The sequence below is a fragment of the Odontesthes bonariensis genome, chromosome 14 (assembly GCF_027942865.1).
Source record: "Odontesthes bonariensis isolate fOdoBon6 chromosome 14, fOdoBon6.hap1, whole genome shotgun sequence".
NCBI lineage: Eukaryota > Metazoa > Chordata > Actinopteri > Atheriniformes > Atherinopsidae > Odontesthes > Odontesthes bonariensis.
Genome location: NC_134519.1, coordinates 30,563,010 through 30,704,470, shown reverse-complemented (window position 1 = coordinate 30,704,470; position 141,461 = coordinate 30,563,010). Strand labels below are relative to the sequence as shown.

The 141,461-nt window shown below is 41.6% G+C and overlaps 10 protein-coding genes and 3 long non-coding RNA genes across 14 annotated transcripts; 5 read left to right on the top strand and 8 right to left on the bottom strand.

Moving 5' to 3' along the window:
- Window positions 1–5,709: 5,709 nt before the first annotated feature.
- Window positions 5,710–12,015, bottom strand: cpdp (CPD photolyase). Its single transcript, XM_075483998.1, has 10 exons — window positions 11,811–12,015; window positions 11,265–11,635; window positions 11,022–11,170; window positions 9,736–9,918; window positions 9,355–9,513; window positions 9,025–9,223; window positions 6,902–7,054; window positions 6,513–6,634; window positions 6,185–6,344; window positions 5,710–6,086 (listed from the first exon to the last, which is right to left on the bottom strand). Exons 1-10 carry the CDS (start codon window positions 11,831–11,833, stop codon window positions 5,938–5,940), a joined length of 1,668 nt encoding a protein of 555 aa, XP_075340113.1. The 5' UTR covers window positions 11,834–12,015; the 3' UTR covers window positions 5,710–5,937.
- A 66-nt stretch (window positions 12,016–12,081) lies between these two features.
- Window positions 12,082–16,664, top strand: LOC142399375 (UAP56-interacting factor-like). Its single transcript, XM_075483997.1, has 9 exons — window positions 12,082–12,256; window positions 12,409–12,549; window positions 12,649–12,812; window positions 14,925–15,073; window positions 15,311–15,383; window positions 15,469–15,524; window positions 15,703–15,777; window positions 15,898–16,024; window positions 16,121–16,664. The coding sequence occupies exons 1-9, from the start codon at window positions 12,190–12,192 to the stop codon at window positions 16,220–16,222; spliced, it is 954 nt and encodes a 317-aa protein (XP_075340112.1). The 5' UTR covers window positions 12,082–12,189; the 3' UTR covers window positions 16,223–16,664.
- A 333-nt stretch (window positions 16,665–16,997) lies between these two features.
- On the bottom strand, window positions 16,998–45,079 carry LOC142399374 (TSC22 domain family protein 2-like). 2 transcript variants are annotated; one of them, XM_075483995.1, is made up of 4 exons: window positions 42,562–45,079; window positions 30,937–31,011; window positions 18,968–19,019; window positions 16,998–18,821 (listed from the first exon to the last, which is right to left on the bottom strand). In XM_075483995.1, exons 1-4 carry the CDS (start codon window positions 44,385–44,387, stop codon window positions 18,492–18,494), a joined length of 2,283 nt encoding a protein of 760 aa, XP_075340110.1. In that variant the 5' UTR covers window positions 44,388–45,079; the 3' UTR covers window positions 16,998–18,491. The 2 variants fall into 2 exon arrangements, with proteins under 2 accessions (XP_075340110.1, XP_075340111.1); XM_075483996.1 differs by lacking the exon at window positions 30,937–31,011.
- A 3,674-nt stretch (window positions 45,080–48,753) lies between these two features.
- Window positions 48,754–53,879, top strand: LOC142399373 (profilin-2-like). The gene is made up of 3 exons (XM_075483994.1): window positions 48,754–49,082; window positions 49,825–50,017; window positions 51,921–53,879. Exons 1-3 carry the CDS (start codon window positions 48,954–48,956, stop codon window positions 52,016–52,018), a joined length of 420 nt encoding a protein of 139 aa, XP_075340109.1. The 5' UTR covers window positions 48,754–48,953; the 3' UTR covers window positions 52,019–53,879.
- Window positions 53,880–56,216: 2,337 nt separating this feature from the next.
- LOC142399372 (uncharacterized) lies at window positions 56,217–60,576 on the top strand. The gene is made up of 3 exons (XR_012772866.1): window positions 56,217–56,352; window positions 56,462–56,577; window positions 56,651–60,576. It is a non-coding gene; the product is annotated as an uncharacterized LOC142399372 (long non-coding RNA).
- LOC142399371 (alpha-2-HS-glycoprotein-like) lies at window positions 60,425–62,608 on the bottom strand. The gene is made up of 7 exons (XM_075483993.1): window positions 62,346–62,608; window positions 61,994–62,104; window positions 61,788–61,869; window positions 61,550–61,704; window positions 61,369–61,464; window positions 61,167–61,238; window positions 60,425–61,057 (listed from the first exon to the last, which is right to left on the bottom strand). Exons 1-7 carry the CDS (start codon window positions 62,541–62,543, stop codon window positions 60,635–60,637), a joined length of 1,137 nt encoding a protein of 378 aa, XP_075340108.1. The 5' UTR covers window positions 62,544–62,608; the 3' UTR covers window positions 60,425–60,634.
- A 1,666-nt stretch (window positions 62,609–64,274) lies between these two features.
- LOC142399370 (uncharacterized) lies at window positions 64,275–72,293 on the top strand. The gene is made up of 10 exons (XM_075483992.1): window positions 64,275–64,432; window positions 65,322–66,457; window positions 66,725–66,830; window positions 66,924–67,071; window positions 67,189–67,236; window positions 69,465–69,542; window positions 69,725–69,862; window positions 69,961–70,044; window positions 70,768–70,818; window positions 70,907–72,293. Exons 2-10 carry the CDS (start codon window positions 65,401–65,403, stop codon window positions 71,021–71,023), a joined length of 1,827 nt encoding a protein of 608 aa, XP_075340107.1. The 5' UTR covers window positions 64,275–64,432; window positions 65,322–65,400; the 3' UTR covers window positions 71,024–72,293.
- Window positions 72,294–74,125: 1,832 nt separating this feature from the next.
- Window positions 74,126–83,208, bottom strand: LOC142399546 (protein crumbs homolog 1-like). Its single transcript, XM_075484269.1, has 8 exons — window positions 83,205–83,208; window positions 80,735–81,706; window positions 77,881–78,431; window positions 77,571–77,736; window positions 75,366–76,281; window positions 75,227–75,268; window positions 75,014–75,136; window positions 74,126–74,378 (listed from the first exon to the last, which is right to left on the bottom strand). The coding sequence occupies exons 1-8, from the start codon at window positions 83,206–83,208 to the stop codon at window positions 74,126–74,128; spliced, it is 3,027 nt and encodes a 1,008-aa protein (XP_075340384.1).
- A 241-nt stretch (window positions 83,209–83,449) lies between these two features.
- Window positions 83,450–93,145, top strand: zbtb41 (zinc finger and BTB domain containing 41). The gene is made up of 11 exons (XM_075483991.1): window positions 83,450–83,538; window positions 84,094–85,367; window positions 86,387–86,594; window positions 88,516–88,585; window positions 88,784–88,931; window positions 89,139–89,268; window positions 89,401–89,496; window positions 89,586–89,692; window positions 90,779–90,884; window positions 91,057–91,145; window positions 91,577–93,145. Exons 2-11 carry the CDS (start codon window positions 84,125–84,127, stop codon window positions 92,200–92,202), a joined length of 2,823 nt encoding a protein of 940 aa, XP_075340106.1. The 5' UTR covers window positions 83,450–83,538; window positions 84,094–84,124; the 3' UTR covers window positions 92,203–93,145.
- Window positions 93,146–95,277: 2,132 nt separating this feature from the next.
- On the bottom strand, window positions 95,278–112,048 carry LOC142399368 (uncharacterized). Its single transcript, XR_012772865.1, has 3 exons — window positions 111,997–112,048; window positions 111,560–111,721; window positions 95,278–95,303 (listed from the first exon to the last, which is right to left on the bottom strand). It is a non-coding gene; the product is annotated as an uncharacterized LOC142399368 (long non-coding RNA).
- On the bottom strand, window positions 97,565–101,158 carry LOC142398647 (complement factor H-related protein 2-like). Its single transcript, XM_075482733.1, has 5 exons — window positions 101,101–101,158; window positions 100,795–100,977; window positions 99,928–100,098; window positions 99,653–99,844; window positions 97,565–97,650 (listed from the first exon to the last, which is right to left on the bottom strand). The coding sequence occupies exons 1-5, from the start codon at window positions 101,156–101,158 to the stop codon at window positions 97,565–97,567; spliced, it is 690 nt and encodes a 229-aa protein (XP_075338848.1).
- Window positions 112,049–117,537: 5,489 nt separating the features above from the next.
- On the bottom strand, window positions 117,538–126,069 carry LOC142399366 (beta-2-glycoprotein 1-like). Its single transcript, XM_075483990.1, has 8 exons — window positions 125,967–126,069; window positions 124,860–125,001; window positions 121,193–121,249; window positions 120,751–120,912; window positions 119,377–119,538; window positions 119,137–119,295; window positions 117,923–117,948; window positions 117,538–117,744 (listed from the first exon to the last, which is right to left on the bottom strand). The coding sequence occupies exons 2-8, from the start codon at window positions 124,915–124,917 to the stop codon at window positions 117,709–117,711; spliced, it is 660 nt and encodes a 219-aa protein (XP_075340105.1). The 5' UTR covers window positions 124,918–125,001; window positions 125,967–126,069; the 3' UTR covers window positions 117,538–117,708.
- Window positions 126,070–129,902: 3,833 nt separating this feature from the next.
- LOC142399367 (uncharacterized) lies at window positions 129,903–131,877 on the bottom strand. The gene is made up of 4 exons (XR_012772864.1): window positions 131,750–131,877; window positions 131,510–131,668; window positions 130,288–130,313; window positions 129,903–130,109 (listed from the first exon to the last, which is right to left on the bottom strand). It is a non-coding gene; the product is annotated as an uncharacterized LOC142399367 (long non-coding RNA).
- Between the last annotated feature and the right edge of the window lie 9,584 nt (window positions 131,878–141,461).

The following is a 141,461-nucleotide window of genomic DNA, read 5'->3' as shown; positions in this document are numbered from 1 at the left end:
AGGCAGAACCTTTGACCAAAGACCATGATGCAGTCCCTGAGAAACACACTTAAGGACGCTTTCCTATTATAGTTTAAAGTTCACCAGACTGTTGGGGGGAAAATGCTAATTGTACAGTAGACTGATAGGATCAGTGTTGAGGTTAATGTTTGGGTGAACTGTGAAACCCACCAACTGTCTCAAATGTAAACCATTTCTGTTTGTGATGTATGCTTTTATTGTATCTTCTGTATAGTGTTAAAAGTAGCATTTCCAGGCTTGCCTTTTTGCTGCTGTGCAGTGAGAACATTAACGCACTCTTGCACCACAGCATAGATAGACAAGCCTCCTGTTAAAAAGCAAGACTTGTGTACATTAGCTTGAGGTAAAAATGAAAGTCATTCAAGTGATTTACAAAATATGCTTTTGTAACATTTAAAAAAGTTATTAAATTATTAAATGACCCTCTAAAGCTTGATGTGCAGTAAGAGGGTCTCATTCTTTCTGAGCCCTCAACGCTTCAAGAGTACCACCATCTTTTACCCCAAGAAAACCAGCGCGGCCTACACCACAGAGCTGAGCTATGACTCCTATCCACTATCCAAACGTTGTAACGGAGGAGGCATTGAAGCTGATCATGACACATGATGAGTCATGTCCCTCACATATATATATAAGATCCACTTGCCATGTTTCTGTGAAAACTAATTGAGGTATTATATATGTTTACCTTCTGCATGTAATGTACAATATTAGTAACTTTATGTTTTATTCAAAACTTTAACGTACTGTACTTGCAGCACAAAGTGAAGATGAATTATGTGTACATAATGTTTATGTATGTGAATCATCTTTTTGAATAATGCCCTGGAGCAACTGCAGTATTCTCCATTATTCAATGAAAGTCTGTATGTTTTTCTCTGAATTTGCTCTTCAGAGGACATGTCTGTTCTGCTTGTTCTTGAATGTAGTCTTTGAATAACTGCTTAAAATGTGCCAGCAGACTTGCTGTATTGGTTTTATTATTGGTTTTACTTGGAATACAACAAGCTTAATGAGCTCCAGGACATCGACATCTTTAGTGTAAACATTATAGTTGAAGTGCTGGCTAAACAGTTTGAGTAACGGGGCACGGGTATGCCAAGAGTCAGGAACCTTTCTGCTGGGGTTGTCTCATCTCAACTTCGGGTAAGTCGCACTGTAAACCAAAAACTAATTTATACAAATGGAGATGATGATCATGAGGCAAAGAGGATAATGGGAAAAGATTAAAAAAAGAAATGAGGGGATGAAGCAGGAGCCAGCTGTTGAATACTGACAAAACATTTGGTAATGACTCAGTGGGCCACACCAGCACTAATGAACAGTAATCTATTCACAGTTTCCATCATCATTACAGAAGACGCTGCTCATACACAGGCTCTGCATATAGACCTATTTAAAGGGCCACATCATAGTATCACCCAAGTAATGGTATTCACTCAAGCAGACAATATCATTTAACTACAAAGACGTGTGAATAGAATGTTGGCGCTGTGATAATTAAAGGACATGTCAGCCCAAATAAGAATTTTAATGCATTTCATTTCACTTCTACTAACCTCAATGAGCACAGATCTGGAAACTTTCTACAAGCTGAAAGCCATAAAAATCCCAGGACAGGAAACAATAAAAAGTTAATGTGATGCTAAGTAGGAGCTTCAAAAAAAAGAAGAACGACAAAGTTTTTGGCCTCACATATCTCGATCTGACACGGAGGAGTGACTTAAATTCATCGTTGTGGCGTGTCTTTTTTCAAGATTTAATGAAAAGTTGAGGACTCATCTTTTTTAGATGTGAAAGTTGTCGGAGTGGTAAAATTATAGATCACCTGTACCAAAGCAGCCAATGATAAGAGCTGGAAATCCAATCCAACAATGTTCTTTTGACACCTGTGATAATTGAGGACATAAGCAAGACAGGAGAAAATGCAAAGGTGCGTCAGAGACATGACGGCTATGGAAGAGAAGATATGATATTCTGCCAAGGGGATGATGTGAAATGTTGCTTAATGAGATGACATTAAGTCTTGTGAGGATGGAGACTGAGGTTGACGGTCTGACTGCTCAAGGATTCCTCTAACATTAGTAAAAAAAAAAGAAAAGGAAGAGAAGATCAGTGTCATTGATTTGATGTGTTAAAAAGAGACCTGGAACAACTGTTACAGCACCAGCTCCATGATTCGATTTTCTGTCAAGCAGAAAAAGGCAGTTGCTGGAAAGAGGGGTATTCAGCAGAAACCCAGCATCCAGAAGTGGACTGAAACATGTGAAAGGGCCTAGATTGAATGTTATTCATATCAACATATATCAGTATTTTTGTTTTTTTATGGCTTTTTGAAGGTCAATAAGCACGTTTAAAGGACACAAGAAAAAAATAATCATAATGTGAATGTGTACATACTTCACACTGTGTTGTATGCTGGGAGGGGTAACGCCATCTTGTGAGGAATGCTCTCCCATTGCCTCCATTTAAAAGCATTGTTGCCTGGTCAGACTGTGTTTTGCTTGGCTAAAACATTATCAAATTTAGTGGAGAAGAGATTAAGAAAGTAAAAAAGGGAAGGTGGATCTAGATAATTTATTAAAGTAAACATGATATTCCCATATGCAGCGGCTTGCAAAATTATTCACATCTCTTGTTGTTTCCCCCCTTTTTTTTGCATTAAAACCTGTAATTTGAATAAATTTGAAAATTGTATATATGTTTTGACTAAATAAAACAAGTACAAATGGCTCACTGAATTAACTGTGGCACCACTTTGCAGTTTTCAGTTTCTACTTCAGGATGAGATAGGCTATTTCACAAGAGAAAAGAAAATTCCAGGGCGGTCTTTGTATATACCAATATATAGGAGATAGCATGGTAGCCTCCCCAGGACAATGTACTCAACCTCACTGCAAATACTGCACCAGAATGGCTCAAGTTATGACAAAAAGCCCAACTTCGTCATGATAGTTTTTTGTGTATTCTGCTGTTCTGGTCTATTCTTTTTGTTCCATGTTTTCAGTACGACCTTCATCCTGTCATTATTCTTAGTTTCCTCTGATCCCTCTTGTCTGGTTCTCAACTCCATATACACACCTGTTTCCCTGTCAATTACTCACAGATGCAGTCACTTTCTCATTCGTTCCCTCAGTCTATATTCCATTTGGTTTTACTCAGTCTCTGCCAGATTCTCGCTGTCATCTCCTCATGTTTTGTTCGTGGTCCTTTTCTCAGTCTGATTTCTTGTAGTTCTGTGGCTTTGTTTTCGCAGTTTTGCTTTTGGAGTTCGGGCTAGTCATGCAATTTTTGTTAGTTCTAATTTAACTAAGTCTAGTTTAGTTTCCCTTACCTCCAGTCTGCTTCTAGTCTGCTGTTTGGTTTCTTCTCGTTCTTGTCCTCCACCTGTGAGAAAACTTGGCCCACATGAAAGACTTGGTTTAATCCCATTCTGACTTCATCATAACAAGGCAATTTATCTTGCTGCACATATCTCACCAGAAAACCCTTTGACTGACTAACCAGAATCCAAATTGATAGCTAGGAGTGTGTTTTGAGTGTGATGACAATTAGGATGACAACAGCGGTTGATTGTATTTGGTTCCAGTTGATTCATTAAGTTTAAATCTCGGTGGGTTTTCACAGAAAGGTGCTTCATCCAATCACATGTATATCACATAGAAATACATCAAACAATCCCAATCCAAGGAGAGGCCCTTCCCTGCACAACCACAGGAAATCAAATCGTTTTCTTCAGCCTTATAGACTAATTACGTCCAGATTTGAGCAGTCTAACTTTTCATACAGTCAACGGTAAACAGGATGTGAAAACTGCAGTGGCCCTTTAGGAACATCCCTTTAATTCCTGAATCGGAAGTCAACTTCAGCTTTGTGCATGGTAATCCGTGTAAAGTTATTCATCAGAAGTTGAAACATCACTGCCTCACAGATGAAGCCTCTGTTAGCGACCTCAGTTCTGTCTCAGACTAACATTTTTTATTTCACACCAAAATCGTGGAAGCTTATAGCCTTTCAAAATATTCTCTGCTGTCTAGCGATACATGACACTGTAATATATAATTCACAGTATGTTACACATGTATTGATTTTACACTTAGGCCACACTCAAATTTTTAGAAAATCTAAATAAGAAAAGCAGATTTTTTTTAAATTTTAAATTTTAATGTTTAATTTGTTATTTTTTTATTTTATTTTATTATTTATGTTTTTTTTTTTTTAATTTAATTTAATTTAATTTAATTTAATTTAATTTAAAATTTAAAATTTAAAATTTTCTTATTTTCTTATTTTTGCTTGTTTTTGTGAGGGGTTGCACGGTGGTGTGGTGGTCAGCACCACCACCTCACAGCAAGAAGGTTCCAGGTTCAACTCCCAGCTGGGGCCTTTCTATGTTCTCCCCGTGTATGCGTGGGTTCTCTCTGGGTACTCTGACTTCCTCCCACTGTCCAAAAACATGCATGTTAGGTTAATAGGTCTCTAAAATTGGCCTTAGGAGTGAGTGTGAGCGTGTGTGTGGTTGTTTGTCTCTGTGTGGCACTGTGATGGACTGGCGGCCTGTCCAGGGTGTACCCCGCCTCTCCCCCATTGACCACTGGGATAGGCTCCAGCCCCCCTGCCACCCGACCGACGGATTCAGCGGGTATAGAAAATGGATGGATGGATGGATGTTTTTGTGAGCATGTTTGTTCATCAGATTTATCATAATGTGAAAAATATCTAGGTCCATTCTTGTAATATTTCCCTACCTTGTCTTTTGACACTTCTGGCAGCTTCTGGAGGCAGCTGCCAGCATGACAACTAATTAGCATTGATAGTTGTGCATATCCAGGGTTCATGGAAAGGTTTGTTTTTAAAACAGTGGCGTTCCACAACATTCCACAACCGTGGAGGAAACCAAAGAACAAAAAAAAAATTGCCAAGGGGATAGCAAGAAGATCCTCTTAAATAAACCAAGCAACAGCAGTAACACTAAATTATACATCCAAGTATACAAGATCTGTTTTTCCTGATATGCTGTTGCTAAGTGTGGTCAGATTGCTTTACGTCACTTATAATTTCCTTGAGAAAATAACTCATTTGAAATCTTAACGCTTGTTCCAAATGTGACTCACAGCGCTAATTTTCATCCCACCATCTAATCAAATGATTAACTCCACATGTGGCAGAAAACATCAATTTGATTTATAGAAAAAGATTCAAATTGCAGTACGTACCACAGTGAAACATTTGTTCCTATAACCAAATACTAACTGGTTTTAACTAGTTGCCAGCATAGAAGCCATGATTAAAGCAGATGCATCTCTTAGCTGTGAAATGAACATAGACAAAATCCCAGCACATAGCACGCAGGAGGTTTCATGCTGTAATTGGAACAGTTGTGTTAAATGCATCATTATCTATAGGGACTGCCTTAACCTCCTCGAAGGGTGCATTTAATTAGGTTTAGAAGGGTTTTGCTTCTGTTTAATTAAACTGTGCTCATACGAAAGCACTTCTGGCATTGTAATTAAACTTGAACCCTACACAACACTGTATATATTATTTTTAGTTTCTTTTGCATGGAGGAACAAATAATCTACTAAGACAGTTTAGGCTGAATGCGACTTTAAAAAGTTTCTAAATGCAGATTTGAACTTGAAACTAACTTTATTTCATCTGAGTGAGTTCAAATAAAACACAATTAAGTCTGACTCAACACAAATTGAATTTTATTTATATGAGAAAAAAAGCAACAGCAGTAAAAATGTATAGAAAAACCGACATTAAAACAAAGAATGTTTTTCATACATGTCAAGTAGATATCAAAGAACAGCTCAAATGAAACAGACTTAAATGTAAAAATGCTCCCTGAGCCAAAGGTGTGAGGTTATGGGCTGTCAAACAATGTCGACACCCTTAAATAAATAGAATGCTTCAGGGCTTTTTGGGACAGTACTTTCTCTCAAACTGGGCTACTTTAAACTTCCGAAGGCAGCCTTTGTAGTTCATGAAGCGGATTTTTCCAAAAACAGGCCTCTCTGCCCAGCCCTGGTCGTGGATGCCGCAGATAGACCACATACAACCTACAGGACAGTGGAGAGGGCATGAATTTGTGGCAAGAGCCAATGAGTAAATCAGTGACAGTTTCTGAAATATGCTAATCCAACTCCCACTTCCTTACCGACAAAGCCATTAGGATCCTGACCATCCAGCTCATAGCGATCATTTAGGTACAGAGCGGTGGAGAGCGCCTCCTCCGGCGAGGGCGTCCACTCCAGAATCTTCTTGGCCCAGTACATCCTCAGGAAACCGTGCATCTTTCCCTCGGTTACCATCTGGTACTAATGGAAAACACAAAATGGACTGGTGAACAACAGTTTGAAAAAACTTGGATGATTTAAACACTTTAAATAGGAATGGCAGAATATAAATCTGGTGAGAGGTTTAAGTCTTCCACATCTTTTCAAAAATACATTTTTTCCCCTCAAACATGCAGCTAACTGCTGTACCTGAGCTGCGTTCCACAACTTGTCATGAGTCTTTGCTTTCTCAAGTTGCTCTCGTGTGTAGATATACTCCCTCTTGTCTTTGGCATGATCTTTCAAAGTCTTCTGAGCCCACTCATAAGCACCTGAGAACCACACACGCACATCAATATATATTTAAAACAAACAGAAGTACGACTTATGATGTTAAGCACTTTGAATTGTTTTGTACATGAAATGTGCTATACAAATAAATTTGACTTGACTTAAGTTGTTGCCATTTTGCTTTCGAGCGTATCAGCTCAGAATAATTCATTCAGCTTGCGTGGAAGTGACTCATGAGAATGATGACAGCAAAGGAACAATTATGGAAACACAGTGAACAGGATTCAGATTTAATGAGACAGACTGACCCTCCACGCTGTCGTATTTCTTGTTGTAGAAGCAGAAGTTGTCCGTCAGCTCCCTTCGCACCACCAGCTCCTCGATGAAGGCGGGGACAGACTGACTTGCATGCTTCCCACAGCGCTGAACTTGCAGCGCCACACGCTGGGCTGAAATCTGGCCTGATCGGGGGAAGAAGACAAAGGTGGAGAGGGATTAGAAAACAACAGCTGACAGTGGATGCAATGCAAATAAATATATTAATTATACAAGTGTATTATGGAACTAAACCATGTTCAATATATGGGCAGATGTGAAAGCAACTGTTGCCTTCATGGCCAGAGATGAACTAATGTCTTCATAACAATCCAAGTTTTGAGTTCTTCAACACATTTACAGCACATGCACACTGGAGCTGAGCTACCGTTCTAATGGGCCATTCCGCTGGCAAAAGAAACGGAAAATATGTGGTTTGAGAGCAGTTTGGCTGTATTAATATACCCTTACACTTTTTCCAATCTAGTTCAGCATATACATGCTGGAGCGATGCGCCCACCAACTGTATTTGGTGTTTGGAAAAGGTCAATTACATATGATTTTGATCAGACTGATATGGTTGCATGCATTTTAAAAATCAAGGTTTTATCAGATCAACACAATTAACTTCTCTCTAGTGTCGTGTTAATGAGCTTATGGATGGAAACACCAGAACATAAAATAAAAAAAAGTGGTGGGGGGGGGGATTTGTTGCTTTCAGTGACTGAGCATGCAGGTGGACCTGCACTCGGCAGACAAAGCGTGTCATTCTTTTTATACTACCAAATCTGCCATGCCAATACGGAATTGTGAAAGTAGAAAGAAAAAGAAAAAAGATTTTTTGACTTGTTTCATGAAGGAGGACACGTTTGCATGGCATCATGTAGATGAAGTACAGATAAAGGACACTCTGGGAGCAAATGTACATCATGAGGACTCGTAGACAGCAAGAAGTATAAAATAAAAAAGCATCCAGGGTTTACAAGAAGAGGTCTGGAAATAAAACATCTTCATAAATTTATTAGACCAACACCCCGATTAAATGCGTCAGTCTAATAATTTTGCTTTAGGATTGAGGATAATTCCTGTGCACCAACTTTATTTTTCCACATGGGGATTACAGAAACAAATTTTTGTCCAGCACACCTTCAACTGCTCATCTGGACGGGTATGTATCAGCAGTGACACGAGCATGCAGCATCTACTTTTATTTAGCAATACTTTTTGAATGTGTAATCTTTCAGTTTAAAAGCATGCCTCAGACAAACAACAGGTCTGAAGAGCATCAAAAGCAGGCCACAACACACATATTAGGATACACACCAGCATATAAAATGGACATTTAGTTGAAAAGAAAACATACTTTTATCTATTAAAAATTTGGGCTGCGCTGCTAAGTACATCCACAGTGCATGTTAAATAATGACGATTCAATTATGTGGAGACATTGTAGGACACCCATTAGCACATCCTGTACTCAAGCTGTGGACCCTTATTTTGTGGCAAATTTTTTTAAATGTAAACTAATTTGAAGAACAGAAATTAGACGACCCAATGACTGCTGGTGAAGGGACTTGTCTAATTTGTTGACTCGATACAGATTTTAAACCATCTGGTAACACCCTGAACTGATCAACAACAGTAAAAAGCCTTTGAGACATCCACAGAAACTGAATTTCTACAGAAAGACAAACGGTTCAGCTCAGAAACCACAAACACTCGCCTTGTAGTGTACCAATTGCATCTGTTCCACGGGTCAGGCAGGTTGCTCGACTTCAGTACATACAGGTGATGTCATCGTGGTTCTTGTTAGGCATTTGACTCTCACAACAAGTCAAGATGTAGAAGCTAAACGAACGTGTTTTTTGGTATGAAATGTCTGGAAGGTTGTTTGAGGATGAGAACCACATCCATGCTTGTGGGAAATCCCCCAGTGTGCGGTTAAGTGTTTCTTTTTAATCAAGCAGGTTTCAGCAGTTATTAGTCTGACAGATAGCTTGGGCTGAATGATATACTTGCAGTTAGCCGACTGCCGTCTTGGTCTCAGCGAAAGGTAATGTGAGAATTCTTGATAAGAATTGGAGACCTCAGCTATTCATTGCGTAATAGTACTGACCGAAGCGGAGCCACGGGGACAGCTGGCTGAGCGCAGCCTCGTTTGGGTCATTGCGCTGGGTGCCGAACAGTTTGAGGCGAACATCAATGAAGGACTCCAACATGGCCATCCCAGCTTCTGCACCTGGCTTAGCCCACTGCGGCTCTCCTACTGTTCTGTCAACCTGCAAGGAGGCCAGGGTTTTGTCCCAGTCTACCGGCTGCGAGGTGGGGAAAAAAAAAAAAAAAAACAACTTTCATGAACAGGCTCAAACCAGTGAAGATTTTTTTCTTTATTTTTTTTCCTCTAACAGCTTATTTTCCTGCGAACCAACACCTCCAGAACACTTACTTTGGCAGTTCTCGTTGCAGTGTGAGGGTGCTTCTCTACAGGAGGAAAATCAGTGAGGAACTCTGACAAAAGATTGGTAATTTTGCCTCTGATGGTCCTGGCAGAGTACTCCTGTTTAGGTGATGCTACCCAGCACGGAACAATGTTATGGGCATCAACCTGTGTGTGAGGGAAATAAGGCATGACGAAAAGGATACCGTCTGCGGAAATAAAGGCAACATGCATCGAAGAAGAGTGAGGTCACTTGCATCCTTATTACTTTCTGTGGGAATGTGATCTCATGAAGCAGGACAGGCAAACGTGTGAAAATAACCTGGAAATGAAATATCCTGCCAACTCACTCTCACCATAAATGACATCCATTATAATGAGTTTTCAAACCTGTATGAAGGGAATGTCCTTTGGAAGGCTCTTTTTGACATCTTTTAACCCCTTCAGTGGCTCTCTGAGGGGGGAGAAGTCCGCCACCACCGCCCCAAAGCCACGATCAGACACAAAGCCAGGGAGAACTTCCCCTGCTGCACCATGCAGCAAGTGGAACTGGATGTTCAAGTGTTTGCATTCCTGTTTGGTGGGACAAGATGAACAATAATGAGGGGAATATAAACCTTTTCTTTTTTTCCCATATCATCATTTTGTATATTCTGAGGCAAGAAGCTGCACTAAGCATCACTAACATGCAGCAAACATTCCTACAGATATCCTAGATGTGTTTACAGTGGCCTGATTTATGAAACAGTCTGCTCAGCCAATGAGGACTTTGTTTTCTTTCCTGGCTACTGACAATATTTCAGTATCTCAAGACTGATAAATCATAGCATCTTAAAAGGCCTTTGTGAAAAACATTTGACTCTCGTACAGCAACGAAACGGAAATTGATTCTGACTTTATCCAATGGTAAGAATTCCTCTAAACTCCAAGCAGATTGGCCCATTTTGATCAAACCTCACCTGCATGTTCACACATGCACTGTAAATACATAAAGAGAAGAATAAGTAAAAACAAATAAAAACAATAAAACAGAAAGCAATAAAATACAACAAAATCGAATAAGATAAAAGTGTCATCATACTACTGGGTATTAAAAGCAATCCTAAATAAGTAGGTTTTTAGCCTAGATGATGTGTGAATCTACCTCGTCAAAGAACTGACAACCTTATTAGGATGACAAAATTTTTGTTTTTCTCCTCGACAGGTAATTTAGCCTTCCTACACACACACACACACACAAATCAGCCACAACAACGCGACCACCACCATTATGAACACCTCAGCAGTGTTCCTCACTTTATCAGTCAGCTATTTTTATCTAACAGTTGACAGGCATGGGTGCAGTTTGTTGTGTGGTGGTTGGGCCTCATTTGAGATGGTTGCCACCTCAAACTCGACCACTAGATGTCAGCATTTGTTACACACTGCTCCTTAAAGCATCAGACCAAAGATATATGGATTTCCCTCCAAGTTTCACTGATCAGTGTAAACAAATCATCTTTTCACTTAAATGACAAGAAAAATAAGTGTAGTGAATCATCGTGCTTGAAACCAACTACAGGGAGATACTAGGACAGGGACAAAAATGTGTCATACTGTGAGAATATCTCTTTCAATCAAATGAATGGAGATTCATGGCTGAAGTGAGGGTACCTAAAGGATGTTTTAGTCTGTACCTTTGCAACTTCTTCCAAACCCTTCAGCAGAAAGCCAAAATGTCTCAGAGTGGACAGCTCTGATTTTGGGGCAACCAAACAGTAACAGACATGCAGAGGGAGGTTCTCCTTCACAGCCAGCTGCTGGGCACGGATCAGCGCCCAGTTATCTAAATGAAAACACACACACACTGTAAATAGAGACACGGAGAGAAGGAATGCCATAAAGACTTATTTTCCACTGGTTGCTGGTCAGATGTTTACCCTGCACTCTCTGGTCTCTTAACATCCAGTAAAGCACCCCCTCTGAGCCCTGCTTGATCTTCTCAGCGTCAGATATGAAACGCTGGCGCTTCTTCTTGAACTTCATGTCCTTCTCCTCAGCCCTCTGCTGCTTCACCAGGCTCTGCAGCCACCCTGCAGCCTTCTTCGGCTTCTCCTCCTTCTCCTCGGCCAGCTTCGGCTGCTTGGCGCTGGGCTGCTTACCTCTTGCGAGAGGAGCTGCTTTACGCTTTTTGTCCGACATGGTGGTTTCACCGACGAATGAGTTGGTTAAGCGGAAGAGTGTCGAGCTGGGCCGCTGACTCTGGTGAATGGCGAGCTTAAACAGTCGTGGTGCAAAGAGAAAGGTTGAGCTGCAGGAAACCACCGTGAAATGATCAAACCCTTTTAGCAACACAACCTATAAAGATGGGGGAAACACCATAAAAACACCAAATAGATAACAAGTGAAAGTGGACAACATACTTAAAAGACTCCATTGAATGAGTTCTCATTCAAGTAGCGAAATACCACATCGCAAATACATACCTCGTCCAAGCACAGACCCACATACACGGTATAAATCTTCAAATTAACCGCAGTTCGACACGAAAAAGAGCTTTAACTTCGATAAACCAAGAAACACTAACGAAGCAACTGCTGTTGTAGCAGCCCAGTCAGACAAACGTAAGCTATCCCTCTTTACACAACTGCTTACATGAACACAGTGGTGTTTAGGTTTGGTAACGCTGTGTTTTTGCCAAGTCCAACTACAATTCCCATGCTGCATTTATCCTGTCGTAACGGCGCATGCGCGGCGCCGAAGATTTACCGTTGTAGCGCAGCCTCAAAAGGACGGACAGCTTGCACCTCTGCTAGCCATTAAAGCTATTCTGTTGGTTTTGGATTGTTAGCCGTGGCTTAAAGTATGAACAACACAGCAGCAGTTCGAAGGACAAGACCAGTGGTTCCCGATAAAGTCGACATGTCCTTGGGTAAGGTTCTCATTTGCTTGGACCATTGTTTATAAGTGAGAGTCCCGCTAATGTTAGCCACTGCTCTGGTAGCTGGTTAAGCCAGATAAATATATCTCATTTGAGAATTCACCTGCTCTTGTATGCCATTACCCGTGTGATACCTTTGACAGATGACATCATTCGGTTGAACAAAAAAGAGAAGCAGGTTAAAATGAGACAATCAAATGGGAACCGCCGACCATTCAAGAAGAAAGGGCGTTTAAACCAAGCAAAGGGGGTTTCTCAGAGGACAACAGGACCAGCTCTAAGAGGTGAGACCCAACGTTTCCGCGGAGCTTGTTTACCTAATGTGATGTCCTCGAACGGTGAAACTGTGTACGTAAATGACGCCATTAAACTATCCTTACCAGAGGGAGGCATGCCTCGAGGAGGAGCGGCTAAATTAAGAAACAGAAGGGTTCCTCCTCTCGCAGGTAGACGACGGGGTCAAGGGGTCATCACAGGACTGGCAGCCAGGAGGCCAACTGTCCTGCTGAAACGACCCAGCACCCTCACCAGAGCAACACCCAGCCAGGTATTGGAGAACAATTCAGTTCAATTCAGTTTTATTTATATAGCGCCAAATGTCATCTCCAGGCACTTCAGTGATACAGTCCAATTCAAGCCAATTGGAGTTCAATTCATTGTAATCATAATCCAACCAAATCCAATTAATTAAATTCAAAATTAGTCCAATTCATACATACAGAGCCAATTCAAAAACAATTTCCTAGCTAAGGAAACCAACGGATTGTAGCAAAACTTCCCTTTTGTCCAATCCCCCGTTCTGAGCATGGGCAAAGTGAGGAAAGGTGTGACAAAACAAGGCCTCCAGCAGGCTGGGCCTATAGTTTCAGCATCACCTGAGCCATCCCTAACTGTAAGCTTTATCAATAAGGAAAGTTTTAAGCCTGACCTTGGAGTTGGACAGGGTATCGGCTTCCCGGACATATACCGGTAGCTGGTTCCACAGAGTGGGGCCTGATGACTGAAGGCTCTGCCTCCCATTCTACTTTTACCTCTGGGAACCTCAAGTAAACCTGCAGTTTGGGAGCGAAGTGCTCTGTTGGGGAAAATATCTAAAAACAGGCTGTAGTCTCCTGCTTGGACAGAGGCAGTCCAGTTCAACCCATAGATTTTTGTTGGTTATCTGGATACTTGGCACTGTTTAGTTTGACAAAGAAAAAAAAAAGATTTTAAAATGTATGGCATTGTTACCATAGTAGCAAAGGTCAGCCTTGCTTATCAAGTCTCAAAGCAAGTCATCCTTATGTTTAGTTTGTAATGTCTTATCTGGTGCATTACTTGCACCTGATCAGTGTTTGTTGTCTGCATCAGATCCACAGAGATGGAGATTGACATGATTTTAAGTTCTGTGCTTTGTGTGAAGCGTAAGTTTGTGAACACAAAAATCCCAAATTGTCCAGATTTATAAAACCTTGTGAATTGTCTGGTAAAGCTCAATTTATGGCTTCTAGTCTGCGCATTAGATCAGCTTTACATCCCACCTGCTGCACCCACCTCTTCAAACATAAATGGTAAAATCGAGACAGAATTAGCCGGAGGTGATTACTGTCCACCTAAACTTAAATTTAACTCTGTGATATATGCTCGGTTTTTGTCATCAGTTAGCCTCACTGAAATGACTCGCTGTATTCGCTTTTTAACATTGAACAAAGGCATTAAAGACTTCATCTTGATTGCATCTTACAGATGATAATCATGTCCTGGCACTCTTCGTAACACACAACAGTTTACATTGTCCACAGTTTAAAAAAAAACAAAACAGTGAATTTACAGGCGGGTAGTCCATGAATGTTGCTCTGTCAAAGCTAATACCAAACGGAACTTTACAACTCCCAATTGCAGAAAAGTTTGTATGCTGTGTAAAATGCAAACAGAACACAGTGGCTTAGTTATCTCATAAACCAATATTTCATTTACAGTAGAACACGGTAAGCGTATGAAATGTTGAAATGAAAACACTGCCTCTACAAACTGGAGAAATTTCAGAATAATTTCCCTCAGGGTAAAACTTTGAACACCTTGAATATTTAATCAACTACAGAACATAGAGTTGTGGCTGAAAATCGATATTAGGTGCCTGTGATCTTCAGGCCTCAGGCAGCACTGGATTAAAAAAAAAAAAAAGATTCTGTCGTGGAAAAAGCTGCATGAGCCCCAGAACATTTTCAAAAATCACTGAATGGGAACAGAGTTCACCGTGCCATCCGCATGCTTTGATCAAGACACTCTGTTCTGTTGTTAGACAAAAGCAAATTTAAAATTCTTTTTGGCAATCATGGATGAGGCATCCTTCAGGCGAAAGAGGAGAGGGACCATCCTGCTTGCACTAGGTTCAAAAGCCTGTACCTCTGATGGTATGTGGGAGCATTAGTGTTTATAGAAACTGGCAAATTGCACATCTGGAAAGGCACCATGAATGCTGAATGTTTTCTACAGGTTTAAGATCAACACATCAACATCCAGGCGACGTCTTTTTCGGGGAAGGCCAAATGTGACGCATAACAGTTGATCACTGGATATCTTGTCGTTTGATATGTACAAGCAGTTCAGGTTCTACAAATAATTTGCATTTGGATAATTTACCTTATATGAATGATCATATGTTCATTCCCTGCTTAAGAAAACAAGACAGAAACCCAGGCCGTACATCCAGCGTTCTGAGGCCCCGTACAGGAGGCCGGAGGTCCAGAGGCGGCCGTACCGGCAGCCTGATCCTCAGAGAGGCCAGAACCCAACGTCAGTCAGGAGGCCTTTTCAACTGCGACGGCGGTGAGAACGCTTAGTGATGACATGCTCTACAGAACACCACGCTGTAATGTAACACATGGACAGTTATTAAAGTGCTGCTGTTTTGATAATGAACAAGAATCACCTCTGTGTGAGTTAAATTTCAGTTGGGGTTTATTGTCAACCTTTGGTTACCTGCGCTTCACACAGTCCACTGATGAAACTGCGCTGTATCCGCTGCTGAATTACCCTGCTGCTTTTTGTGTTGGGCTCACGCAGACCGCTGCCGCCTGTCCAGCAGACTCAGAGGGAGGCACGCCAGGCCACATTTCTTTTTCACAGGGGAATCAAGGTACTTGATGTAAATGGCTGTTTGAGTGAAATCAGATCTCTGCACTTCAAGACTTTTGATCCAGCTGTCTTCGTGTCCTGTGCAGGTACAAGCTCAGGTGCAGAAGCCGGATCCCCACACTCCTCCAGTCAAAACACGGCAGTAAGTTTTCTCCCAAGCTGTTCAGGTTTGAGTTGTTCAGCTTCCTCTGTGCGAGGAAGAGGAACTGTCACCGAGGATGTGACTCGTTTGGAAGGGAAAGAGGAGCATTGTTTGCCATTCTAGGACCTGTGTCTGTCATTTGTGTGAATGTGAGACACTTTCTCTGCTTGTCCACTAGATGGCGAACATCGACAACTAGCAGTGGAATCTTGACCGTTTCAATCGCCAACCCTACAGCCATGACTCAGCCTGAGTAAACATTCAGAACAAAGCCTGCAGAAACACACTAGTTCTAGATATGACTATGAATACAGGAAATCTAGTGTTATACATTCTTACTTAGAGTAGCTTTTGTGTTGTCACTCGTTTGTAGGCCCCCCACTGCGTGGACTCTGCATCCTCCGCCTGCCAGCTCAGCTCCTGTTAAAGTGGAAACGTTGGAGAAGAAAATCCCGAAAGGAGTGCCTCTGCAGTTTGATATCAACAGCGTTGGGAAACCGGTGAGGGAGTGCAGCTTTAAGATTCGGGTGCAGTTAATTGACCACAATTCCAGTTCTGTGTATTGATATGCTGTCCTCGGCTTCCCCTGTCCACAGCAAACGTCGATGACATTGAATGAGCGGTTTCGCATCTTGAAAGACGAACGCATGACTGCAGCACAAAGCAGTCAAGGCAGCAGATTTGTGACTGTGGGTTAGCCAGCTAGAAGAGAGGCGGAGGAAACTGAGTAGCTCCTCGGTCCTGCTCACTCACACAGCGAACACTACCTGATTGATGGGACAGCGCTGACCCACTGACGTTACTAATGGAAGAGAAGTCGGTCAGAGACGCGCTCAGCCGAGAAACCGTGAGAACTCAAGTGTTGTTGGAAGAGTTTGTCTGAAAAACGCTCCCATCCATTGTCCGTCCTATTGTCTCAGCTGTTTGTATTGTGGATGCTCTATATTGGGAAAGGGTGTTCTTCTCCCCCCCCCCCCCCCCATTTGGATGTGGAAACGCTAACACTGAACACTTTTTGTAAGCATTTCTTTTCAGAGATGACCGCTATGTATTTGCTAGGATAACGTGTGTGTTCTCCACTTTTGACATTTGAGAATTGTTTTGTAATTCCTTCAAATAAATGAGTTTCTCTAAGTATTAGAGAGTGTCTGTGTTCAGCATCAGAGCAGCTTGTAGCGCACCAACGCAGAACGCATCCTTTCTTATAATCTGTGTGTGAAAGACAAAACTCCAGCTGCTTATTTACAGCAGTCTGCTGTGACAAGAGTTTGGTGCACCTCACACCTCTAAAAAGTTCACTTGTAGTCTTTGTAGCATTGCATCCTGCTGTGGGTGTTGTTCACGAATTGCTTTGTAAAAGGTCTCCAAACGTTCGCACATATTTTGGGTATTTTACCTTTTGAACAAGTGTAATGCTTCAAGAGTCAGAGCACCTGAGTGACCCCGTTCAGGAGCTCAAACAAAACAGTACCATTTGGAATCTGAATATTGCTTTTATTTAAATACATTAAAATTTGCAAAGTAACAAAACTATTGGCATATGAAACTCAAACACCATTTAAATGAACAAAACATGGCTCACTTCATTTTTCTGTGACTAGTGTCAGTAACACTAGGTTATTTTTGACTCTGCTGCGCATACCCCCCCCCGTCCCCTTTTACACTGTTCACAGACTATCTTACAATAAGAGTGCTGAATAAAAATGAGGTAAGAAAGTGGTTTGAAGATTACAGGTCATGCAGAACATGCTGAACAGCAACAAAAAATTTGTGAGAGAAGTAACAAAACAAAATGTGCATTTTCAAAATAATTTACACAGCTTTGCATCTTTGGTTGACGTACATTGAAGTATGTTGGATGATTTCACAGCTTCCCCTCCCCACCCGGCGCTCTGGAAAATAAAAAAAGAGGGGGAAAAAAAATGCAAATAAAGGAGGGGGGAGGGGGGGTGTTGCAATACCAATTCACTTTGAGATAAACTAATCGAGTTTTCTTCAACTGCCCACTGCAGGCTCACATTAACGCTTGTTAACAGGTGCAGAGTTGCCTTAATACTTTATGCTATACAAAAATTTACATTCAATCGGGCTCGTGCTATGAATTGGCAATTGCAGCGTAAGACCTGCGTTAGTGTTAAACATTTGTCAGAATTTTTTCTTTTGCCTACATTTTTCACAAAGCGGTGCCTGGGAAGTGTGGCCGATGTTAAAACACTACGAGAACAGAGGACACGCGTCGGCGGGCTACTGTTTGACAGGTTTCATGAAATTGTTCATTTATGAAAATAGCAGCCCTGTAATAAATAAAACACTTATAACAGTAGAACTTAAAAGACTGATGCAAGAGTTGGACTCGATGTAAAAGTAACGGCAGCGGCGTGGCGCTCCGACAAAAACTAACTCTCCCAGTTCTTATTATACAACATAAAACAGCAAGGCTAAAAATACCCCTTTACCCACTCTGTCTTTTAAAAAAATATTCGCTCTCTTGACAGTCACCCCCCCACCCCCCACCCCCGGTCGGCTGTCCCTTACATGTGGTGAACCCCACTGGCTTCTGCACCCTTGGTTTCAGGTCAGGTCATGAGGTTGGGTTGGCTCTGCTCTGGTCTAATAAAAGATGCCATTTTCACAAGAACAAGATGAAAAATGGAAAACCCGCCACGACCTGTCCTGAAGTTCCATCGCACGCTCTCGAGTCCCTCTGTCGCTCTTGATGATTGCATTAACACTGGAAAGGCCCACAGTACAGATGCATACAGACATTCCAACACTTGTTCACAGTCTCGCTGACTCATCCTGACACACATTCACAAGCACTGTACTTCGTGGTCAAGCTGGTGGCTAAGAAGACAAAGTTTTTTTTTCTTCCTTTTAATTTCACATATACTAATTATAATAAGTTGTACAAGAATGCTCCTCTTTTTTTTTTTTTTACTGCCCTGTGCAAAGCAGGGCAGATGCACTTCAAGCAGAGGTGACGTTGGGTTGCAGCTGCTTGCCGGGATCGAGCTGAGGCTGAGTCTGGAGCTGCTGGGGTTTGGGGTGGTGCTGCAGCTGGGGGTGTGACTGCTGCTGAGGCTGCGGCTGGCTGAGTCCTTGCTGCGGAGGCGTGGCGCCGGAGGTGGCGGCCGACTGGGCGGACAGCTGAGACAGCTGCTCGCTGTTGGCCAGAGACTTCAGCACGGCGTTCTCCCTCTCCAGTACAGAGTTCCTCTCATATAACTCCTTGATCTGCTCCTTTAAGACCTCCACCTCTTCACGTACTGCATACATCAGATGGCTTTTCACCAGGTCCTGAAGAAAAGGAGGGTGTGATATAAAACGTGCAACTGGACCACTAATAGTCTCAGCCAGACGCAACAGAGGCATGCAGAGGCTAATGTATCTTTGTAATATGCGGGGACACTTGCAACTTTTGGGTTTGTGTTAGGGTTACTCACCATTGCCTGTTCAATTTTATTGTCAATGGCAACAATGTTGGTTCCAGAGGCACTGCAGGGGACAAAAAGGAGGAATGAATCACATTAGTTTCAAGATTCAAACCTCCAGGAAGAGTAGGTTTTTCTTCCCTTTGTTTTATTAATGATAATAATAATAAAGTAATGAATGTGGACAAGCATTTTCAATAAAAATGCAAACCCAACAATACAAAAAGCCTTATACACATCTATAGATATATCTATAAGTATCTATAGATACATGTAGACACACAGTCATTGAAGGTATTTATGTACATATATAACAACTCATATGTAGGTCAGGTCAAATCTAGGTCAGGCAAAATTCATCATGGATGCGATATTTTCTCCAAAAACCAAAGACAGAAACCCCAACAAATAGCACTGCAGATACAGCATTGGTACCCACATATTCAGCTATAGTTACCCAGGTCGGTCTTTGGTTTGGCTGCTGGTAAAACCACCACCCTCCACGTGTCTACCCCTGCTCTGACACCTCTGCATGCGGAGGGGCGCGGCGGCCGCCTTTCTCTTACCAGCCGCGTGAGCGGTAGAAGCGGCTGTCACAGCTCGCGAGCCGGGCTGGGTCCCCGGGACAGACCGACGGTGTGACAGCGAGCGTGCAGCGCATGGTGCCGAAGCTTCGCTGGGAGCGGAGGACAGGGGGCCATAGCCGGAGCCGGTATAAATGGGTATCCGTATTTAGAATAATGAAACACGAGCCGAACAGTGGAGAAAGAAGTAAAAGACACACCTCTGGAACGACTTCTGGCTCCGCCCGCTGCACTCACTGCTAACTGTTAGAAGTGACATGAATCTTTGGGCGCCTGGCCCTGCAGCAAAACCATATATGAATAAATGAGCAAGACTTCACGCAGCCAGGCTTCTTCCACAGCCACTAATCACTGCACTAATCTCAGTCTAACAGATGATGTTCTATAAAAGACCACACAACAGCTGTATGACACATATAGGACTACTTCACCATGAAAAGCTATTCCTAGAACTTTTACCTTCATATAGTGTTAGAGCAGGGTTTGCTGAGTTCAGGTATTTGTAAGTTTAATTCACTGTACAGATGTCTTTAAGTAATCCGATTGATGGTTTTGTCATAATGCTGCGGTTACAAAAATCGGGATTTTATAAAAGCAGAGCAAGTTACTTTACCAGTCGCAAACTAGTCTTAATGTGCTGATTTTCAGCCACAATTTGACGTGTCCAGCGTACTGACAAAAAAACAAAAAAAAAAAAAAAAAGGAAACAAAAATATGTGCTATGCAAAAACCCTTTGTAGTATGTGTGGGGTTTCTAGGCCCATCTTACTCTAGATGAGCAGAGGATTTGATCTCTAATTGAATGTTCATTTTTGAAAAGCGCAGTTTCGTACAATTTCGTTGGGACCAACATGTTTCCATGCATTTTAAATGTCTGGCTGTGGTTGGACTAACACAATTTGTCGTTTATTTCTAGTGTCGTAAACATGCGCACAGAGAATTATGTAGTAATGAACTGTGAAATTGTACTGTTAAAACAGCTTTTCATCAATTTTCTGTTTGTTCAACCCCAACCCTATCATGGTAACATTTTAAATAGGGTCAGTACAATACCTTAGCTTAGCCAACATTTAGTAGTGTATCTGACAACTTGCTATCTTACTATTCTTCATCACAGACTTCCCTGAATTCCAGTATTTGAATTCTGGAAGCTGTGAAGCCCAAATACAGTACCCCCGTATATCTGGATTGAAGGCCCAAATGAAGGATCTCCGTTGTTATGGAACAGTTGGTGCATGTATTGGAGTTACACACCTTGACATTTTTTTTTCTGAGGAGACAGCACTGCAGCGCTGAAGTCAGAGTGCTGTGCATCTACTCTGAGATCTGAAGTTTCAGGAGTAATACAGTTGGTGAATGCTCGGTGGATTCATCTTGTGCAGAGCAAGAGTGATACAGCTGTGGATCATCAACAACACCCGCCTAATTGTCACCTGGCAGTTTCACAAACTTTTAGCATAAGCTGCATTAGGACAGAGCAGTTCTAAAAAAGGTCCACCTCGAATTCCGTTCTATGAACTACCCTTCCCCAGGGGAACCGTTTCATTTTGCATTCGCACATGAGTCGGGAGCTCATGGGGATAGGAGCTGATGGGGACTGATGCGACGCAACCGTCTGCAACAGTGACGTGTTGCTTTAACGCCACACTCAACAACAAAACAAAACCCGCGAAAAGTAAGGAGAGAAGAAAAAAAACACCACCAAGAAGCTATCGTGTTCATGGTCTGCATGACAGTAATATCAATCATGGACGATCACATCGGGCGTCTAACATCGAGGCTGGAAGAGCTCACAGAGAGAGTCAGGATCGAGCGGAGGCCATACTTCTTCGTTTCATGAAGGAAGGAGAGCAGAGCGCCGCAGACAAAGGAGACGGCGTGTAAGTTTAACTTATTAAACACGTGCCGGTTGTGTCCGTGTTGTATAAGTAAACATTTCAGCTGTTATTCTACTGTTTATGTTGAGCAGATCAGGAACATGAAGAAGCGGAAATCTGACAAGGGGCGTAGCTACCAACCACCGAACACCTACGTCAGATGTGTTCCTATGGAACCCAAAAAAGACCCGGCCTCGGAGGAGCAGCTAAAATGGTTATAGGAATTGAGGGCCGTGGTCACTAGTTCCTGTATGTCCAAATGCAGGAAAAAACGGCCCCGTTCCTTAAAAGGTTATAGGAACTGCAAAAGGTTCCTACAGTGGGAATGCGCCCATTGACAGTTGGGATCCACAGAGACACCGAGGTGAGTCTCTTCCTACCCGCTGGTTTACTCACTCTGCACAGGCTCTCAAATTAATCCACAACAGGACAAACCCGCTGAGAATCTAAGTTTCACAACTTAATGTTGGCAACTTAGTACAAAGCTCTGTGTTTGTGATTTATTTTTTTTTTTTCTCAGCACAATTGGTCTTTATTGGAAAGTTGCTTGACAGGAAATGAGAGCGGGAAGGGGGGGGGGGGGGGGATTCAGCAAAGGGCCCCAAGTCGGGACTCGAACCGGGGACAGGTGTGTCGAGAAGCTTGAGCCTCTGTATATGGGACGCCTGCTCAACCTGTTGAATGAACCGGTGCCCCGTGCATTTGTGATTGATCCAGTTCAATTCAGCTCTGTTTGCCCTATTGTGCACTTCATTTGGTGACTATTCTAATTTCTCATGTTGGACTGGGTGGTTAACACATTTTGCCTTGAAGTGATAGACTCGGACTGCAGATTTCCTTCAGCTTTATTCACAATTCAAGTTACTGATTATATCAGCTATATGAGAGCAGTTATAAGAAACTGTGTCACCATTGAGTACTTCAACCACCAGAGGGCCATGACGAGACCCGTTTCCCCGACTGTAAATAACAGTGCACACTCTGGTAATAATGCTTTAATAAATTGTGAAAAAAGAGACAGATTACTGGGTATGATCTGAATTTCATGGCCTCATTAAAACCACCTCAGAGTTAGAGAGGGGGTCCTCTTTTTTCAGACTTGAAGATCAATGCCACCATGTGGTGGGAAGGTGCCTTGAAGCACATATATCCCCCTGGGGACAAGATGTTCCGTTCCTCTACACCAGTGATGTCCAAAGTCGGTCCTCGAAGGCCGCTGTCCTTCAGGTTTTAGATGGTTCCCTGCTTCAACACACCTGATTCAGATGAAATTGATCTCTTCAAAAGAATGTAAAGTTCTGCACAAGCCTGCTAATGATGCATTGATCTAAATCAGGTGTGTTGAAGCAGGGAAACATCTAAAACCTGCAGGACAGCGGCCTTCGTCCACCGGATGTGGACATCCCAGCTCTACACCATACAACTGACGGAAGCACTCAGTTGATTGTTATCAGTGTGCTATACTGGGAAGGAATGTTCCCCATACCTCTGCTGCTACGAGACATCGTCACTCACAGTCCCCCACTTTGATCTGTCAGATACGATGATGTCCAATGTCAGCTACGCATCCCACAAACACAAAAATGAGGATTTACTTGGTGACACACGCCCATCAGGTCAGGAAATAACATACAAGAATGTCCATTTCAGCAGTAGGTACTCACTCATTAGTATTTCCCTCACAGACCACAGTATGTGACCCCCAATGAGGAGTTTCATAACCCAAAGCTGTAAAAAAGAAAAACGCATCAACCGCGACTTCACCCTGTACTAAATGTGTGTTCAATTTAGATGAGGCGTCACACACAGGGCCCTCCTAAAGTTTTCCTCCCTAACAAGAGTTTTCAACAGGCCTCAGCCTGGAGGAATCTCTCTCTATAAAACACAGACTCTGTATGGACTCAGGGTTACACCCTTGTTGCTTCACCAGTGGCTTCAGACGGTACAAAAAACAAAACACATGCTCCATTATTAACAGGATCATACTGTGTAGCAGTATGTGTCCACGATACAAGCGTGGTACAGTCTCTGCTCTGGCCCAGTATTTCAGTACTTAAACTCACTCAGATGCACACACATCAACTTTCAATATGATTCATCATTTAAAGAGCCAGAAAGACCACAGTCGGCCACAGGATTTGGTAAATGCTTACAAGGCAAGCTCTTAACTTTAAAATGTAAAGTTTGTGGCACTGATGGGAGGTCAGACATTAATGATGTCAAAACGGTAGTCAGTCACCATCAATCTGCCTGTTCAAATCAGGACTGTTGCATCTGTTACACACATGCGTGCACATGTGTGAGTTCTTGGTGTTTCTCGGCAACCATTTATCCGATCCACTTTCGAACTTTGGATCTGAATTGCAGGGGTCCAGCAGAGGGGCAGTGTTAAGAGGGACGACGGTTCTGTTTTTCTGAGTGGCTTTTATGTTTTTGTGCAGTTGTTTTCAGCTTCATGTCAGTCGGTCACAGACTGGATCAGTTGGAAGGACGACCTGCTGTGCTGCAATTGGTTGCTTCCTTAAGTTAATGCATCAGTTATCTCTGTCGGTGGGCCTTCATCAGGAGTGTATCCGTGTAAACTGAACATCTATGTAAAATCAACAGCCACCTTTACTCTGGACAGTCCACATGTTGTGAGTACAGTGTGTTCTGTTTTCAAGAAAAACGCTCTCCACTGAAGAAACGGCCCCTACTTCTACTGTCTGTAGTATACATGGAGTCTGTGTCACAGAATAAGGGTGCATCCCTACTCACAAATCAGTTTAATTTCCAATAGCAATTCTCTTTTCAAAACAATAACATTATGTAAACCAGATTCCACCTACATGTTTTAGTTGGACTTATTCAAGTAGTTTGTTCTGTCCTATTCAAACTGCAAAGATAATCTTCCCATAGAAAACGTTGGTACTGAGAATGAGCTCAGTCTAAAATCATTCATGAGTGATAAAACTGCTGCAGATTCATTTTCAGGCATTGTGCTCTCAATCTGTTTCAACTTGAAAGTGACACTGTACTGGTGTTCCTCGTCTAATAACTCTGAAAGCCCTCACTGCTCTTAAAGTCGGGAGTCTGAGGCTTTTCCTCTGGAGGCTTCCCCTCCAGCTGGTTTCAGTGGAGGCAGCCTGGGAATAAAACATGAGGAAAACTGAGAACACTCATGCACTGTCACTGCAACATGTGACAGGTCAGCGATGGATCTGTAACTATGGAGACATGAAAACATCAATACTACAATAATTGTTCCTAAGGAGACAGATCTCCACAGGGACTTGAGCCAAGACCTGGAAGATGAACTGTGGCTCTGCTTCCTGGAGCCGCTGTGGGTGAGATGATTCTGTTAAATCATGATGGTTTGGGCAGATACTCATGACTTCAGCAGCAAATGTACTAGTTAGACTGCAGCACACAGGAATAACAATCAAGTCAAAACCATATTAGGACACCATCTGGTAATCCAAGAAGAACTTCCAAGAACAACTGGCACTGGGGAGGAGGAGGGGATTTTGGAAACAACATCCCGACTGAGTAGCGTTTTGGAGCTCTGCTTAGAGCAACACTCCTGACACATGTAAACTTGTCCAGGCTTTTCTGTTAAACTAAATCGAGCATCTGACATTGAACCAAATCTGGTTGAACGCACAGTATTTTCAGCATTACAAAGCAAACGCACTAAGAAGCTGATGTGTGCAAAGTCAAAGCTCAGAAGCTGACGGGCGGAGCTGAAATCAAACAGAATGCTAATGGGGGTTTCGACTTACCCTGCTCTGATTATGCAACCAGCACTTCTGTAAACTTCACCTTCACCATTAGCAAGACTGACATTTACACGCTCTGCGTAGGGTTTGCGGCGTCCTATACAGTGTTAGCTGTAAAATAGGAATGCCAATAAAAAGGTCCAGTAGAGGCAGGAAAGTATCCCCTTTGATGGTGCATGGACAAGTGGAGTAGTGGGGATGAGTAACTCATTTGGGAATAAAACAGTTGTCATTCCTTTGCCTCTTGTAGATCTGCTGACATATTTGAGAGGAGAATGTGTTCTTAAACAGAGTAAGAAGAAGGCTGCCTGCCTCAGACATGATAAGACATGTTCAGAGTTGGCAGGAGACTCCCGATCACGTGTCCAAGGAAAACAGGTGCATAAGTCGGTGCTACCTGCTCATTCGAGATGTTTAAATAGCTCAAATTTGGGTGAAAATTTGGTCTTTATCAAAGCAGGCCTTATTTTTCTATCTGGGTATATGGTATTGTAGATATACACATAGAAAAAATATATTGTTATTCACAGTCTAATGTAAATGTATCACCTTTCACTTTAAATCAGACAACTTCCACTGTTAAATTTAAACAGCCGTGCGTGTAACCGGTGCAAAAACTACAACCAAGGAGGCAACAAACCTCTCAGTCACTGTATTTATTTGTCAACTAAAAGGGTCTGGTGAGTTTTATTTTCACAAGTTTAATCTAATTGAACAATATGTAATAATATAAAAAGTAGTGGAGGTGAAGAGAATGTGTTGAAAACAAAGTATGACGAAAATAGGAAGCAGCGTACAGTGGGCTCAAATATGCAACAATGGTCTGTGAGATTTCTTCTTCAACATAGTTTTCAATATAGTTATACCTTTTGACAATTCATCAAAACCTGATAACCGACACAGTTGATTGCTCTTAGCCAGAAAAGTTAGATAAAATGTTAGTTAATGTGATACTACTCTTGTCTTTATGAGACAGAGGAGTCTGATAAGGTGAAATGGCAGCCCGTTTCACAAACTCCACTTCTTTACTGGGGCGGATGTAGCTAAGGAAGAAGAGTGTCCGTCGGGCCCGAATCCAAAGTTTGGTTGAACCCCGCGTTGCCTCCAATGTGGCCATCGGTGTGTGAATGTGTGCAACAGAAAAACAGTAGCACTGAGACTGTAGACTGAATGTATACGACTAGACTAAGAAATGCTGTCTAAGTGTGAATGGCAACTGTGAATGCTAACCAGCTAATTGAGCTTTCCAAAGCACAACTAATGCCTGGAATAAAATGAATCAAGATAGTTTGAAGAGGAGACGTCGAGGATGAAGAGCAGGAACAACATGGAGAAAAAGGTAAAAGAGGGTTAAACCATTTCTTCCCATGATCGTCATGGAAATGTGAGTTCACTGGCAGATAAAATGGACAAGCTTGTCCTCAATGAGGACAAGGCAGGAACATCAGGAAGGCAATATTCTTCTGCATGACTGCAGAAACAACACCTCTCCGCTCGGCTTTAAACCTATACGACAGACGGAGACTGCAGACAGAAGGTGAAGAGTAAAGGAGGAGGATTGCGGCGCTTGTTAACAACAGATGGTGTAAACCTGGACCTGTCACCGAGAAGGAGCATCTCTGCCCCTGTGATGTGGAACTGTTGGCTGTGAGTTCTGTCCATGTTGTCTACTGAGAGCATTCACCTGTGCAACCTCTGAAGATTTCTACAACACTTTCCCCTCTGCTACATTTCAACTTTCAACATGTTTGTACGCAGATTTATACTTTATTTTGTCATCTATCATAATAGTTTGAAAACAAAATACTAAAAAGTAAATCATTATTATTTTCTTTTTAAATCATGTATCCAATTACTTCTTGCCTTGGCGACTTCCTGAAGTCTTTGTAGGTTCATGACAACAGTTCCTAGCCAAATAGTCCAAAAATTTAGTTGAAAGGGCAATTAAGAAGTTAAAGACCTTGCTAGAAAAGAAAGAATGGGGTAACATATATATATATAAATAAAATAAAATAAAAACAGCTGGCATTTTTTGAGATTTTAAAAAAAAAAAAAAAAACAGGAACAGGAACAGGGACCAAGTGAGCCACGAGGGTGCCTAAGCTGATGACCCTCTGCAGCATATCTGACAGTTCTACAAAGGTCAGGCAGCACAGTCGTGTCCCTTTTCCATAAAAAACAAACCAGTAGGTCTGCTGACCATTTGGTCTGTTTCAAATGGAGGAATGTCAATAAGACAATTATTTCATTATAACACTGTAAAAGGGATCTGTAAGACATCCAAAGTCAGTGTCCTCTTCTGACATTTCACTTTCACAACCAATGGTTTACTCAGAAATGACCCCAAACAAACCTGAAAAAAAACATCTAATTACAGGTCTATGACACCAAAGTTCAATGCCAAGATCTACCAAACACACAGTCCCAAACAAATCCTTAGTTATCCTTGCTTCCATGGAAACAAAAGCAGCCTTGGCTCTCCTTGCCTCCACAACAACAACACTCAAAGAAAAAAAAGTGAAGCAACAAGACTTGCCATCATACTGGTTGCTCACATCAACTGAGGGGAGAAATAAGTCACAATACACACGGCATGTAAGTTCAGACGATGCAGACAGTGTTATCCATTTATTCACATCCAAACCAAAGCAGTTAAAGCAGCAAATTAACTGATTTGTCTGTGTGTGTGTTCAGAGTTCCTCAGAGGCTGGTGATGGTGTGTCAGTTGTAGATTTCTCTAAAAGCAGTTTCATTTCCTGTCACTCAGATATGGTTTCATGTGCCTCTTTTTTTTTTCTTCATTCTTTGTAAATGGTATCAGGTTCAGGCCTTTTCAAGGCATTCCCTCACTATGCAGACACACACACACACACACACACACACACACACAACATTTGAAATGCAAATGTAAAATTTGACAGAGGCAGTTTTTGAGATTGAACTGAAACCTGGTTTTACTTTGAATCCTGTTACAGACAGCATGCACACACTCTTCAGCCTCTTGGATCCATTTTAAAGCTGAAAGCTCATGGTGTTAATATCATTACTTGGATAGTATTGGCCATTCGTGTATAACAAATACCTTCTAGTTAACATATGATACTGCAATTCTTTTTTTTAACTGGGAGACAATCTCCAGAATAGAGTCCAGTACAGTAAACAACACTGAGTCAGAAGATCCGCCGGGTTGTAAATGAACACTCCTCCTGCGAAAAGTTACTCGGTAAATATCTCCTGACAGGCTGCAGAGCTGCTCACCCACAACTTTGATCTTAACTGATGTTCTTCGTGCGATTTGTTCAACTTCGATTTAACTGACACTATAGTAGATGACTGGATTAATTAGAAGGATGGTTTTGCTTTCAATGCTTCAGTGAAAAAAAATACGATAAGACCTGAGTAACGCATCAGCTGGGAATGGTTACATCTGAGATCGAGACTTTTCTACAACACGAAATCCAGACCTAGTCAGATGTTTCTGTGCTGCAATATTTTGATTTCATAAGCCTCAGTCCATACATGCATCAGTCCAACCCGTTTTCTTTGCATCTTTATAAAACGTAGCATATTTGGGTTTTGAACTGTTGGATATACACAAGATGCTTAAAAAAGTTTCACCTTCGATGGGTCATAAAACAATCAATTTCTAAAAAATATTTGCGAGGGCAACAGATTTAATAAAGACGTTATTACAGATGTAGCCTTAACCGCGTTAAATAAGAGACACTGTAAAGGGAGACGACCTCGAACAGAACGCTGAATAAAAAGAAGGCAGCTGAAAGAGGAGGAAAAAACTAACCAGGAGACAAATCCAGCTAATCATGTTGTTGCACTGATGAAAGCACACCTTTGAAGGCAAACGCAGTCTGAACTGCGCAGTGGGCGAGTTGTTGTTAACATGGGAGAAAAATACGGTGCAAGAATGATCAAGGTAATGACAAAGTTCGATACTGAACCTCCCACTTAAGTCACAACAGGTCACTCTGAATTTAGTCCTTTGTTGTTGTTTTTTTTAATAAAAAGGTCGATTCTGGTCATTTTTTAATCTTTTCAGAATCATAATCTGCAAATGTGAAAACATCTTTGTTATTTTCATCTTAAATAAACATTCAACTGTAAAAAGAAAGAAACCACTGACCAGAAAAAGTTCACATTTTCTCCCAAACTGCACCAGGCTACAGGGCCTTTTCTCTCTGTCACTGCAAATTCTTGGATAGGCCTGGCAGTTGTTTACCAAGTCCCACACAAAGGCAATTACATCTCCTCTTGTGCATGAGACTCTAGGTCCAATTTTCCTTTTTTTAAAGTAACTTTTAATATAAAACTTTTTCATAGAAACATCTGTTAGAAAAGTGCTGTATTTGTGCTTCTGTTAGTGAAACCAATGTAGCAGGTAATGATAACTGAGAAGCGTGACGGGGTACTTTTTGGTTGGCATCATTAAATGTAGGCGCAGTGTATTGACTTTAGCATTAATGATATGAACCATTTTCCTCTCGAACAATAAGCACCCCTTCCTTGTCACCAGGGAGTCGGCCTGTTTTTTCATTTACCGCACTTCCCGCCAAGCTTAACACCCTTTGTCGGTGCTACAAATGGCTAGCTCTGGGTCTTCTTTACTCAGAAAGAAAACTTTCCATACCACAGACATGCTTGCCAGCAAGCTGATAATTGGCCACTTCTGCTAACTGGCCAATCGATCGGTGTATCCCCAGCTAGTGTTGTGAAACCTTGCTCATGTGTATTATTAGTAGAATAGTAACACACACACACACAAAAATCTTTGACACATTTTTAAGCAGCCTCTCATCAGATTTAACTTTGGATTCTGCACATGCAGCTTTTAGGCTATGTCCTGATAATATAAGATTAGATCCTTTAGATTAGTGCCTGGTCTTTTTAACCCAGGATAACTGCCCAGCTGCATTTTTAAGTTGGCTGGCGAGTTTACGTTTAAAGCAATACTATGCAACTTCTCAAAAAGCCCATTATGGAGCTCCCCCTACAGGCTTGGAGGTAATGTACGGCCTCTCTCTTTCTCTTCCTTGCTTCATCAGTCAACGTCTTCTTCTGTTTCTTCGGTGCCTCTGCCATGATGATTGTACTGACAATGTTGCGCTAGCTTAGCCTTATACCTGGGAGCGTGACAGGGGTCTATTTGTTTTTGCGGTAGGTGTGCCAGAAAGCAAGTCGAAGTACTTCCGCTCAGCTCCCGGGCCGGTCCAGCAAAGTTACATAGCGCAGTTATTCCAACTCAGACCCCCGAAGGGCATAGGAGACAGGCCAATCGTAATATTAAAACTCATTCTAGCCGCACAATTTTTTTCAAGCTGTTATTTTAAGGTAGAAATGTTACATAGTATTGCTTTAAAGACTAGTTCAACTTGTTCATAATCTGATTAACTCTCTGACCGCTTGTGCTGCTTGCCTTATTGGACTCCCTTCTATTGTTCGTCTCTAAAATTCAAGATCGCAGAAATTAGGCTGGAACATAAGCTGATAGGAATGGTGGCCAAACTTATCAAAGTAACAATGAGGCAGTAAACAAAACAGAAAGCACCAGAGAGGCTTAGGGAAAATTACAGAGACAGACAGAAATGTTGGTGAGGAGGCTATTGGCCAATCCCGCAATCGCTGCCAGGCTTCGTTTCCAAACTCAATCCATGCACGTGTAGAAAGCAAAGCTCACTGCTACCGAACACTGCACACACAATGTTAAACTCTTGCAGGCCTGCCCAGTCCAATCCAGCAGAGTACTGTACCTATCACTGTGGGCCTTTGAGTCTCTTAATCTGCTTCCAGACTGGAAGGCCTGGTAGAAAGCCATGGAGGGGTTCCTGTGTCAACCATGTCCGAGGAAGAGAGAAGAGACAGACAGTGAAGAGCTGAAACAGTCAAAACAGACTCAAACTTTATTCCTAGAAATGCACCCTCAAACCCCCTCTAAGGACTCGTTAAATGTTGCAGTAAACTGTAAGTTGAGCCCCCAGTACAACATAAGGGACATTCAGAACAGTAAAGAGAACCGGATTGTGAAAGCGAGTCTTTATCTTAACACTGGAATGCATGCTGAAAGGCGGGGGCAGCTGCATAAACTTTAAGAGCCACCTCCCGCAGGCCATTTACCTACAGAATGTAGTTATACAAGTTATCTTATGTAAAATGAGCGAGAAGAGTTCGACATTAAATAAATTGCTTGAAATTCTCCTGCTGAAAAGCTTTTGAATCAAAAGCAAAAACAAAAGTGGACAGATTCTGTACCTTTAAATGAACAAGGGGAAGTTTTAAGATGTTACTTTTAAGAAGAAAAAGTTATTATTCAGAGCAGAGGAGTTTTCTACATATATGAGCCCACTTTGAGGTGATACCTGAAATCAAAATACTGCCACAATGTTGTATTTAACATTACCTCCTGTGCTACAAGGACACAGTGTTCTATGCAAAGGGAACGTATGTTGTGGGCTTGAAAGGAAACCCCCCCAACACACACACACACCCACTGTTGACCCCCCCACACACTCAAACACACACATTTAATGTATTCCCAGTTCATGCTTTACAAAACAAACTGGGTCACGCCCACATTCACACAAACTTAAATGCACGAGCAGATGCACGTACTCACGCACGCACGCACACACACACACACACACACACACACACACACACACACACACACACACACACACACACACACACACACACACACACACACACACACACACACACACACAGGGGAATGAGGAGCTGATTTACAGCATATGTGTGAATATCATAGCGGCCAGAGCTCTTTTCCTAGAAATCTCTGGCACAAACTGCCTTTGTCATATTACCTCATGACTAAACACTCTCGCTCTCTGCTACGGCTCTGCTTAATATTACTTTGTGGGCATCGGAGCAAAAGCTCCCCACATGCACACGTGTGGCGGGCGCACACCTCCACAGAGAGTCTGTCTCTCGGCTGAAACGCAGAGCTCTGTGCGAGTCTGCAGTCAGCTGAAATCAACTGAATCAGATGACTTCAAGTCCTCTTCGTGAACGAGGCAAGGACCCGAGTCATCGTTGCCTGTTTTCAAGTAGCAAACGCTCTCCTCTCAATGGCACCCTTTGTAAGTCTGAAACACAACAAGTCAATATCCGTTTATGAAAGCCTCTCTTTGTAAACCAGTGAGTTCAGCAAAGGCAAAAGTGCAGTTTCCTCCATAAGTCCCAAGTACACAAAACCTGTCGGATATGAACAACACAAGAAAAATCTCCCTTTTACCTTTACGTCTCTGGGTCAATGTGCACCAGCTAAACTGGGAAAAAATACGGTTTCACATGCTCAGGCTTTGCCACATACTGCCACAGCAAATGCATGACCTTGCATGACCTTTTGGCACATTTCTAGTGGTTGATGACACACATCTGGCTGGAGCATGAGACTCCTTGCACTCTCCCTATCCCTTCTGCAAACCAGTGCCTGTGTCATAGGTTCACTTACAAAATGCTGGGCCTCCTAATAAGTTAGCCAACTAAAAGATCTTATGAAAAACAAACAGCAACTCTTTCTCTGTGAAAAAACGTAATTCACACATTACAAACAGAAGCTGTAAGCTCAGAGACGTATAAGTGGCGGGTAAGTCTCGACCATGACACTAACGTGCAACAAAGGCAACTACAAATTTTTATTACAACATTATCGAATAAAAACTACAAGGCTGGTGTATTTCTACTGCAAACACTGCCATTCCACTCTACTAACTGCTTTAGTGAATAGTAATAAGGTTTAGGTATTATGCCACCAAAGTGGGAGAGGCAGGAAATAGACGGGTAAATAGGACGCAGTGGATACAGAGGAAAGAGGGAGAGCCTCAAACCGGGTACTGAAACTTCTCACTGTTATGCTCATTAGGTGTCAGTTTCTCATCCATACATCTACCATGGAGGTGAAGTAGGTCAAAATGATTCAGATTTCAGTGCTCGAGTGTTTTTTTTTTTTTTCCCCAGCTAGTTTTGGGTTGTAGTTGAGAATGAAGGAGGATAGTGACAGCACAATCATGGTGTAGACACCAGAGGAGGCACCGACTAGAAACAAGAAACTTTATCACCATAACTAAAAGTAGCACAGGAAAACAATCTCATTCTGGGCCAAAATTCTCTAAACTTCCCTTCTTTAAGGGGATTTACAAGTTGTGTCTGTGTGGAAATTGGTCGGTGACAAATCTGCTTTTAGGAATTTCTATATCTAAAACATTCATTTCCAGCTCAGGAGAAACAGTAGTCGCCTACCAATCGGAAGGTCCGATTATTCGAAGCGTCATTGGGCATGACACTGAACCTCCCGTTGCCTTCTAATGCCTCCATCGTATGAATGTGTGTGAAAGCATAGAAGAAAACACTGTATAGTACTTAGCACTAAAGGCCTTGGTATGCTACTCCGTCGCTATCCGTCAATCCGACTCCGTGGTCACGCAGAGGCTATTAAACCTTTCAAAGTTCTCCGTCGGGATGTCGGATACGCAAGGCAATTCACCTCCCGATCAGTAGGCATCGCTATGCTAGACGACCTAATCTTGCAACGTCTATTGTGAAAGTCGTTGATTGATTGTTTGTTTGTTTACCTTCCGGCTCTGTTCCACTCCTCACAGTGAACGATGGCGACCGAGAGAGAAAGACTGTTGTTGGAGTTGGAGCTAGTTGAAATTTAAATGCAAATAATTTTGACCAAGTGTTGACCGGCACACACTGGCGGTGTTGTTGTTCTGAGAGGTTGAGAGTTTATAAAGTGGTGTGACGTTTCTGCAGTGTGCAAGTTGTTGTTTTACGTGGAAGGTTTAGCACTTGCCCCTTGGCCACCACGTATTTGGCTAGCATGACAGGCTGCGCAAACAGCGCAATCGCCGCACAGGGAGCGCCGATTTGCACCAGTCTGTGTCCTACTGTCAGTATTTCACAACCTCTAGCAATGGGATTGCGCTTCAAATGCCCCGGAGTTCCCCTTTAAGACGTGCGTGTGAGTGAATGGGTGAATGTGGCAAATAGCGTTAAAGCGCTTTGAGTGGTCAAGTAGACCAGAAAGGCGCAATACAAGTACATTCTATTTACCATTTTACCATGACTAGTGGACATCGATGTAGCCCAACTACGTAAACTGAAAAAACAGAGTGATAATGATAGAAACTGGGTTAGCAAGTCCGTAAAAAGACTTCAAATAAAACTTTATGACATGGTTTTCCATCAGGATATGAATTGGCAAAGCAGCAGAAAAGCAGCAAGTTAGGAGAAAGATTTCAAACACAAAATCCAGATTTGGTCATTGTCTCAAGGCATTATCATATAAACTTCTCCTGATTATTATATAATCAAATGGGATACAATTTGGAATGGAAGAAGAAATCCTTTTCTGCATGAGCGCAATCATTTGAGTAGCTGAAATCACTACAAAATCTTCCAATACACAAATCTCGTCACTTTGTTTACGGTCCTCTAGGTTTTATCCTGCCTCTTTACTGCCATCTAACCCTAACCTCTTTACTGCCATCTTTACTTCCACCAAACTTGTACCTCAGAAGTGGGAAGTCGAAACTCTTCTGCTTTTTGTTTTGTTATTACAGCGAATCCTATAAAACTCACTCATGGAAGAAATCAGAAAACAATGCTCCATCTGTACTTTGAAAAGGAAATGCAACTTCTTAGTCGAGCAGAAAATCCCTCATTCCATTTCCAAAATTTGTAGGAAATTTGCAACTTCCCAAGTGACACCGATGGCGACAGAAGTACGTCCCTTTGACAGCACTTATCGTTTCAGTGTGTGTTCGTGATACAGTTTATCACTAAATGGAGAAAACCGATTTGAAGATGTGAAGTGGTTGCTGTTCTGCAGGCTTTTGTTTGGAGTTATGCTTCCTTTGTACTGTCATCTGGCCTGCCTGGCTTCCCAGGAGCATATGGACAAGCTGGGGACCAATCTGGGCTGGTCTGAAAAGTTACTGCAGCTAAGAAGCCGTTTTCAATGGTGCAGAGCCGTGCTTCAAATTCAGGATGCCTTTGCTGAATGCTCGGCTAGCTGACAAAAAAAAAAAAAAAAAAAAAAATCGCTTGCCCTTTTTAAAGTCTCATTACCTCCGCCAAGGAGGTTATATGATCGCCCGAGTTTGTCTTTTGCTTTGTCTGGATGTTCGTCTGTTTGTGCTGCAATCTTGCGACCTGCCACAAGGTGGCGCGACCTCAAGGTGCCAAAGCCAAACTGAGCCAAAGCCAGACAGAATGCATAGTGCGCGGATTGAATGCATATTGCGCGGATTTGCTGTAATTAGCACAACAAAAGATTGCAACGGCAAGCCAGTGTGCATAACTGCATATAGCGTGCCCAAAGCCAGACAGAATGCATAGTGCGCGGATTTACTTGCACGGCAAGCCAGTGTGCATAACTGCATATAGCGTAATGAGAACGGCGAACACTGCTTCCCGACAGAACATTATAATAATAATAATATTAATAATAATTAATAACGGCGAACACTGCTGTTCAATAATGAATAGGGAGAAGGAAATGCCTCTTCTGCTGACAGCGCCAAAGAACAAGTAGCCCACATCAGGAACGTATGTCCATACATGGCTCGCTATCCACAGGTAGGTTGGCGGTTGGCGGAGGTCTGCACTCTCTAAGTGCATTTCTAGTTGACACTGTGCATGCCGATACTGCGATAATGATGCATTTTCAATACATCCTGCAGCCCTAATATTTGGTCTCGTAAGACCGGCAAAGAAAATTCTGTACGCATCAGCTTATTGCTTCAACGTAATGAATTACATAAGGACAGAAGCAGGCTTGAACACAAAAAGACAAAAATATCTTCTACATTTTTTTACTCCACAACTTCTCTCCATCTTGATCTTAAAAGGTTATATAAAAGTGTACAACACTACCCATTTAAGTTCCCTTTAAAAATCCGAGAAGAAAAGAAGTCCAGCAATCTATATTTACTGGCAGTTGGATGTTTATGAAAGCCCTCAAATGTTACCAGCAGAAACCAGCAACAAGGTACAAAGAAAAACATAAAGCCTTTATTTTCAGTCGAAACATTAATCTATCATAATATTCTACTTTTATTTACCTGGTGGTGTCATAGTTCAAATGCTGTGGAAATAACTGACAGAGGCAGTAAACATGATTTACTTTCAGGCTAGTACTAAAACAAGCATGCAACATAGCAATCAAGGAAGCACTATGACCCAAGAAGACATGTATGCTGTGTCAACCTATAATGCATGTGGTTATTTAAAGATTTTAGAAATTGTTCTATGATTTATCAAATAAAACCTGAGGAGAAATAGCATTTGGAGCAACTTCTATTTTCTGCTCAGCTGGTAAAAAGACACAGGGGCAAAACTGCTGAAAGTGAGTTTCGTTAATCCTTTGAGTAACTCGAGTTCCACTTTCCAAAAACAAGATAAGCTTAGCTCAGAATATGCTCGTTATCAACACCACAGTACAGCACATCCCCTGTTAGAGAGGCCATTAAAACCTTGTCTGAGTGGGTGACGTTCCTCCGCTTGTCAGAACAGCGTCGGGCCTCTGTACCTGGCGTGCAGGTGAAGACTGAAGCAGAGATGTCGGATATACATACAAGAGGGATCAGTCGAACCAAGAACACTGGCTCAAAGACTGAAAGGTGGCTGGGATCACGGAGGATGAACAACTCGACTCGTCTACACAGAGATCATCCACAGGCAGTGATCAAAGAAGGAGAAGCAGAAGTTAAAACGACATTGTTAAATGTTGCTAAACTCTGCTGGGTTATTACTGATTATAGGTGGAGGTGCTATCACAGCGTACACAGCAGCAATCACATTAAAGACTTTTATCACAACTGGAGCCCACAGATAGAGGAGAAAAAAAAAAAAAAATGAATGTGTTCACTTCCACCTCAGTGAGGCACTCTCAATAAAATGTGCCCACTAAATGTCACATGATATGACCAGAGAGCCCCAGTGCGGAAGCAGGGAGTGAGCTAAGGAATATCTAACTGAATAGAAGGTGGAGAGCAGTGTGAGGGACAAAGACTAAAAACAGGATACAGCAGTTAAGAGGAGAGGTCACGGAGGGGAAAACCCCTGCTGTACACGTTGTCTCTTGGAGTCATGATCACACACACACACACACACACACACACACATATACATGCCCACGAACAACATCTTAATGGCTGTGGTGAATTTGTCCAAACATAATTGCCACACTATGCTGCTTTCCTCAGCGAATGTCCCCCGCACCCCCAACACTGACACTCGTGCGCACATGCATAAGAAAACGCCTCCCCTTAAAGACACACCCCTCTACCCACACAACGCAGCCTCTCAATTCAGTGGCAGTAACTACATCGCAGACCTGGACCTGGACTACCCTCCCCTCCCCTCCCCTCCCCTCCCCTCCCCAAGGAGCCTGATCTTACATAAGCTCCCATTAAGTGAAGACAATAACCCAAAACCTCTCAGCACAAGTTCAATTACGCACAGATTTCCGATGCAATACATTAATGGAGAAAAGAAGCAACCACCCATCATTGTACACTTTGGGACATAAAAGAATCTGTTAAAACTTATGCTGAGTGAACCATATTGTAAGTATGACAACACTTTCAGTCTCTTGTTAAGTTATCGATTTACAAACCCCCATATCCAGAGAAGTTGGGAAGTTTTTGCTTCTTAGTTTCTTTTGGATGATTTTTAGTGTCTTCACTGACCAACTTCATGATACAATATCGTCATTTGATGCCAGCAACACACTTGAAAAACATGATTAAAGTCATGTTAACCACGTTGTTACATCAACCTTCCTTTTTGATAAACATTTTAATGGTTTGGTAACTCAGGATATTTCAGAGGAATGTGGCTGATTATCAGTTTTCAGCTGCTGAGAATCATCCGATTCTCCTATTGATGAGGCTCTATACATTTTCAATAAGAGTAGATTTGGACACACACACACTGTGTCACAATGCCATGCTGTTGAAAGTTGTGGGGAATGGGTTTTGGTATTGTCCTGCTGAAATAAACACTTACCTCCCAGAAATAAAAGGTCATCTTGATGGTATCATATGTCTCCACAACATTCTACTCTAGTCATTTACAACAATGGTAACTTTACACATGCAAGTCACCCATGCCATCACAGAAGCTGGCTTTTGGATGGTCTTTCTCATTTTTAGCAAATGGAACCAGACATCCATTTTTTCCAAAAAGCAGCTGGAACATGGACTCATCCGACCACAGAACACGTGTTCACCGTCTTTCTGTCCATCTGACATGAGCTGTTGTCCAAATCAAATCAAATTTATTTATATAGCACATTTCCTGTACAAACAATTCAAAGTCCTTTACATAAAATAAAAGCATTGCAGCAGGGAGTGCAAGAAGCATTAAAAATACATAAAAGAATATAAAGAGAAACAAATAAAATCATTTAAATGAATTTAAAAACAGGCAACAGTCTAGATAAGTTAAAAGATATTTCATGCATAGACACATGAGAAAATAAATGTCTTTAACCTGGATTTAAAAATGTCTCCATTTGGTCAAAGTTTAATCTCCACTGGCAGTTTGTTCCACTTGTTTGCAGCATAACAGCTAAATGCTGCTTCTCCATGTTTAGTCTGGACTCTGGACTGGACCAGCTGACCTGAGTCCTTGGATCTAAGAGCTCTGCTAGGTTTATATTCTCTGAACATATCACAGATGTATTTTGGGCCTAAACCGTTCTGGGATTTGTAAACCATCAGCAGGCTTTTAAAATCTATTCTGTGACTGACTGGAAGCCAGTGTAAAGATTTTAAAACTGGTGTGATGTGTTCAGATCTTAGTCCAGGTTAAAACTCTAGCAGCAGCATTCTGGATGAGCTGCAGATGTTTAATGCTCTTTTTGGGAAGTCCAGTTAAAAGAGCATTACAGTAATCGAGTCTACTGGAGATGAATGTCCAGACCAGAGAACTCTGCCGTGTTTCAGAGTTGATGGTATGGCTACACCTCTTTGTGCAAGACAGTTTCAGCTTTCATTTCTGAATGCAGTGGTGGGCTGCGTTGAGTGGAAAAGACTTTCTCAGGTAATTCTGATTCCATGTGAATGTAATGATCATGATGACATGACGGTTTCTCCTGCGGCTCTGCCCGATGACTCAAAGGATGCTGAAATACCAAGGTGTTTAAAAAAAAAAACTGCATTGAGAAACTATTATTTTTTTTTGTAGACGTACAGATGGTTCTCGGATCGAGTTTGGCACAAAGTGGTGAGTCGAAACCCATCTCTTGACGAAGACACAAAACCTTGGGTGATCTCCCTTTATACCCAATCCATCACCTGCCATTAATTCATCTTCCAGAATACTGTTGCCGTACAAGCTTTTCTACCTGCCTTTGCCTCTCTTCCATCCTTTTTTCATTTAAACTCTTTGAATACAATCAAGTTGGTCAGTGAAGACAATGAAAATCATTTCCTTTGTCGAAAAAATAAACAACAAATAAAAAGGTTAAAACGATTTTACCACAGATTAAAGTTTTGAAGCGCATCCATCTCTGGAAATGAGTTTTGCTATTAAGGGAGTATGAAAAAAAGAATATATATTTGGTCCAAGCAGAACGTTAAGACGGTCTTTCCAGGCTCTGAATGCTGCGTCAGGGTTACACCCTCCTGAAACATGCAGTCAGAGCCATTTAATACACGTAATATTGTTCTGTCATACAGAAGACAGTTTGTTTGAGGCAAAGAGGTGTTTTGCTTGTGTGTCTTTTGGGGTAGTAAACGGTAAAGTGGAAAAAGTAGAAATTCAATATGTTAAAAAAAAAAAAAAATTTTAAGTAGAAGAGAGAAGAAAGCTGGGGGCGGGAGGTGGAGATGTTTTAGGCATAGCTAAAATGCCTTCTGAAGAAAGGCACGCCGAGTTTCACTCTGCAGCTTCCTCCACCTCTTCTGAGCAACCACAGTTACTGCAGCAAAGGAATGTCATTCAGCACTTCATCTGTACATGAACAACTGCGATGCCTCGTCTGCCAGTCAATCAGTGACAGAGATGGTACAAGGCATAGACTGCACTGATGCTGCACCAGAGAGGAAGGGGGTGGGGTGTGGCGAGGCGAGGCGAGGCGAGGCGAGGCGAGGCGAGGCGGGGACTCTGAATGACTTCTTGGCTACAGAGCAGGTTTAACATCACCCAAATAGAGCCTACAATAGTTCAGCTGAAGCCTGCATTGCAAAAGAAAAGAATCATGACAACAAGCTAAGTTGGTTGGCACACCCCACTCCCCACTGTCAGGTCTCTTATCAGCAGAATAGGACACTGTGGAAAGACTACTGCTCAGTGTCTGATAGGGCTCAGCTGTCAAAAGAGCCCCTTGCTCTTATCAGCATGGGAGCTGGGTCATCTCACAAGCTTACATAGGTACTTCAAAAACACACGGCATGGAAACAGTAGCACTGTCAAATAGGGTTCCAAATGGCCCGGGGCATAATAATTAACTGGCACTGAGGGAAATGTCCTCAGTGATAACTGGCCAGTTGTATTCTTTTTTCTTTTCTTTTTTTTTTTTTAAAGGAAAAGGTAGATCATGTGAGGAGGAGGGCGTAAGTTTACAAAGCTGAAAGGGAAAGCTTTAAAAAGAATGAGATAAGTCCACCATGGTCTAGATCAGAGGTATTAAACATGTCAGGCATGCCACCCCACTGCTTACTGGGGGAGTTGTAGGGGACAGTCACAAGGAAAGGGTATTACATGAGAAGAAACAGGGTGCACACTGGTGTCAGTTATTAGTGAGCTCACTGAGCTGACCCAATTATCACCAGGGTCAGCGGCTGTAAGAGACACTCGTACCTCAAGGTACGTGGACACCCTAATGGTTTGTCCAATGCATTTTGGTTTAAAAATTCTGCGATACAGCGATAAAATGGGCTTATTAGCTCCAGTTTCAATTGACTATTAAAATGCATAGATAAGCTCTAACTCATAACTGTAAAACAATCTTTTCCTGCGATACCCGTCTGTAGGAGCCGGAGCAATTGGTTCAGTTAGCCAAAATGTAAATAATATCAGACTAGAAAAGAAGTCAGTTCTGGGCAAAATTATAGTCCTGATTTGAGCCACCAAAGCAGGATGGGACCTATAGCTTTTAAAATTTGACTCGCATAGAAGTAAGGTGAATGATATTTCTGTATTTTGTCACTTCTGTAATCATAAACGGTTTCCCAGGAGGGTGGCAGCCCAACTTTGAGGTCTTCATATCTATCATACATAGTATCAGGTGTGTGAAGAACCGTTGAAACCACCTTTAAGTGCACCGAGAGAGTCCACTCGAATGTGAAGGAAAAAAAGACGCTCCAGTCTGCGTTTCCTGTATATGCTCTACATTCTGTCAGACTGAATGGAAACCACAGAGATTTCAGGCACTGCATCATTTCCGCATCTGTGTGCCATCTACTACAACTGTGAGAAAGATTACTTTTGAGAGGAATGATTGCTATATATAGTCAAAATAAAACAATCTGCTACATGTTACATTTACTCAGACTATTAAACAAAATAATCTCACTGCAATATATTACAAATTGCATTTATTTCAATGTACAAAACCCTTCTGTAGAAGTATCTAATGGGGGTGCGCGTTCAAACCATGTTGTTATGAGTGTAGCAACACAAAAGCCAACACTCTTCACTGTGTTTATTTTAGAAAGTATTTTCCAGAGCAGGAACTAACTTATTAAAAGGTCAGGCATGCATCACATTTACGGGGAGCAGAAGGCTAACACAACATTGAGCGCGCTCGCACTCTTTTGATGTTTGCTTTAGAGGCCATCACCTCACATGCTGTTCTGAGGGGTGGCAGCTAATGTGGGAGTAACAGGTTGGCAACACGAGACCTGTGACACTTCCAGGCTCACTCACAACGCAAATACACAGGCTTACACAAACACTCTCGGTAATACACAGGTTATGTGTGTGTTTAACAAGTAGTTGTTTGAGATGTGGAAGCCATAGATGCCTCAAGTGATCTATGCTCCGCTTCCTTCTTCAAGCCCTAATAAGAAACAAACATATTTCCTTCCTGTGCTCCATTACCCCGTTCCTTCTACACACCCCCTCTCTCCAAACCCCCTGACGCTAGGGGGAAAGCCCTGCCCCCCGATAAGCTAGATGACTGATGCTAACATACTCAGCGCTGCAGTTTATTAAGATTTGTCATCTTCCTGTGATCGCGGCAAATGGCTAAAAACACCTGCCATACCAATCTTCCCCCCAGCTGCACACTGAAGTGGGCAGTTAGGTTTTAAACACTGAAAGAATGATGATGATGCTGTCAAGCTTAACAGAAAGGACAATTTTCAAACACTTCACATAAAGATATAGAGACATGTTACCTGTCCTCCTCCCCGTCGACAGGTATGTGGATTCCAAAGAGGCTGTTGACAGTCGGAGTGGTGAGCTGCAGGGTCTCAGGCATGAAGGGCTTGACCGGTTCCCTCCCAGAGACAACCGGAGACTGTGCATTGACCATCCCCCCAAACATCATTCCACCAGCAGCTTCCATCAGTCCAAATCCAGTCGCTGGGAGGCCCTGCACCCCAAAAGCCACCGGAGTATTGCTGTGACTTATCTGACCTGGAGGAAAACTGGAGGTTGTCACATTTGGCATAGCTGCACTGGAGGCACTGAGCACAGCAGTGGGCACACTGGTGGGTGCACTGGAACTCACTGCAATGGCAGGCACATTTTGTACACCAGAGGTTGCAGGGTGGCCAAGGGGATGCGGTTGCCCAGCAGCAGCATACTGACTCACAGTCTGCTGCGGAAGAGTGGATCCACCAACCAGCATAGAGCCTCCCTGCCCCATAGTCTGCTGCTGCAAGACAGCTGGAGCCGGTTGTCCTGCAGATGCAGATCCCCCTCCTGCTCCAGCAGCATCTCCAACCTGACTTGGCACAGATGCTCCTCCAGAAGCTGGAGGCATGGGACCTTGTCCAGCAGGCTGCGGCCCTGCAGGGAGGGACTGGCCAGTGGCATGCCCTGGAGGCATTGGTGTAGATTGTTGCTGCTGATAGTACTCAGTCTGGCTCTGCATCAGTCCAGGTGACTGGCTGGTCAGGTGATGGCCAACAGGAACCTGCTGCTGGTGACTGTACGCAATGGGCTGAGCTGACGGAGGCATGATGGGGGACTTCTGTATGGGGACACCAGACTGAGGCAAGCCGTTTTGTCCAACAGGTAGCACGTTTTGTGTAGCAGGTGGCTGGGAACCTCCAATAGTTGATGGAGCTGGAACTGCTGTAGGCTTGATGCCGGAGAAAGAACCGTGCGTGGCAGAGCTGCTGACACCGTGTTGCGAAGCGCTGTAGTTCTGATGCAGGATTTGCTGCTGCGGTAGTGTCTCCACTGAATGCATGCGAGTGGAGGAGTGAGAAGCGTCTGCTGTGGAGCCCAAGCCCAGACTCACGTGTGTTGCTGGGGAAACAACAGATCCTCCAGTCAGCCCGAGCCCACTGTCCCTGTCTGCAGCAGGATCCAGAGTTACACTCGCATGTCTTATGCCATCTACAGTCCGACCAGCGAGGGAGGCCTCAGAGTCTTTCTCATAAAACTCCGTACATGTCCACCTGCCTCTTCGAAAGGGTTCTCCAGTACCATGATCAAGTTTAATGACCCTGAAACGAGAAGAGCAACTCACTGTAGAGGTGGCAGGAGGTGGACCCGGACCCGTCACTGCAGCTGGAAGGGATGTGTTAACTGACACACCAGAAGGCCCAGCGCTCACTGCAGGAGGGGGCTGTTGCTGTATTCCTCCAGGCTGATTGACAGGGGGTACAACAGATGTTATGCCCATCCCCAGCGACTGCTGGCCACCTTGACTTGAGCCGGACACTCCCACTTTTCGTAACTCCCCAACTGGATTGCTTAACAGCGGAGGCAACTGACTGACCTGAGGTGCGTTTGATGGTGCCGTCACACTGACCGCCTCTGCAGGCTCTCCAACATTATTCAGGGCTTCTTCTGACGAACTTCTATCACAAGCGGGCTCGTAGTCAGCCCGTGACATGTCGTATATTTCCGACGACACGTCTTCAGTCCGTGACTCGTCTGGGTCGTCCAGACTCTCGGTGTCGTCGGCGGCACCTATAGCCGCCACCTGGGCCTGAGTCACACTTGTGATCTGAAAACAGCTCTTTTTCTTGGCCGGCATTTTCGACATATTGAGAGTCTGATTCCAGGTCCCGTATGGCTATGTTTATGTTCCGTCAAAAACAGACGACCAGCTTAGAGCTTTTTAAAAAGCTTAGAGCATATTAAACAGCACACTTGCATCTATTTTTCGTAGCCTACTTAGCTGTAATCAAGATGAATCTGCGCCATCCTCTTCCTTTCTCGGTCTCCTGTTGCGTTTCATGAGCAGTTCACAGCGCAACGCCACAGTTCGTGTCGTCTTATCAAGCAATAAGGCTCGAGACGCTGATATAAGTCGCCTGTATGACGACTGATACGGAGCTCTCAGTCGGTCCGGACCGGCCTGTTTTTATCCTGGTTGTCCAGTTGTCGACCGGCCGTTTTCGCAGAGTGTTGCCCAGCTGCAGGAGCTACTTTAGGCTGAGGAGGGCCCACAGCCCTTCAATCTCCGTGCAAGCTAACAATTCAAACCAACTGGCTGCCGCACACTCCCCCTACGTCGGTACGAGTATGTGAGACATCTTCCCAAAAGCGGTCCCGAATATCCTCTCACTGAACAAGCTTCAACTCGTTCGTTGGCGAGACTTACTTTAGAGCTTCCTGTGGTCGAGGGAGAAAGGTGCAGTTAAAATTGTCGCTTAAAACAAATCATAATCTTCACAGCGCCTATAGCTACGTCCCTCTCTCAGTCACTCTTGACAAGATGGCTATGTTGTGTGCAGCCGCGCTGCATCGTGGGTAGGTAGTGCGCGCAGAAGTGTTTACGTACGCGTCGTTTGTGAATTCCTTTTAATGCTGCCTTCACGGAACCGTCGGGAAAACATACAAACAACCCGCGCCATGGCTATACGCGTAGAAATAAGCTTCCAAGTGTTTCATGAAACACTAAATGTCAGTCACTCGATACAATTTTCATTATTTCCTTTTTTTGACTAAAAATCCAATAAGATAAAGCACAATGGAGCAATGTACTGATAATGTTCCTCTAAACGCTGGTTAAACTCTTAAGAGCACAGCCTCGTTCCAGATTTGACTTGTGGTAATTTGACTTAAACACTTAAAAAACACGCTCTACAAAAACTAAATTAAGGTTACCCCAAACCAACAGTCTGCCGTGGCAAGTAATGACAGAAGATTATGGATTTTATGATGACCATGTGCAGCCTGTGTGAATAATTGATGTTGCTGAGAATTTTCCCTTGCCGTTTGACCTTGTGTTGCAATGTATTTTTTTTTAAAACTCACTCCAGCATCGGCTCAACGACTCACAGCCTTGCTATCCCAGAGGGCACCTGAAGGCATCAATTCTCTCTCTTTCACTTCTTATTGGCATTTCTACATTTTGCAGTGATCCAGGTATTGTCAGAACACCTATCGAGAAACACACTGCTGCGAGTTGTACAGTGGCCGCATAAAAACTGAAGACAAGATCCAAGACGTGTACTTGACCGTGGGTTCTTTAAAAAAAAAAAAAAAAAATTGTGAAGCCTTTGGCACAGGACTTCACACATTCACATACAAGACAGTTTTAAAAACATGACAGATTGTGCATTTACACTATTTTACTTAGCTTCACTTAAGTTTTTTCTACGGCCTCCACATCAGCAAGCACACGGCAAAATATGAAGTTACTTTTGTAATCAACGATACCAAACTGATCATGGGAATCCTACAACACTTGATTTGAGAAAAACAAACAAAAAAACGTTGGGCATATTCAAGGGTGAAAAGAAAAAGTGAGTGAATCTGCACAGGACTTAAAACTTTGCATACAAAATAATTTAGTTCACAAAGGATGAACAGTTTTACCACATACTTTGTCGTGAGTATTTAGAATTTGTGGACAATATTGCCCCTAGTGGCCGAAGAGTGAAACTCTCGCTGGTACTATATTTTCTTTCCCTTTATTACATTTTTTTTCTTTTTTGGGGTGAGTTTAAATTACTCTTGAACTCTTCCTCATCTAAATTGGCTTATGCTGATTTTTTACCACAACATCGAATGCCAGTTCTTGAATATGATTATTTAACAAGAAAATAAATAGATACAAAGAAATGTTGTCATGGCAGGTCATTATGATCCTTATATGGTTATAAGAAATCATTATACATATTGGTCATGTAGTGTTGAAAAAAACAAATAAATAAAGTTTAGAACTAACCCAAGAAATGAAAAGCCACTGAACAGTGACAATGTGGTCTGTAATAAGTATTCTCCCATAATAGTTCTTCAGAGGTAAGTTGTACCTAGAAACTGCTTTGCAGGGGAAAAAAAAAAAAAAAAAAAATCTAATTTATTGATAAAACAGGAGTGACAAATGCACGGACCCAGCCGATTGTCCATCTAGGATGGTCCCTGTAGCATTAGGAATTTGCTGTCTGCGCAGTTGGCAAATGTTTGTAATTCATTCACCTGGTTTTGTTTCATCTCCTGAATCAGATATGAGACTTATTTCTTCTTTGAGAACACATGAGAAATATTTAAATTGGTGGTGTTTTTCATGCCCCAAACCTCACAGTTTTTAAGATTGGTAACTCACTTCAGATGTGCACAGTGCTCAGCTATGGACATAACAATGAATGTTTTCTGTTGCATATCAGTGAAGCAGAATAGGAGATTAGGACTGCATTAGGACTGCATTTAGTCAGATATATCCCTCATTCAACAAGTTAAATAACCAGTAACTGAAAAGAGAATAGCAGCAACAACAGCTTATATATATCAGAACCTGCTGTAGATGTCTGCTCTATGAAGCCAAGAGGTCTATATCATCTGCAAGAAACAAGACCACAGTCCTAAACTGACCGAACTGGAGACCTAGAAATTCTATCCATAAAAAGCTATGAACAGAATCTGTGACAAAAGGCAGTTCTGACAGAGTCCAATAACACCTGAAATGAGTTTGACTAACTGTTCGTAATCCGTACCGAACTCTCACTTGTACTGGGACCACATGGCCAGTAAGAAAGGGCCTGATACCCCCAACTCAAAAAGCAACACCGTTCAACAAAATTGCAAGGGACAAACTCCCATGCACTGGGGTTGAATCTCATCTCTCCCCGGGGCCTTGCAGCCTGAGGTTTAACTACCTCAGCAATTTCAGCAGGGGTGATGGGAGAGTTGTCCCTAAACCTCCCTGCCTCTGCTTCCATGGTGACAGGTTGAGAGGACCCACAAAGTGCTCCTCCCGCTGCTGGACTATATCCCCAGTCATGGTCAGCTACACCATCCTCACTGTAAAGATCATTGGCAAAGCACCACTTCCCTTGCTTGAGGTGTCTAATAGTTGGCCAGAATCTCTTAATTTTCCATAGCCTAAACAAACTCCTCCCACGCCTGAGTTTTTGATTTTCAAAGGGCCCCTGGCTGCTTAGAAATAAAAAGCATAAATACCCTTCATATTGTGTTTGCTGTGATCCATGGTGGTATGATGATTAGCACAGTTCCCTCACAGTCAGAAGGTTCCCACTTTGATTCTCAACTGGGGCCTTTGTGTTCTTCTTGTGCATGCATGGGTTATCTCCGGGCGGCCTGGGTTCCTACCACAGTCCAAAATACATGCATATGGAATTAACCGGTGTCTTGTTTGCCTCTGCACTCTCCAGGCGATGAACTTGCAAACTGTCTGCAAACTGCAAACTGTCTAGTGGAGTGTTTCTCAATTCCGGTCCTCGGGACCCACTGCCCTGCATGTTTTTGATGTTTCCCTCCTCCAGCACACCTGATTCAAATGCATGGTCCCTGATCAGGCCACTGCAGAGCTTGATGACGAGTTGATCATTTGAATCAGGTGTGCTGAAGGAGGGAAACATCAAAAAATGCAGGGCAGTGGGTCCCGAGGACCGGAATTGAGAAACACTGGTCTAGTGGGTACCTTTCCTCTTGCCCAATGGCAGCTGGAACAGGCTCCAGTCCCCCACGACCCAAGATGTGGGTAAAGAAAATTGATCAATGGATATGTTGCTGTCTTAATGTGTCTCACGGGCTCCTAAGCAAAACAAAGAAAACTGCAAATGAGTTTCTTTCAGTATAACAAAAATTTCTACATACTGTAGTGGACATAGGTTTAGGAACCATCAAGGAGAGCAGGCTTCAACTATTTGTCAACATATTTTACGTTGCAATTTTCTAAATGTAGAACAGTAAGTTTGATATCCAAACACTTGCACCACAGGGGATAATGATTTATGTGTGCACTGACTATAACGTTAAACTGTGTCTGGTGTGAAAATAGAATGAGTGAACCAAATAAATGTGTGCATCTAATTTAGCCTTAAAGTATAACTCGCTTTTCAGACACGACTCTACTCTGAGGTGGTAAGGCCCTCTTTATTCCGCCGCGTGCTTCCATAAAAGCTGAGGGGAGCTCATTGTGCGGAGTGATCTGATACGGACTACACCCAGCCGCCGCCTCACTGCTCTGGCTGTCTGTGCTGCCCCAGCCTTCCCGTTGGTTAACGTCGAAGTGTGGGTTAGATTGGAGATTCTAAATTCGTGTGTAATTTTTTCGTCCTGGCTGCATCTTTTTTGGCACCCTCAACCCCCGAACTGTAGTTTTTTTTTAAAAAAAATATACAGGATCAATTTCTTGAGTATGTCTTGGCAAAGCTACGTGGACAACCTGATGGCCGATGGCAGCTGTCAGGATAGCGCCATTGTTGGGTATGTGGACGCCAAATATGTCTGGGCAGCGCATCCCGGTGGTACGTTCAACAATATCACGGTAAGGAGTGAAAACGAGGCAATATGAATTAAACAGGTTTATTGATAGACCGTGATATGCATCTCCAGACTGTACAACGCTCAAACCTCGCCGGGTCTAAATGACCAGCAAGCTAATGTTACTACGCTAGCTTAGTGTGCTAACTAGCTTATTGGTGGGAGGCCTGTATTGGCTTTTTCCTGCTAAGGAAACGTTTTGGGCTTAGACCTCGTGTGGATAATGCTTCGATTTTTGTCGCTTGCACGGACTCAAATTACTTCCCACAGGCGGGCAAGCACCAAAATATGAAGACGCTGCTAAAATAATTAGCTATGTTAATTAAAAACCAGTGAGTAGAGTGACAGTAGAGTGTGCATGCTTTGTGTGCACAGCGGCTTCAACAGCTAATGATAAGCTGCAGCTTTGCCGGCTCTGACGGACGTTTTGTCAGCCTTCAAGAAACCCGTTTTTTTTTTTCCAACGTTCGTGCTCTATATCCGAATTCATACACCAACGTTTGTTTTAGAGGAATACATTTTCTTTTTTAATCCATTGATTGGCTTGGCATGAAAGCCTGTTCGGTGCATAGACGTCACATTACTTCCGTTATTCGTTGCATGCAAGCCTTCCAAGCTCTCATTCCTGCACCAGTTTGTTGTGTTGATATCCTTCATGGACCCGACGCTGTGTAATCTGAGTGTTGGATGCATCCAAAATTCCGACGCGGCCTAAATCTCGTTGCTTTGTGTTTTCTATCTTTCAGTCTCAGGAAATAGATGTCCTTGTCGGTAAGGACAGAGAGACCTTTTACACCAGCGGTCTCACTCTGGGCTCAAAGAAATGTTCTGTCCTTAGAGACAGCCTCGGTGATGATGGGGACTGGACAATGGACATCAGGACAAAGAGCCAAGGAGGAGAACCTACATACAATGTTTCTTTGGGGAAAGCTGAGAAAGGTAAAGGTCTGATGTTTAACAGTCTAGGTCAAGAATTTTTATTTTTATTTTTTTAACTTGTTTTCCCTTTTTTACTGTACATAGTTGTAACGATGTGTTGAAGAGCAGGTAATTGAACTAGAAAAACATGTAAACTCGAAAATAGCAAGCAAATTTTGGAGACCACTATTAATCAGACATCCAGTTGTCCAGGGTTTGCTTTTAGCCCACCGCCTTCAGCCATGTGGCCCCTCTTTCAGTTGCCAACATCAGTGCTATGAAGCACTGGGGGCCTGGTCCCTGCAGCACTTGAGGTCACACGGCTTCCCCAGCAGGTCCTCTGACAGATTGCTTCTTGCAGGATTTCACTGATGTAGCGGTGTCTGACGGTATGCGTGAACACCAGGTGCTGTGATGTCAAAGTGCTGTTGGGGAAAAATAAATAAAAAAATTGGATTAGAAACTAAACTTGTTTGTCACTGACTTAACTAAGAAGCTTGAATGAAACACAGCTGTACCTGTTGTATGCACATGACAGTCGTTTGGGAATGCTAACACGTAGTTTATAACTAGCAGTTATTCTATTACAGATTTATCCACGAGTCATGCACTCCATAGATCCCCAACCTGGTAAAAGACGGCCAGGATAAGGACTTCTCTAATGTGAGAGGACAATCATAGTGGTTGCTGATTAGCACAGACTTAAATACTACTTTGGCAATCGTTAGGATGAATTATCAAATTAAATAAGTTTTCTTTAGGTTTGAAAGCAAAAGAGCTAACTTATGGTGGCTCCAGCTTTGTTACTCTTGCGTAGTTATCTTCATGTAAGCAGCAGTGAGATGGCATGTAAATCAAACAACCTAACATGATTTTAGGCAAAGCTCAAAGATGGCGGCTCTACAGAAAATGCTATACATGTACAGTCAAAACTCGGTTTTCGTATGCCCCAATTTTTGTACATCCGCTCGCTTTTCGTACAGTTGAAAATGGTCCGTACCAAACTCGTCAGCCGCTCATTTCCCGGAAGCGAGCACCCACACAGAGCATCCCGTGCGTTTGTGACTCAGTCTGCCTTTGTTTCTCGTTGAGTGAGCGCGTTCATCCGAAACATTTCGTAATAAACCATTGTTTTTTGTGCTTCTTTATTAAGTGTGACTGCTAAATAAGCCACCATGGGGCCAAAGAAAGTTACGAGTGCCAGCGCTTTGATAAAGGTGTGGGTGTCTGGAACGGATTAATTGGATTTACATTATTTCTTATGGGAAATATTGCTTCAGTTTTTGTACATTCGGATTTTGTCAGACTTTTTCGGACGGATTGATCACTAAAACCGAGGTTCCACTCTTCTTCAGTGCAGGCCAGTGTTTCCCTTCGGCGTTTAATAATGCAAATGGAAAATAAATCTCCGGCAGACTCTCGGTTCTCACTTAACATAAAGAAAAATGTTGCTCTCACGAAATGTGTATCCAAATTTTTCATGTGGAACACGGCAATTAAAAATCAAATCTTCTTTGGAACTTCAAACTTTTTCTAGCTTTAAATTGTTATTAATGCTCTGCATGTTGGGCTTCAACATGCACCAGTGGAACAGCCATTGACCTTTTACCATCAGGCCCATTTAGATGCTTTGCAGTGCAGCTTAGTCTATATTGTCTTTTACTGTCGCATCTTAATTTATCTTCATGTTTGAACAAGCCTAAATGGTAAATGGGACTTTCTTTGAGTCAAGGTTTCCAAGGTGAAATATGTGGGTGCTACAATTGTGTCAATTAGGCAATTTGTATTGTAGCAAACAGATATTTACTCCTATGTTGTGCACAGTTGAATATTCCATAACTATACAGTTCCTGCTTAGCATGCTTCACTTTGCCTTTTTACTTTGCTTAACTGTCCTGTTTTTTTTCTATCTCTTCTCTTTCAGTTTTGGTTCTTGTGATGGGCAAAGAAGGGGTCCATGGAGGCGGGTTGAATAAGAAAGCTTTCACGATGGCAAAATACTTGAGGGGTTCAGGATTTTAATATTTTCAAGCTCACTTAGAAAAAAATTGAGGGACAAAAAGAAGAGAAACATATTGCTGTTAAGATTTCCCCTTCAAGCAGTCAACTGTCGTGGAAACCTTTTAATAGCAATAAAGAGTGGTAAGATACTGTGTCACCTTTGTTCCTCCTTCACCCTGCAGGGGGGAGGCTCCTCAGTTTTGTTTTGTTCATCCTTCTTTTTTTTTTTTTTTTTTTTTTCTTCTTTGTGTGTGTGTTTTAGTCATGGGAAAGGAGGTAGTCCCAGGTGGAAATCTTAACTAAACAACACATACATTGGCTGTGCACCTAAAGAAATTTTGGATCTTGAGCAACCTCACTATCCATTTGTCAACTCAGCAGCCCACTCCCACTCACCATGTTGTGTTGACAGTACTTCCAGGATTAGGTGGCATATAGTGCTACTTCTTACCCAGTCGGCTATAATTTCCAGGCTCTCTTTGCTTCACTACTTTTTTTTTTTTTTTTTTTTTTTTTCTTTGCCTTTCCCACTTAAACATTGTACTGCTCACGCTTTTGGCACCACAGTTGGGGTTCAAGTGTTCCTTGAGATGTTAATTGAATAAATCTGAAAATCGATTGCAAGTTGGCTTGTATTCCAAGAGGAAGAACCCATGTAATGCTGGTGACGGATATAGTTATGTCTTCTTGAGCATTACTTATAAGATCACGTCTCGATTTCTTTTTCTTTTGTTTTTTTTCTTAAAATCAGCATGTGCACATTAAAAGGTTGCATGCATGCAATTCTCAACCATATAAATCCTAGCCCTATTCCTTTAGTTTTTGCCCCTTTATTCCAGCCAAAACCATCTTCTCATATGCATCCACCTCCAATGCTCTAACACCCATTAAAGCAACAACAAAGTCCTGTATGTGTGTACTAATTGGGCGCCCACAGTCACAGTTTCCCTTTAGCCTCCACAAAATTTTGTTGTCGTACCTGAATGTGGTCATAAGTTAATGATGTGGTGTTGGGCTGTTGTGAGTGTAATGTACTGTCAGCATTACTGAGACTGTCAAACGTCATCACATCTTGGAGTCTATGGACATTCCACCTCTTGACAACTGAGATGTGCTGGTCATCTTTTGCTATCTGTAAATTTAGCTGTAAATCACTACACACTACCCTCCCATTTGGACCAATTTTCAGTAGAAGAGGGTTATCAAAGTTACTTCAGCTGAATGATTGTTGGTATCACCTGTTGACTACAAGTTACTAAGAAAACTTTAGGTGACTAAAACATGTAACTGCTTCTTTAGACTTCAACACTAAACTTGTCTTCACTATTTTGTTGCTAACTTCATGTTCATTAACCAATGAAATGGCAATGTCATTTTATTACAGTATGAATGCATTTTGACTGTAAACTGAGGCTGCTAGGCTCCAACATCTTGGAATTATTTGCCTTGTGCTTTAGTCATTAAATGTATTCAAATTGTCATAGTATGGTACTTAGTATATTAAAGAAAACAAGTGCTGTGTACACTAAATGTATTGAAAATGGTGTTGGTTGGAATAAGAACATTTGTAAGTTGTGAAAATCTTGAGAATTACTGTATTCTGTGCCATAAAACCAATGTCTCATCTGTTAGTTGGATTTTTATCTGCTGTCCCAGCAAGAAATGACTTTTAATGGCACTTTCCTAAGGGATATTTTGGCATCTGTAATCTCCAGACTTGGTGGAATATGTATGGAATTAAACTGAAAAACAAAACAAAAAAAAGCAAACTAAAAATATTTTGTCCGTCTTTTGAGTTGGAAATTTCTGCCACAAAATCTATTTGCCATGAATTGAGATGACTTGTTTACAGACGGATCAAATAAAAGTTATTCCAACCAGAGGTGACGCTGGTATGTCCTGTCTGTGGTGTTGTGAGTCTTAAGTTTGTGATGCAGTGCATCAGAAATGGAACGTAGCAACTGACTTCACTTTAAGCCATTGCAGCCTGTGAGTTCTTGCACACAATATCTACATTTGTATTATGTCGTGAGGATCTGTCATTTTGTTTCTCAATCCTAGAAATAAATGGCTTATCAAAATGTTTTACTGCTCAACGAAATAAACACTTTATTATTATTTTTTATTATTATAAGCTGCTGCTCGTCTGTGAAGGATGGAATTGCTCAGATGGGCCTTGGCCTACACTCGGTTTGTAGAACTCCACATGACTGCAAAAGTCGGAATTGTTTCAAAGTTAAGCCTAAAAGGCTTTTGGGCTAAGAACGAATGTAATGAAACACACCTCTGTCCAGCATTTGATTAAGATTTAAGTATAAAAAAAATGTTTGTTTCTGTCCTTTAAGCAAGCTCTTGATGGGACTGTGGGAAAGACATGTTTATGCAGACTAAAAGGATTAACTGGTTCAACATTAAACTTTTATCCAACCAGACCCTGTACATCAAAGTCTGTGCCTTTTTAAAAAAAAAAAAAGTTTTTTTTTTTTCATCCATGTTGTGCGTCTGCTGGCTCCCACTTTTACAAACTGTATGATATTTATTCTTCAAAAAAGGAGAAAAATACACTATTCCTCTAACTACAATGAAAATATCTTGGATGTAATGTGCATCAATGTAGGCGCCTTCCCCCCACAGTAGTTATCACATTCTGTATTTTTGGAAGCCTTATATGCTAGCTGAAACTAAAAAAGTGTTCAGCAGTGTTTGTATGTTAGTGTCTTAAAACTTGCTGACCACTTTTCTGCTCATTGTTAAAACCTTAAAATTCACAAACGTTTACGTTTGTGTATAATATATATATATATATATATATATATATATATATATATATAATTATTATTATAATATATTAATTCATATATATAATAATGTCCATGCATCAAGTTAGTGTTGGGATTAGACTGCATTAGCCTTTTTTTTCCCCCTTCATCCACAGCACATAAGAAAAATCTTACAATCAGTTCTGAAACACTGAGCTTGTGTTCAGATAAACCTTTGGATAACAGTTGTACTGTTAAACATTTATCTTATGCAAACTGAGTACCACTGCCAAAAGGTGTTTCAGCCTGACCTTAACAGCCTTATTGTCAGCACCTGTTGTCCTCAGGTGCCTCATTAGCCATAATTAGGCCCAGAGTGAGGACACTCAGGTTTAAACCTATGCACAAGGAATAGTCTTGAACTTTTGTGGGACACTGCTGAGGCTACTTGCCTGTTTGCAGTTCATTTTCTTTGCTCTAATGGCGTGTAGAGAGAGCAGGGGCAGTATAATTTTACTGTGTTTAGGACTTTTAGTGTTTCTGACATCACTTTGCCACTGTACAAAACCGACCAGGCTAAAGGCTCTGGATGAATTAAGAGAGAACTCCATGCATACTCAAAGTCAAACTGAAAAAAGCCATCGGCACCATGGAAGACTCTTAATTGGACAAAGCTTGCAACAAGATGCTAAACTCAATGGAACAAATACCACGGGTGACATACTGGATTTTGAAACGGATTACCAAGCAGATATGGGTAAGTAGGGCTGAACTTATAAAGTTGAGGACTTCTATGAAGCCTCATACATGGATAGTATTTTGTTTGTAATTAAATCTGTGTGCACTGGTGTTGGAGCAGTTGGATGACCACTACATACCTACCTACTTAAATGTGTGTTAAACTATTTTTTTTTTTTTTAAATTAAGGCTGGTGGCACAACAAGCAGCTGAATGGACAAGGTGATGAGCAGAAGCCAGGCATTGCAGCGATAGAACATGTCCTTAAATTGGATCCAAGGGTTGAATGCACAGGAGATTCCATGAAGCTTCTTGTTCACCATGCTACTTCTACCCCTGCATCTCTCCTCTTTGTGGAGAGGGGTAAGTGTCCCTTTCCCCATATAGTCCTCTGTTAATCACTCATTTATAAACAAGTGAAGGATGCACAAAGTAGTTTCATGTGGATGTTTTCATGATCCTCCATCTTAATTCTCCAGGAGGTCATTTGTCTCCCCTGTCTCTGTCAAAGTTGCCTTCAAGCTGTGGTTACACCATCAGGTCGACTCGTACAGATTTGGTCTTAATTGCACCTTATGATGGTTGCTTTGTCATCCTTGAGGTTGGGTCCCCTTGTTTTGAACACGCTGCACATCTGAATCATGCATGCAGAGTGTTTTCTTATCACACTACATCATTGTCGCTGGCTCTAGGAGGAAAGCTACGTTCTTCCATTACGTTGGTGGGGGCTTCCAGTGAGGATGTCATGTCCATTGATGAGACACCTGTCACCGAACCCTCCGATGGTCACCTGCCATGCTGGGGGCATGGTTGTGAAAATAGAATGGACAAACTCTGCCTCTAAAATCAAAGTAAAGGGTAAGTGTTTGCCTTTCTCTTTAGTCCTTGTTTAGATCATGTTGGTTAAACATCTTGATGATTCATTGTTGAGATGAATAGAATGACTACATTTTAAGTTTATTCACAGTGAATGGAAATTGGGAGCCATTATTGAAGGCCTCACAGAGATGTGTGTTCGGTATAGTGGAACATCCTGAAGGTGTGGTAATCTCTGTGCACTATACACCATGCCTGGAGAAGAAGGTACAGTTTAAAATGAATTTTAACCACCTCCCAAAACAGGGAAAATCTTTCTAATCTATCCATTTATTGACAGGACGGACTGTACACCCTTGAACTGGCTGCAGAAGGACAAACAAAAATTTCATGTCCCTCGCTTTTATCGGCTGAACCTGGCAAGGGTTTTCAAATGCAAACTGAAACTTCTAGCAAGGGGTTGTATTCCACCGCTACATCGGATTCCACTTTAACTCGTGCTCCAGATCAAACTGCTCCCCAGGTTCCAGGGTTTCCAATGTACCCACAGATTCCTGACAAACAGGGTCAGGTGCCAAAGGAAGTTGGTCATTCTAAGTTTCCTTACAATCCTTTCTTCCAAAATTTCCTTTATGGTCACCTTGCAAGTCCAGACAGTGTTTCTACTGCACAACCAATGAGTCCTACATCTCCAGTTAGTCAAACTACGGACAAAAGAACAGAGCAAAGTTTCTACTCTTTTCCATTTCATTCACCTTTGCCTGAAGCACCCTCTACACAACCACCTGTCACGCAATCACCAGCAGGTAAACGTGAAGACCATTTGCATCAAAATCCATTGAGTCTTCAACCTGGGTTTCTTCAGAAACCACCTGCAAGCCAGCCAAAGGATAAAGAGGGACCGCGTCACCCATTTCTCTTTTGCACACAGCCCCCAGCATCTCAAGCTCACAATCTTCATCCACTGTGTTTTGAAATGGAACCAGAGAAACCAGGGCTTTCGCATCCCACACTTTCTGAGAACCCTCGTGGTGACTTCTACCAGCCATTCTACATCTTCTATGGCCTACAGCAGTCGGCCTCAAAACCCACTGTTTCTCAGCCACCAAAACCTGGAACCCCTCAGGGAGGGGGATACCAGACATTCTTCCCGTTCTACAACCAACCAAAGCCAACCCCAAAACCAGCTAGTGTCCCTCAGCCATTAAAACCTGGAACCCCTCAGGGAGGGGGATACGAGACATTCTTCCCGTTCTACAACCAACCAAAGCCAACCCCAAAACCAGCTGGTGTCCCTCGGCCATTAACTCCTGGAACCTCTCCGGGAGGGGGATACGAGACCTTCTTCCCGTTCTACAACCAACCAAAGCCAACCCCAAAACCAGCTGGTGTCCCTCAGCCATTAAAACCTGGGACCTCTCAAGGCCAAGTACACCAGTCATTTCCCCCGTTCTATAGCAGACCAAAGCCAACCCCAAAACCTGCAATCCATACAAGCCAAGTACAGCAGTCAGTCTACCAACAGCAAAATCCTGGAACTCAGCTACCAACAAAGCCCACTGTTGATCCTCAGGGACAACGGCCTGAATTCCCTTGGGCCCAAATGTACCAGCAGTTCCACGCTCATCACACATTCACTGAAGCAAAACCTACTGTGAAACCTGTTAGTGTTTCTTGGCCATCACAGCTTGAGGTTCTTGAAAGCCACGTACAACAGCCATCTTATCCCCAACCAAAGCCTGGAACTCAGCAGGTTTCAAAGCCCTCTGCTCCTCAACCAGCACAGCCTGAAGCCCATCAGGACCAGTTTCACCAGCAAATGTGTTTGTATTCTCAACTGGTGGGAAACATGCCAACTGCAGCCCCAGTACCGGCTAGTGAAAGTATTCAGGGACAGGTTTACCAGCCTTGTCAACTATATCCGATACCTGGTACTGGAACAAATGTTGGAACTCCCGTGGAAAATCCAGGGCAAAGTTCTCAGCCTCAAACTATCAAACCTCCACAGAGCCAGATGCACAACCCCTTTAACCTGTTCTACTACTCGCAGCAGTCCCAGTATTTGCCCCCTGCTTCCACTGTGCAGCAACAGGTTTCTGCTCTAGCAAATGACCAAAAAAAAACAGACTCTCTCAATACACAAACTGGTAATGTTGGTATTCCCCTAGTCCCTCAGCCAAGTTCACCACACATGCCCTCTGTGTATTGCCCTCATTTTTGCCCCTCTGGATTTTCTAATTGCTGTCTACAAATAGCTTTTCATCAACATTTCCATTTTGTTCCTACTGGATTTGATAAAGATGCACCTCAGTTTTATCCTGGTCTGCCATTTCTCTCTTCAGTGTCATATGACTTTGGAAATGGCCTGGAATTTGCTCCCATACTTCAAAAGCTTACTGAGGCAGCAACACTGCAAACTGCTACAGCCCGCACCTCTGTGCAAACTACACCTCTGCTCCCTCTAGCAGCAGATAAAGAGCAACCATATATCCAACCACAAGATGGCAACCCTGCTGCACCACCTGGAATTGAACCCAGCAATACTGCGAATCTGCAAATACCAGTTTACCCTTATTCTCTTACGGACTCCCATCCCCATTTTTCATATATGCCACAATATCTTGAGCTGCTAAACATGCAACAAGCCAAATCTGCAGCTGACGGTAATCCATCTCAACTTTGGGCTTCAGGTGAAAAGCCAGTCGTACAATATGAGCCATATAACATTCGGTTCCCCAAACAAAACAACCAGCAAATGTCCAACCAACGTACATCAGAGCAGCAAAGTAAACGTGGAGCTAATGAGCATCAGTCTATTAACAAAAGATTCAGTGACTATAAAGGGGAAATTAACAATTTTTTCTCTTACCACATGCCCCAAGATGCTCCAGGGCCCACTCATAATGATTCTGTTGCCCATAACGACTCACAGGAATTTGAGACTGGCTTAAACTCAAGCAAACACGAACAGACTCAGAGCTCTCATTCTGAATCGCAACGTTATCTCCTGCTACCGTATGGTCCACCAGGTAGGGAGCGCAACAGTTTCACTGATTCCCCAGTACCTCTTAGAGACCTGGTTCATACTGCAAACTCTGAAATGGTAAATCTTGGAAGGCATACTAACCCTCAGAATCTGAAACCTCTACAGGAAAAAGACCAACAGATCAAATGGCTAGGTGAAGGAATCTCCATTCCCTTACTTGGTAATGCCAACTACATGCAGAGGCTTGATGAATCAGGTTTGCCATCGTTCTCTACTTCCACAGATGAACCCCGTTATATGTATTTGCCCTCTGAACAATCTTTTAGTGCTGCACATTTAAAGCCTGAGGCCCAACCACCCTTTGAAGACCTCAGGAAATCTCTGAAACCCACAGACTCTGTACAAAAGTTTCCACCTCATATTCCTGGAAAGGTGTTTCAACAATGGAGCTCTGACCAGCCAGAAAATGGTATGGTATTGTTTTATAAATGGAAAATTCTAAGCCAGTCTTCTGGGCTAACATGTATAATCTTTCTTACAGGAATGAACAGGCCCCTCCATACGGAACATGGAAATCAAAAGGAGAAATGAGTTTATGAATAAACGTTTTGAAGACTATCCTTGCTTGGTGGTTCTGTGGTTGGATTTTTTTTTTTTTTTTTTTTCTTTTGACTTTCAAATGTAACTCATATTTGGTAGTTGTTCATTTTTTAATTCTGCTTTGTAGACACCCTTCATGAAATGTGTATTGTGTAGTGCCACCATGAAATGGAACTACCTGAACATTGACCCATTTGTGTAAATGGACCTTTGAATTTGTCCATTAATTCACACTACCGTTGATGCGCGAAACCTCTAGATCTCAAAGTATTGTATACTCTAAAAGACCTTTTGTAAGCAATGTTTCTCTAAGAAATATTGAACTACCTTGAACATTTCTGTGTATATACTCCCCCGCCCCCAGTGTATCAAATGTCATTGGGTTCACAGACCTGTTATTTCCAGGAGTCGACACAATCAACAAACAGCACTTGTTTAAATGGTACACAGGTTGAGCGCCCTCATTAAACTCTGTTATCTTTGAACTGTACTGTTTTGATGCCTTTTTCATGAAATTGCAAAGTAAACACCACTTGACTTGACATTTATTCAACAGCTTTAGACTCATCTTTATCTATTTTCTAGTCATTTCAGGATGAAATTTTATGATTACACAATTTCGACCTAATATTCCTTAAGTGTTTTGCATTACGTATACCACAGCACATACTCATGCATCAGTTACTGCATAACTTGTGTAGCTGAAGGAAGAAAATTGAGTCTTTGGGGCCTGAATGCTCAGAAAAATCTGATCCTTCCTGGACACAGTTGCACAAGAGACGCAGGATCTGTTTTAGCTACATCGGCTACTAATGAGGCTGGTAATTCTCTCTTGACCACGGTAAGAGGAACCTCGGCGCTGGCTGAGGCATCTGAAGCTGAGGAAGAATCTGCAGCAGTTGGAGCGGGATCAGCGGGCGCAGCAGTTGGAGCGGGATCAGCGGACGCAGCAGCCAATGTCACAGCAGGGGCTACAGGCACAACTTCTGCTGACTCTGCAGATTCTGCAGACAAAAGGCCACTCACCAGAGGGTCATGGAGAGCAGTGAGTTTGTGGTGTCTCAGACCGTGCTTTGGTGACAAACTGCCCAAGTGAATGTGAAATAGTGGTGGCAATGCAGGCTCTGCAGCTGCAGTGCTGTTGGCATCTAAAAGGGGCATCTGAAAAAAACAAAACAAGATAGAAAATGTCTTGTGATTTTTTTTTTTTTTTTTTTTTTTTTTTTTTTTTTAGGTAATTAGACATGGGAAGATGTTAAATATAGTTTACCAGAGTTGAAAACATCTTGCAGTCTACTGTTGGATCAATGTCCAAGCCCTCTGCGGAACAGATTCCACGTGCCTGTTGGAGAAAAGAATGCCTTTGTTCACTATTGCAATGAGAAATCTGTTGACCAATATGTTTAAATGTTTAAATCATCCTACAATACATTCGACTAAAAGTGTTTTTGTTATTTTTCATTTTTACGTACAGCCATGATGTCATTCAGTGGCACGCAGGTGTCATTGATGCAGTTGGCCTCAATGACAATATACTCTGCTGCATACCTTGGCCCGCCAGTCACAATCTGAAAAAATATTGCAACGAATTGATGGACCACAGGTGGTTTTATGACATCCAGGAAAAATGTACCCAAATATGCTCAGGCTCACCTTTGAGGACATCCTTCCAACCTCCAGAATGGTGTATGTTATATTTTCGGTCCTGTTGTTGAGCTTGGTCAGAGAAGCTTGGACAAACTCCAGCGCTGCTGTGTGATTCAAGGGAAGCAGAGTGGAGCAGCCAATGCACATGTCCTCTGTTGACTCTATCATCCAAGAACAGACACATGCAGGTTTTTGTACGTAAAGAAACAGTTGTCTTATGTCATATGTGATAGCTAACTTTTACCTTCTGTTTTACACTTGAATGCTGTGACAGTCAGAACGCCAGCAACCCTCTCCAGCACCACCTCACAATCTCCTTCTATTGCCTGCACAAGGACAGTGAATCAGTCAAGTAAAGCAATTAAAGTTGGTGTGTTGTGACCTTACATTGGATGAATTAATATAGCTCATTTATGAGAACATGTGTGTACTAATGGTATGCAGTCTTACCGTCAATACTTTGGGCCTGACTGTGCAGTTAGCAACAGGAGTGGGGTCCAAAACGTGACAGTCTGTCTCCAGCAACTCAATGTCCAGGATATATGTGTTGTTTCCATCAAGCTAGAGGAGTAAAAAGATATCACATTCTAATTAAAAAGACAGGTAGAAAAACTCACAAAACTTATTTTTGACATGTTGATTCTTGTACTGTTCTTGTACTGTACTGAAAATATTTTAGCTATCAACACCACCTGTTTACATGTGCAAATAGATAGAATATTTTTTACCTGGACCACTGACAGTATAGGACATTAAGCAAGAAGGCTGGCTATAAAAAAAGCTTCTTCATCTGCTGACTTACTGCAGGACGGATCTTGATTTCTTCAATTCTGTTCAGTGCATACTTGTAGAAATGAGTGTGCTGAGCATTGAGGTAATCCCGAGCCACCAAGGCAGCCTCCTCTACTTCAGGGGAGTCACACGGAGGTCGCAGCTCCTTCACCTGAGCCCATGTCACCATCACTAGTCCTAGAACCACAGTAATACCAAGGAGATTCATTCTTGTATGAGGTGCGACACGGTCCCAGTACAGCCAAGCAGATAATAGTCAGAAAAAGAGGTCAGAACTGCTCAAGCCAGAGGTGTATTTATCCTGGACTTCAAACATGAAAACAGAGCCAAGTTAAACACCACAATCCCCCCCTCCTGACTCCTGCGCCACATGTGAGTTGCACTCTGGAATAGAAGCGCAGCCAAAACAAATGGAAACAAGGTCTAGCATCTAGTTTAAATCAATGGCCATCAATTGTTACATGAGACGTCTAGAACTGCCATCAACATTTTTCTTCTAATAACTGATCTGGTATGAACCTCTTTTAAATTGTACACACTCTAGCAAGGACTTTCATGTTTAAACACTCTTATTGCGTAACCAGCTGTTTCCCCCCACAGATGTCAGACTGAGTGGAGAACTACAAAGCTGAAGCCTCACTGCCAGCAGGGATTCGGGGACTTACTCAATGACTATTTAGAAAAGAGGATGTTTATCTTTGGGGGGTATTTTTGAGGGACATAGATACTCACTGCTGCTGCTAACATGTTTGTTTTGTATAAGACCACCTGCACAATATTCCAGTGTCATTCCAGGTCAGGACCAGACTCCAAACAGAGATACAGATGAGTTTATTCTGAGGAAAATTCCTATGTTTGTCAAATTAGCAAGCTTAAAAGCCCACAAACATGACTTTTAAAAGGTAAAAGAAAGATTTTTTCACAAGTTGAAAACATTCAAGACAGTTGTCAATCATCCCAAGAGTGGACATCCTAGCAAGTTCACCTCAAGGTCAGACTGTTTAATGCTCAGAAAAACTGCAAAACACAAAGAGCTACATCTCAGACTCTAGAGGCCTTGGTTAGCATGTTAAATGCTAAAGTTATGGAGACTACAATTAGAAGATAAAAAAAAATTCTATGGCTTGTTTAGAAGGGTTGCAGGAAAAAGCCTCTCATCTCTGGAAAGAACATGGCAGCACTGCTTAGGTTGGAAAAGCTGCATCAGATAGGATAAGATAAGACCAAAGTGGAGATGTTTGGTCATAATGCACAGCACCACGTTTTGAGAAAACCAAACACAGCATATGAGCACAAACCCCTATTATAAACTTTAAATCAAGTGGTGGAGGGGTGATGATTTCGGGCTGGTTTTGCAGCCACAGGAAATGTATATCAAAGTATTCTTGAGTCAAATGTGAGGCCATTTGTCTGACAACTAACGCTTGGCAGAAACTGGGTCGTGCAACAAGACAATGATCACAAACACAGCAGCAAATCTGCAACAGAATGGCTGAAAAAGAAAATAATCAAGAAGTTTCGCAATAACCCAATCAAAGTTGATTAAGAGCTCTGGATGAACAACAAGCTGAAGCAACATTATAAAGAAGATTGAACTAAAATTCCTCCACAACAATGTGAGACTACTAAAGTCATACAGAAAATGACAGAAAATAGTTCTAGAAGCTATTCAGTCATAGGGTATACTTTGTTTTTCACGCACTGCTTTAACATTTTAGCTTAGTCTTTGTTAAATAAATAATGATAGGTTATTTATGTTTATCTAATTTTAAAATGTTGAAAAGACTGGAGTAATTTTTTTGATAATATCCTGTTTACAAACGGAGTGCTTTTTTTTCTTCATTTGACTGCATAATAGTTTATGCCAAGCTCAGTCGGTTTCAAGGAAAGTGAAATCTAATTGGTCGGCTCGAGAGTGACGCCTTTCATATGCGACTCAGTGTTCAGTGTATTGGGTCCATGTTGCTACATTCGTTACGGGTTGAATATTGTGATTTTATTTAAAAAGAAAAAAAGTGCATTTATTCACCACTGCCTCGTCAAGGGAGACCTGTACAAGAGAAAAGCGGGATAAAAAAGAAAAAAGAGGCAGGAACGGTAAGACTTGGTGTGTGTTTAGATTGTAGCCCACCTTGTGATGTGGGTAAACCTAGCTTGGTGGCTAAAATAGCCAGAGTCCTCGCTTGGTTACACGTGTCTTGAGGAAATCTATTTTTATGCCATGCAGTGTCCTTTAACAACCGGTAGCCACTCGAGCATTGTTGTGTGTTAACAGGTGTGTATGTGAACGCAGATCTTTGCGTGCGTTACATGTGTTGTGTAGAGTATGCTGCACGTGCTGCTCACCTTCACAAACAACATTAAAACTGGCACTCAGAGCTTTGGCAATGTAGTTTTTCGGGCGTACGTCGTATTGTCAAGCAGCGACTTGCAGCAGTGAATTACAAAGTATCCCTACTGTTCTTTTTTTTATAAAGCAAATTGTACATACAAAGAATAATCCAGTTTCAAGTGAAATTCCTACATTTAGACTTTTACTTCACCGAGTTTGAGTGCGTTTCTCTACGTTGGTTCGAGATTCTCCAGTTTTAACCGATTATCAAGAAATGGTGTCAGTAAAGTGTACTTGGAGGTAAAAGAAAAAAATTCGCGATGTAGTCATAATTAAAGACAAACTTGAGTAGAGGCACTACGTAAAAGTTGGGATGATATGAGTAATTCAACTTAATGGGAAGAAAAAAATGTTCTTTAATAGTTTACATAGTAAATTCAAAAGTGGATCTGCAGAGCTTTTGGAATCCGTGTTACTCGTGAAGCTTCTGGATCCCATTGAAAGATGGGGTCCAAGCTTTTCGGGACACATATTGTTGTTACACTTTTCTAACTCCTTTAAAGCTCAGTTGTATGTGTCATGTCAACAAATTTACGAGTTTAGTAAACTGCTGCTTTTTCAAGTGTTAAATAAAACACGGGTTCTCTGTTGCAGCGGCTGTTCAGAGTGCAAGAGAACACACAGGGAACCGAGGTGCACAGAAAACCGCTCGAGTAATCCGCTCAGTTGGTGGATGACCCTTCAGATACCTCAGCCTCCATTCACCTCATCCATTATCAAGGCTGCTCTGGCACAGCTTGGAGCTGATGACCAGAAGCATCAAGGGAAATCTGAGACAGTGGACCATGGCCTGGAAAATGAGTATCTGCCTGTTGCAAAGAAGGAAACATTGACTCCAACTTCAGTGCTGCTGCAGGGTGGACTCACACCCACCTGTGCTTCAGAAAGAAGGACTGCCATCATTGAATGCTTTTATGTGAGTCTCGATTGTTCACCATTCAATTTCTGCAAGATGCACCAGACACAGAACCACTGGAGGAAAGCAAAATGCCTAAGGAAGAAGAGGAGATTCATGTCTTCCATAAAGGGAGTGACTCATTTGTCCAGACGGGCCAAGAGGCGGTTGTATTGTAAATTACAGCTTTGGATGTGGAGGAAGAGGAGAGAGAAGTGCCGTTATTGGATATTTAGAGGTAGAAAACGAGCCTGCAGCGTCGACTCTGGCTCGGGCCAATGCATCGCGTTAAAGACACAGTCGCAGGAAAAAAAAAAACTTGTAACGTGCCACACACTGAACAAACAGAACTCACAAGTAAGAACATCAGCCTTGGCGTCACCTCTTAGATGTGATGCTGGCTGTTCGGAAGCTGCCCTCAGCGGGCAGAACGGCCTGCTGAAGAAGAGCGAATCCGACAAACTCTCAGAAGAGCTTGTTGGTTCCAGTTGTTCGCAGCTTATGGACACCAAAGTTTCTGTTGGCTCTGTCAGTCAAACCATCCCAGCACCCGCAGGGCTGTCTGAGATCACAGAGTCTTCGATACAGCTTATTGAAGTTAACAAAAAACTTTGCCACACTGTTAAACCTCTGCAGTGTACAGATAATAAAGCATGTGAGCAGAGTGCACAGTACCAGGTACCAGGAGCAGAAAGACTAGAGGAACCAGACGGCACTGCCCCTCAAGTTCAGGAGCAGACCACAGACGGAGATGCTGATGGGACAGTCGGCAAAAAGAAGATCATGTCCTCTCTGACTGATGTCGGCTTGAACGCACTGAGGAGAGACATCCAAGGTATGTTTATTTTTATCTTTTGGTTTTGTTGGGTTCCCATCTTACTTGGCTGGCCAGGCAATATATTGACCACTACAGATGTCCCGTCAGAGGCACAAAAGGCTGCTGAATTACTGAAATCAGTGGTAAAAAAAAAAGGCAATAATGTGAAACCAGGTGGAATAAAAAGTGCAGTGTCTGTAATCCCATTCAGCCCTCACAGTTTACAGGTTTACGTGTCCGTTTTGCACAGCTTTTTGAGATGACGGTGTTTCCCACTATCTCCAGAATTTCTCACTGGCTTCTACAGGACATATGGGAGCTTCATCCCTCTCCATAAGAGCGACGTGTTGAGACATCTGAAGAGGAAGTTTAACTCTGATTTTAGTGACTGGTAAGATTAGATGTGGTGATGTGTCAACAATTGGGTGTTGCACCTGGATTGATTTTTCTTCCTGCATAAACTGATGTTTTGCTACCTGTGCAGGAAAAATGGTATCTCCTCGGAGGTTGCCAGATACCGAGCGACGATCGTTGAGAAACTCATCCCCTCTTTTCGGGTGGTCTACAAGAAACACATAGTGACGCTGGAGGATTTGGTGACACTGGCTGATCAGAACTGGCTCAACGATCAGGTTATCATCAAACACACCAGAAATTTTCAGATTTCATGTAGATTTTTGAGATGAGAATTAGCAGATTAAAAATTGCCTGAGTTGTTACCCTGAATATATATTTTGTTTCTGCTGAAGGTTATGAACATGTATGGAGAATTGATCATGGAGTCTTCCCGTCACAAGGTAATCCAATGTGAACATGTCTTTGCTTTTTATCAAATGAAAAAGCATTCACTACATCCATCCAAGTGAGGAACACTCCGCAGGAGGAAAGCATTCTCAATGATCAAAGTCTACCATAAGAAACATCTTAAAGCAACTCTGTAGAATGTGTGAACCTTGCAAGTTAGAGCATCTTAATTTATTTAGAAGTATACTGAAATCCATCATGCACATTTGGGCTCCAAGCTGCTCCTCACTTGTAAGTTGATTTGGATAAAAGTGTCTGTCGGAGCAGTTTATCTACTTTTTGTACTTTGTTTTGCGTTTGTGCTTAGAATATAATGGAATATAGGCAAAAAAGTCGTTGTGCCTCTAGCACACTCTCAGACGAGCTGAACGAGTTCTTTGTTCAGTTTGAGCCCCTCGGCTATAACACCAGGACTCAGAGGGAAGACCGGATACACTCTCTCTGTGCACATGAGTCTGAAGAGGACAGACCCACGGAAAGCAGCTGGCCCAGATAATGTCCCGGGGCGGGCACTGAGGGTGTGCGCATCAGAGCTGGCTGACGTGCTTACCGACATCTTTAACCTGTCCCCTGCTCAGACACTGGTGCCCACCTGCTTCAGGTCCACCACTATTGTGCCTCTCCCGAAGAAGAACCTGCATGAATGACTACCGTACCATCGCACTCACCCCGATTATAATGAAGTCTTTCGAGAGCATAGTCATGACCTACATAAAAAAAAGTCTATCCCTACCACCTTGGACCCCCTACAATTTGCATCCCGATAGAACCAGTCCACTGACCGTGCCATCAATACTGCCGTCCATACAGTCCTCACACACTTTGAGAACAAGCACACGTATGTTAGAACGCTGTCTGTTGATTACAGTTCAGCATTCAATGTGGTCATAGCACTCAAGGCTCTAGCATGGTTGCCGCGTCTGCTAGCGCGAGCGGTGTTGATGACATCACGATTTCGTGCCGGTAATATATAGTGGCGCAAGTCGATGCGCCAGTAGTTGCAATTTTCTCCGTCACAGAGGTGTCGCTGCTACGTGAAGGTTACCACTACTCTACAACCACGAAAGTCGAGAAGAAAACAATGCCACTGTCAAGAGCAGGAATACATTAATGATACTGCTGCAGTATCTGGATAATTACATTTTTTTAATTCAGTTAAATGAGGTGAAGGTCTGAAGCTCCCGGCATCACCACTTTTTGAGTCTCTGCCCTCTTCTTTGCCTTCACGTATCTGTCCCGTAGCTTCTTCCACACATTCTTACAGAACTCTCCCTCTTTCCCAAAAGTTCTGCCGATCTCTGTCCACGAGTTTTGGGAGTTTACGTGCTCCCTGTGCTGTTTCACTGCAGTTTTCGTGCAGGTGCCCTTTACAAACGCACCTCCTGACTGAGCCTGGTCTCAAATTGGTCCATCCGGTTCGTCGTTCTCGGCGCCGCCAAGTTACAAAAATCGACTGGTGCACGACAACGCGCTGCGCTGTCTTTTTAAGGCAAGCGCCAGGCCTGAAACGTCATTTTGACGTCACGGGTCGGCTGCGCCGTGAGCAGCGCGTCAACTGTAAATCCAGTTTCACAGGACGCTTAGCACACCAGGGTCGTCGAGGGCCCAAAACGGCACGCATCCACAACCCTGCCTCTTCACACTGAAGTGTGAGGTCACGGACATCAAGGCTCACAAAAATCTTTTTCCCCACAGGCCATTAGACTCCTGAATACAACACCAATCAAATTTTTTTTTTCCCTCCTCTTTACGCGTGACAGGTGTAAGGGACAAAACAAGAATTTCATTATAATGACAAAACCACCTGACAATAAATCTGTTGAATCTTCAAATCCAACATGGCTGACTTGTGCTTAAAAAGTGGTGATAGCAGAAGTAATAAACTGTTTGTCAGTTTGTTACTTATCAAATCAAACCTCTGTCACGTAGATCTTTGCTCATATCGCAAAATTTAGCCGACAGCGTTCAGTGTGAAATGTATAATTGCCCAATGGAAAAACAAACTGCATTGACGTTGGCCCCTGCATCACTGATGTTACCAGTGGAAATAATATTTCATTTTATGTCCTTTATTTCCTTTCCTACTCCTTTAGTTAGTTATGTTATGCACCTCAAGTCGTTTATGATCAGATTTTTTTTTTAATCTCGTGTTTAACCGTGTCAAACTTCGTTTCTGAATCACAGATTTCTAACTTTTCTCTCCTTATGTCTCCACTTCAAGGTCCATTTCCTGAACAGCTTCTTCCACCGGCAGCTCATGACCAAAGGCTATGACGGTGTGAAGCGGTGGACAAAGCAGGTTAGGCCTAACTTGGAAATGATGTGATACCTTATTATTCTCTAGATTGCTTTCACTGTTTGCTTTCACTATAGCCTTTCAGTCCATGTGATCAGCATTTTAAGACGAGTGAATGACAGAAGAAATGTCGATTTCCCCCCCCCCCCCCCCCTCTCCTCCTCCCCCCCCCCCCTCTTGCACAGGTGGATTTGTTTTCCAAGAGCCTTCTTCTGGTCCCCATCCACCTGGAGGTTCACTGGTGCTTAGTGACAGCTGACATCGCCACAAAGAAAATCTGCCTTTACGACTCTCAAGGAAATGCACTTCTGAAAGTTGCAAGGGTAATAAAAAAAACAAAACACCATTGCTTATTTCTTCTTGGATTTCAATGGCTTTTGTTGGAAAAACTGACTATTTCATGGTGCTTTATTTCCAATAGAACATCCTGAAATACTTGATGACAGAAGCAAGAGAGAAGCAGCAAATTGCTTTTGAAGACGGTTGGACGGTGTCATTTGATGAGGTACGCCGAGTCGATGTTGCCACATTTTTAGCAAGTAGGAGCAGAATGTGTCCCAGTCAGCGCTGTCGGAGCGCTCACTCAATTGGCATTTGCTCCAGTGGTGTCACATTAAAGTGAAACACTGCATTAGACTTTCATATCCTCATTTTTTTTTTTTTTTTTTTTTTAAACTATCCTGTAATCCAGGCAAAATGAAGCACATTGATGCCCCCTAATGGTTAAAAATGGTAGCATATTTGGTCATGTATGTGTGCTGTGCAAAAAAAAAACCTTAAACCACCCCTCATATCTTCTCCTATTTCCCTGGAAAACAGGAAGTAAGTGCCGTGAATGTTTGCACCCTTGAATTAGGTGGGTTTTTTTTTGTTTTTTTTAATGCTTGAATGATTCATAGTTCATTTTAGTAGCTTTACAGTCCTCAAAAAATGGTCGAGTTCAAGTACTTGACTAAAAATTAATAGAAAAAGCAGCCAATGTCAAAAGGAAAAAATTTGAAAGACCATCAGAAAGTCTGGAGAAGAAAAAACACTTTTGCGCAGTTCTGTTTATTTGCTTGATAATGTGGATGAGTGAGATCCAAACACAAGTTACTCAACTCAAGATGCTGGAGACGCACACAGCTGTCCACTTGTGTTTGGATCGCCCCAGAGGCGTACCGACAGCACGAGCGAGCAGAGCCACTTGCTGACATGACGTCTTTTCTTCCCCTGCTGTCCTTCACAGAAGATTCCTCAACAGACCAATGAGAATGACTGTGGAGTTTTTGTCTTGGAGGTACGTCATGTTTTGTCAAGCTTTACATGCATGACTGCAGGCATATGTGTCCGCTGCTCACTCCGTACAAACTCATTCTCTTTTACAGTATTCTAGATGCCTCGCTCTGTCAAGACCTTTCCAGTTTTCACAAAGGGACATACCAAAGATACGGAAGAGGATCTATAAAGAGCTCTGTGACTGTAAGCTCCATGTACAGGACTGATGAGGCGTTTGCTGCTGTCAGCGAAGACGGGCGCTGCTTCTGATTCGAGTATGAAAGGTGCAGTCTCGGATGTCTCTGTCGTGCATCATGAGCAGTTCCGCAACCACCTTGCAGCACTGTGCATGCAGTGGCACAATGCGTATGTGGAAGTCCAGTCTGATATTTGGTGCACCGTTCAGAGTAATCCCCAGTTCTTGTAATATTGCTGTATTTATTTATGATCAATAAAAAAATCAGGATAATTATTTAAGAAAAACGGATCTGAGGCACACCAGAACAGCCTTACTCAATCTGTCGTGGCCTTTGTGTATGTTCAGGTGTTACTCATTTTCTGTTCAAACATCTGTACACCTTATTGCACAGATTTCCATTCTCACACACTGCTTCATACTTTACCCAGATAACCGAATGGAACAATGAACTTTGTTAAATATCTGTGTTTCATCAGAGAAATGCAAGGATAATGTTTTGAATAAAAAAACAAAAAAACATTGGTTTTCCAAACATTTTCCATTTATTTGAAGTTTTCCTCTTCAGCATCAGATCATGTATGCACTGCATGCAGAACAACCTATGTCAGTTTATTTTACGGTTCAATAAGTATATGTGAGTATGTAAATTTTACTGATATCCAGTGAATAATAACTTATGTGAAGGTGTCCCATAAACAGTTAGAAAATCACACTGTTAAGAAGGAAGCTCTCTGGATACAAAGTGAACATTTAAGGCACACACAGAGCTCTCAAATGTTTGGTTTTCAGGATGAGAACCAGATTATTTAATGTAATAAACAAGGTTAAATATCTCATTCTTTACCACATAAATCACAACAGACATTTCTACTGCTGACTCTTTCAGTACATCAGATGAACACAATTTTTTATTCCTGTTCCATTGATGGTCTTAATAAACTGTATAACTGACTACTTTAACTTCTGTGTGGAAAACACTGCACCCACCAGGACAGTATGGTGTTTTTCCAACAACAAACCGTGGATTAACCCTGACATTAAGGCTCTACTAAAGGACAAGAAGAGGGCCTTTAGGTCAGGAAATAAGGATGAGCTGAAGGCTGTGCAGGGACTGCTGAGAAGGAAGATCAGAGAGATCCTGATGGAGGATCAGCTGCAGCAGGAAAACACCAATAGAGTCTGGAGAGGCCTGAAAACCATCTCTGGCTTCAAGAAACCTGACTCCCAAGTGGTGGTGGACCAAAAGTGGGCAAATAACCTGAACATGTTCTTCAATAGATTTGATCAGCCATCTGACCCCCTCCCCCAGCCCAGTCCTCCATGCTGCAGCCCCCTTTCTCTGCAACCAGAGCTCGCGGCCCTTGCTCCTCCCTCACCTTCTTCCATTCCACCACACTCAGCTCACTAACACCCCCCCCCCCCCCCCCCCCCCCAAAACCCACACCCTCCAACACACAGCCCCCCTGCTCCAACCTGTCCTTCACAACAACCCAGGTGAGAAACCTGCTGCAGAAGATCAAGGCAAGAAAAAGCCAAAGGTCCAGACGGCATCAGTTCCAGGCGCAGATCAGCTGTGTGGGATTGTTGAACACATGTTCAACCTGAGCCTGAAGCTGGGGAGGGTGCCACAGCTGTGGAAAACATCCTGTGTGGTACCTGTGCCCAAGACCCCACACCCCAAGGACTTCAGCAGCTACAGGCACTATCATCCCAGCTGATGAAGACCCTGGAGCGGCTGGTCCTTGTCCATCTTCGTCCCCTGGTTAGCCCATCGTCGGATCCACTGCAGTTTGCCTACCAGCCTGGCATTGGAGTGGATGACGCTGTGATCTTCCTCCCACATCGAGCTTTCTCTCACCTGGAGAAACCTGGCAGTACTGTGAGGATCACCTGCAGAAGTTCTCCAGTGACTCTGCAATCGTCGGCCTCATCACTAATGAGGACGACAAGGAGCACAGGGAACTCCAGCAGGACTTTGTGGACCGGTGCCAGCGGAACCGCCTCCAGATCAACCAGGGAAAGCTAAAGAACTGGTGGTGGATTTCCGCAGGCGATCACTCTGCCCCCCCGACACCAGTGAACATCCAGGGAACGGACATCGAGATGGTGACATCTTCTAAGTACCTGGGTGTTCATCTGAACAATAAACTGGACTGGACTCACAACACAAGTGCTCTCTACAAGAAAAGGCCAGAGCAGACTATCTGCTCAGGAGACTGAGGTCTCTTGGAGTGCAGGGGGCACTCCTGAAGACCTTCAATGACACTGTGGTGGCATCAGCCATCTTTTATGGAGTGGTCTGCTGGGGGAGCAGCATCTCGCCGGCTGACAGGAAGAGACTTGACAAACTGATCAAGAAGGCCAGCTCTGTGCTGGGATGCCCCCTCGACTCGGTGGAGGTGGTAGGAGAGAGGAGGATGATGGCTAAGCTGTCATCCATGATGGAGAATGACTCCCACCCCATGCAGGAGACTGTGACAGCTCTGGAGAGCTCCTTCAGCGACAGACTACTTCACCCGAAGTGTGTGAAGGAGCGCCATCGCAGGCCCTTCCATCCTGCAGCCGTCAGACTTCCCAACCAGCAGTGCTCCCTGTAGACCACACACTCACTAGGACTGAAACAGTTTAATGTGCAATAATATATCGACCAGATATATTCCCAACTGTGCAATTGTGTAAGTTAAAACACGGTATATGTATTTATGTATATATGTCCTATATTGTTTATAGTGTTTATACTGTTATTTTAATTCCTTTACTATTTTGTTATTTTTTATTTTTCTTATCTATTGCTGCTGCTGATGTAATAAAAATTTCCCCCACTGTGGGACAAATAAAGGTATTCGTATTCGCATTGTCTCTTCTGGTGCTGTAAGCTCCTCGTGTTAACAGGTTTGTGTAGAGCTGAGATCAGAAAAACGTACACGAGTACAACTTCATCAGAAATAATAAAGAGTCATCTGTGTGGCTGGTATCTGCCAGCAGGAAAGGACAAGAGAAACTATTATATGCAGCCAAAAAAAAAGTCTCTCCTCCAGTCAGACAGCTGTGGTAACATATTTTTAAGTACCCCTGTGCGACCCTCTACACCGTGTTTCGTCCAGTTGGAGCCTACAGGATGAGTAGATGTCTATTCGTTGACGTGGAATCCCCACTCAATTTCTGGCTCGTCGTCGAGTCGTATCACGAGATAGGACACGAGCTGGAAGAGGTTCTGCCAGAGGCCCAGGAAGAGGTACATGTAGAAGTCACTGACATCAATTTGGCAGTAGATCCCGGAGTAATTCATATCACACACACACTCAAAGCTGTTCATGTAGTTGATGCAGAAGCCTCCATTCATACACGGATCTGAGGCACATTCATCCATATCCTTCTCACACCTGCAAAGACAATAAAAGACAAAAAAAAAAGAAGAACAACAGAGAACTTTAACAGTCTCCCAGACGTCTGTCATGGCAGACAAATGTTGCATTGTTCAGTAAAGGTTTTCTGCCGATCTTTCATTCAAAGAGTTTCATTTTAAGGTCATCTCACAGGGTCTTGAGAATTAAGAAAATACGACCTCAGATCAACAAAAACACGGTACCATAATATTGTTTAATGTTGAGAAAAATGGCCAAAAAGCAGAATTAAGAGTGCACATAGCAGCCAGGAGCTGCTAATCAAATGCACTTGATTAATTGATCATCAATAAGTGTGAGAACCTCCATAAAAGTAGAGGTTTTGTCATTTTCCTGATCAGTAGCATTCGGGTGTGTGTTAACACAATGCCAAGGAGGAAAGACATCAGCATCAAGAGAAGCAGTTGTTGCTGCTCGTCAATCCGGGAAGGGTTATAACGCCATTTCCAAACTATTTGGAGTCCATCACTTTATAGTGAGGAAAAAGGATTCCTGGCAATAAATCATTTTCTTGACCACTTGGGGAGAGCAACAACGTGCTCCAGTGACATCAGATTTTAAGCCTGTGTTGTAAGTGTTGCAAGAAGCATTGGATGTCATCTTGGATGACCTACCATTGTCCTGTAAACCCCGGCAGGCAGTAACAGGTGTTGCCTGCTTTAGAGCAGTTTCCGCCATTAAAGCAGCTGTAGTTCCATTTCGTACCCATACATGAAGATACAGGCAGCTGAGGAAGCCTAGACAGACAAAAAATACAGAGTCAGTTCCATCTTAACATTCTTCTGGCTTTGTGGAAACGGGTTAGTTTTTTCTGTGCAAGTACTTACGGATCTATTTCAATGTACCATGGGATTTCAGGAATTTTCTCACTGTAAGAAAAATAGATTGTAAATCAGTTCAGCTTGTTAACCCCCCCATTTTTTATTTTAATTTGAGCTATCTCTGGTGTATTTGAGATCAACTCACTTGCAGTAATTGCCTGTCATGTTCCGTGGGCACAGACACGTGTAGCTCTGGAAGCCTTTGAGGCATGTGGCGCCATGGCTGCAACTGCTGTTTTCACATATATCGACTTCTGCCTCGCACCTTTCGCCGGTGAAGCCCAACTTACACTCACATTGAAATCCCTCAGGTAAGTTGATGCAGTTACCGTGGATACATGGGCTGGAGTTGCAAGTGTCTCTGAGGTCTTCACATAGTGGGCCCTTCCACTCAGAGGAACATGTGCACTTATGCAGGTCGAACAGGTCCTCACACACACCCCCATTCTGGCACGGGTTGGGTCCACATACGCTGGCTCCCCAGCAGCCATATCGCGGAGCAGCATTGTTTTTTATCCTTTCAAACCGCTCCTCCTGAGGTCTGGGGAGGTTCAGCTCTGTGTCCAAGTGGAAAGGAAGGAGAAGACCCCCAATCTCCACAGGACCCAGGCACCCTGACAGGTTCACGCCAGAGTTATGGCTTCTTCCTCCCAGGAAGATATCTGCTTCGTCCTTAAGAAAATTCAGGTCCTCCACAGCTGTTTTGGACATACTCATGGCCGTCTTGTCTCCATCCACAATCATGATCCACTGGGATGTTGGTGTCTGTATTTCCATGCTGATCTCCACAATATGCCACTCTCCATTACTGAGTGGAGCCAGGCTTTGAGCTGTTAATTTCGGGGAGTCCTCATCAGCCCCAACCTGGAGCTCTGTTACCAGTTGGGAGTTCAGGAGGGAGATGGTGAGGTACGCCGAGTCTTTTTGTGCATGAAGCAAGGTGGCAGCAGACTGTCTTGTGCGGAAGCTGAGGGAAACGCTGGTGATGCTGCGCTTAATCTTCCCATTGCTGCGATAATGCAGAATGCTGCTGTCAGACCGAAATGTCACATTGGACAAACCTGTGGTCGAGAAAAAGAAAAGACTTGGTGGTGCAGCCCAAAAACATTCCAAACGCAGCAAAATTCAAAGACATGCAGAAAATTAGTGTCACTAATTGAAAATATATAATAAATACCACCACACTCTGAAGACTGTGGTTTTTATTTATTTATTCATTTTTTACTTAGTATCCCTTTATGCTTTTCTCAATCACAATAAAATACTCAAAAAATAACCAAGAATCAGAAACTAAGACAAAAAAAAGAATCGAAACTTCTTTTGATGTAGCTGAACTGTTCTGATTTTGGCAAAAAGGAGAAATTGTTTGTTTTATATGCTAAACGATACAATGGACTACGTAAAACGTATCTAAAGTGCGTATAGTATGACTTGCACTGGCAGCTACTTCAGATCAAAGGCTCCTCTCCACTTCTTTTCGAGAACATGTGACCTGTCCAGGAAGACTTTTCACCATAAACCACCACAGGCATGTGGCAGCAGAACTAATCCGTTCAGGGATTATTACGCCTTAGAGGTATTTTACGTAGGATCCCTGCCTCAGCTCTGTTCCCCCATGTAATTAGCCACACTGTAATTAATCAGTCTGTTCTCATCAGTGAGTGCAGTGCAGATTTAATATCATGTCACGTTTTTGAGGATTTTTTTTCTTTTTCTAGTAGATCATGACAAGGAACACTAATTCTGGCTGTATATGTATATGTAAATGTAAATGTATTTTATTTATACAGCCCTTTACAGACAATCATTACGATGTACCAAAGTGCTTTACAGAAGGTAATAAATAAAGAGAAGAATAAGTAAAAACAAATAAAAACAGTAAAAGAACAGTGAAAACAATAAATACACCCAATCAAATAAGATAAAATAAGATAAAAGTGTCATCATACTACTGGGTATTAAAAGCAATCCTAAATAAGTAGGTTTTTAGCCTAGATTTGAAGAGGCCCAGGTCAGAAATAAGACGCAGCTCAACAGGGAGCTTATTCCAGAGCCTGGGGGCAGCGACAGAAAAGGCTCGGTCACCCCAGGGTTTGTATTTTGACCTGGGCACTTCCAGCATAAATCGATTTGTTGACCTCAGAGCTCTACCAGGATTGAGGACTGTTAAAAGCTCAGATAAATATGATGGGGCGGGCCGTTAAGAGCTTTAAAAACAAACATTAAACGTTTAAAATCAATTCTATAAAGGACAGGAAGCCAATGGAGGGAGTTAAGAATAAGTATATAGTATACTATCTATAAGAGAGTCCCTGTACATACATTTTCAAGGCAATGTTCTACTACTTACACTCAAACCCCTGAGAGTGGAGCTGGCAAACAGCAGTGGTAGGACAGGGCAACAGCTCACACCATTTCACCTCCTCGCAGCGCTGCCCAGCAGTGTTGGGTGGACAGCTGCAGATGAAATCATCCCACATGGAGTAACACTCCCCCCCATTGAGACAGGGGTTTGTCTGTTTCAAAGAAAACAAAATAAGTCAGTGTCCCATAAGTATTCTATAATGTCCACTTTCATTTTAGTACAGGTAAGGGATGAGAGTGTGTGGCCTGATCAGTGAAGACAATATCATCAACATAACAACACTCTTATAACTCACAGCACATGCATTGTCACTGCTGCATCCTTCCGCAACGCTGCTAAGTTTCTCCAAATGATAAGACTCGACTGGAGTTGCTATTGGATAGAACTGTAGTCGTTTGCTGTTAATCCTCAGATCCTGGACACATCCCTTAAAGTAGCCACCAAATGAAGCAGAGGCTCTTGGGTCTGGAAGCCCCCCAACGAAAACCAAATCCCCAGGATGGGCTTGGATGTGCCTGATGGTCATGGAGCCTTGACTTTGGGCTGATTGGTATAAACTAGCTGCTGTTCCCTCAAGCTTTACAGTCACCAGGTGGAAATGGCCATCACTGACCACATTCTGACCAACAAGGGTCTCAAAGTTGTTAACCTGAACTTTGACCTTCCCCTTTTCCAGCCACAACCGTAGGTACTGGCTGGTGCTGTTTGCCAGGATGAAGAGCAGCCCGCTGGACTGTCTGGTGCGAATGAACATGGAGACAATCGTAGTATCACCGGGGTTGTCGTCTAATGAGAATACAGCGTAGCTTTCAAGGTCTTTGTTTCCAAATCTCGCTGTGATGTACTCTGAGGGTTCAGGGAGAAGAGAAAAAAAGTTATGAAAGGCAAATTAAAAGAAACCTGGGGGGGAGAGTATTTATCAAAGCGAGACATTATTAGCCCGTTAAGAATAACAACACTCTAAAAATGGTTTCTTGAATAAAACACCTCAGGTAGCACAACTTTAGCTTAGCCAACATTATGCTAGGTGGTAAAAATGGAGAGAGCAAGTCTAGTTTTGTCAAAACATAAAAAATAAGCACGGTTCTTTCTCTAAAGATAACAGACTTTGTCCTGTGAAACAAAAGAATTTTACAAATGTTGGACTATTTCCTGGCTTGGTGTTTTCATTTTTAGCATCAATAAACATGTGAAATATAAACAGAATGCAATCATTTTAGAATCGTAAAAAAAAATTATAATAAAAACATAAAATGATAATAATGTATTCACAATAAAACATTTTAAATGTTGTAAGGCTGATAGGCAAAATATCCGTCACATGATGGGGCATAAAAACAGCACCTTTAAGAGGCAGAGTATAATACATAACAGCATCAAAAGATCTTGGTTTCTAAAAGACGAGGCAGAAATTAGATATAGGAAATCCATGTTCCTCAGGTTCTCAGGCAGCATTGAATTAAAAACATGCATAATTTTGTCATGTAAATCAATACATTGGTTTAGGAACATTTGCAGAAATCACTGTCTGTAAACACAGTTCGCTGAGTCATCTGCGAAAGCAAGTTCAAGCTCTATAATGCAAAGAAGAAGCTTTAAGTGAACATGAACCAGAAATGCCATCATCTTCTCGGGCTAATGCTTATTGCGAGGTGGAAAACTATTCTGTGGTCTCATGAATCAATATTTGGAATTATTGACGATGCGTTCTCCGGAATAAAGAGGAGAGGGACCATCCAGTTTGTTATCACACTTGTTTGTTATCAATCAGTTAAAAGAACTGTATCTCTGATGGAACTGGTTACTTGCAAATCTGCCAACCTGCACATCTTCAACAACTCAAAACATTTTGCACATGAAGCGCAAATTGCACAAAGATGAACCAGGACTGATGAACAGCTTGAATACTCTATCAGACAAAAGGTCCAGCAACTGGTCATCTCAGTTCACAGACAGAAACGGCCCGTTGTTAAAAGCAGAGGAGATGCTACAGAGAGGTGAACGTGGCCCTATACCAACTTTAGTAGGCAAATTGCTGCCATCAAATGCTTGATCAAATCAAGATGAGCTAATATTCTTTTTGAAACAGTAACATCTATTTTTGATTCATTTGACTGAAGATCGCCCTCTGTTTATTGAGAGAAAAAGCTGTTAAAAGAAACACCTCTCCATGGTTTAATCCATTCCTAGTCACAAGTAAAACCCACGTTTTGTTAATCCTTGGTGCAGGTGTTGCTGAATACTTTCTAATTCAAAAGCTGTTTGGCTGAACACTGGGCTATTTCTACAAACTCCATAAGCTCTTTTAAAGTCACCTGTCTAACTTTATCCTACAGGGTGGCTCTCTTTAAAGCGATCTATTGATCTTTACAGTGACACAAAAGTGGCTGAACCGGACTTGACCTTTGCCTGTTTTAACAACACGCTTTCATGTAATTCTGCTTACTGTGGTATCATTTCACGAGGTGAGCATGCTGAAAATCCCTCACAAACACGGTATTTAAATGGTCAAATGATTTCTATGCAGTTCAGTATTCTGTTTAAATTAAATCTGACCCACATTAAGAAATGTTGCTAAATGCAGTACTTACATGAACGGATTAATCTAATGATTATAAAGAATAATAATTCCTTCTTTTTTTCTGCATACAGGTTATTTGTCATCATTTCCTCAATATTTTGAGTAAAACAGTGAATAACATTAATTTGCTGTCACATTTGGTACCCGCACCTTATTCAAAGTGGTCTTTACTCTGTGCTTCAGAACAAAACTCCACTCCCATAGAAAGGACTGCTTACTATATTTAATCATGACAGCGTCCTCTGGTGGTCACAGTAGTTACTACAATAAGACCAAATTGGTTCAATGAAGCGATGATGTCACAAGGCTGCAAAGACTGTGAAGAGGGGCTCAGATGAACGTATAAGTTGTCAAAATCTCAGTTTCCCAACATAGAACCTCTAACTATGACTGTTCCATAACCTTAAATGCTTATTCATTATTGAAACCATGAAAAAAGCCTTGTATTTATTATTTTTTTTGCAGAAGCGTATTCAAATAGAGGTGAAAAACAATTGTGACATATTTCCTGTAGGTAGGGGCAATAATGCAGGAGAACTCAGATTCTGTGTATGTGTTTGTGTATTACCCTCTGCACAGTTGTTTGCTTCATACGGCCTGTGGCATTCACACGTGTACCTCCTCCAGCCCTGGCTCACACAACGCCCTCGGTTCTGACACGGGCTGTCGTCACACTTGTCTTTGTCGCTGCATCGCAACGTGATGTTTGCCTGGGCGCCTGAATCTTCTGGCACTGTAGCAGGCAGCACAAGATATGAGTCTACGAAGACGTCTCTGAAGCAGCCTAGAAAAGCAGGCGGATAGTCTGCTTCATCCATTGCTCTGCCCAAAGCCCAGTTCCCCCCAACTGCTCCAATGAAGAGGCTTTGACGAACGGCACCTGGCTCAGGGAGAGCAGTGGCTTGATCAAGCTGCTGGACTTCAGTGCTGGAGTCTCTGGTGCAACTTTCTTCACTGCAGAGCAGCCTGATGAGACTGACCACACCCCCTAGCAATGCTTCTACTGTGTGCCACTTTTTGTTGGACAAATATTCTGGGAGCTCTTGAACCAGCGTGCTGGAGCCTTGACCTCTCAGGCTAAGGAGACAGAGATGTCCATTGACCAGCTCAATGCTGAGCAGCAGGTCGTCCACTCTTCGCTGAAAGAGGGTGCCAGTTGGTCTCTCTGTCCTGAAGCTGAAAGTCACATTAAGAGGAGCTTCTGGGTCCAGCTGCTGTGACTCTATGTACATGTAGCCTTGGGACTCAAATGAGAAGACAGTGGAAGTCTGGCATTTAGGGCCTGTGTAGCCTGGAATGCAGATGCATGTGTAAGTGTGTTCATCAATTATAAGCAGGGGAGAACATATTCCTCCATTCTCACACTGGTTATCGTCACAGCCTGAAAGTACAACGGTGCAGTTGTCCCCGCCGTATAGTCGCCCATTTTGACTCTGCTGGGAGCAAACGCATTGGAATCCTCCACTGTGGCTCTCACATACACCGCCATTTTGGCATGGCTGCTGCTCACATCTGTTGATGTCCTCACTGTTCAAACTGCCTGAAGACACAATTATAATTCATTTGAACTTGTATATACTTAAAAAAACAGATGAGAAGCAAACAAGACAACAAGATAAATCAAATTGTTTTAGTCTTAAAAATATAGCGCTGTGCACTAAACCACATGTTCAACACGTTCTCCCGAATGTTAGGGGAAATGACCACCACAGGATTATAGACACAAACAACTGCAAATGATATTCATCTCTGATCACAACACAATTCAGTGTCCAAAGATTACCTGCACAGAGCAACCCGAGCATCCACACATGCACGTTGAGTCTCAACATTGTCCTTAACAAGTCCTTGAAATTGTTAGCTATTAGGCAGTATCTTCATTTTTGATCAAAGATAGGTGAAGAATATTTGTATGTGCAGTTCCATCTTCACTTCTGCTCCTCAGTATGTGTTCGCTGAGGTGTTTGGACTGCCGCATGCTAGATAGAAGGGATTAAGCTAATGCACTTACAATGTCTTACACCTTAAACGTGTTGGGGAAGGGAGGGGTGCATCCAGCAGACTAATTTCAGCAACTTCAAGCGTGTTCCCAGACTCTAATGCTCTGTTACATAAGTGATAGCAATGGGAGTCCAGAGCTGTAGCTCAAGTGATGAAGCAGAGCCACAAATTAGAATCAATTTTCCTGGAGAGAGTTGTATTCAAACTGACTCATACACACCCTGAATCATAGACATTAACGCGAGTGCATTTGTGAATCTGCTCAGACATATGGGCTGCAGATTATGCCCTTGGTTTTGTTTGGTTGGCTTGATCAAAGCTCAGTCTTTTAAAAGAAGTCAACTGAGGCCAATGGTTCTAATTTGAGAGGCATTTCTGTAATCAAAACGTCATTGCCGTCATCACAAGTAATTTTACTGTAAGCACATTTGGTCTATTCACTAATATTCTAATGGCACTGCTGTTCCTTTAAATCCCCTCATCATATGTTTGGTTGGACACAGGGTTTACGGTGGTATACAGTTTTATTTTTATTTTTACAAAAGCAAAAAAAAAAACCAAAAACTATTACATGACTAGCTGAAGGTTTTTTTTAATAATTATACATGATCTAGGAAAATACAGGAAAATATGACTGGAAACCTGTTTTTATTCCAGCAAAAGAATACATTTATCTTATAAAAAGCAGCAATTTGAAGCAATGAAGCTTAGTTCAAGATATCAAATGCTGAATGATAAATAATAGTAGGTATGATAATATAACTATGTGTGTTCAGCGACAGCAATTTAAAAACTGTGTCATAAAAGCCCTGTATGCAAAGTATTCTTCAATTTAAACTTAAAGTACCATCATGGTAAAATGGCCTCTGTATTTATATGTAAGCTGCATTTTATGGCTCTCATTTGTGATGAGTAACAACACATGGTGCAGTCCATGGTCATTGTAGGCGTTTGAAATATTTTAGGATCAAGTAACTTGAAGTAAAAAAGCTCAAAGCCAAATTAGTTTGACAGCTTTTAGCGTTCAACTACATTACCCATGATGCCGTGGTGCAAGGGAAGCGCTCTAAATGCCACATTTGTGTTTGGGAACACATTTTTTTATGCGTAACATGCATAAACTAATTATCTGAAAGGGATATCACTGTCAGGTTTCTCTTGCTTAAAAAAACAAACAAACTAACGTGTGTTTACGCCTCTGGGGGACAAAAGCTGCACCAGCCAATAGACGAGCGGCTTGTTTCGGGGTCCGACATGTCTCGTGGGGCGTTCCAGATATTCAGGAAATTATTTTGCCTCTGTTTATTTTTGTCTCCTCTTTTCAGTAGCTGGGGTGGGAATTGTTGTGTGAAGGCCTCCTATAAGTCGTAGGTAAGACTACTTTTGTTTCGTCTCGATAATACCGAGAGGTTCCGGGCTAACACTTAATGTCGTTTGTCAACACTCTCCTCGGAGGGGGGCCCAGCCCGTCAGACGTACGGCATAAATGTTAGGGGTCCTTGAGGTGGAGAGCGAATTTGCAAATCCAACTGTCCAGACTGTCAAAGATTCAGTAGGCTATAGTGTTGATTTTTTTAAGCTAGCTTGAGTTCACATTTCAGCAAGCCTTCTCTTGTCTGTCGAGTATTGTGTTGATAACAATCGACTATTCACTGTTTTGTAATAACAGGAGGGATGCCAAGACCGTTTGCAATAAATCGTCATTGTGCATCTTTTTGATGTAAAACCTACACATTTATAACTCCTCACCATGACGTGCTCATATTAGCTTCGTGTGTGAATAAGGTCATTGTGTTATGAAAGTAATTTGCCTTTAAAGAAACTTGTTCAGCCTCATGAATGTCACAATGCTGCCAGATTTTTTATTTTTTTTACCCAGGGGTTAGCACCTGTGTTCAATATAAATGCTTTTCATCTTATTTTCAGGATTGATTCGTGGTATCCAAACAGACACTTGATGAAGAAAAAAACTAGTATTCTCCTGCGTGCCAAGCGCGGGAGGCCAGTCGGTGCCAGTAATGACTCTGCTACAGATCCATCTACTGTACTGGGCTCCAGTGTGCTTGCAAATTCCGAAACTGTCCAAGAATCAACCTCACAAATCAGGCACCTGACTATGCCACAGCACAGTCGCAACCTCCTCAAGTTTTTGAACGCCGACCGGAATCGTCAGAAGTTATGTGATGTGTCAGTGTCTGTGGGTGGGAAAGTTTACAGTGCCCACAAGGTAGTGTTGGCCCATGGGAGCAGCTACTTCCATGCTGAGCTGTCCAAGCGGCCTGCTGCTACAACACATGTGACACTCGACCATGTTGAGGATTCGGTTTTTCAGCATCTGCTTGGCTTTTTGTACACAGCAGAATGCACTGTTGCAGAGAAGGATCTTCCTGCTCTGGCTGAAGCAGCCCGATTCCTGGATATGATGGATATATTGAAGCTGTTAAGTGAGGAAGGGGAGGCCAACCCTGTTGACACGACCCATGGCAAGGCTGAGACAAGAGGGCGTGCTGAGGTAGAGGTTACTTCCAGTGAGTCAACAGGGGCTGACACCGGCATCCCATCTGATGTTAAGTTCACCCTTTTCAACCGCCAGTTTACCACTAAAATCTCCCTGCAGGACAATTTAGCTGACAGTCACACTGATGTACAGCCGGAGGCCTCAACTGCAGAGTCGAAGATGATAGGTCAGACTAGTGCTACCACTCGGAGATCAGCTCGTACAAGGAGGACACCTACTAAGTATAAGAGAGATGATGTTGAGAACTCCATCACCAATCCCGAGGAAAAGAAAATAACTATATCCCCAAGGCTGGGAGAAGAACAAAGTGTGGAAGAAGCAGCAGAGGTGGTTGTGAAAAACCAGACACCCAAACTGGATGTGAATGAGACCACTAAACCAGCTCAGGGGGATGATGTAATGGATGAAGACGGAGAGGATGAAGAGGGAGGAGACATGAATGCTGGCAGTGTTGCTCAGAAGAAAATCATTGAGGCTTGTGACAGGAGTGGAGGTGAGCAGGGTTCACAAGCAGGGAGGACAGAGCACCAGTCTGTGGGAGAGCCGGACGTTCATGTGCCAGCAGCAGGAAGCTCGAACCAGAGCCCGATGTATCCTGAGGGCTTGGCTCCAGTCATCATCCAAACCTCCAACAAGAAGACTCTCAAGTGCCCCAAATGTGACAAGACCTTTGACCGAGCAGGTGGGCACCAAGGTGTAAGATGTTGATTAGATGTAGAACTTTTTGGTCCACATGTTCATAGATGATGGATTTCTTTCAGTGAGCGCGTTTATATGACACTAGGAAAAAAAAAAATTATTGTTTGTCAGATCAAAACCGTACTTTTAAAAATACTTATGAATATGTTAGTCCGGCGACCCAAATTGTATGAAACTGAAGCTCTAAAACCCAGACAATGTGGTTGGGAGTCGAATCCCTCCTGCATGTATACGCTCAACTAGACTCAAATGTGCTAAAGGCCCTATGCACGTACTCCAGAGTTCCATCTTTATGTAAAAAAGCATAGTGAAAGTATATATTCAAACTGCCAAATTACCAATAAAGCTGCTCTCATTCACATATTTTTCTGTTTCTTTTGCCAGATGGCAAAATGTGTCATAAACTGACTGACAGTTAGTCCTTTAAGAATACTTGTCAGCCTCCGGTCGCTTCAAACATTTGGAGACTGTCGCTCTGCTCTTTTAAAATCCTGATTTTCATAATCGCCGCAACGCCTTACAAAAATCCCTGTTCATGCAACTGAAAGACAACGTCTGGGGAACGAATCAAGCTATGCTTACACGATCTCATGCAATTAATGGTAGAAGTGTCAGAATGTTACCAACGTTTTCTCTCCACTGCATCAGACCCACTTCAATCAATGACTCATTTCCTCTCCCGTGCATGTGTGATTGAATGAACACAGCGGTCCAGTTAAATAGCGAGATTGAACTCTTAACGGCAGTTCGTCTCAACTGCACGTAACCGTTTGTTGCCACGGTCACACATTGGCCTCTTAAGAAAAGGTTGCGTTGGAAGTGAAGAGGCATTTGTCCTGTTTTGTCTTATTTAGAAATGTAGCAGGTTTCCAAGAACTTGATTCACAGTCGGTGTAAATGTGGTCATTGTACCACCGTCTAATAGTTTCAGGCATCTTTTTGATATGTTTGAAATATATTATTGCATTAACTAATGTGCATATTTTTTTTTTGTTTTGTTAGGGAAATATGAGAGTCACACTAGAGTGCACACTGGAGAGAAACCATTCCAGTGTGACATTTGTCTTCAGTACTACTCCACTAAGTCTAACCTGACGGTCCATAAGAAGAAACACGCCAGTGATGCTCCTTTCCCGAAGAAGGAACACAAATGTCCATTCTGCAGCAAACTCCATGCCAGCAAGAAAACCCTGGCGAAGCATGTGAGAAGGTGAGCTGTGACCTGTATTTAACGTACATCTGTAATCCTGTGTTTTTACTTGAACATTTCCCACAGAAATTAGAATATGGTGACTTAGTTTGTTTTGTGGAACAATCGTATGAAAAAGAAAGAAAATCCTTTTTAAAGCCTAGGCTTTTATGTTTCTGTACTATAATGAGAAATCCCCATGTCCTAACAAAGTGTAAAACTTAAACGCAACCTCAGATGAACAACAACGCATGACATGTTACACTGTGTCGCTATTTTCTTTAACAAATCATCAGCCCTCCACCACCGTGCTTGACAGTTGGTATGAGGTGTTTGTGCTCCAAACGTGCTGCTGTGCATTATGACCAAACATCTCCACTTTGGTCTTGACTTGTTATTTTCACAGAGAAGAGGCTTTTCCCTGTAACCCTTCCAAACAAGCCATACTTGTTCAGTCTTTTTCTAACTATGCTGTTACAAACTTTAACATTTAACATGCTAACTGAGGCCTGGAGAGTCTGAGATGTAGCTATGTTTTTTTGCTGTTTCTCTGGGCATTGCATACACTCACCTTGGGGTGGACTTGCTGGGTCCACTCCTGGAAAGTCTTTCTCTCTATAGAATGATGGACTCCAGTGTGGAAATGGCCTTATAACCCTTCCCAGATTGCTGGGCAGCAACAATTGCTTCTATAAGATCATGGCTTATGTCTTTCCTCCTTGACATTGTGTTAAAAAACACATGAATGCTCCAGACCAGCAAACTGACAAAACCTCTGCTTTTATAGAGGTTCTCACATTTGATCATGATCAATTAAACAAGTGCATTGATTAGCAGCTCCTGGCTGCTTCTTACCCTCTTTAAAGGGACACTATGTAATATATTAACAAATTTATTAGCTCAAATCAACATATTCATTCATAAATTAGTCCTCATTGGTGTAAAATTATCTCTGTCAAAAATCTCAATTATCCTCCTGAGTGAAGAATAACTTGTCTGTATCTACATAGAGCGGGCAAGCTCTATGGAGGCTGCCATGAAAAAACGACGTAGTGCCGAGAGGGACATAAAGCACTTCGAATCGCGTTTTCCCCATTTTGACGTCACGTTTGCACGCAGGTAAAAACAGAGCCAGTCTACGCCATTAGACAGTCTCTCGTATAAACCAGCCTGAACGCCCTGCACTTTGGTTCGCAATGGAAGACCATAGTTATGCCACGCCACGGGAGAAGGGATCCTCGTCGCCAAAAAGCGAAAAAGAGAATTGAAAAGGCAACGTGAGCTTCTTGAATCTTGACACATACCGCCTGCCGTAGTTCGACGCACATTTGAAAACGCGAGGCGCTAGAGAGCAAATTCATTCGACTTTGCAAAATAAAATTTCACCACTAGATGGGGGAAGAAATTACATAGTGTCCCTTTAATTCCTGTGAGAGCAGCAAGGGTGGATGTTTTTCACACTCTGCTTCTGCATATTGGTTTAGTTTTTGTTTAATAGATAGCGACAGTGTAATATTAATCTGAGGTTGAATTGACAACATTTTAAGAGCTCATTAGGACCAGATTATTACTTTCATTCAGTCCTGTTAAATAAAACATTGAAATTGTGAGAGGATGCACTACCTTCTTCACATGACTATCTAGCAAGCTCAAAGTGATTGTTGTACACACCTGATTTACACATAATTGTCAGGCTGTTTCAGGTGCCTTGAGATAATGTTACTGGCTCAATAAGGGACGTAAAACAATTTAGAACCAGTAAAGTAAAGAATATTTTTTGGAAAATGTCTATACCAAAGATGGTATGTAAAAATGGATGTCATGACAGCTTCCTAACAGTCACCCTTCTGCAACCAGAAGGACATCACTACAAGTTTCCACACCTGGTCACTACAGCACCTACACAATCCATTAGTGTCACAAACCTCCTCTGTCCTTTCAGGTTTCATCCAGAGCACACCCAAGAGTTTTTTACCAAGAGGAAGCGGAAGAGCGAAGGCTGGAAATGTGCTGTAAGCCCTAGTTTCATTTCAGTTCATATTATTCAGTTATTATTCACTTTACCATTTGTGTTCAGCCTTATAATGCAGAGTTTTGAGGATGTGCTCAGAATAAGGATGTTGAGTGAAGAGAGTTTGGGTACTAATGAACGTTACACCTTGTGTAAAAACAATCTCAATTGTCTGTAACTGTCCAACTTTCTGGTAAAGATCTGTTCGAAGACCTTTAGCCGCCGGCCTCATCTGCAGGAGCACATGATCCTGCACACCCAAGACCGGCCTTTTAAATGCTCCTTCTGTGACGAATACTTCAGGTCCAGGTTCGCAAGGCTGAAGCACCAAGAAAAGTATCACTTAGGTGAGAAATACATCACGCAAAACATTTAATTTAACTTACATTTAAGCTTTTTAACTTTTAAAGCATTAAAAAATTTAAAATTCATGTCATGTCGCGGTTTCAATAAGATGATTTCACAGCTATAATTCTAACAGCTGCTGATATATTTTGTGACGTAGTTGCTGTACTATGGGATGCATTGGAGTATTTATTGCGTCTCATTTCCAGGTCCTTTTCCCTGTGAAATCTGTGGCCGTCAGTTTAATGACACGGGAAACAAAAAGAGGCACATTGAGTGCACACATGGAGGCAAAAGAAAATGGACCTGCTTTGTTTGTGGAAAATCAGTGCGAGAAAGGTACATTTGGGGAAAAAAAAAAAAAAATACTGTCAGTACTGACCTCACATGTTCTGTTATTATTGCATTGTGTGGTTAAGAATTAGAAAAATGTCCCACACAAACCTGTTTGATCATGTTTTCTCCCAACAGGACAACTTTAAAGGAGCACTTGAGGATCCACAGTGGAGAGAAGCCTCATCTTTGTAGTATTTGTGGTCAAAGTTTTCGTCATAGCAGCTCTTACAGGTGGGGGATTATTATAGAGTGCGTCTCAGTTTTATTGGCTGTTGTTACTGTTGGGCTTGTCTTTGACGAGTTGCCGTTTCCTCGGACAGGCTCCACCTCAGAGTCCACCACGATGACAAGCGCTACGAGTGTGATGAGTGCGGGAAAACCTTCATACGCCACGATCACCTGACCAAGCATCAGAAAATCCACTCAGGTTAACATTACCGTGACGGCAATCTTAAATTTGAGTCCCTTTTTTAAAGGGATAATCCGGAGCAAAATGCACTTTAGATCAATTTACGGGATGTTGGGAGTACATACGTTGAGTTGACATCAAAATCATGTCATTCGGATGTGTTTTGAGAATTTCGATTTGACCATTGGTAGCCAAAAGTCGTTAGCCTGGAAGTGAGAGGGGCATATCGTATCGCTGCTACAAAACGCTATTTTTATACCTCTTCTACAGCTCCAAACAACATAACACTTACGTGGTAGTGAGTAGAGGGTCCCTAAAGCCAAACCGAAGTGTCCCGAGGTCTTCATGTGGTCGGATAGAGAGTCCAGAATGAATTTAATCAAGCCAGTACCTTTCCTTCTCTGCTGCTCAATCAGAGCTCTTCCGTCAACATGAGGCTATCTCACGCGAGACATCACGTCACGTGACATTTAAAAATTCCAACCTGTTAGTAAGCTAGGCTTTGCTGTTGCATACAACTTCATTTCACTTTCGAAAGAAATACTGGACTATGTTTGTAAAAAAAACGGCAACGAAATTGTGAATTTCCAGAGCGTGTTACTCCACACTCGGCAATCAACTCCTACGGACTTTCCGCTAAAGATGGCAGCTGCAGAAGCAACATTTCCGGAAAGGTACTGGCTTGATTAAATTAATTCTGGACTCTCTATCCGACCACGTGAAGACCTCGGGACACTTCGGTTTGGCTTTAGGGACCCTCTACTCACTACCACGTAAGTGTTATGTTGTTTGGAGCTGTAGAAGAGGTATAAAAATAGCGTTTTGTAGCGGCGAAATGATATGCCCCTCTCACTTCCAGGCTAACGACTTTTGGCTACCAACGGTCAAATCGAAATTCTCAAAACACATTCGAATGACATGATTTTGATGTCAACTCAATGTACGTACTCCCAATCATCCCGTAAATTGATCTAAAGTGCATTTTACTCCGGATTATCCCTTTAAGGCTTTGTCTCATCCACATGGGGCTCACAAAGAAGAGTGGACATTACTATAAACCTTTCCAATCGGTGTTTACTTGAATGCAGCCTATTTATATTACAGGTGAGAAAGCACACCAGTGTGAAGAATGTGGGAAGTGCTTCAGGCGCCATGATCATCTGACAGTCCACTACAAAAGTGTTCATTTGGGAGAGAAAGTTTGGCAGAAGTATGTTTAAAAAAAAAAAAAAAAAAAAAAAAAACAGGTTTATTTTCTTTTTCTCTGGGTAGTAGTCGGGACATTTCGCAACGGCAATGTTCCTCTTATTGCGCTCTTTTAGATCATCCTGAAAACTTGGCAAATGATCCTGTGCTCTGTTTCTCTTCGTTCTTTATCCGAGGTACAAGACTGCTCTGCATCAGTGTGAGGTTTGCAAGAAAGAATTTAAAGGAAAGTCCAGTTTAGAAATGCATTTCAGGACTCATTCAGGTAAGGAAAGAAATCACTTTATTTGCTTGAACATATGTATATGGAGAGAACATGTTGATTTACATCATTATCCTTACCACATGTAAGGTTCTGCTTAGTGTTCGCATTTATTTAGTTTGCTAGCAAAACGGGCCTTTTACCTACAGAAGCTGACATCTGGGAGACTGTAAGTTAAGATAACAAGAGACACGCTCAACTTCATTTATTTATTTTTCTAAACATACAAAAAAAATGTGCTTGGCTCACTGGGATGGAGCTCATCCCAGCTGTTACTGGGCGAGAGGCAGGACACACAAATTGATAACATGAGCTAAAAGTCTGTAAACTTTTTATATTCTGAGTATTTCTTCGATTAGCAAATTACTTTCACACCTTTTATATGCAAGTGTGCAACAAAAATGACCTCCTGTAAAAAAACTCATGTGTTACAGGTGAGAAACCCCACAGATGTCCGGAGTGCCATCAGACATTTCGGATCAAGAAGACTTTGACGAAGCACATGGTGATTCACTCAGACGCTCGACCTTTTAACTGTCCCCACTGTAGTGCCACTTTTAAAAGAAAAGACAAGCTCAAATACCACGTTGACCACGTGCACAGTGCCCGGTTTACTGAACAGCCCCTCGGCGAGGATAAAATGGTTTCAATTCCTTTTGAGGAGTCTCCAAAGACTTACCACACTGAACCCAAGTCAGCTTTACGGAGCTGCCCGCCTTCTACAAATGTGTGCATACCCGTCACTTTAGTCCCTGTCCCCATGGCAGGAGGAACGCAGGATGACTTGCATGCCCACAGGGCCTCGTCTCTCCCCTCCCAGACTCACAGCACTGTTAACATACAGGCTCAGGAACAGCAGCAGAGCTCTGGCTACCACTCTGCCACAGACCTGGCCTTCTTAGAGAAATATACCCTCACCCCTCAGCCTGCCAACATTGTCCACCCTGTGAGGCCCGAGCAGATTTTGGACCCTCGAGAGCAGTCCTACCTCGGCACGCTGCTGGGACTGGATTCAGCTTCGTCTGTACAGAACCTCTCCAACTCTGATCACTCTCACTGATACTTCTCAACCAAAAAAAAAACAAAGCAAAATAAAAACTGGGTCTTTAGAGAACAGTCCTACATGTACATTAATTGCCCATGTGTAAATGTATTAGATTTTAAATTTAAGACAAATGTGGAAACATTTATTTCAGAGACGGGTCCTTCCTGGGGCTGCACTGTGGCGTGGTGGTTAGCACCGTTGCCTTGCAGCAAGAGGGTTCTGGGTTCAATTTCCAGCTGGGGCCTTTCTGTGTGGAGTTTGCTTGTTTTCCCTGTGTATGCAAGGGTTCCTCCCGCCGTCCAAAAACACGCATGTTAGGTGAATTGGTGACTCTAAATTGTCCCTAGGAGTGTGTGTGTGGTCGTTTGTCTCTGTGATGAACTGGCGGCCTGTTCAGGGCGTACCCTGCCTCTCCCCCAATGACAGCTGGGACAGGCTCCAGGCCCCCGCAACTCTAAATTGGATTAAGCAGGCATAGAAAATGGATGGATGGGTCTTTCCTGTACTCATAAACATGAGCATTGTGTCGACCATTTTGTATAGTTTTTACTGGCAATATGTGTTTTTCCTTCTTCTTAAATGGATTAGCAAAAGAATTATGAACTGAGTAGTGAGAAAAGTTGTTTGCTAGTTTGCGCTTCCAATGAATAAACCTCAGTTTAGTAGATAAATAAGCAAATATCTCCAAGTTAATTGATAATATAAAGAATCATTTGTGACATTGTTGTAACATTGGTTGGAATAAACTTCTGACCTTTACAGATGCTGTCGAAATAAAACCATCAAGTTCATTGTGAGTGATAAACTCTGTGTTGCTTTCAGAGGTTTGGCTGTTGGATTTGATTTTGTGTCAGTTGGAGGCCATTTGTTTAGAACCAAGCGTTGGACATGTAAAACTTTGTAACATCCGGAAACAGTAATGAAGCTCCTTTCAAATGTTGTGTCATCAATAAAATTATTGGGAACAACGAGGTGTGCGACTCTGACAGATTGCTAGCTCCAGGATGTACACCTCCAGCCACTTGTGACCCTGCAGGACAATCAGGACTGGATGGAGTTTGAGATTTTAACACAAAAACACAGCTGAGTTGGAAACCCATGTTAGAACTTTATTGAAGTCTGTAACATGCGAGTTGATGTACTTTCAGCTCTGAGCTCTTGGACAAAACAAAACCTGCATTTAAGTGGTATTAATACGTAAAAAGGAAAAGCAATCGCAGTGTGTGACAGTGGAATCATAATTAGTTGAATCAAAATCTTCCACGCTTCAGTCTGTCATCAAACCCAGAGACCAGCAGATTCCCTGTTAATAAAACACAGGTTTCATGATAAATAAACAACTAAATAGTAAGTAAAATATAAATGAAAATAAAGATGAGTTCAGAGTGGTGATACTTCATTCAACACTTCCAGATAGAATGTGTGCATCACTGACTGGAACATTAATACAATGTTGTAGATGCAGTAAAATGATCACTCACTGTGTTAATTTGAAACCGGTTACAACCTGTGAAAAATAATTAAGAGGCACAACAGAGAATGTTAATGACTCGTCACTGAAGGAAAAAGACTCATTTTTGAAATGTCTACAGGTTTCACTGTTTCTATCCAGTTTTTAGTGTTCCGTTTAAACCTGAACTCGTGAACAGAAAGCGATGAATCACGGCTTAGAATTCTTCATATCATAACGGATTTGTTAAGATGATATTTTAATATATTTTTTCAATATGTTGTGGCTATTTTTAATTTCACAACCATCTCATTTTCAATTCACATGCAATTTAATTATCTACATGGTAATCAGTTACGTTTTGTGACCCTCACCCCACTGCCAGGCTGTCTCTGACTGAAACAGGCAATTAGAGATGTGTTCCACAGCTCTCCATGGAGCAATCAAAAAAGGACCAAATCCAGGATACTGGAAAGCCTGCAGAGGCGATATCCTTGCTGATCTGAACAGTGATAAGCTGCTGCTGGTAATTAATAGACCACAACAACACTGGAGGTAGCAGTGTGTGGATCAGCTACTGCGTCGTCCCACTTAGTGGGAAAGAGAAGTAAAGCTAATCTTTCTATCTCCATGGTCAAACCAGTAGATATTGTTGAGTCCACTGGCTTTAAGTCTGAAGAAGGGTTTTGCAGTCAGAAATTCAGTCTACAACCAGTGAAGACTGAGTTAGTCACAAGTCACATGTAGTTAGCATTAAAATATTTTTTCAGCTGGGCTTTGTGACCTCTGCACAGAGTCAGGCTTGATGTTTCTCGTTGCTTTCAGTCTACAGACGTGCACCAAACCAAGTTTAGCTGTCAAGTGTTTTCAGATTTCCACTTCCCATGTCAGGGATAGTAATTGTCATGAAAGCTGATAGCAGCTTGGACAGGAGAAATTCTGGGAAACCACCAAACATTTTAATCTGATCATTTGGAACCAGGTTTCACACCAAATCCATCATTTGACTTCCCAGTATCTTTATTAAACCTTGAGGTTTAATATTGTTTTGAATTGTTAATAGACCAACTGTAATAATCAGCAGATACTTTCTGCAAAATATGTAAGCACACACACACACACACACACACACACACACACACACACACACACAAGGCTATACCAACTCCAAATAACTGGAGACTTTGTTGAAACACGGATCTTACTCCTCTCATCTTACAAACACATTTAAATATAAAGATATTAAAGTGATACTTACATTTGGATATCGTTGGTATTCCATCATTGCACTCGACCAAAGCAAAATTTGCATACGTCCACTTATCCTTACAGGGCAGACTCTTCGTCTCTCCATTTGTGAAATATGCAAGTCCACGACTGACTAAGTCCTCATAATCAGCTGTGTTCACAGAACAGTAGTTGGCTGTATAAAAGAGACACAAATATATTTGTTCCCCATGTCCATGACAGATCTTTGGAATGAAAGCTTTTAGTGTTGACTTACGTCTGCAGGTGGGGGCTTCTGACCACGTGCCACCGCTGTAACACACCACCTCCGCTGAGCCCACTAATTTATAATATTGTTGGCACGCGTAATGCAAAGAACGGACATCGCTTTTTTCAACAGCACCGTCTGCAACTACGGGGAATTCTCCACATTTATCAGCTGGAAAGAAAAAATAAAAAAAAAATCAAACATCAAAACAGATGTATCAGTGTTTCATACCAGAGTTGATCAAGTTAACTTTCTGTAGCTGCATATGCAAATTACTGCTGCTTTTGTGAACACCAGGAGTGGTTAATCATTGAATTGAGGAGGGGTATAAAAGCGCCCATCCTTCTGCCGGTGTAGGTACCAGATGGGCTCGGGGTCCGTGTCTGGCTCCGTTTTCTAACCTCCCCCTGTGTGTGTGTGGGCTGTGGTAGATGCCGGGCCTGACTCCCTCCCTCCTCGGGAGTCTGTGTGTGTCTGCCGCTGCTAAAAGGCGTTACTTTGTCCACCTTAATTGCGCTTCTGCAGCTTTGTCTCCACGGAATTTGCTGGTGTTTCTGCGGCTTCTCCCGCCTGTTCTGGCTGCTCATCTGCGCGACGTCATATTGCGATCAGCTGTAAAGTGTGTCTTCATGCCGCTCGCGCTTGGTGCTTGACAATTGTTTGGCCACATTTCTTTTACTTTGAGTGAATGAGTGTGTGGAAGTGTGGGTTACTTTATTGTTGCTGGGGAAATGATTTGAATTGAGTTTTGTTGTTTTTATCGTTGACCTCGGTAACCTTTATTTTCCTTCCCTTTATACAGGCGGTCAGGGGCGAGGCTAGGGTATTTTTAGTGGTGCCAAGGCACCACCGTGAGATAGCTCGGCACCCCCTGGCTCAGCACATTTTTAAAATATTATATTATGCAAAAACACTTTTTTTTTTGCTCAAGGGTGCATTGTTTTAGTGACCATTTTATTTATTTTCTAGCATTTGTTTTTGTTTGAACTCTTTACTCCCAAAATAAATGTTGAGTTATCTTCAATATTTGTCTCAGGCTCTCTGTTATCCCTGTCAAGCCACAGTCTTTTGAAATGAAGAGGTCAAAATTGAATGTTGTAGGGGAAAACACTACTCAAAGCAAAACTAATACGGCTCCAAAATTTATAAATGTACTAGTTCGCCTCAATTAGTGAGAAATAATGTGCCTCTGTGAGCACTGGGAGCTGGGCTCCCCTAAAGACCAGATCCTAAAATCGCCCCTGCCAGCGGTGCTGGTGATGGCGTCCTGCTGTGTCCTGGGGAAGTAGGGTTGTTTCAGAGTGTGTGTGTCTTAAGGCGCTAGCATGGTTGCCGCGTCTGTCACGGCGGTGGTGGCCCGTGACGTCAAAATGACGTTTCAGGCATGGCGCTTCCCTTGAAAAGACGGCGCAGCGCGTTGTCGTGCACCAGTCAATTTTTGTAACTTGGCGGCGCCGAGAACAACGAACCGGATGGACCGTTGTGAGACCAGGCTCAGTCAGGAGGTGCGTTTGTACAGACAGCTGTACGAAACTGCAGTGAAACAGCACAGGGAGCACGTAAACTCCCCAAACTGGTGCACAGAGATGGGCAGAACTTTGGGGAAAGAGGGAGAGTTCTGTAAGAATGTGTGGAAGAAGCTACGGGACAGATACGTGAAGGCAAAGAAGAGGGCAGAGACTCTGCTGATGCCGGGGGCTTCAAACCTTCACCTCTATTAACTGAATTAAAAAATTAAAATGATCCGAAAACTGCAGCAGTATCATTAATTACAGTATTCTTGCTCTTGCTCATTGTTTTCTTCTCCACTTTCGTGGTTGTAGAGTAGCGGTAACCTTCACGTAGCAGCGCCACCTCTGTGACGGAGAAAATTGCAACAACTGGCGCAACGACTTGCGCCACTATACATGGCGGGCACGAAATCGTGACGTCATCAACACCGCTCGCGCTAGCAGACGCGGCAACCATGCTAGAGCCTTGACACTTGCGTTGGGTGATTTAAGTTGATTTCTTTTTTTGGTGGATCCCACTCCTGCACTTGCTTTCGTTTATCCACTAGGCCCCAGCTATTCTGTTTTGTTTCTTTTGTGAGTTTTTACAGGTATTTTGAATGGTGTCTGATAATAAAATTTGTTTTGTAAACTGGGAACCACGTCTCATGCTTTTCCTGAGCAAACGGACCTGTGTGCCTTGTGCACTAGTTTCCCAGAATGGCATTGTCGAGCTCTTCATTTTTTTTTCTGAGTAACATGTGGCACCTTGGTGCCTTACTTACCTCCTCGCTGCCACATTTCCATCCAACAATCTGGTTTCCTCAACATCACAGATGGGCTCACTTTATAAAACAAACCACTCGGGAAGATATGAGCTTAATTATTGGTTCCAATTCATAACTGTCCCGAAACTCGACACATGAAATGCAAAAGAAGAAATTAATCTTCGTCTTTACTTGTTGTGAACGATGGTGTAGTGCCTTCATCCTCGGACCCAGAGGGGGAGGGGGTGGAGGGGGAAAGTTCTGGAAAATACACAGCAGACACATTTGTTAGTTGTTGCTTTGGGATGTTGTTCTCATTGATTTCTGTCTCTTTTCTGCATCAATGGCACACTTTGTTACTTTAGCAGTTTGCCATGACATATTGAAGTTACAGTTATATAATCATTATGGCTTTAAAAGCGTGGACTTGAGGGTATTCCCATCCAAAGCAGAGGATTAGAGTTCAAAATTGTAGCTCTTTATTATGCAGAACTCTTTAAGGGGCTCAGGTTTAACTGGACACATTAACATGACCATAAATAAAACTTAATGTTCTATCACCTTCACCGCTTTCATGTGTTTTACAGGTGAGGCTGAATTTTGCAGATCATAAATCATTCCATGCCGTCTGCATTGTTTTTATTTTCCTGGAATTCATTCATTCATTCCCCTGCATTCATCAACAGCTGCTTAACTGATACGTAACAACTCAAATATCCAATAACCTCCCGGGAAAAGTCCCCTTTACAGTATCATATGCGTCTTTAGAATTCCAATATGCGCCTCTGCATCATCAGTCGTAGCTTCAAACATATGAAAGTCATCCGGGTCACAGACACTGATGCTGTCCCGTACGTCACATGAGCTGACTTGTGCGCCACTTTCTGGAGCACTGTCCCAAGAGTATACATGCACAGGAGCAGAATCGAGTTTCTGACTGAGGCATGTTACACACTGAAGTCAATGCTGTAGACTGTGAGAAAATGTTCAAGATATTTTTCTGGTTCTTATTCTGTGTGACACTGTGTGACGTCTGTACAGCTGAATTCACTGCACAGACGTCTTTAAGTTACTTGGATGATTTTGTCAGATGAGGCTGAGGTTATGGGTAAAAAAACAAAACAAGATGAGAGCAGATCCATAGTCTGGAAATGATTTGAGTGACCAAGACCTGACATGTCTTACGGGGTTGATTTTCAATCACAATTTCTGACATGCTCAATCAAAAACGGAACAGAAAAATATGTCAAAGGGCAGCTTTGTTGGGAATTTTGCTGTTTATATAAAAATATGCAAAAAGATAAAACTTTGCAGTATGTACAGAGAACTTCGGGTATAAATAAAGGTGACTTTATTTATACCCGAAGGTAGATTTGTCCTCTGCTTTTAACCCACCCAGGTTGGCACCTGCTGACACACACATGCACAGAGTCACACACTTAGAGACAGATGCCAACCTGGAGCAGTGGGCAGCCATGAAGTGCCCAGGGGTACGGTGCCTTGCTCAAGGGCACCTCAGCTGTGACAAGGAGGTGGACTGACACCACTCCAGCTATCGGTTCCACCAATCTTTTTTTTATTTTATTTTGAGTGGCGAGAGTGGGAATCGAACCGCCAACCTTCCAGTTATTGGACAACTGACTCTAACCACTGAGCCACGGCCGCCCTTAAGGGCTAGTTCAAGGTGTTGCAGAGGTAAATCAAGGTACCAGCGCATTGTCTGTATGTTAATCCAGTTTGGCAAAGCTTGACTTCATATGATTTTGGTCGGACGAACAAATTTACAATGATTTCAAAAGTTTTGTTTTGTTTGGACTAGGACAATTTAAAAAAATGTATAAAACAGTGGCACGTAAATATGCCAAGTGTTTGATTCTATGTTTCAGAGATAAGAAAAACCAGTTAGTCCATAGTTTGTATATCTTATAAACTTCTGTCTTTTTCCTCCTTCCCCAGCTTCTCTTAAATGTGTTCAAATGCGGCATTATCTTTCAAGTTTGTTTATGTTCTTTAAATGAAATTAAAGTGGCCAATAAAACCACTGAAAATCATTTACATCAAAAACTAATTCAAGTTTAAGTAGCATTTTAGAGAGTTTACACTGGTAACTATTTTATAATTTGAATATATTTAATATAAAACAATAAGAACAACAATAAAATACACACAAAAAGATGTTTCTTTTGTGATGTGATCCACTGTTAATATAAATAGATCGGTAAAAGCAAACTTCATTGTATAAATCCACACATTTTCCACTCACTGCACTTTGGGCCTTCAGTCCATTCTCCATTTTTGCAAGTAATGGATTTCATGGTGGTTCTATCCTCCGTAGCATATCCATCTTTACACTGATACCGCACATTAGAGTTTTCCGCAAACACTTCCTTGTATTTGTGATTATTGATGACTGCATTGGGGTAAGAAGGTGGCTCACTGCATGCAGTTATACTTTCTGTAAATTAGAAGATAAATCATGAGAAGAAACAGGAAGAGATGCTGTTCAGCTAATCACACAAAAACATCCAACAGACTTACTCTTACAGACCGGTGCTTCGCTCCATGTTCCATCCATACATTCTATTTCAGTAACATTGTTTATGGATATATATCCAGCATTACATTTTATCGGTAATTTAAGCACCTCGTCTTTCAAGCTTTTAGGGTTTTCTGCATTGGGAATGTTCAGTGGCAGGCAGGAATTTTCATCTGAGGAAGAAAAAAACAGACGTTATTTTAAAGTTGAAGGATTCCATCTCAGAACAGAAGTGAAGTGAACAACAGAGCAAATTTAAAAAAAAAAGAGAAAAATGATCTGATGATCCCTTGCAGCCATTCTGAATCCATGTTTGAAACCCTTGTTAGCAACTGACACGATCAACCTCACAGAGGTTATATCCAAAATTGACCTAGGGAGCCTATCCCAGCTTTCACTGGGCAAGAGGGGTCGCCAGTCCATCACAGAGTCAAACAACCATTTACGCTCATTCCTAGGGACAATTTAGAGACACCAATTAACCTAACTCACGCATACACGGGGAAAACATGCAAACTCCACACAGAAAGGTCCTGGCTGGGATTCAAACCAGGAACTTTTTTGCTGGAAGTTGACAGTGCTGATCACTACACTATCAGTTTTTACCTATTACATCTACACACTTCAATGATCCATTTGTTGTTGACAAACCAACACTTTGTTTATTCTCTGGACATCAGTTACATCCGTACACTGAGCATTTTGAGACAAAATGAGCAGCACCCCTTGATACAAGACTCAAATACCATCTTATATTTAGGTGACACAGCAATTTTGGTCATAATTTTTTTTTTTCTTAACAGATTACTTTTGTGGCATATCTTCAATGGAAATGGCTCAAAGCGCTTCAGAACTAATAAAATACTTGCCTATACACTGTGGTTCGTGAATCCATTTGCCATTTTGACATGTGCTGGTTGCCCACCAGCCCTCCCCTACTGGTTTAAGTTTGTTATCACAGGCATAATTGATGCTGGTCTGATGAGGATAAGATTGCAGAAAAGGTAGGAAATATCCAGTGTTCAGTTTGGGAGCGCTGCAAGGCTGCTGTGCTTTTTGAGCCGAAATACAATGAAAAAACAAAAAGAAAAGAAAAGGTAAACAACATGGAAGAAGTATTGTATCCATTTAAACAAATTCAGATGTCTCTCAGTACAAAATGTTAATATACTCACCATGCAGCATTCCAGGGATCCAAACCAGGAGAGCAAATCCAAGACACCTTACCCACATGTTGTTTGGAGATAAATCACCGCAAGAAAGCAGAGTTAAGAGCCTTTTCAGATCTGGACCAGTTAATAATTGTTGGGATTTCCCATAAGAGATAAGAGGTGAAGAAATAGTAAACACTCTGCTGAACTTTCACCATGCCGTTGCTCAGAACACACAGAATGTACAAATCAGCACATTTTAAATGTTACTTAAATGAGGTTAATGTAAAAAATAAAATAAAAAAATAAAAAACCACCAACCCACAGACCAATAATTTGCGCAGATTCTGCCTAATTTGTTGTGAGTCATTTTCCTTATATTGAAAACTTTATACGTGGATGGCTGCGTTTCTGCTAAATAGATGTGCCTGGAAAAACTCCAAAGGGAGGCAACCAGAAGACAACCAGGAGACATCCTGCATTTTCCCTTTTTTAAAATGATATTTTAGAGGATAAGAAATGCCATTAGAATGTTTACTGTCCAGATATAATATTGATAAGAAATACTCTTTTACAACCATCTGCCTGTAAACTGTAAACTTATACATCAAAAAGTCAGGACAGAAAACTCAAAGCACTATGCCTTAAAAATAGAAAATGCACAACAGCAGAAGGGGGAGTCAATTATTATAAGCTAATTAAGAAAATGGCATATACATAATAAAAAAAAGACAAATATAAAACCTAAATCTAAATGAATGAAAACAAGGTTACAGTGAGCTAAAGAGAAGTAGTCATTGACTGCGTCTGACTGGATGAAAATGATATTCAGTGATGAGTCACCAGTCTGCACTGGACAAGGAGACAATGCTTTGATTTTTGTTTGGTGCAGGTCCAATGAAGCATACAAAGATGACTGCCTGAAGAAAACAAGTGCAGTTATTGATGATATGGTGGAAAATGAAAAAGAAAAGTCCAAGACAAGGCTCAAGAACTTGTAGTTCTTTTAAAAAATAACAGATTTTTAAAAAAGTGTAATGGTTGCATGTGAAAGCATTCAGTGTTCCAACCGTGTAACCACTCTGAAAACCAAACCAAAAAAGTAAATCTAAAATATCTGATTTACAATCAAGTCCAGTCCAGATGACAATTATTATTATAACTCTGGAGCAAACAGAGAGGCATATTAGGAAAGGCCTTTCTAAAAACCTTTGATTCAGATCAACTGATTGTGGATAAGATTTATAATGGTTTGAAAAAGTCTCTTGAGTTGAGATTTTGTAACTTGTTGGTAGCCCTTGACTTTAGGTAGTGAGGTCATATCCATTTGCAGCCTAGAAATGGAAATTGATATAACATCTTTCAAATGTAATTTTAGTTACAAAGGGGGTGCTACTAGGTATTAACTATGCAGGGTGTCCAAACTTTTGCTGTGGTCCTTCTGTTTTTTTTGAAAAATGTAAAAGATCCACTGGTCAAATCCATTGTTGAAAACCAACAACTGCCTGTAAGCGCATCCAGTTAATATGTTTCCTTAGCGCTGCCTCACTGGAACATCATCCACCAATGGGATGTCATAAGATATCAAGTTGGTACAGCCCAAATCCCCATCCTGGGCAGAAGAGACAGAAACATATTTGGTGAGAAGAGATTTCACCCTACACTGCTCAGCAACAAGTAGCTGAAACAAGTCCATCATACTTATCTGCTTATATACAGTAGGTGAATGTGTCTGAGAGGCCAAAGTGGCTACAGTAACCGGCACTTCCGTCACCCCAGGTGGCAAACTAACTACATTGTCCAATGTGCCCGCAATAGTGGGGAATTAAGTCACACTGCACTTGAGCCAACATTAACCATTGGTATATAGGCAGTACCTTTGACCACTCCTACCGGGCCGAGGTATTCCAACAACCCAGCGGACAATCCACTGTCCAAAGGCTCAAACACTGTACATTCTGAAAACTGTTTAGAGCAGGTAGCAGCCACAACTACCACCTGGAATATGACATGCCTTCTTACCCCTTACTTTTGGCTGTTCACTAGCTTGATGACATTCCTACAATGCCTGAAATACAGGCTTTGGCGACTCAGATAAGAGATGAGTCAAACAGAGCTAACCCATGTCGCCCAAAATCGCCCTGTTTAACATTTCTGAATTACATTCATCCCCAAGACACCAGGAACCTTAGGACGGATATTACCGGGGGGGGGGGGGGTCTTTGACTACCAAAATGCCACACTGGAGAACCAGCTTACCACAGAGCTCAACAACTAGCTCCATATAACCAATGTAGGAAATAGATAGACCATTATCTGTGCTCAGGTGTAGCCAGTGCCAAGACCGCAAATGCTAAGGGGGCCCCATGACAAAATGCTTGTGAAAGAAGCTTTTGGTTATAGTTGACACCATTGATCCTGTGTCGACCCAGCAAGGGCATTTAACCCCTCCATGTCTATATTTAAACGTGGGTAAGACGAAATCAACTTAGAAGCATCCCCCAGATAACTGGAAGGAATTCCCCAGCCAGGCAAAGCCCCATCTGAACTGTGGCTCTGGAATTCAGAGGGCACTAGTTTTCCAACCTTGACTTAAACTGTCTACCAGCTTCCATTGAAGCCCCAGATGTGGGATGAGAGTGGGAAGGAACGTGTGGCCAAATGACCAGGCTGCTGACATATTAAAGGGCCAGTCCGAGGGGAGCTACAGGGATATCCCGGCAGGTGTGAACTTTGCAAAAGAGCAATGCTTTCAGTAAACTGATCGAGCTGTTCTTGCTGACTTCTTAACAGTCCCCTCATCTCACCCATTTCAGACACTTGGCAGAATGAACACCTTAGGAGACTCCCTGTACTCCACACTGAATACTAAATGTTGAAGGAATAGAATCAGCTCAACCTCTCATGCCTCACATTCCCACCTATTTGCTTCTGCCCTGACATCAAGTAATGTTAGATTAGGTTGTCGGCACATCAGCTGTTTTAGTTCACAGTGGAGGCCACCATCTAAAACCTTTTCCCTCAACAAAATTTCTGAAGTCAGCATATCACTGGCTGCACATCGTTTAACCTTCTCCATAAGGCTCATTAAAGATAGGCAAACTCTTACAAAGTCTCCCCCTCTTGATGTCTCCTGGAGAGAAAAGGCATCCTGCAATGTGACATAAGACTCAGAACAGCCATATAGCTCCTGCAAAATAGCTAACACTTTGTGTTAGCTGCCTCTGTCAGTGGCAGGAAACTATTTTATCTCCTTCCGTGCCTCACCTTCTAAGTGAAGAAACAAAAAAATGCCTGATCAGATGTAGACAAATGTCGCGCTCTTATGCACGCTTGTACCGCCTCAATCCATGCAGACGAACTTATGCCAGACCTTCCCCTAAACATTGGACATTTCCTGTCACAAGGCACAAAAACTAATCTCTCTGTTGCAGGGAGACAAGCAACAGAAACGGGGTGGTGCAGAGGAGGTAGAAAGTATATCATCAAGGGCTGAAGAGGCAGGGGCCTGTTCCGGTCGCAGCCGCTTCAGATTAGCTCAAGAACAGTTCATAGAGAGCTTCATGGAATGGGTTTACATGGCTGAGCAGCTGCATCCAATGCAATGCAATGCAAAGCATTGGATGCCATGGTGTAAAACAGTTCTGGAGAACGGTACTTTGTCTGACTACATTGTGCCAAGTGTAAAGTTTGGCAGTGGGGGGATTATGGTGTGGGGTTGCTTTTCAGGAGCTGGGCTTGGCCCCTTAGTTCCAGTGAAAGGAACTCTGAATGCTTCAGCATACCAAGAGATTTTGGAAAATTTCATGCTACCAACTTTGTGGAAACAGTTTGGGGATGTTCCCCTTCCTGTTCCAGCATGACTGCGGAGCAGTGCACAAAGTAAGGTGCACAAAAACATGGATGAGCCAGTTTGGTGTGGAAGAACTTGACTGGCCTGCACAGAGTCCTGACCTCAACCCGATAGAACACCTTTGGGATGAATTAGGGCGGGGATTTATTATCTCGTCCAACATCGGTGTCTGACCACATAATTGTGCTTCTGGAAGAATGGTCAAAAATTCCCAAAACACACTCCTGAATCTTGTGGAAAACTTGTCCAGAAGAGTTGAAGCTGTTATAGCTGCAAAGGGTGGGCAGACGTCATATTATACCCAGTGGATTAAAAATAGGATGTCACTTAAGTTCATATGTGTGTAAATGCCTGATGTCTTACATAAAAATTTAAAATTTGCAGAAATCTGCTATTATATCATTATTATTTATTGTAGAAGTAGTGTGATCACTTCGAGGTGTGTCTACATTTGTGACACAGTCAGGAAATATGACTTTGTTTTCAAAGTAACACTTTTTTGACTTTACATTTTTATCATTGTTTCATCTTTATTGGTGGAAATATGTTAACTGCATTACAATATAGTACACCTATTTATGTTTTGGTTCTGTAAAACAAATTATGACTTCTGTACTTATGTTTATGTTTATACATTTATGCATTTATGTGTATGCACCCATGGGATCCTCGTCTCCATACAGTCCTTTACAGTAACAGTACTGATTTTTGACAAAGTTATATAATCGCACGTTGAGTTCAGTGTTCTTAACATTTAACATTACAATAAACCAGCAAATCAAAATATCTCATTTACAATAAAGTCCAGTCTATAGTCCAGTTGATAACCAGTTAATCATTGCTGACTCTTTGAAGTAAACAGCAAGGCATATTGGGAAAGAACTTTCAACAAACCTTTGATTCCTGTGGTATGACAAATTTATCTGAGTCTAACTGAGTTTGTAGACTTTACTTTTCTTGTTTGGTAGCATATCCATTTGAAAATGTGTGTATTTTAGACCCAATCCCACCCAGACTGTTTTAGGAGATTTCCCTCTTGATCAACACTTTCATATTGGATTTGATCAATCTGTCTTTGTTTATAGTATATGTACCTAAGACTTTTAAGGTTGCTGTTATGAAAACTTTCCTTAAAATTGTTGCAGCTCAAATTTGTGATAATTTATACAGAAAAGGTCTAACTGAAGAGTTTCAGTCAGGATTCAGAGCACATCATAGCACAGAAACAGCACTAGTGAAAGTTACCAATGATCTTTGGTTTGAATAATATTAATCTGACAGATTGCAGTTTGTCCACGTAAACGAAGAATCTTACACACACACCAGAGTCATGGAGTTCCACAGAGTTCTGTGCTTGGACCGATCCTTTTCACTTAATACGTGCTTAAAACCTTCCGTTTTGATAAAGCTTAATGTAAGGGATGGCTTGGGTTACCATGAAACATCCTACTTTGCTACTATATGCCTAGACTGCTGGGGGACCTCCCGTGATGCATCTTTCCACACTCTTCCACACTTCCACATTCACTCAGAAGTTTCACTGCCATCTGTTGATATTCTTAGCTTGGTAGCCTGTTTTATTTTTCATTTGTAAAGACAAAATTGTTTAAACTTATTCTTTAATCAGGTCTGCTTTGAGGTCCATTTCCTTTCTCCAAACTTTTATTGATAAATTTGTATATTTCCCTGTTCACACACACCCACCCACCCACACACACGCACACGCACACACAGTAAGTGTGTGCGTGTGAGTCCTTTAGACCCTTTTTTGTCACTTTAGTTCTTATTGACAATTTTTTCTTTAATCAGTATAGAACAAACTAGAACAGTTAAAATTATTTTTCCCATTTCCTTGTAATAGCCTTTTTTTTTCTTTTTTTTTTTTTACCAGCTATTAGTAATATTTTAACCAAGTATCCGTCCTTTGTTTGTATATTTCCTTCAGATAAGTTACACAGAAATAATACCGTACAGGTCATAGGGATCTTATAACCAAGTATTTTCACGACTGAATCATACAACATCCTCCAAAATTGTTTTATTTTATCACATTTCCAAAAGATATGCGCATGATCTGCATCCAATACTCCACATTCTCAGGTCAGGATACGTTTTTGTTCAATTCTTTACTCTTGACCTTGGGTGAAATAAAAAAAGCGTATCAGATTTTTCCAGGAGATCTCCCTCCAGATCCGCAAATTAATGGATGTGTAATGCATTGTCCACACGTTTAGCCAATCTTCATCAGTAATTTTCATGCTTAATTCTGATTCCCATTTTTCTTTCATGCATTTTGTCGAGTTTCTATTTATTATAAATTTTTTGTACAACTTGGATATAATTCTAGCTTTGGTTTCTTTGTATGCATGGATTATGATTTGGATCACACAATGCACTTCCATGGAAGGGTCCATCCTTATTTCTTTCATAAGATGCAGGTATCTATAGAATTCTCTTTTATCCAAGTCATAAATTTCTCTCATATTTTGACAACTCTAGCTGTCGATCTTTCATCAAAACACACCACACCGTGATTCCCTTGGTTGTCCACTGTTGAAGTCGTATATAATATCTTGCTGGTCTGAAATTACTGTCATAAGCTACCCACTTTAATAGATTAGCGTCTTTCTGAATCTTATATTTTTTAATTATGTGGAACCATTGTTTAAGTGTGAACCTTTGTGAACATTTGGTTTTAAAATTCATGTACGCTGCTTCATCTCTGATATGTATAGGGCATTTTCTCTTTTTCTATTTCTTTTCACTTTGCAAAATAATATATGTTACAACAACCTACTATGTATCTCAATTCAGCCGCATAAAAGTATTCTTTGGGTTTCGGAGGTCCTATCCCTCCTTCTTTTTGTAGCTGAAGAGTTTCTAATCTTATTCTGGGCTTTTTTTCCACCCCAAATAAACCTTGATATTATGCTATTTCAGTTCATACATAGGGACTGGGAGACTTTTACTGGTAGGGATTGGAACAGGTACAAAAGTCTTGATAAAACATTAATTCTGATTATTTTAATTCGTGAGCTGAAATCTAGCGTTAGCAATGTCTTTTTGTATTTCTGTCAGAACCACTCTCGTCAAAACGAGACGAGAAACAGAGATGAATTTCAGAAGCTTATTCTGAATGCATACAATTTGTGTTTGGCGGTATGGCTCTGTTCGGAGGAAGTTCCCGACTTTTCCATGAGCTCCATGAAAGCCAGACAGGGAACAGCAGCATCCTCAGGTGGAGTGCCTTCCATTTGCTGTAAAGGCAACATACCCCCTAGAACAGAGCAAGCAACAATGAACAACAGTATGACATTGTTGGCAATGGAAAAAAATAAATAAAAAAAAAAATCGGTGGAGCAGGGGAGGTGGTGGGTGCAAGCAGAAAGCAAAAAAAAAAAAAGCAGTGACAGCAAACCAAGTTTAAATGAAGTGCCCCAAATGCCAGCATCCAATTGCAAGCAGGGGCTGATTACCCATTGAGCGCAGCTGGTTGTGGAGCCATAGGCATTGGGTCGGCGTCAGCCAATAGGCAAGGGCGCGTTGACTACGTGGTCTGCTAGAACTAACGCGATGCTCCATTACTTTATCTTCTCATAATTTGCTTTGTAGAGTTTAGTGCTTTTGTGATTGTGACCCCTTTATATTCAATTTTATTACGTTTCCAATTAAACTTAAATAATTCTCGGATCTCTTTGGTGGATTATACTTAAGTGTCAATATCTGTGTCTTAGTGATATTTATCGTATATCCTGATAAGTGTCCAAGCGTTTCATCAATGTAGGTAATTTGGATTTTTGAGGTAGGCTATGACATCATCCATTAAAAGTCCTACTTTTTGTTCTATTCCATTTACATCCACTCCTATGATCTCTTGGTCCTGTCTAACAGCCTGTGCCAGAGGTTCTTTAAAAAGGGCAAAAAGAGTGGCTGTTTTGCCAGTATCTTAGTGGCTCTTAAATGAATTAATTCATGTTATACATTCATCATTCATCACTTACCATCACACTCCTTTTACTTTTTTCTATGACCTCTTGAAAAAAGTACAATTTTTATGTCATTGAATGAATACATATAATCTGTACAATCATTTAAATACTTTCAGAACAAATGTGAGACTATATTTGAATGTTTCTCTTTCCTGACAAAAGCCCAGAATGGCTCAAATGCTAGTATGATTAGTACACTGTGATGGGTACCCCACCTATTTTGTTTTTTTTCACCCCATTTTTGTGAAAGATTATTGTTATTTCGAGTTACAGATTTGATCCCTTATTCTAAAGTGTCTTGTAAGTTAGAGAAGAGAAATAAATAGACAAGTTTTGGTTAATCGCTAATGGCCTAATACTGTCAGGGAAAAAACGTGTTAATTAATCATATTTTGCATGAGGCTTGTACACACAAATTAACAAAATAACATTTTGTCAGGTATAAAATCTGATTTAAGTACTGATAGAAAGAAAAGCTCTCCTTTATTAGTAAAGTAATCTTTACTCCTTTCTGGGTGCAATTTTTGCGGTTCAATTTAATTTTGTGGCAATTTTAGACGTTTTTGGTTAAAGCAAAATGAAGCAGAAAAAAAGAAATGCATTCAGGTCATTGCATACTTGTGAGTTTATTTACTATTGAAGCTTTGAGCACACATGCAGATCCTTTACTACAGATCTTTATTAGCATAGTAGCTAAAGATAAAAAGCCAACAGTGGAATCAGAATAAGTCTCAGCTTCAGCGCTGGTCCGTCATCAAACCCCGCTGCCAGCAGAGACCCTGGTTATAAAACAAAGGGTTACATGAGTAATAAAGAACTGTAGTTTATTTTGAAAGTAAAACAGAAATTCGGTGAAAAAGGAGTTAAAAGTGGTGATGTTTGAAATGTTTGCACGTATTAAAAGAACACAATTTGTTTGAGGAACACTCACCGTATTTATTTGGGCCCGGTTACAACCTGTGAAGTGATATAGAAGCGCAACAAAAAGAATATGAATGACTTGTCTTTGGAGGAAAAGGTATCGAAATACCATTCAAATTCTTGATTTGAACAACTATGAATAAATATTGTGAAAGGGGGAACACCTAATTAGGTTAGAGATGATGAAAACAGAACTCAAATGAACAGTGGACACTTAAAAATGAGCAAATCATTTAAAGGATAAGACCGGTCTTTTGACATTGGGCCCTTGATTTCACATTATAACATGATGTTCTACTCACCCCTGCTTGTTGTTGGTCATTTGGAGCTGTTCCGAAGATATTCGCGAGGCGTCTGGCTGCTCTCTTGAGATATTCGGCCATGAAACGGTTTCCTATGGGCAAGCTTATACAGGCACAAACTATGCTGTTTATAATTTATTAATTACTCTACACTAGCACTGATAACGTGGAGGTGCGTCGCTTACTTAAAAAAATCCGGGTTATTGTAATTTGGATTTTTTTTTGTCGTAAAGTGGGTGTTACTGACGTCCTCTGGTGCTACTGCCACAGACAGCCCACAGACCTGCTGCCTATTTATTCATTCGGCTAAAATTCAAAATTAGTAACCCGGATTTTTTTAAGTAAGCGACGCACCTCCACGTTATCAGTGCTAGTGTAGAGTAATTAATAAATTATAAACAGCATAGTTTGTGCCTGTATAAGCTTGCCCATAGGAAACCGTTTCATGGCCGAATATCTCAAGAGAGCCGCCAGACGCCTCGCGAATATCTTCGGAACAGCTCCAAATGACCAACAACAAGCAGGGGTGAGTAGAACATCATGTTATAATGTGAAATCAAGGGCCCAATGTCAAAAAAACGGTCTTATCCTTTAATCAATCTAAAGCAAAAAATATAAGGCAGACAAAATCTATGTTTCACTTCACTTCATTTATATTTCACCAGTTCCATCATTTAATTTAAAAAAAAATGCATGACTCCATTGTTGAGGACTCTTTCATTTTTAGTAATTTTGGGTTGTGAATGATGCATGATAAAAGTTAGATTAATGAGATCAGCTTCAATGGAATCAATGATTTATTATTTTCAATTCACATCTGTTTATGTCTGCTCTACTTTTTCAGTCCACATGCAATTTCATTGCCTCATTTTTTCTCAGTAAAGCTTTGTTACTTCCAACCCCCACATTTGTCAGTCCACCGGCTTTTTGGTGTGAATTTATTCCCTTCCACTGCACTGCACTTTCCTGTAATCTCTGGGGTTTTCATTGTTTTGATTTGTTGACAAAATGATGAACTGTTCGTGCAGAAATTTTCAGCAAAATATGTCAGTCAGCACACACAACACTATGCTAACTCCAAATGATTAGAGACATGCTGAAAACCTTGTGATCTTACGCCTCTTTATTTTCAAGCACATTTAGAAATAAAGTTTAAAGTGATACTTACATTTGGATATCTTTGGTTTTCCATCATTGCACTCAACCAAAGCAAAATTAGCAAAAGCCCACTTATCCACACACTGCAGTGTCTCCGTCTCTCCATTATCTAGTAATTGAATTCCAACCTTTTCCAGGTCCTCATATTCAGTTGTGTTCACAAAACAGTAGTTGTCTGCACAAAAGACACACATATTTTCCCGTTTTCCACACATAGATGACAGATCTTTGGAATGAAAGCTTTAAATGTTGGCTTTTACCTCTGCAGGTGGGTATTTCAGACCATGTGCCATTGCTGTAACACACCACTATGTCTGGACCCTCTTGTTTGTAAGAATCGATGCACTGGTACTTCAAAACATATCGTCCAATTTGTTCAAAAACACCATGTGAAACGAGAGGCATTCTTCCACATTTGTCAACTGAAAATAGAAATTAAAACATCTTTCAGAATACACACATATCAAGCTTTCCCACTGGAGTTGATCATCTTTCCATTGCTCATTACACTCAGCATTACAGATAGGTCCACTTTATGAGCAAATCAGAAAGAATGACATCAGCTTTATTATTGACTCAGATTTGTAATTTCCAGCAACACATGTTAAATACATATAAACCAGTCAGATGATCTGTCTGGTTGAGATATTGACTAAAACATGTGTGCGTTAAAGAAGAAAAAAATCAGATTCTTTACGTGTTGTAAAAAGAAGTTGGGAGTCGCTCTCATTTGTCCCGGAACAGGTAGAAGATCCTGTAGGATACACAGCAGAGACACTGGTTAGTTGTTGCTTTTGGGTGGAGTTCTCAGTGACATTTAACTAACTTCTAACAAACTATTTTCTTATAAGGCTCATGAAAATAAAATAGATGAGACTGAAGTTGTCTTTGGCAGAAGAGTTCAAACTCAGAATAAATGACAATGAAATATAAAGTATTCAGATCTGTGTTCCTCTACAATAAGATGCAGTCCCCCCCTACCTGGATGGAAGCTGTATCCTTACCTTAGCCAGTAATTGTTCTGAACAGTTTTAACTGGATGCTGAAAAGTGATAGTTTTGTGGTGGGAAATAAGAAATTGCCAACCCAGCAACCGACCGCTTCAGCCCCTGACTCGGTTGGTAGTTAGGACACCTTTGCTGGCAATTAGAAATGCTGAGGTCAGCAACCCATTGGATGGAACTGAAAAGTCAGTTGATGTTTCAGGTTGATGTTGAGGTTAAATCAGTCCACCCTAACTGTGGAGTGGGGAATATTCTGGAATGATGCAAGAGCAAGCATGAATTTATTTTTAAATTTAATTAAAAAAAAAAATTTCTTTCGTCAGTGAATATTATTTGCTTTCTAACATGCTCTGAATATCTGTCATAGTTTCATATAAAACCGCATCAATCTTGCTAAATGAGTTGTTTCCTTGTGTTCAGTTATGCTTTTCAGAAATGAATTGCTTTCATACTTTAACAGGTGCCTTTGTAAAGTTGTTTCATGGCAAAAGTCTTGTTCTGTTTTGTTCCAATCCATTCACCGTTTCAGGACATCATTTGAATTTTCAGACCCATCCAAGTAGTCCCCTTCTTCTAAGAATTGTAACAACTTCAGATGTCTCTCACAACAAAATGTAAATATACTCACCATGCAGCACTCCTGGAATACAAACCAGGAGAGCAAATCCAAGACACCTCACCCACATGTTGTCTGAAGTCAAATCACCACGAGAAAGCAAAGTTAAGAGCCTTTTCAGATCTGGAACAGTTAATAATTGTTGGAATTACCCCTGAAAGAAAAGAAATGAAGAAATAGTAAACACTCTGCTGAACTTTCACCATGCAAAGTCAACAGAGCTTGTATAAACAGGCACATTTTACATGTTGATCAATTTTATATTGATGATTAAAACAGAAAACACAGAGCAATATATGTTGTGCAGCTGTTGCTTCATGTGTTGTGAATTCTTACTTTTTTACTGGGTTGATGAAAGCAAAGAGCTCTTTTTTTTAACTTTTCTTTTAGCGGATAAGAAATGCTTAATCATCTGTCCTTTGATTGTTCAGAAGATGTATTTGACAAAGTTATTTCCCTCTGTTATCAAAGAGCAGCAATGTGAAATACCAATGCAGCTATGTTAATGGACAGACTTTCAGTCAAGGCCAAGCTATAACTCCGTTCGTTCTCTGTTTGTTGTTGTCGCCGTGTGCTTGGCTGTCATTTTGGGTAATCGTGCACCGTCGATTTCTGTAACCCAGGGTACATCTGAAAAGCAGGAAGGGCTGCAGGCGGGAAAGAGTGTGCGAGCAGGCTTGTCTCTTCAGGCTAAACCCAAGATGTACAACTACTGTAAATGTTAAAAAAAATATATGTATATAAAAAATGGCTTAAAAGTGAAACAGAATCAGAATCAAAATCAGAATCAAGTTTATTGCCAAGTAGGTTCTCACTTACTTAGGAATTTGACTTGGTGTAGTTGGTGCAAACAATATAGATATATATATATACAGAATCTAGATATATATACAATATAGACTATAGACTATGTGTTAATGTAACGCAGAAGGTTTGAAGATGCTACGTTAATGTAGCTTGTAGGTCTGGAAGGGGAGAGGGAGAGAGTCAGTGTCAGGGGGGCTCCGGGCCTTGTTGATAAGGCTAGTAGCTGATGGAAAGAAACCGTCCTTGTGGCGTGAGGTTTTGGTCCTGATGGGCCGCAGCTTCCTGCCGGAGGGGAGTGTCTGAAAAAGTTTGTGACTGGGGTGCGAGGGATCAGCCACAATCTTCCCTGTCCGCCTCAGAGTCCTGGAGGTGTACAGGTCCTCACAGATGGACAAGATGCCCTTGTCCTTGGCAGTGGCAGCAGCGTACCAGATGGTGATGGAAGAGGTGAGGATGGACTCAATGATGGAGGAGTAGAAGTGCACCATCATTGTCCTTGGCAGGTTGAATTTCTTCAGCTGCCGCAGGAAGTACATCCTCTGCTGGGCTTTCTTGATGAGAGAGCTGATGTTCAGCTCCCACTTGAGGTCCTGGGAGATGATGGTTCCCAGGAAGCGGAAGGACTCCACAGTTGTGGTGTCACAGAGGGTGATGGGGGTAGGTGAGGCTGAGTTCTTCCTGAAGTCCACAACCATCTCCACTGTCTTTAGAGCGTCGAGCTCCAGGTTGTTCTCCCTGCACCAGGTGCAGATAAGTCTGATGAAAGTGGTGTCATCTGCGAACTTCAGGAGCTTGACGGACTGGTGACTGGAGGTGCAGCTGTTGGTGTACAGGGAGAAGAGCAGAAGAGGAGAACAAGAGAAGTGGAAACTGTGTGGTTACGTTTGCTGATGCAAATCTTACCTCCTGTACAACTTTTTCTGTGAGGACCTATTGTTTAGTGCTGGATATTCTTCCAAAACTCACTCAGCCTGGGACATTCCCAGAATAAATGATCCACATTGTCTCATGAAATAACAATTTTATCCATTTTAGCAGAAAAGGGATCACTTTGAAATGCGTCTACATTTACTTCCTCCTTTAGTTTACAGTAACCGCACTGATTTTTGAAATTCAGTGTTCTTAAACATTACAGTCAATCAAACCAGAGGAGCATTTCAGAATATCTGATTTATAATTAAGTCCAGTATATAGTCCAGTTTACAACCAGTCAATCATTGCTGACTCTCTGGAGTAAACAACAAGGCATATTGGGAAAGGCATTTCAAATAACCTTTGAATCCAGGTTAAAAACATTTCTCTTTCGGTGTGCTTCTGGTTGAGTTCCTTTAAATCATTTTAAAGCATAATGCTATAAATCCTCTTAATTGTTTTATATTTGTCTTTTTCCCCCTCTTCTTTGATTGCTTTTAACTGTGTGTAATTCTCTTTAAATTGCTTGTTTTTATGCTGTGGTATGAAATGCGCTATATAAATAAAGATGCCTTGCCTTGCCCTGCCCTGCCTTGATTTCTATCAACTGATTTGGTCATAAGATTTTGTTGTGATTGGGGTTAGAGAATAAATGGAAAGTGATGATATTCAATTGTAACCTTTGAATCATTTCATTTTACATGTCTTTTACAGGTGTACAGGTCCTGTTCATAATGTTCATCAGTCTATCCTCTGATGAACATTGGGAAAAAAGAGAAATGAAATGCTGCATCAACATATTTGTACTTTTTTTTAATATGTGACGTAATGATTGATATGTAATCCTTCTTAACTTTATATCTTAGACATGAACTCTGAGCATATGCAGCAAAGGATATTCAATAGTTACCTTTACATTCAGATCGTTTTTAATCTTGTTGTCTTGTGCAGTAAACATTGCAACATGGAGAAATAGAAAGTTGAATAAACTTCCTTCCTATTTGGAGGGACACCACAGTAAAACAAAGCATCTTTCAATTCTTCATGTGTAGTTTGATGAAAGCCTTTTTCAGCCCGGTATTGTCAAATTATGTCTCCATGTTACGCATAGAGGTACGTTCAGAAAGTGGATGGATGTGTTTTTGCACGCAAAAGGGAAACTGGGATTACTTAATTGAAATCTTGTACTGACCAACTCTTCCAATAGAGGAGCACAGTGGGCCTGTTATCTGAGAATACGCAGTCGTGTTATTCAACAGAGCTCCTCAGCTTTCAGCCACATACAAACAGTTGGCACAAATCTAGTTTTTCAGTCTTGTCTTCTCTTTAGTCCCGTCTTGCAGCCTCGTGGCCCCCAAAGTCCGGACCCATGTATCCATCTTTGGGCCGGACTTGCACTATCTGCCGCCTGCACCACCTGTCTTTGTTTTTGTTTTTTTCCTATTCTAGTAATCACATTCTCCAGTATTAGTAACTACTGCTTGTTTTTTGTCAATCAATCTTTTTAAAGCAACCTCATACAGTCTATCATGGTTTAATATGCGTACACTACCTCACTAGAGAAAGTCCATTTATCTTTGTGTACTGTGGACACCGCTCAAAGCTGACAAATTATCTGAAGAAGAATTGTGCCGTATCAGGGTTAGGGTTAGGGGCTTTAAGCTCAGTAGCTTAAAGTCTGGTATTTAAGCTACTGAGGATGTTTGACCCAGGCCTGTTCCTATTATATATATAGTCTGTAAAGTCTATCCTCTGATGGACAGGCAGCCAGTGTAAAGACCTCAGAGCTGGACTGATGTGCTCCACTTTTTTGGTCTTAGTGAGGACTCGAGCAGCAGAGTTCTGAATGAGCTGCAGTTGTCTAACTGACTTTTTAGGTAGACCTGGAAAGATGCTGTTACAGTAATCAAGTTTTTCCGGGTCCTGTTGAGACATCAGATCTTTTAACCTTGATATATTCTTAAGGTGATAGTAGGCTGACTTTGTTATCACATTAATGTGTTTTTCCAAACTTAGGTCTGAGTACACCCAGATTTCTGGCCTGGTTGGTAGGTTTTAGGTGTATAGACTGAATCTCTGTGGTGACCTGTAATCGTTTCTCTTTGGCTCCAAAGACAATCACATCAATTTAGTTTTTGTTTAGCTGGAGAAAGTTGTGGCACATCCAGTCATTAATGTCCTCAATGCATTTACCAAGAGTCTGTACAGGGCTGCGGTCTCCTGGTGACATTGTAATATATATATCTGTGTGTCATCTGCACAGCTATGGTAGTTTATTTTGTTGTTTTTTATAATCTGTGCCAGTGGGAGCATGTAGATGTTAGTTGTATTTGAGTTGGAGTTGGAGTTGCTAGTTCGCACTTCCAATGTTTAGTAGATAAATAAGCAAATATCTCCAAGTTAATTGATAATATAAAGAATCATTTGTGACATTCTTTTAACACTGGTTGGAATAAACGTCTGGCCTTTACAGATGCTGTAATTTGTGCACAGCCTGTACAACCTAACAGCCATAAAGAGGGTAATGTAAGATTTCTGTTTAACAAGAGCAGCTTAGTCTAGAGGAAAATGTTGAAATAAAACCATCAAGTTCATTGAGAGTGATAAACTCTGTGTTGCTTTCAGAGGTTTGGCTGTTGGATTTGATTTTGTGTCAGTTGGAGGCCATTTGTTTAGAACCAAGCGTTGGACATGTGAAACTTTGTAACATCCGGAAATACTAATGAAGCTCCTCTCAAATGTTGTGTCATCAATAAAATTATTGGGAACAACAAGGTGTGCGACTCTGACAGATTGCCAGCTCCAGGATGTACACCTCCAGCCACTTGTGACCCTGCAGGACAATCAGGACTGGATGGAGTTTGAGATTTTAACACAAAAACACAGCTGAGTTGGAAACCCATGTTAGAACTTTATTGAAGTCTGTAACATGCGAGTTGATTTACTTTCAGCTCTGAGCTCTTGGACAAAACAAAACCTGCATTTAAGTGGTATTAATACGTAAAAAGGAAAAGCAATCGCAGTGTGTGACAGTGGAATCATAATTAGTTGAATCAAAATCTTCCACGCTTCAGTCTGTCATCAAACCCCGACGCCAGCAGAAACCCTGTTAATAAAACACAGGTTTCATGATAAATAAACAACTAAATAGTAAGTAAAATATAAATGAAAAAAAAGATGAGTTCAGAGTGGTGATACTTCATTCAACACTTCCAGATAGAATGTGTGCATCACTGACTGGAACATTAATACAATGTTGTAGATGCAGTAAAATGATCACTCACTGTGTTAATTTGAAACCGGTTACAACCTGTGAAAAATAATTAAGAGGCACAACAGAGAATGTTAATGACTCGTCACTGAAGGAAAAAGACTCATTTTTGAATTGTCTACAGGTTTCACTGTTTCTATCCAGTTTTTAGTGTTCTGTTTAAACCTGAACTCGTGAACAGAAAGCGATGAATCACGGCTTAGAATTCTTCATAACGGATTTGTTAAGATGATATTTTAATATTTTTTCAATATGTTGTGGCTATTTTTAATTTCACAACCATCTCATTTTCAATTCACACGCAATTGAATTATCTACATTGTGATCAGTTACGTTTTGTGACCCTCACCCCACTGCCAGGCTGTCTCTGACTGAAACAGGCAATTAGAGATGTGTTCCACAGCTCTCCATGGAGCAATCAAAAAAGGACCAAATCCAGGATACTGGAAAGCCTGCAGAGGCGATATCCTTGCTGATCTGAACAGTGATAAGCTGCTGCTGGTAATTAATAGACCACAACAACACTGGAGGTAGCAGTGTGTGGATCAGCTACTGCGTCGTCCCACTTAGTGGGAAAGAGAATTAAAGCTAATCTTTCTATCTCCATGGTCAAACCAGTAGATATTGTTGAGTCCACTGGCTTTAAGTCTGAAGAAGGGTTTTTGCAGTCAGAAATTCAGTCTACAACCAGTGAAGACTGAGTTAGAGTCACAACTCACATGTAGTTAGCATTAAAATAGTTTTTCAGCTGGGCTTTGTGACCTCTGCACAGAGTCAGGCTTGATGTTTCTCGTTGCTTTCAGTCTACAGACGTGCACCAAACCAAGTTTAGCTGTCAAGTGTTTTCAGATTTCCCCTTCCCATGTCAGGGATAGTATACTGTTATTGTCATGAAAGCTGATAGCAGCTTGGACAGGAGAAATTCTGGGAAACCACCAAACATTTTAATCTGATCATTTGGAACCAGGTTTCACACCAAATCCATCATTTGACTTTCCAGTATCTTTATTAAACCTTGAGGTTTAATATTGTTTTGAATTGTTAATAGACCAACTGTAATAATCAGCAGATACTTTCTGCAAAATATGTAAGCACACACACACACACACACACACACACACAAGGCTATACCAACTCCAAATAACTGGAGACTTTGTTGAAACACGGATCTTACTCCTCTCATCTTACAAACACATTTAAATATAAAGATATTAAAGTGATACTTACATTTGGATATCTTTGGTATTCCATCAATGCACTCGACCAAAGCAAAACTGTCATACGCCCACCCACAGGGCAGTCTCTTCGTCTCTCCATTTGTGAAATATGCAAGTCCACGATTGACTAAGTCCTCATAATCAGCTGTGTTCACAGAACAGTAGTTGGCTGTATAAAAGAGACACAAATATATTTTTTCCCCATGTCCATGACAGATCTTTGGAATGAAAGCTTTTAGTGTTGACTTACGTCTGCAGGTGGGGGCTTCTGACCACGTGCCACCGCTGTGACACACCACCTCCGCTGAGCCCACTAATTTATAATATTGTTGGCACGCGTAATGCAAAGCACGGCCATCGCTTTTTTCAACAACACCGTCTGTAACTACGGGGAATTCTCCACATTTATCAGCTGGAAAGAAAAAAAGACATATTCCAGAAAACAGATGTATCAATGTTTCAAACCTGAGTTGATCAAGTTAACTTTCCGTCCAAAAATCTGGTTTCCTCAACATCACAGATTATAAACTGTGTAAATTACTACACTTTATAAAACAAACCACTCGGGAAGATATGAGCTTAATTATTGGTTCCAAATAATAACTGTCCAGAAACTTGACACATGTAATGCAAAAGAAGAAATTAATCTTCGTCTTTACTTGTTGTGAACGATGGTGTAGTGCCTTCATCCTTGGACCCAGAGGTGGAGGAGGAGGAAAGTTCTGGATTGGTTAGTTGTTGCTTTGGGATGTTGTTCTCATTGATTTCTGTCTCTTTTCTGCATCAATGGCACACTTTGTTACTTTAGCAGTTTGCCATGACATATTGAAGTTACAGTTATATAATCATTATGGCTTTAAAAGTGTGGACTTGAGGGTATTCCCATCCAAAGCAGAGGATTAGAGTTTAAAATTGTAGCTCTTTATTTTGCAGAACTTTTTAAGGGGCTCAGGTTTAACTGGACACATTAACATGAGCATAAATAAAACTTAATGTTCTATCATGTATTTTAGGGCTTTGCAGGCAACTACTACCTAAAGTCTGAAGTACGCTAACATCAGCAGAAACAAGGCTACTTCCTTTATATCTATGACAGATCTTTGGAATGAAAGCTTTTAGTGTTGACTTACCTCTGCAGGTGGGGGCTTCTAACCACATGCCATTGCTGTAACACACCACCTCCGCTGAGCCCACTATTTATAATATTGTACGCACTAAGGAGATCTAATTCCATCTATGAGATTTTCAGTCATAATTTCTGACCAAAGAAACAGGTAAGCAGTTCTACCGTGATTTTTTCAATCATATACACTTACAATTTACTGTCCTCAAAAAAAGATGTAAAAAGATGAAACTTTGAAGCCTGTATGGAGCTCCGAGGCCCATTTGAGTCTCGCTGAGTGATTCAGTCCCCAGCTTTTCCTTTTGAGAAATTTGTTTCGTATGATTTCGCTTGGACTAACATGTTTAAATCTATTTTAAAAGTCCAGTTTTTGCACTGACAAATATCTCTGTTAACCTGAATTATGATATGTATTGATGTTCATGTAAGCCACATAAATTCCCGTTTTCCACACACAGATGACAGATCTTTGGAATGAAAGCTTTAAATGTTGGCTTTTACCTCTGCAGGTGGGTATTTCAGACCATGTGCCATTGCTGTAACACACCACTATGTCTGGACCCTCTTGTTTGTAAGAATCGATGCACTGGTACTTCAAAACATATCGTCCAATTTGTTCAAAAACACCATGTGAAACGAGAGGCATTCTTCCACATTTGTCAACTGAAAATAGAAATTAAAACATCTTTCAGAATACACACATATCAAGCTTTTACACCGGAGTTGATCATCTTTCCATTGCTCATTACATTTTACTTAGTATTACAGATAGGTCCATTTTATAAACAAGTCAGAAAGAATGACATCAGCTTTATTATTGACTCTGATTTGTAATTTCCAGCAACATATATTAAATACATAGAAATCAGTCAGATGATCTGTCTGGTTGAGATATTGACTAAAACATGTGTGCGTTAAAGAAGAAAAGAATCAGATTCTTTACGTGTTGTAAAAAGAAGTTGGGAGTCGCTCTCATTTGTCCCGGAACAGGTACAAGATCCTGTAGGATACACAGCAGAGACACTGGTTAGTTGTTGCTTTTGGGTGGAGTTCTCAGCAGTGTTAATTTCGTCAACCAGGACGATGACGAAAATATTTCGTTAACGCCCCTTTTTCCCGTGACGATGACGAGACGATGACGCACAAAATTGCTTCCAGAAAATAAAAATATGACAAGAATAAAAAATGATTTTCGTTAACGAGACTAAGACAAGACGAAATTTACAAGCCATGGACGAATGGACATTAAAAAATGTAATTGTTTATAATTAATTTGTAAGTGTTTCTTGATGTAGAAAAGGCTCCTAAGTTGAGATTTGTTACGTTTATAGATGTATTGTGTTGGTCAGTTCAGAGCGGAGCGGCCCCCTGCTGGTCATGTAGCGTAACTGTCGGTGCTCAGTTCGAACACGTGTGTGCTCTGATGAGTCGACAGAGGGAAGATCGAGCTGTTGATTAATGTCCCGGCAAGTGGTGTGTGCGTAAATGAAACGTAAGTATGGCTGTATATATTGTTTATGTAATGTATTCAGGTTGCTGCAGCCGTAGCTTCTGTTGCTTTGATGTGTAACTCGCCATGTGTATGCTAGTTGTAGCATTTAGCTCACCTGCCTCTGATTGAGTGTACGTCACGTCACGTGTTATGTCTGTTGTTACCGCTCCGACTCATTAGTGTGATGTTTACAGTGAGTGTTACGTAATGTTACCATGTTACCATGTGATCTTGTTTATGTGTTTAATGATAATAAGTCAGGTGAAGTGTGTTTAGGACTGTGATAGTGGGAATTAGAGGAAAATGGAGATTTTCAGTACTCCTTTATTAGAGAGAAGGAGCTTATTCTTTATTCTTTTGGGTATTCTTTATTGTTCTTTTGATAGGAAACCACACACATGACCTTATTGCCTGCAACAAAAGGGAAATAAATCACCTGAACCATCATTAACCTGCCTCTTCCTTTGGACCCTCTGGAAGTTTGATTGGCCTTAAAGCTGCAGTCTGCAACTCTTTTTCAAGCATAATGCCTGGAACTGTCCGGGGATTCTGAAAGTAGTACATTAAATACCCCAATACAAAAAAAACGAGTTCTCTAGGTCCCCTATATGTCCCGCTAGGTCCCTCCAAAGCCAGCAGGTTTGTTTACAAAATTGCAGACCGGACCGGTAAAAGTTAACCAATCAGGTTACGAGCTGGGCTCTGCTGCCTGTCAATCACCGATTGTGCACGCGCGATACAAGGTAGGCTCGTCCCCACGCTTATTTATCTAGACTATTGAACTTCATTACGGGCTAGTCTACTTACTGTGTCTTCCATGATCGCAAATGACAGGTGAGTTGATGAATGAGGAGTCGTGTACGCGCATCTGGCGTGTACGTAGACGTGCACGAGTTCTCATGTGTTTTGATGGGGCGGGACAGGAAGTTGAATAACTTTTTATTTTTCGGTTAAAAAATAAGCATTTCTTGCATTTTGCGACTACGGAGGTCACCGTTTTCAACTTCAAGCGTTCTGATAGATCATGTAAACTCTTAAAATGCCAAAAATTAGGACTTTACGTATGACAATAACAAATCCTGCAGACTGCAGCTTTAAGTTGGTGTTCTGGCCGGCACCCCAGTGTGAACTTTGTGTTAACCCCTGAACTAACGCCTGATATAATTTAGCCCAGTGTCTTCACTACACTTGAACTTCATAGAAGATTACGCGCTGTTGCCCTGTTTGTCCCTGCACGGCGCCTGTCCCACAGTGCCTCGCGCGGCGCAATCAGTAGTCGTTCAGTTGAGTTTAGGCCCTTCCCATGTCAAGTAACGTAGCCGGTAGCTAGCTATAACTTAACTGTAGCTAGTTCAACTTTGTAGTCCAGTCATGGCGTCGGGCTTGGATACCGGTATACGGTTTGTTGGAGCTGGGCGAAAACAACGCCTGGATGTATGGAGCCATTTTGTTTACAACGCAAAGGACAACAAAACAACCTGCATGATAATGATTGATCATGCCGCCGTGTGTGGAGAAGTTCTATTATGTACAGTGTTGACTAAAATGACTAAAATTTGACTAAGACTAAAATTGATTTTCGACATTGTGACTAAAGCCCTATTCGGACGGGACTAGTTCAATGGGGGGACGTATGGTAATGTTGGTTACCAGACGACGCCAGGGAGAAGAAATGACCAATTCGGACGGGACAAGAAATCCCTGTAATATTCATCTAACATGGGAGGAGTTTTCTTAAATATAAAGCATTCTGCTCCAAAATTATTGTATACAAACGCAGAAGACTTTTTTGTTTGTTTACCTGAATGATAAGTATTACTAAAACGTATTGTACAGTATAACAGAACAGAAGATTTATTCATTTTTGACCTTAATGTAAAGTACTGTTCACCAAAAGTTTTGCTCAGGATACTTATTTTACCTGAATGTAAAGTATAGTTTAAAAAAAGGATTGCACAAAAAAACTTAAGTGTAATTTTCTATTTTACACCTAATTGTTTCTCTCTTTAAAAGGATGTGACGACATATTCCGTACTTATTACCGAAGGTCGCATTCACACGGGATTAGTATTACCTATGGTAGATACTCCGGACCCTTTCACAGGAGGTAGAATTCTCGGCAAAGTTTACCGACATACTCCGATATCTTTACTGACATGGCGCGTTCGGACGGGACTAGATTTCCCGGTTATTATTACTTTATCCCAGGTCCCCCCATTAAACTAGTCCCGTCCGAATAGGGCTTAAGACTAAGACTAAATTAAAAAAAGCTGACAAAATTAACACTGGTTCTCAGTGACATTTAACTAACTTCTAACAAACTATTTTCTTATAAGGCTCATGAAAATAAAATAGATGAGACTGAAGTTGTCTTTGGCAGAAGAGTTCAAACTCAGAATAAATGACAATGAAATATAAAGTATTCAGATCTGTGTTCCTCTACAATAAGATGCAGTCCCCCCCTACCTGGATGGAAGCTGTATCCTTACCTTAGCCAGTAATTGTTCTGAACAGTTTTAACTGGATGCTGAAAAGTGATAGTTTTGTGGTGGGAAATAAGAAATTGCCAACCCAGCAACCGACCGCTTCAGCCCCTGACTCGGTTGGTAGTTAGGACACCTTTGCTGGCAATTAGAAATGCTGAGGTCAGCAACCCATTGGATGGAACTGAAAAGTCAGTTGATGTTTCAGGTTGATGTTGAGGTTAAATCAGTCCACCCTAACTGTGGAGTGGGGAATATTCTGGAATGATGCAAGAGCAAGCATGAATTTATTTTTAAATTGAATTTAAAAAAAAAAATTTCTTTCGTCAGTGAATATTATTTGCTTTCTAACATGCTCTGAATTTCTGTCATAGTTTCATATAAAACCGCATCAATCTTGCTAAATGAGTTGTTTCCTTGTGTTCAGTTATGCTTTTCAGAAATGAATTGCTTTCATACTTTAACAGGTGCCTTTGTAAAGTTGTTTCATGGCAAAAGTCTTGTTCTGTTTTGTTCCAATCCATTCACCGTTTCAGGACATCATCTGAATTTTCAGACCCATCCAAGTAGTCCCCTTCTTCTAAGAATTGTAACAACTTCAGATGTCTCTCACAACAAAATGTAAATATACTCACCATGCAGCACTCCTGGAATACAAACCAGGAGAGCAAATCCAAGACGCCTCACCCACATGTTGTCTGAAGTCAAATCACCACGAGAAAGCAAAGTTAAGAGCCTTTTCAGATCTGGAACAGTTAATAATTGTTGGAATTACCCCTGAAAGAAAAGAAATGAAGAAATAGTAAACACTCTGCTGAACTTTCACCATGCAAAGTCAACAGAGCTTGTATAAACAGGCACATTTTACATGTTGATCAATTTTATATTGATGATTAAAACAGAAAAAACAGAGCAATATATGTTGTGCAGCTGTTGCTTCATGTGTTGTGAATTCTTACTTTTTTACTGGGTTGATGAAAGCAAAGAGCTCTTTTTTTTAACTTTTCTTTTAGCGGATAAGAAATGCTTAATCATCTGTCCTTTGATTGTTCAGAAAATGTATTTGACAAAGTGATTTCCCTCTGTTATCAAAGAGCAGCAATGTGAAATACCAATGCAGCTATGTTAATGGACAGACTTTCAGTCAAGGCCAAGCTATAACTCCGTTCGTTCTCTGTTTGTTGTTGTCGCCGTGTGCTTGGCTGTCATTTTGGGTAATCGTGCACCGTCGATTTCTGTAACCCAGGGTACATCTGAAAAGCAGGAAGAGCTGCAGGCGGGAAAGAGTGTGCGAGCAGGCTTGTCTCTTCAGGCTAAACCCAAGATGTACAACTACTGTAAATGTTAAAAAAAATATATGTATATAAAAAATGGCTTAAAAGTGAAACAGAATCAGAATCAAAATCAGAATCAAGTTTATTGCCAAGTAGGTTCTCACTTACAAGGAATTTGACTTGGTGTAGTAGGTGCAAACAATATAGATATATATTAGTGATGCTCCGATCGATCGGCTGCCGATCATGATCGGCCGATAATGCCCAAAAATAGCCTGATCGGCGATCGGAAAAATATGCCGATCAAAATGCCGATCACGTGACGTAAATTACTAGCAACCACTTTCTAATGTGGTACGGGACGTGTGTACAGAACCGAACAGGCAAAACCTCTACAGTGCATCTCGACAACATGACCTCTCCTGTCTGGAATTTCTTCAAAGTGTGTCAGAAAGATGTGAAACTTACTGCGGTCACGCCATCTGCGCTTCGGAGAGGCACGGTCGCGCTAGCTACACTTGAAAATCGAGTGCCCGTTTACATCGGGTCGTACGGTAAAGCGTGTGAGCGATTTATGGTGCATTCAAGTGCACCCCGTAAACTCAGAAATCTATATCGAAGTTGATTTTCATTTGTTGGAATACATACACCTGTCATTACTTGGTTGTTTTTTTACTACATTCTTTTTAATGATTAAAACAAAATGATAGAACAAAATTATTGAAGCACATTCAGAATCAAACTCATTTCTGCATAGTCAGATTTGAAAACTTCCTTTAGAACCAAATCAAAATGTTCTCTGCCGACTCCACCAGATTCTTGTTCTACATGTCCCCAGCTACCTCTGGCGGTTTAATTTCTATAAATGGTGCACTCTCTGCTAGATGAAAGGCATGGAAATGTCCGATTCCTTCTGTGATCGGCAGTGATCGGCAATCGGGCAGATCATGATTTTGGTGATCGGTGATCGGTCCAAAAAATGCTGATCGGAGCATCACTAATATATATATATATATATATATATATATATATATATATATATATGTATATGTATATGTATATATATATATATATATATATATATATATATATATATATGTATATGTATATATATATATATATATAGTGTGTCAGGGGGGCTCCGGGCCTTGTTGATAAGGCTAGTAGCTGATGGAAAGAAACCGTCCTTGTGGTGTGAGGTTTTGGTCCTGATGGGCCGCAGCTTCCTGCCGGAGGGGAGTGTCTGAAAAAGTTTGTGACTGGGGTGCGAGGGATCAGCCACAATCTTCCCTGTCCGCCTCAGAGTCCTGGAGGTGTACAGGTCCTCACAGATGGACAGGATGCCCTTGTCCTTGGCAGTGGCAGCAGCGTACCAGATGGTGATGGAAGAGGTGAGGATGGACTCAATGATGGAGGAGTAGAAGTGCACCATCATTGTCCTTGGCAGGTTGAATTTCTTCAGCTGCCGCAGGAAGTACATCCTCTGCTGGGCTTTCTTGATGAGAGAGCTGATGTTCAGCTCCCACTTGAGGTCCTGGGAGATGATGGTTCCCAGGAAGCGGAAGGACTCCACAGTTGTGGCGTCACAGAGGGTGATGGGGGTAGGTGAGGCTGAGTTCTTCCTGAAGTCCACAACCATCTCCACTGTCTTTAGAGCGTCGAGCTCCAGGTTGTTCTCCCTGCACCAGGTGCAGATAAGTCTGATGAAAGTGGTGTCATCTGCGAACTTCAGGAGCTTGACGGACTGGTGACTGGAGGTGCAGCTGTTGGTGTACAGGGAGAAGAGCAGAAGAGGAGAACAAGAGAAGTGGAAACTGTGTGGTTACGTTTGCTGATGCAAATCTTACCTCCTGTACAACTTCTTCTGTGAGGACCTATTGTTTAGTGCTGGATATTCTTCCAAAACTCACTCAGCCTGGGACATTCCCAGAATAAATGATCCACATTGTCTCATGAAATAACAATTTTATCCATTTTAGCAGAAAAGGGATCACTTTGAAATGCGTCTACATTTACTTCCTCCTTTAGTTTACAGTAACCGCACTGATTTTTGAAATTCAGTGTTCTTAAACATTACAGTCAATCAAACCAGAGGAGCATTTCAGAATATCTGATTTATAATTAAGTCCAGTATATAGTCCAGTTTACAACCAGTCAATCATTGCTGACTCTCTGGAGTAAACAACAAGGCATATTGGGAAAGGCATTTCAAATAACCTTTGAATCCAGGTTAAAAACATTTCTCTTTCGGTGTGCTTCTGGTTGAGTTCCTTTAAATCATTTTAAAACATAATGCTATAAATCCTCTTAATTGTTTTATATTTGTCTTTTTCCCCCTCTTCTTTGATTGCTTTTAACTGTGTGTAATTCTCTTTAAATTGCTTGTTTTTATGCTGTGGTATGAAATGCGCTATATAAATAAAGATGCCTTGCCTTGCCCTGCCCTGCCTTGATTTCTATCAACTGATTTGGTCATAAGATTTTGTTGTGATTGGGGTTAGAGAATAAATGGAAAGTGATGATATTCAATTGTAACCTTTGAATCATTTCATTTTACATGTCTTTTACAGGTGTACAGGTCCTGTTCATAATGTTCATCAGTCTATCCTCTGATGAACATTGGGAAAAAAGAGAAATGAAATGCTGCATCAACATATTTGTACTTTTTTTTAATATGTGACGTAATGATTGATATGTAATCCTTCTTAACTTTATATCTTAGACATGAACTCTGAGCATATGCAGCAAAGGATATTCAATAGTTACCTTTACATTCAGATCGTTTTTAATCTTGTTGTCTTGTGCAGTAAACATTGCAACATGGAGAAATAGAAAGTTGAATAAACTTCCTTCCCATTTGGAGGGACACCAGAGTCAAAGCATCTTTCAATTCTTCATGTGTAGTTTGATGAAAGCCTTTTTCAGCCCGGTATTGTCAAATTATGTCTCCATGTTACGCATAGAGGTACGTTCAGAAAGTGGATGGATGTGTTTTTGCAATCAATCTTTTTAGAGCGACGTCAAACAGTCTATCATGGTTTAATATGCGCACACTACCTCACTAGAGAAAGTCCATTTATCTTTGTGTACTGTGGACACCGCTCAAAGCTGACAAATTATCTGAAGAAGAATTGTGCCGTATCAGGGTTAGGGTTAGAGGCTTTAAGCTCAGTAGCTTAAAGTCTGGTATTTAAGCTACTGAGGATGTTTGACCCAGGCCTGTTCCTATTATATATATAGTCTGTAAAGTCTATCCTCTGATGGACAGGCAGCCAGTGTAAAGACCTCAGAGCTGGACTGATGTGCTCCACTTTTTTGGTCTTAGTGAGGACTCGAGCAGCAGAGTTCTGAATGAGCTGCAGTTGTCTAACTGACTTTTTAGGTAGACCTGTAAAGATGCTGTTACAGTAATCAAGTTTTTCCGGGTCCTGTTGAGACATCAGATCTTTTAACCTTGATATATTCTTAAGGTGATAGTAGGCTGACTTTGTTATTACATTAATGTATTTTTCCAAACTTAGGTCTGAGTACACCCAGATTTCTGGCCTGGTTGGTAGGTTTTAGGTGTATAGACTGAATCTCTGTGGTGACCTGTAATCGTTTCTCTTTGGCTCCAAAGACAATCACATCAATTTAGTTTTTGTTTAGCTGGAGAAAGTTGTGGCACATCCAGTCATTAATGTCCTCAATGCATTTACCAAGAGTCTGTACAGGGCTGCGGTCTCCTGGTGACATTGTAATATATATATCTGTGTGTCATCTGCACAGCTATGGTAGTTTATTTTGTTGTTTTTTATAATCTGTGCCAGTGGGAGCATGTAGATGTTAGTTGTATTTGAGTTGGAGTTGGAGTTGCTAGTTCGCACTTCCAATGTTTAGTAGATAAATAAGCAAATATCTCCAAGTTAATTGATAATATAAAGAATCATTTGTGACATTCTTTTAACACTGGTTGGAATAAACGTCTGGCCTTTACAGATGCTGTAATTTGTGCACAGCCTGTACAACCTAACAGCCATAAAGAGGGTAATGTAAGATTTCTGTTTAACAAGAGCAGCTTAGTCTAGAGGAAAATGTTGAAATAAAACCATCAAGTTCATTGAGAGTGATAAACTCTGTGTTGCTTTCAGAGGTTTGGCTGTTGGATTTGATTTTGTGTCAGTTGGAGGCCATTTGTTTAGAACCAAGCGTTGGACATGTGAAACTTTGTAACATCCGGAAATACTAATGAAGCTCCTCTCAAATGTTGTGTCATCAATAAAATTATTGGGAACAACGAGGTGTGCGACTCTGACAGATTGCCAGCTCCAGGATGTACACCTCCAGCCACTTGTGACCCTGCAGGACAATCAGGACTGGATGGAGTTTGAGATTTTAACACAAAAACACAGCTGAGTTGGAAACCCATGTTAGAACTTTATTGAAGTCTGTAACATGCGAGTTGATTTACTTTCAGCTCTGAGCTCTTGGACAAAACAAAACCTGCATTTAAGTGGTATTAATACGTAAAAAGGAAAAGCAATCGCAGTGTGTGACAGTGGAATCATAATTAGTTGAATCAAAATCTTCCACGCTTCAGTCTGTCATCAAACCCCGACGCCAGCAGAAACCCTGTTAATAAAACACAGGTTTCATGATAAATAAACAACTAAATAGTAAGTAAAATATAAATGAAAAAAAAGATGAGTTCAGAGTGGTGATACTTCATTCAACACTTCCAGATAGAATGTGTGCATCACTGACTGGAACATTAATACAATGTTGTAGATGCAGTAAAATGATCACTCACTGTGTTAATTTGAAACCGGTTACAACCTGTGAAAAATAATTAAGAGGCACAACAGAGAATGTTAATGACTCGTCACTGAAGGAAAAAGACTCATTTTTGAATTGTCTACAGGTTTCACTGTTTCTATCCAGTTTTTAGTGTTCCGTTTAAACCTGAACTCGTGAACAGAAAGCGATGAATCACGGCTTAGAATTCTTCATAACGGATTTGTTAAGATGATATTTTAATATTTTTTCAATATGTTGTGGCTATTTTTAATTTCACAACCATCTCATTTTCAATTCACATGCAATTGAATTATCTACATTGTGATCAGTTACGTTTTGTGACCCTCACCCCACTGCCAGGCTGTCTCTGACTGAAACAGGCAATTAGAGATGTGTTCCACAGCTCTCCATGGAGCAATCAAAAAAGGACCAAATCCAGGATACTGGAAAGCCTGCAGAGGCGATATCCTTGCTGATCTGAACAGTGATAAGCTGCTGCTGGTAATTAATAGACCACAACAACACTGGAGGTAGCAGTGTGTGGATCAGCTACTGCGTCGTCCCACTTAGTGGGAAAGAGAATTAAAGCTAATCTTTCTATCTCCATGGTCAAACCAGTAGATATTGTTGAGTCCACTGGCTTTAAGTCTGAAGAAGGGTTTTTGCAGTCAGAAATTCAGTCTACAACCAGTGAAGACTGAGTTAGAGTCACAACTCACATGTAGTTAGCATTAAAATAGTTTTTCAGCTGGGCTTTGTGACCTCTGCACAGAGTCAGGCTTGATGTTTCTCGTTGCTTTCAGTCTACAGACGTGCACCAAACCAAGTTTAGCTGTCAAGTGTTTTCAGATTTCCCCTTCCCATGTCAGGGATAGTATACTGTTATTGTCATGAAAGCTGATAGCAGCTTGGACAGGAGAAATTCTGGGAAACCACCAAACATTTTAATCTGATCATTTGGAACCAGGTTTCACACCAAATCCATCATTTGACTTTCCAGTATCTTTATTAAACCTTGAGGTTTAATATTGTTTTGAATTGTTAATAGACCAACTGTAATAATCAGCAGATACTTTCTGCAAAATATGTAAGCACACACACACACACACACACACACACACACACACACAAGGCTATACCAACTCCAAATAACTGGAGACTTTGTTGAAACACGGATCTTACTCCTCTCATCTTACAAACACATTTAAATATAAAGATATTAAAGTGATACTTACATTTGGATATCTTTGGTATTCCATCAATGCACTCGACCAAAGCAAAACTGTCATACGCCCACCCACAGGGCAGTCTCTTCGTCTCTCCATTTGTGAAATATGCAAGTCCACGATTGACTAAGTCCTCATAATCAGCTGTGTTCACAGAACAGTAGTTGGCTGTATAAAAGAGACACAAATATTTTTTTTCCCCATGTCCATGACAGATCTCTGGAATGAAAGCTTTTAGTGTTGACTTACGTCTGCAGGTGGGGGCTTCTGACCACATGCCACCGCTGTGACACACCACCTCCGCTGAGCCCACTAATTTATAATATTGTTGGCACGCGTAATGCAAAGAACGGACATCGCTTTTTTCAACAAAACCGTCTGCAACTACGGGGAATTCTCCACATGTTACTGGAAAGAAAAAAAGACATATTCCAGAAAACAGATGTATCAATGTTTCAAACCTGGGTTGATCAAGTTAACTTTCCGTCCAAAAATCTGGTTTCCTCAACATCACAGATTATAAACTGTGTAAATTACTACACTTTATAAAACAAACCACTCGGGAAGATATGAGCTTAATTATTGGTTCCAAATAATAACTGTCCAGAAACTTGACACATGTAATGCAAAAGAAGAAATTAATCTTCGTCTTTACTTGTTGTGAACGATGGTGTAGTGCCTTCATCCTTGGACCCAGAGGTGGAGGAGGAGGAAAGTTCTGGATTGGTTAGTTGTTGCTTTGGGATGTTGTTCTCATTGATTTCTGTCTCTTTTCTGCATCAATGGCACACTTTGTTACTTTAGCAGTTTGCCATGACATATTGAAGTTACAGTTATATAATCATTATGGCTTTAAAAGCGTGGACTTGATGGTATTCCCATCCAAAGCGGAGGATTAGAGTTTAAAATTGTAGCTCTTTATTTTGCAGAACTTTTTAAGGGGCTCAGGTTTAACTGGACACATTAACATGAGCATAAATAAAACTTAATGTTCTATCATGTATTTTAGGGCTTTGCAGGCAACTACTACCTAAAGTCTGAAGTACGCTAACATCAGCAGAAACAAGGCTACTTCCTTTATATCTATGACAGATCTTTGGAATGAAAGCTTTTAGTGTTGACTTACCTCTGCAGGTGGGGGCTTCTAACCACATGCCATTGCTGTAACACACCACCTCCGCTGAGCCCACTATTTATAATATTGTACGCACTAAGGAGATCTAATTCCATCTATGAGATTTTCAGTCATAATTTCTGACCAAAGAAACAGGTAAGCAGTTCTACTGTGATTTTTTCAATCATATACACTTACAATTTACTGTCCTCAAAAAAAGATGAAACTTTGAAGCCTGTATGGAGCTCCGAGGCCCATTTGAGTCTCGCTGAGTGATTCAGTCCCCAACTTTTCCTTTTGCAAAACTTGTTTCGTATGATTTCGCTTAAATCTATTTTAAAAGTCCAGTTTTGGTCGGACTTACACATTAACAGGTTTTTGTCTAATGTCGTGCACATAAAAAGCATAATTTCTTACGAGTGAAAGTGAATAAAACATCCCAGTTATTGTTTCATAAAAGCACATTTCTTGGTCCTTGTCCAAAAATTGCAGTGACAAATCTCTCTGTTAACCTGAATTATGACATTTATTGATGTTCATGTGAGCCACTATTAATGCAAACATACTGATAAAAGCTGATAAAAGCCAGTGTTTATTGTCCACTTACTACACTTTGGGCCTTCAGACCAGTTTCCACCAATGCAAAAGATGGATTTCGTGGTGTTTCCTTCCTCTGTACCATATCCGTCTTCACAATTATACTCTATTTTTGAGTTTGCTTCATAAACCTCCTGGTATTCCTGATGAATGATGACTGCATGGGGGAAATTAGGTGGCTCACTGCACGCGGTGTTACTTTCTGTGAATGAAAATAATGAGTGAAGTAGAAACTGGAAAAGATGCTCTGCGGCTAACTGAAGCAAAACACAGACTTACTCTCACAGACTGGCACAGGGAACCATGCTCCACCTATACATGCAGTAGCGGCCAGGTTTTTGTTTACATATCCGTCGTTACATGTTACTGCCATTGCATGTCCCTCCTCATACCAACCATTTGAACTTTCAGTGTATTTTGCATTGGGAATATTTGGAGGAATGCAGGCTTTTTCATCTGTGGATTAAAAGAACAGAAGATTACATCTCAGTTAAAAAGAGAAGATCAGAGAACAAGTAGAAAAAACGTATGTGGTGAGCCCTCATTTCTGAACCTCTTCTGATAAACTAACATGATGACTAAATCACAGAAGTTACGACCACTACTGACTTGCTCTGTAAGTGTAATGAAATATGAGGCTACTCCTTTATAACATTTAGTTACTTGATCACTATTTTGAATGATCCATAAATTGTAGACAGCATAGAAGTTTATTTCTTTCTTAAATGATTTCTTGCATTGTCTTATTGATTATCTTATTACATGTATATACCCTACGAATAGAGCCAGGATGAGCTCTCTAATCCCCTCTAGAAAACATTTTATATCAACTCTTAAAAAACTTACTGATACATTGTGGTTCATGAGACCATTTGCCATTTTGACATGTGCTTGTTGCCCACCAGCCTTTCACTCCTGGTTTAAGTCCATCATCACAGGAATAACTGATCTTTGTTTCATGAGGATAAGATTCCTCCTCAGGGAGAAAGTAACCACCATTCAGAGTTGGAGCCCTACAAGGCTGTCCCGTACGTTGAGCTAAAATACCATAAAAAACATGGCGGACAACATTATATCTATGAATTCTAACAAATTTAGATGTCTCTCAAAGCTGAATGTAACAAGCTTACCATGCAGCACCCCAGGAATCCAAACCAGCACAGCAAAGCCGAGGCAGCTTACCCCCATGTTGTCAGAAATGAAAATCAACTCTGAACTTTAGCGTTAAGGAACTTGTTAACTTTGATCTACACCAGTTAATAATTGTTTGGATTTCCACTAAGAGTGATGGGGAAACAGTAAATATTGTGATGAACTTTCACTATGCTTCATCAGAAGTCAGCAGATTTGACGAAATCTATTGACTGCATTGTCTATACTGTCTGTATTTCACATTGATTTCCTGGGGTCCGTTTCACAAAGCAGGTTCAACAAACTCTGAGTCTATTCCTGAACTCTGTTGATCTACTCTGAGATAGAAAACTCCAAACTCCAGGTTTTGGTTCCAGAAAAGCTGATTTGAGTGAGGTTAATCAACTCTGAGTAAGTTCACCTTGAGTTTAGCGCGTGCGCCACAACTTTAAAAAGCCAGCATCAATGGAGCCCCGATTCGACGAGTCACCATGGCAACGGGGAAGAGGCGGGCTACATTTTTCACCAACCTCGAATTGGAAATCTTAATGCGCTCATACGGCGAGTTTCAACACGATTTTAGAAATCAGTGCACTGCTGCAGCTGCAAAAGCGTAAGTTTAAATGTAGTCCTTTGCAATCACAATAATATTACAGGGAAACTGCTTGAATGGTAACCCATTAATTTATTTCATTTAGGTGCAATCCCGGGGGGGAGAAGCGCACTGGCAGCAGTTTAAGATGAAATATAAAAACATTGTTCAAACAGGTGAGACCTCGGCATGGAGGTACCTCATTTTGATCATGTTTTACACTGTAAAGTAAATATTAAGTGGCTATTTGACTGTGCAGTTATTTTATCCCCAACATGCTATTTTCACACACATAAATGGGTGATTCTCTTTTTGGGGCAACATTTCATGTCCGCATGTTTTACTAGCCCTGATTTTTGCTCAAACTGTGCCAAATATTAAAAAATAAGGTAAATCAATGATGTATCAAGTGTTTGCCAAACATTATATGCAATTCAAATGCATTTGAAATATTATTTCATATTTTACACACCTTTTTGGTATCACACGCACTTAATTTTACTGTGTCCCACAGTGCCAGGTAATCAACATCATCTAGTAGAATGACATTAAAAAATATATTTATATAAATAACTCTTTCACAGTTGAATAGACCAAACTAAGTTTTATTAAATCATTTAATTTAATATGGTAAAGTTCTATTTCTTATATACTATTTTAATCCTACTTTACATGTCTCAGTAGTAATTTTCCCCCACATGGCAAGCCCTCTTTACAGATGTGGGTTTTTGTATACTAAACACCTGGAAGAGCTGGCAGACGCATCCATGTGCAACACTGTGTCCAAATCCTGTGCCTATGGAGAATGTGGCACTTGTAAGACCATGGCCATCCCAACACTCCGGCCTGCCACAAATGGTCCTCTGAAATTCCAACAATGGGCAACGGAATGCATTTCATCAGAAGAAAAGAAATCCATCATAACAGTGAAGAAAGAGCGTACCACAACGGAGGATGAGGCTGTAACGGAATTCCAAGACAGGATGGTGAAATTCAGATGCCACCTTTTTAACATCCGCTGGCAATACAGAGCATACAGGGAGCTGAGGGAGAATCTGCTGAGCCACGAGTGCCTGCTGCACATAGACTTTAATGAAAATTATGTGTGTCAATACAGTGATGAGGTGCAGTCTGTGCATTTTGGGGGGTCCCACCAGCAGGCCACCCTCCACACAGGCGTGCTTTATACAGCACAGAATCCTCCCCTTCCGTTCTGCTCAATCTCACCCAGCAGACGGTGACCCGCCGGCAATATGGGCACACCTCCACCCAGTGCTGGATATGATCAAGACAAAGTTCCCCGAAGTCAGCTGCCTGCACTTTTTCAGTGATGGCCCAGCGACACAGTATTGGCAGAAGGGGAACTTTTTTCCTCTATCCAGGGAACTATTCAAAAATGGGTTTCGAGAGGTGACCTGGAGTTTTTTTGAGGCCAATCATGGCAAAGGGGCTCCAGACGGTGTTGGGGGCACCCTCAAACGTTCAGCAGACAGGCTTGTTTGCATGGGCACTGACACACCATCTGCTGAAATGCTCTACACCAGTGGCGGTTGGTCAATAGAGGGCGCTAGGGCGCCGCCCCTCCCGTGAATCAACCATAATAAATATGAAATTAATTATACATTTGTACATTGCATTTTTACTCGTGCAGTGGTCAGTGGCGGTTGGTCAATAGAGGGCGCTAGGGCGCCGCCCCTCCCGTGAATCAACCATAATAAATATGAAATTAATTATACATTTGTACATTGCATTTTTACTCGTGCAGTGGTGTGATAGACTCTGCTGTAGGCTACATGCCACTGCCAGCAACCATTAAATGCTTTCGACTTTAAGCTTGGCTTGCTATTTGCTATTGGATATAAAGCCCGCCTCCAGGTGGTCGCCGGTAACACTGGTGTCTATGAGAGCTAGCAAACTTTTTTACCGCGAACAAGCAGAGGCAGCTTTTCATTGGCGCATGAAAATTTGATTCCAGTTCGCAGCTCTGTGCGCCCCAGACCAATGGCAGAGTTTTCCATATTTTTAATCTTAACGTGATTGGACAATTCCTCGAATCAATCACGTCCATCAAGCAAGCATTCGCGCCACAACTGAGAAGAGAAGAGAGATAGCTGGCGGAGACTCAATTTGTGATAGAAAGAAAGATGGCAACTGTGATGAAGGAAAACTCAATTGTGTCTCTACGTGAAACCCCATTTTTTCGTCGGTCAGATGTGGACAAGAAAAGGGTGAAGGACTTGGGACCCAACTGTCCGGATTTAAACATTGTGCAGCAGACTACCGATCGTGGGAGGACGTACACGAGGAGATTCTCCTCAAATATGTATGATAAGCGGAATTGGCTAGCTGGATGTCCAGTAAGTAATGCGTTTTTTTGTTTCCCCTGCGTGTTATTTCAAAGTCCTGGGACTGAAATGTTATGGACTACTACGGGGATGAAGGACTTAAAACATTTCACAGAAAAAGCCAAGAAACATGAATGCAGCCGGAGCCACCTTGATAGTAGCTTGAAGCTAAACTTTTTTGGAAGACTTAGCATAGCAGAGCAGCTCAACGAAGGCTACAGAATTGGCATCAGGAAGCACAACGAAGAGGTGACACGAAATAGACACATCCTCTCAAGAATTATAGATTGTGTGAAATTCTGCGGCGTGTTTGAGTTGGCTCTGCGTGGTCATGACGAGAGTGAGAGCTCCGATAACCCAGGGATATTCCGTGGCTTGGTGGACTTTGTTGCCTCACTTGACAATGCCTTGAAAGAGCACCTGGAGAACGCGTCTGTGTTCAAGGGGACATCAAAGACGGTCCAGAATGAGCTCCTTGACTGTATGCTGTCTGTTGTGAGGGAACAGATCATCAAAGAAGCCCAGAAGAGTGATTTTATATCAATCCAGGCAGATGAGACAATGGACATTAGCACCCAGAACCAACTTGTGCTTGTGATTCGCTACATTGATGACAGAAACACAGTGCAGGAAAGATTTTTTGAATTCATCCCTCTGCAGTCAGCGAATGCTGAGTCCATTGCTACAGCATTGAGTGAACGTCTTGCCGGAATCCTTCCCAATGAACAGAAAGATAAACTCATCTGCCAGGCATATGATGGAGCCAGTGTCATGAGGGGTGCCACTTCAGGTGTTCAGCGGAGAATGCAGGATGAGTATCCAAATGCCCACTACATCCACTGCTATGCACATCAACTAAACCTGATAATGCAACAGGCTACCTCTCACATTTCTAAAGTGAGAAGTTTTTTTTCTGATCTTGGTGGATTTGCAAGTTTTTTTTCAAGATCTCCGAAACGGACCAGTGTTCTTGATGAACAAGTGGCTCACAGACTGCCAACATCCAGCAACGTGAGATGGAACTTTCCCAGCCGGGCCGTCAGTACTGTGTTTGAGCACAGAGAAGACCTTCTTGAATGCTTCAGGAGAATTCGGAACTCAAGTGGCTTTGACGACAAAACCAACAAAGAAGCAGGAGGTTACATTAGGCTACTGGAGGATCCTGACTTCAATTTTTTCCTTCAGCTGTTCCATCACATCATGCCTCATGTGGACTTCCTCTATGCCAAGCTCCAGAAGAGAAACATAGATTCGGTTCATATCAATGGATGTATTGAACAGTTTCAAAAGGACATACAAAACACAAGGTAAATAGTATGTCTATTATTATTATTATTATTATTATTGATATTATCTTCTATAATACCAGTTACAAATAGTAATAATAAGACTAATCAAAATAAGTTCTATTCACAGAGATTCGATCGAGACAATGGTGGTGGAGCACAGCAGTGGCTCTGACCAGCCGAGGAAGCGCCGGGCTCTCAGGGAAGAAGACCACAGTAGGATTGCTGCAGAGGTGAGTCTCTGTTGTAGAAATTAGTTGTTGTCCATTTTTCAGTGCAGTCAAGTCAAGTCAGCTTTATTTATATAGCACATTTAAAAACATCAGAATTGATCCAGTCTTCTATATTAGTCCTCAAAACATTAGACACACCTACCTTTTAATGTGGTCTTTGTTTTTCCTGAATATTTGTACATTTTGCAATACAATAGGAAATTCAGAACCATCATCCCTCCCTACTATTATGTTGTGGTGATAACTATTATGTTTGGTTTACTGTGTATTCATTATGATCCCAAGTTTACGTATTTCACTTTCATTTATCATACACAACTGCCACCTAGTGGCCATTAATAGTAGCTATAAAACATTGATTGATTTTTTTTATTTTTTTTTTATCTATTATCATAGCAGATTTATAGTCTTAATTAATAATATATTTTGGGTGAAGGCTTTTCAATTAAGGGAATGACGTATAAGTGTCATATTTGGAAAGGTAACTGTTGCCTGCAGTAGGCCTATGTAGGTGAAAGAACATGTCAAAATCTTTTTCTTAAAATGAAATCTCTCTCTCTGTCTGTTTGTTTAGGTGTGTGATACCATATTGGGACACACCAAGGAACGTTTCGCCTTCACAGACCACCTTATCAGTGCCACCTTGCTGCAGGCCAACAGGTTTGGAGAGTACCACAACTCATTCCCTGAAGTTGCCCTGATCTCCACCTTGAAGGCATATCCAATGCTGAATGGAAGTAAGCTGAGGACGGAGCTGAGTCTCATCTATGGCAAGGAGGAATTCAAGTCCTGTTGTGGTGCTGTGGACCTTTTTCAGTTATTTGTGGATAATAACCTGTCAGAGGTATTTTCAGAGACTGTCACACTACTGAAAATTATTATCACCACACCCATGTCCACTGCAGAGGCTGAGAGGTGTTTTTCAACACTGAAGAGAGTCAAAACCTTCCTCAGGAACACCATGACACAGGACAGGCTGAATGCATTAGCCATTCTATCCATGGAGAAAAAGCTTGTGAATGAGATGACAGACTTTAATCAGAAGGTCATTGACAAATTTGCAAGCCTGAAAGACAGGAGGGCTAAATTTCTCTACAAGTAATGGAAATTTCCAATGTCTCTCCCTTGATTGTATTGATAATTCAACATATGGTCTATTTTCATTAAAGTAGCCTACTTTCTGAATCTATTCTGCCCCAAAACTCTTCATTTTTGATCAACCCAATGTCTGTCTCTAACTGTATTGATAGTTTAACAATTATCTTGTTGACTGGTGTTTAGATGGTGTAACATGTGGTCTATTCTAATTACAGTAGCCTATATATCTTTATCTATCCCAAAACTCTTTATTTAAGGTCAACAATATCCAAAGTATCTCTCCAATTGTATTAATACTTGAACAATGGTCTAATTTAGGTGGTTTTTAGAATTTGTGTGTTGTGTTCTGATTGTGAGGTGCTATTTGACCCATCACGCGCAACTGCGCCCCCCCAACAAATTTAATCACCAGCCGCCACTGCTCTACACAAAACTGAAGGAGCGGGAATCGGCTGTGCAGCTGTTTTTTATAAGGGAGGAGAGTGTGGAGGCCAAAGTGCATGAAATGTTACAGGTAAGAGTTTTATTTTACCCCAGACTTGTGCCACACCCAACTCTAATGGCGTTTCAGATTTGTATTGATATGCACTCTCATTCATTTGCCATCTTTCTGTTGTCTTTTAAATAGCTACCCCCATTGACAGCCATCAAAGGGACCATGCGCATACACCAGGTCCTCAGCAAACAGAGAAGCAAGATCCTCTACAGAGATGTCTCTTGTTTCTGTTGAAGACAGCAGGGGGTGATCAACTGCCCCTGCTATGACCTGAAAGAGGCAGTCTTGCAAGAGGAGGAAGGGGAGGAAGAGGAGGAAGCTCAAGGGCAAGAGATGACGAGAGCCTCTCGGCCAGAGGTATTCGGCGCCGACCATGTCGGAAGGTGGGTTGTGGTCGAATACGACCACGACTTCTACCCTGGAGTCATAACTCGGGTAGAAGATGGAAATGTGGAGGTGGACTGTCTACACAAAAAAGGGATCAACAAATTTTACTGGCCAAGCCCAAGGCGAGATATAAGCTGGTACGATGAAAGCCAGGTGCTCTGCCTCATCGAGCCAACAGCCGAACCAACAGCTCATGCAAGATACTTGCAGCTTAATACAGCCACATGGAAACTCATTGAAGAGCAAATGTAATGAACCATAATGATTAACTGATATGTGAATGAAATTATATGTATGATGATATGTGATGATACAGTATATGTGATTTGTGTTATTATTATTGTTAGGCTATAATAGCTAAATGTTGTTGTTTTTATTATTGTTATAATGGCTAAATTCAAACGTGTGCCATACCGCAGATGAAATGAAATATGTGATGATTTGTGTTTTTCATTGATAACTTTTAAATGTTTGTTCCTCAAACTTTTATTCACATGTTTTAAAAGAGAACTCCGGTATTTTCAACATTAAGCCTCTTTTCTGAGTCGTCTGCAATGTTTTAGAACCCCCCTCACCGCTTTTTTGATGTTTACTACTGTCTCCGGTATTTGCCTAATTTTGATTCTTCTCAACCTGCTTCAGAATGGCAAGTCATGCGCATGTCTACAAAGGTCCGTAAAAG

Coding starts and splice junctions, on each gene's coding strand:
- cpdp (XM_075483998.1), bottom strand. CDS start 11,833: ATGTGGGTCTGTGCTTGGACGAG. Junction 6,635..6,901: donor GAAATACGACAGCGTGGAGG/GTCAGTCTGTCT, acceptor TGTGGTTCTCAG/GTGCTTATGAGTGGGCTCAG. Junction 6,345..6,512: donor AGTTGTGGAACGCAGCTCAG/GTACAGCAGTTA, acceptor GTTTTCCATTAG/TACCAGATGGTAACCGAGGG.
- LOC142399375 (XM_075483997.1), top strand. CDS start 12,190: ATGAACAACACAGCAGCAGTTCGAAGGACAAGACCAGTGGTTCCCGAT. Junction 15,074..15,310: donor CCTTTTCAACTGCGACGGCG/GTGAGAACGCTT, acceptor GGGCTCACGCAG/ACCGCTGCCGCCTGTCCAGC. Junction 15,778..15,897: donor ACAGCCATGACTCAGCCTGA/GTAAACATTCAG, acceptor ACTCGTTTGTAG/GCCCCCCACTGCGTGGACTC.
- LOC142399374 (XM_075483995.1), bottom strand. CDS start 44,387: ATGTCGAAAATGCCGGCCAAGAAAAAGAGCTGTTTTCAGATCACAAGT. Junction 19,020..30,936: donor TCAAAGGCCCACAGTGATAG/GTACAGTACTCT, acceptor TGTCCCCTGCAG/TGCCTCTGGAACCAACATTG. Junction 18,822..18,967: donor ATAAAATTGAACAGGCAATG/GTGAGTAACCCT, acceptor CCTTTTCTTCAG/GACCTGGTGAAAAGCCATCT.
- LOC142399373 (XM_075483994.1), top strand. CDS start 48,954: ATGTCTTGGCAAAGCTACGTGGACAACCTGATGGCCGATGGCAGCTGT. Junction 49,083..49,824: donor GTACGTTCAACAATATCACG/GTAAGGAGTGAA, acceptor TCTATCTTTCAG/TCTCAGGAAATAGATGTCCT. Junction 50,018..51,920: donor TTTGGGGAAAGCTGAGAAAG/GTAAAGGTCTGA, acceptor CTTCTCTTTCAG/TTTTGGTTCTTGTGATGGGC.
- LOC142399371 (XM_075483993.1), bottom strand. CDS start 62,543: ATGAATCTCCTTGGTATTACTGTGGTTCTAGGACTAGTGATGGTGACA. Junction 62,105..62,345: donor AAATCAAGATCCGTCCTGCA/GTAAGTCAGCAG, acceptor TTACTCCTCTAG/CTTGATGGAAACAACACATA. Junction 61,239..61,368: donor CACTGAATGACATCATGGCT/GTACGTAAAAAT, acceptor TTTCTCCAACAG/GCACGTGGAATCTGTTCCGC.
- LOC142399370 (XM_075483992.1), top strand. CDS start 65,401: ATGACCCTTCAGATACCTCAGCCTCCATTCACCTCATCCATTATCAAG. Junction 66,831..66,923: donor AACTCTGATTTTAGTGACTG/GTAAGATTAGAT, acceptor CTACCTGTGCAG/GAAAAATGGTATCTCCTCGG. Junction 67,072..67,188: donor AGAACTGGCTCAACGATCAG/GTTATCATCAAA, acceptor TTTCTGCTGAAG/GTTATGAACATGTATGGAGA.
- LOC142399546 (XM_075484269.1), bottom strand. Junction 75,269..75,365: donor ATGACAGGCAATTACTGCAA/GTGAGTTGATCT, acceptor TTTTTCTTACAG/TGAGAAAATTCCTGAAATCC. Junction 74,379..75,013: donor CCGGGGTTTACAGGACAATG/GTAGGTCATCCA, acceptor TTGTCTTTGCAG/GTGTGAGAAGGATATGGATG.
- zbtb41 (XM_075483991.1), top strand. CDS start 84,125: ATGAAGAAAAAAACTAGTATTCTCCTGCGTGCCAAGCGCGGGAGGCCA. Junction 86,595..88,515: donor CTGGCGAAGCATGTGAGAAG/GTGAGCTGTGAC, acceptor CTGTCCTTTCAG/GTTTCATCCAGAGCACACCC. Junction 88,586..88,783: donor GCGAAGGCTGGAAATGTGCT/GTAAGCCCTAGT, acceptor TTTCTGGTAAAG/ATCTGTTCGAAGACCTTTAG.
- LOC142398647 (XM_075482733.1), bottom strand. CDS start 101,158: ATGTGGGTAAGGTGTCTTGGATTTGCTCTCCTGGTTTGGATCCCTGGA. Junction 100,099..100,794: donor TCACGAACCACAGTGTATAG/GCAAGTATTTTA, acceptor TTTCTTCCTCAG/ATGAAAATTCCTGCCTGCCA. Junction 99,845..99,927: donor CGAAGCACCGGTCTGTAAGA/GTAAGTCTGTTG, acceptor TCTAATTTACAG/AAAGTATAACTGCATGCAGT.
- LOC142399366 (XM_075483990.1), bottom strand. CDS start 124,917: ATGTGGGTGAGGCGTCTTGGATTTGCTCTCCTGGTTTGTATTCCAGGA. Junction 117,949..119,136: donor AATACCAAAGATATCCAAAT/GTAAGTATCACT, acceptor TATTTTTCACAG/GTTGTAACCGGTTTCAAATT. Junction 117,745..117,922: donor ACCGGTTTCAAATTAACACA/GTGAGTGATCAT, acceptor TTTTATTAACAG/GGTTTCTGCTGGCGTCGGGG.